Below are 144,179 nucleotides of genomic sequence, written 5' to 3'. Positions count from 1 at the left end.
TGCTCCTGCTAAGGGGGTGTCTAGATCTAAGAGCTTCTCTGTATCTGGCTGAGTAAGTACTGGTACCAATGCAAAGGCAGTCTTTAATTTAGAGAAGGCCTCCTCAACAGCCTGTGGCCAGAGTCGGGGGTTGGCGCCCTTCTTGGTGAGTGCCACGATGGGAGATACCAGGGATGAGAAATGGAAGACTCCGCTGGTGAAATTGGCACTTCTCAAGTTTGGCGTGAAGGCCATTGGCCCTTAAACAGATAAACTGACAACAGAATGAAACAATAACAGAATGTCGTCCATATACACCATGACACAGTCATATAGGGAGTCTCTAAGGATGTCATTAACGAATTCCTGGAAGACAGCTAATACATTACAGTCCAAACGCCAGCACCAGGTACTCAAAGTGTCCATTACGGGTATTAAACACGCACTTACAAGCACCGGGAAGAAGGAGGTGAACTCCGGCGGACCTTGGCGTGGAAGCGACGGATGCAGGAACTCGGCCGGACGATCTAAGTGAATCGCGGCAGACTCAAATCCTCGTCAGACAACGCACCGCGGGATTGTGACGGAACCGGGTAAGTAAATGTGCCCCAGTGTATCACTTCCTGCTAGAAGATTGTGAGCAAGCTGCAAACTACAAGGAGATAAGTGATCAGGAGTAAGGGGAATGCAGGCACAGATCTGTGAGACTGAGAACAGAGATGTAGCAGAGCTGACTCTAATAGGCAGCTAACGGATCTCATATCTCATCTCTATGTTTCAATGTCAGAAGCCAGATGAAAGTATATATACACCTGTACCCTGATGATCTAACCACACTGTCACCCCACAAAACTAGCTGGATTATAATGTGTCTGCTTAGAGAGGGTTAATGTACCCTAGATGGTCTAAGAAATAAAAAATAAATAAAAAAAAAAAAGTTTAAAAAAATCAATAAAATATTAAAAATTCAAAGCCCCCCTTTCCCTAGAACTGATATAAAACATAATAAACGGTAAAAATCACTAACACATTAGGTATCGCCACGTCCCAAAATGCCCGATCGATCAAAATATAAAAACGGTTATTGCTGACGGTGGCCGTCATAACGCAAAATGGCGCCCAAATGTCCGAAACACGACTTTTACACCTTTTTACATCATAGAAAATGGAATAAAAAGTGATCAAAATGTCGCACAGAGCTCAAGATGGTAGTAATGAAAACTTTGACTCATTTCGCAAAAAATGACACCTAACACATCTCCCTGCATCAAAGTATGAAAAAGTTATTAGCATCAGAAAATGGAATTTTTTTTTCCTTTTTTGTACACATTAGTTTAATTTTTGAAAAGGTATTAAAACGCAATAAAACCGGTATAAATTTGGTATCACCGCGATCGCACCGAACCAAATAATAAAGCTGAGGTGTTATTTGGAGCGCAGAGTGAAAGTCGTAAAAACTGAGCCCACAAGAACGTGACGCACATGCGCTTTTTAAAAAAATTTTTCCACATTTGGAATATTTTTCCAGCTTCCCAGTACACGGCATGGAATAATAAATAACATCACGGGAAAATAAAATTTGTTACGCACAAAACAAGCCCTCACACTGCTCCGTACACGGAAAAATGAAAAAAAAAACCTGCGTCCTTAAGGGGTTAAAGGGATTTTCCAGGGAATGTTTTGTCCCTAAAGACAGGGATGAACACCAGGAGAATGCCACAACACTGGATCCCTGGAAAACTCCTTCCAGTTGTGATTTTAGTAAAAAAAGGCTGAACTCCTATTATCAGACAATAACTGCAGGATTAAAAATTTAAATTAAAAAAAAACTCAAAACGACAACATTTAAAGGCAGTAAATCCTTGTACCATATGGGTTTTGGAGGTCTTAAAGTCTCCCATCTCTGTAACCTGGGCAACCTTCTTTATCTAACTGGTCTCCAGTAACATGGCCGCCGCCTAGCGCCCGCTCTATGATTTTCCCCCTAGCGGCAACATTATACAAGGTGATTGGCTGCCGCGCTCTCGCGAGACCTCGCGCCCGGCATTAAACGAACGCGAGGCGCTCGTCAGGCAGCGTTTTCTGTTGATTGAAACCGGATTCCCCTTCAGTCTCCGGCCGGATAAGTGACAGCATGGTGAGAGTCGCCCGTAGGGACCGTTCTGCTTCCGTGGAACTACAAGTCCGAGCATTCCTCCGCCGCTGTGCTCTCTGCTATTCCCTTTCTCTGGAATGCTGGGACATGTAGTTCCACAGCGCCTGTATATACAATGTATAGTTTTGTCTTGCTTGACCTGAGAGCCGTTTATTTTAATCTTGTCACGTGTTCAATATCTCTGCATGCTGTCAGTGAATGAGCGCCCCCTGATGCCAGAGAACTGTGTATAGTTTTGTTTTCTCTTTTACTGCTGCATATCCCAAATCTTGCTCCAGTCTGTGTGTGTAAGATTGTGCGCCACATGATGCAAATGTAACAAACCCTCTGCTCTTGGGTTTTGTAAATAATTTACGCCTTTTTGTTTAACGACCGCAAGCAGATATCACAACTTGTGATCCGTACGCTCCTTTATCGTTATTTCCGTTACTGCAGTTCTCTTGGTTTTTATTTATTTTTCCTTCTTTTCAGCTTTTCTATTCATTTTTCAAGTCCCTGGTGGGGAAGGACGTGGTGGTGGAGCTGAAGAATGACCTGAGGTAAGTGGCTCCTGGGTAGGTTCTGTGTGTGCTGGGTCCCACTGACCCGCGATGGTGTTCAGAACCGCTCCGGCAGTGAGGATATCCCTGGAACCTTCGCTCTTCAGTAGATGTGTATACAGCGGTTAATAGGCTACAGAGCTCCAGTGCCGGGGGTGCATGTACCTGCAGTGTCTCCATGTTCCTTCACTGACCGTCACTGCTTTTCTCTCTTGCAGCATCTGTGGGACTCTGCACTCTGTAGATCAGGTAAGAGACACCACTAAGGGATCACCTATCCTTAAAGTATGGATTCGCTAAGGCACGTGGTTAGGGGAGCGTCGCAGGTCCTGATAGCTCGCTCCCGGTCCCTTTTAAAAGCAATCTGTCAGCAGGTGTGACCGTGACATTAAGTATTGTCCCTGGAGATCTGTGTAATCATACTAACCGTATGATGTTAGTAGCTGCAGGACTGTGAAAAATGCCTTTATATTCCAGTTCAATGGGGCAATGTCCTCACACTGCTGTGCTTTGAAATGTTCTGCAGCCCCTACTCTCACAGCTGTAGCCAGTCCCTGGCTGAGTACTAAATCAGTCTTCTAAGAACGGAAAGGAGGGACTGGGAAGAATTGCTTTGAAATGCCTGGAGACCAGATCCTGACACTGCTGTGCACTTAGCTCTCTGTATTCAGTTGCTTTACTGTCTTCTACAGTACGCTAATGGTTTGTTAAAGCTCATCATAGCAGGATGCAAAGGACTATTTATCAGTTCTAAAAGCACAGCAGTGTTAAGAAACCCCCCCCCCCCCCACGCACACAAATTGCTAAAATATAGCAAAATATATCCATATTTCACAGTCCTGCTTCTACTAATATACGCAAAGGTGCGACCACACATCTAACCAGGGACAATACGCAAAGGGGTTTTACCATGAAGCAAAGTTAGGCCTGATCCCAGGGATATAGCCGAACTTGCTGGTCAGTGGGGGTCTCGGTGCTGAGACCCTTGCAGATCACGAAAACAATGGGTCCGTCGGACTCCACCCCCCCCTCCCCCTCTTCGCTCATGTGCGGCCATCTGCTCCATTAGTGTGAGGAGTGATCAGTCAGTACCGAGACCCCCACTGATCAGCAAGTTAGGCCCTATACCGTGGATAGGGTCTAACTTTGCTACGTGGGAAAACCCCTTTAACACTGCAGAGAGCACAGCCGTGTGAGGATGTGCCCACTATGCACTATATATACATTTCAGTCTTTCTGCTTCTAAAAACATAGCAAAGGTCTGATGATGCGTCTCTTCACCTTACACTTTCGACACTTTTCCGAATTGCACCCTGCTCCCCTGTAGAATCAAAAGCAGGTTTTGATCAGTCTCCTGTAAGATGCTAGTTGCTGGGTTTTTAGCCTCTGTGATGCACGCTTTCCCCCAAAAATGGCACCACTTTTGTCCTCAGGTGATGACTGGTATTGCAGCAAAATTTTTTTTTTTTTTTTTTTTGCAGTATTTAAATATCAAACTAACAGACATCAGCGTGACCGACCCGGAGAAGTATCCACACATGGTAAGTCTTTAAGCAACACTTTTTTTTTTTTTTTGTATTGGCATGCTGGGAGTTGTAGTTACACATCAGCTGGATAGTTGCAGGTTGTAAAACTCTGAGCCTGATTTTGGCCCCGGTCATAAAAAATAAAAATAAAACTTTCTATATTTTTGCAGCTCTCTGTGAAGAACTGCTTCATCCGCGGCTCGGTGGTGCGTTACGTCCAGCTCCCGGCAGATGAGGTGGACACTCAGCTACTGCAGGACGCGGCCAGGAAGGAGGCCGTGCAGCAGAAACAATGATGTGCCAGCGGATCGGGGGAATCCAGCGGTGCCGTCTCTTTCCAGGTGTCTGCAATGGGACTGTCAAATCGTATAGAAAAAGTACACGGCCTTTCTGCTGAGGATTTTTTTTTTTTTTTTTTGTATGTAATACTTTGTATTTCCTGCTGGTGTCGCTGTTCACCACTTTTTTTTTTTTTTTTTTTGCATCAATTTTAGATGTCTAGATAGGGTTAATCTTGTATTCCTTTTTCACTATACAGGAAGTACTGTTCTTGGACATGTGTTGGTAGCAGCAGGACTGTGAAATATGGATTTATATTGTGGGATTGTAGTGTGTCCTCACACTGCTGTGCTCTCTGCATTGATCAGCTCCACATTCCCACTGTTCTGACTACTGTAGTACCTACCTGTGACCCTACTGTGTAACCCCTTTTAATGGCAGCCACTTTTGATCATCAAAGTATTGCAAAACATGGCTACTTTATTCCAATAACAACTCCTCCTCCTCCCCCCCCCCCCCCCAGCTGAGATGCAATTCCCTCATGGTTGCTTATCGTCAATCATAGCAGAACTCAAAGGCTGTTTCTCAGTGCAAGGCTGGTGGCTCAGAGCACAGCAGTGTAAGGAAACAGCTCCAGATTGCTGCAATATAAAGCCAATATTTCACAGTCCTGCTTCTACAAAACATGTGCACATTGATAGTACACGCATCTCTAGGGACAATACAGAACACTGGTTGCAGAGCGCACAGCAGTGTGAGGAAGTTATTCCTAGAATATAAGCACATTTCACAGTCCTGCTTCTAATAATAACTTACTCAATTGTCTACAATACCAGCACAATCCATGGTCATCTGTGCGATGTTTGTGGAAGACGGTGGCCGTAGTTTTTCAACTTTTTGGACAGTCCCTTTACAGACCTCTTATACAGGTCACTGCTTGAAGTGCACAATCCATGGGATTCACACATAACGAATAATGTTGGAAGTATATGAAATTTGGAGCGGTGGTCTATCCCATTGAATCCGCATCTTGCTTGTGGGACGTCTCTGGCATTGTAGACTATGGGTTTGGCTGCATTACCAGACATGGCCTGTGGTCAAGAGGGGCGCTGTATCTGAGGGCAACGCAAATAATCCCATTGGTTTACATAATGTAACTATATAGCTTGTTATTGGACTTGTCCTATTTGTTTCATTTAAGAAATCGGTTTCCAGGAAAAATTTTGGTTTTTGTCGGCAGGACCTGCATTCTGTATATTGGGAGGGAGGGGGGGAGAATGTACAATTTTGTGTTTGACCCTGATGTGACAGGAACATTTGTGCTGCCTCTGACTCCAATGAAAGGGTCATGGAGCAAAGTGATTTGGTTGTATTTTTATTATAAAATAATTTTTGGGTCCAATCTGACCTGATAAAACCAGTGCGTGTATATGCCAATTTTTTTTTTCGGGTGGGGGTGGGTGGGTGTATTACAAACTTCCTTCCCATTATATAGTAAAAGTGTCATACAATGGTGGACAGTGTGAACACTCGCATAACCTGGACACATACAGGACAGTTGCATCTGTGTTTGTACCGTTGTTTATTATGTTGCCTTGTTATATTACGGATTGGACACTCCCCAGAGAGGATCCTGCAGATGAGGCCGCGATGGTCTTCATTGGGACGCAGGTCTGGTTATCTGCGGAGAACAGGAGACGCCATGTGTTACATTCTCAGATGTTAGTCCCGAAATAATGGACCTTCCATGAGGGCGCAGTCACACGTTGCGGTTTGGTTGTGTTTAAACCGCATTACAGCAGCTGAGGAGAGGTGATTTGCCTAATTACATTACTATTTACATTTGTTAACCAAACATACCTGGAGAATGCTGTAACTACACTGATGCTGAAACATATCTTGTTTAATCCCCCTAACAATTATAACATTCGGAATAATGAGTCTGTTGCTCCTTTGCGTGGCTCTGTGCTCTCAGGAGAATGATGGAATCACTGACAGGCAGAAGTAATCAATCGCTGCTGTGTATGAGTGATTTGTCTCCGGTTGATTAGTCATGTCTGGAAAGTACAGAAAGCTCTGTGTAATGTGTTTACGACATGCAATCCAGCTTTCCCAAGGTCCTGAATGTCATAATTTGTTTTTTTTTTCAGCAAAACCACTCAACTCAGAGAATAAACAAGATATGTTTCTGCATCAGTGTAGCTACAGAATTCTCAAGGTTTGTGTGCTTCATAATGCATCAAATCAAATGGGAGCAGTCATTGTAACCTTTGATGAGCAGATCTGTTAAAATTTGGGATTTTGACAAACCTAGACCCCAACAGCTGCAATTCAGGGAAAATCGGCGCAAATCAGAAATATTTGGGTAACACGTTGGGAAAACGCAAATCGGGCCCTTAGTAAATGACCCTCAATCTGACCATGGTGATGTGATGCAGGGGTCGTTATTATCACACACCTCCTATTACTCTCTCTCTGATAATAACAGTAACATGTAATCGTGTAACTACATGTCCACCACATCACATGGACAGATTTGTATTCACGGGTAACATAGAAGCTTTCTATAGCTGCACAGCAAGCAGAGATCTAGAAACCTGTGAGGAATTGATATAGGAAGTATATTGGCAATGTGGATAACTTTTTCTTAAACAAATAATATCAATTATTTGGGCAGCACGGTGGCTCAGTGGTTAGCATTACAGCCTTGCAGCGCCGGGGTCCTGGGCTCAATTCCCAACCAGGTCAACATCTGCGGAGAGTTTGTATGTTCTCTCCATGTTTGTGTGGATTTCCTCCCAAAACACACTGGTAGGTTGATTAGATTGTGAGCCCCATTGGGGACAGGGACTGACTTGGCAAACTCTGTGCAGCGCTGCATAATCTGTGTGCGCTATATAAATGAAGAATTATTATTTGCTAAAAGTGGACGATTCCTTTAAGTATGTAACGGACCCACCTCGTTGTAGGACGTTGTCCACTCCCCGGCTCAGGATCCGGATGTACTTCTTCAGTTTGTGCCGGAGCTAATAATCATAAAAATATGAATGTGGCAACGAACCTCCAGGAGAGATGGAGTAATGGGGGGGGGGGGGCTCACCATCTTGATGATTATGTCTTGGTTCTGTAGCAGGTCCGATCCTGAAGTGGAGACGCTTCTAATCGTTAGTCCCACCTGCCGATCTATTAAAAAATCATGTTTAAGTGGGTTTTTTGGGACTAAAACATCAATGAGGGCGCATTCCCACGATGCGTCACGTTTTTTGATGCGTTTTTGGCGCATTCCAAAGGCTTCAGCCCAGATCACATGCTGAGGATACACTGCGCTTTAGCAGATGCAGTGTAACCTTGGCACGTGATCAAGGCGGAAGCCTCTGGAATCCGTCAAAAAACGCAACGCACCGTGTGAACGCGCCCTGACTCTTTGTTAGAGAACTGCACAGGGGCTTGAGATTCCTGCTGATCGCTGGTGCTACGAGTCACGACTGATTAGTTGGATGATACCTTGTGCAGGACCTGAAGGGAAAGGAGCAGGACTTTAGGTTCTAGGAATACCATGAAATAGGTCGTGCTCCCCCCTTCAGACCCTGCACTTTGCATTATGCAATGTACAGGCAGTCCCCTACTTAAGGACACCCGACTTACAGGCGACCCCTAGTTAAAGACGGACCACTGTGACCTCTGGTGACCTCTCTGGATGTTACTATAGTCCCGGGCTGTAAGGTGTCTGTAATGAAGCTTTATTGATCATCCTTGGTCCCATTGCAGCAAAATATTTTGAAATTAGTCACTTAGTCAGTTTCGACTTACATACAAATTCAACTTAAGAACTAACCTATGGACCCAATCTTGTACATAACTCGGGGACTGCCTGTATTAGCTATGACTGGAGTGTTCCATGGACCTTCTCTGTAGGGTGTATAGCGAAGAGAGCAAGATTTGGGGTGATGAGTTTACCTGGTACGTTTAGGACCCCCACTTGGACCTCACACAAGGTGAGGGTGTCAATGCGGCTTGGAATGACCACAGTCAAGTACCGTCCAAAAATCCCGCCACATGAAAAGGTACCAGTAGATCCAGGGGCCATGGAGCTGATGACGGAGCACCTAAAAAAATAAAAGATGGATTTTAGGACCTTTGCACCCAGGGACCCCCCCTCCTCTTTACTTATCAGGTGTGTTGTAGTAAATATCAGTAAATTGCAGGGTTTGGTACACCCCCAGGTAAGAAGACGCGCGCTCGTGGGGCTCACTTTGGGTTATATACTCCATAGCCTTCCATACTTTCGCCAACGTGGATCTCAGCCCATGGCACCGGACTGGTGGCGCTGGCAGATTGGCTGGTGATGGTGACATTGGTAATGATGTAGCCACGTCGTAGGTCCACAGTCCACCAGGGCTGGTACTCGCTGGTGGTCTGGCTGCAGGACCCCTTCAGAAAGTCAGTATTTGTGTTGCCGTCTATGGCCCGGTGAGCTTCTCCCTGCCCCGGGACCGAGCTGGACTGAAAGGCGAGTCCATTCAGCACCACATTCACTGCTGGAAGAGGAGAGCAGACGTGTCATCAGTATGGACCCCCGATGTTATATACATTATATCTACAGCGACCGTTTCATGTGGTTATAGGACCTGTAACAGGAACGCACCGAATAACAAGAGATAACAAGGACCTCCGGAGATCATATAACACCGCACTCACCATATATGTGAAGGAAGAGGAGCAGCTGCTGGAGGAATCATAAAGGACCCAATGGCAGAGTGATGTCACAGTACAGGGATAATATACACAGTGATGTCACAGTACAGGGGTAATACACACAGTGATGTCACAGTACAGGGATAATACACACAGTGATGTCACAGTACAGGGATAATACACACAGTGATGTCACAGTACAGGGATACTACACACAGTGATGTCACAGTACAGAGATAATACACACAGTGATGTCACAGTACAGGGATAATACACACAGTGATGTCACAGTACAGGGATAATACACACAGTGATGTCACAGTACAGGGATAATACACACAGCGATGTCATAGTACAGAGATAATACACACAGTGATGTCACAGTACAGAGATAATACACACAGTGATGTCACAGTACAGGGGTAATACACACAGTGATGTCACAGTACAGGGATAATACACACAGCGATGTCATAGTAGAGGGATAATACACACAGCGATGTCACAGTACAGAGATAATACACACAGTGATGTCACAGTACAGAGATAATACACACAGTGATGTCACAGTACAGGGATAATACACACAGTGATGTCACAGTACAGGGATAATACACACAGTAATGTCACAGTACAGAGATAATACACACAGTGATGTCACAGTACAGGGATAATACACACAGTGATGTCACAGTACAGGGATAATACACACAGCGATGTCATAGTAGAGGGATAATACACACAGTGATGTCACAGTACAGAGATAATACACACAGTGATGTCACAGTACAGGGATAATACACACAGTGATGTCACAGTACAGGGATAATACACACAGTGATGTCACAGTACAGGGATAATACACACAGTGATGTCACAGCACAGGGATAATACATACAGGGATGTCACAGTACAGGGATAATACACACAGTGATGTCACAGCACAGGGATAATACAGTGATGTCACAGTACAGGGATAATACACACAGTGATGTCACAGTACAGGGATAATACACACAGTGATGTCACAGTACAGGGGTAATACACACAGTGATGTCACAGCACAGGGATAATACATACAGGGATGTCACAGTACAGGGATAATACAGTGATGTCACAGTACAGGGATAATACACACAGTGATGTCACAGTACAGGGATAATACAGTGATGTCACAGTACAGGGATAATACACACAGTGATGTCACAGCACAGGGATAATACACACAGTGATGTCACAGTACAGGGATAATACACACAGCGATGTCACAGTACAGGGATAATACACACAGCGATGTCACAGTACAGGGATAATACACACAGTGATGTCACAGTACAGGGATAATACACACATTGATGTCACAGTACAGGGATAATACACACAGTGATGTCACAGTACAGGATAATACACACAGTGATGTCACCGTACAGAGATAATACACACAGTGATGTCACAGTACAGGGATAATACACACAGGGATGTCACAGCACAGGGATAATACATACAGGGATGTCACAGTACAGGGATAATACACACAGTGATGTCACAGTACAGGGATAATACACACAGTGATGTCACAGCACAGGGATAATACAGTGATGTCACAGTACAGGGATAATACACACAGTGATGTCACAGTACAGGGATAATACACACAGTGATGTCACAGCACAGGGATAATACACACAGTGATGTCACAGTATAGGGATAATACACGCAGTAATGTCACAGTATAGGGATAATACACGCAGTAATGTCACAGTACAGGGATAATACACAGTGATGTCACAGTATAGGGATAATACACGCAGTAATGTCACAGTACAGGGATAATACACACAGTGATGTCACAGCACAGGGATAATACACACAGTGATGTCACAGTATAGGGATAATACACGCAGTGATGTCACAGCACAGGGATAATACATACAGGGATGTCACAGTACAGGGATAATACACACAGTGATGTCACAGTACAGGGATAATACACACAGTGATGTCACAGCACAGGGATAAAACAGTGATGTCACAGTACAGGGATAATACACACAGTGATGTCACAGTACAGGGATAATACAGTGATGTCACAGTACAGGGATAATACACACAGTGATGTCACAGCACAGGGATAACACACAGTGATGTCACAGTACAGGGATAATACACACAGCGATGTCACAGTACAGGGATAATACACACAGCGATGTCACAGTACAGGGATAATACACACAGCGATGTCACAGTACAGAGATAATACACACAGTGATGTCACAGTACAGAGATAATACACACAGTGATGTCACAGTACAGGGATAATACACACAGTGATGTCACAGTACAGGGATAATACACACAGCGATGTCACAGTACAGGGATAATACACACAGTGATGTCACAGTACAGGGATAATACACACAGCGACGTCACAGTACAGAGATAATGCACACAGTGATGTCACAGTACAGGGATAATACACACAGCGATGTCACAGTACAGGGATAATACACACAGCGATGTCACAGTACAGGGATAATACACACAGTGATGTCACAGTACAGAGATAATGCACACAGTGGTGTCACAGTACAGAGATAATACATACAGTGATGTCACAGTACAGGGATAATACACACAGCGATGTCACAGTACAGGGATAATACACACAGTGATGTCACAGTACAGGGATAATACACACAGCGATGTCACAGTACAGGGATAATACACACATTGATGTCACAGTACAGGGATAATACACACATTGATGTCACAGTACAGGGATAATACAGTGATGTCACAGTACAGGGATAATACACACATTGATGTCACAGTACAGGGATAATACACACAGTGATGTCACAGTACAGAGATAATACACACAGTGATGTCACAGTACAGGGATAATACACACAGTGATGTCACCGTACAGAGATAATACACACAGTGATGTCACAGTACAGGGATAATACACACAGTGATGTCACAGCACAGGGATAATACATACAGGGATGTCACAGTACAGGGATAATACACACAGTGATGTCACAGCACAGGGATAATACAGTGATGTCACAGTACAGGGATAATACACACAGTGATGTCACAGTACAGGGATAATACACACAGTGATGTCACAGTACAGGGGTAATACACACAGTGATGTCATAGTACAGGGATAATACACACAGTGATGTCATAGTACAGAGATAATGCACACAGTGATGTCACAGTACAGGGATAATACACACAGCGATGTCACAGTACAGGGATAATACACACAGTGATGTCACAGTACAGGGATAATACACACATTGATGTCACAGTACAGGGATAATACACACAGTGATGTCACAGTACAGGATAATACACACAGCGATGTCACAGTACAGGGGTAATACACACAGTGATGTCACAGTACAGGTGTAATACACACAGTGATGTCATAGTACAGAGATAATGCACACAGTGATGTCACAGTACAGGGATAATACACACAGCGATGTCACAGTACAGGGATAATACACACAGCGATGTCACAGTACAGGGATAATACACACAGTGATGTCACAGTACAGGGATAATACACACATTGATGTCACAGTACAGGGATAATACACACAGTGATGTCACAGTACAGGATAATACACACAGTGATGTCACCGTACAGAGATAATACACACAGTGATGTCACAGTACAGGGATAATACACACAGTGATGTCACAGCACAGGGATAATACATACAGGGATGTCACAGTACAGGGATAATACAGTGATGTCACAGTACAGGGATAATACACACAGTGATGTCACAGTACAGGGATAATACAGTGATGTCACAGTACAGGGATAATACACACAGTGATGTCACAGCACAGGGATAATACACACAGTGATGTCACAGTACAGGGATAATACACACAGCGATGTCACAGTACAGGGATAATACACACAGCGATGTCACAGTACAGGGATAATACACACAGTGATGTCACAGTACAGGGATAATACACACAGTGATGTCACAGTACAGGGATAATACACACAGTGATGTCACAGTACAGGGATAATACACACATTGATGTCACAGTACAGGGATAATACACACAGTGATGTCACAGTACAGGATAATACACACAGTGATGTCACCGTACAGAGATAATACACACAGTGATGTCACAGTACAGGGATAATACACACAGTGATGTCACAGCACAGGGATAATACATACAGGGATGTCACAGTACAGGGATAATACACACAGTGATGTCACAGTACAGGGATAATACATACAGTAATGTCACAGCACTGGGATAATACACGCAGTAATGTCACAGTACAGGGATAATACACACAGTGATGTCACAGTACAGGATAATACACACAGTGATGTCACCGTACAGAGATAATACACACAGTGATGTCACAGTACAGGGATAATACACACAGTGATGTCACAGCACAGGGATAATACATACAGGGATGTCACAGTACAGGGATAATACACACAGTGATGTCACAGTACAGGGATAATACACACAGTGATGTCACAGCACAGGGATAATACACGCAGTAATGTCACAGTACAGGGATAATACACACAGTGATGTCACAGCACAGGGATAATACACACAGTGATGTCACAGTATAGGGATAATACACGCAGTAATGTCACAGTATAGGGATAATACACGCAGTAATGTCACAGTACAGGGATAATACACAGTGATGTCACAGTATAGGGATAATACACGCAGTAATGTCACAGTACAGGATAATACACACAGCGATGTCACAGTACAGGGATAATACACACAGTGATGTCACAGTACAGGGATAATACACACAGTGATGTCACAGTACAGGGATAATACACACATTGATGTCACAGTACAGGGATAATACACACAGTGATGTCACAGTACAGGATAATACACACAGTGATGTCACCGTACAGAGATAATACACACAGTGATGTCACAGTACAGGGATAATACACACAGCGATGTCACAGTACAGGGATAATATACACAGTGATGTCACAGTATAGGGATAATACACACAGTGATGTCACAGTACAGGGATAATACACACAGTGATGTCACAGTACAGGATAATACACACAGTGATGTCACCGTACAGAGATAATACGCACAGTGATGTCACAGTACAGGGATAATACACACAGTGATGTCACAGCACAGGGATAATACATACAGGGATGTCACAGTACAGGGATAATACACACAGTGATGTCACAGTACAGGGATAATACACACAGTGATGTCACAGCACAGGGATAATACAGTGATGTCACAGTACAGGGATAATACACACAGTGATGTCACAGTACAGGGATAATACAGTGATGTCACAGTACAGGGATAATACACACAGTGATGTCACAGCACAGGGATAACACACAGTGATGTCACAGTACAGGGATAATACACACAGCGATGTCACAGTACAGGGATAATACACACAGCGATGTCACAGTACAGGGATAATACACACAGTGATGTCACAGTACAGGGATAATACACACATTGATGTCACAGTAGAGGGATAATACACACAGTGATGTCACAGTACAGGATAATACACACAGTGATGTCACAGCACAGGGATAACACACAGTGATGTCACAGTACAGGGATAATACACACAGCGATGTCACAGTACAGGGATAATACACACAGCGATGTCACAGTACAGGGATAATACACACAGTGATGTCACAGTACAGAGATAATACACACAGTGATGCCACAGTACAGGGATAATACACACAGTGATGTCACAGTACATTAATAATACACACAGTGATGTCACAGTACGGGGATAATACACACAGTGATGTCACAGTACAGGGATAATACACACAGTGATGTCACAGTACAGAGATAATACACACAGTGATGTCACAGTACAGGGATAATACACACAGTGATGTCACAGTACAGGGATAATACACACAGTGATGTCACAGTACAGGGATAATACACACAGTGATGTCACAGTACAGAGATAATACACACAGTGATGTCACAGTACAGAGATAATACACACAGTGATGTCACAGTACAGGGATAATACACAGTGATGTCACAGTACAGGGATAATACACACAGTGATGTCACAGTACAGGGATAATACACACAGTGATGTCACAGTACAGGGGTAATACACACAGTGATGTCACAGTACAGGGATAATACACACAGCGATGTCATAGTACAGAGATAATACACACAATGATGTCACAGTACAGAGATAATACACACAGTGATGTCACAGTACAGGGGTAATACACACAGTGATGTCACAGTACAGGGATAATACACACAGCGATGTCATAGTAGAGGGATAATACACACAGTGATGTCACAGTACAGAGATAATACACACAGTGATGTCACAGTACAGGGATAATACACACAGTGATGTCACAGTACAGGGATAATACATACAGTAATGTCACAGTACAGAGATAATACACACAGTGATGTCACAGTACAGGGATAATACACACAGTGATGTCACAGTACAGGGATAATACAAACAGCGATGTCATAGTAGAGGGATAATACACACAGTGATGTCACAGTACAGAGATAATACACACAGTGATGCCACAGTACAGGGATAATACACACAGTGATGTCACAGTACAGGGATAATACACACATTGATGTCACAGTACAGGGATAATACACACAGTGATGTCACAGTACAGGGATAATACACACAGTGATGTCACAGTACAGGGATAATACACACAGTGATGTCACAGCACAGGGATAATACATACAGGGATGTCACAGTACAGGGATAATACACACAGTGATGTCACAGCACAGGGATAATACAGTGATGTCACAGTACAGGGATAATACACACAGTGATGTCACAGTACAGGGATAATACACACAGTGATGTCACAGTACAGGGGTAATACACACAGTGATGTCACAGCACAGGGATAATACATACAGGGATGTCACAGTACAGGGATAATACAGTGATGTCACAGTACAGGGATAATACACACAGTGATGTCACAGTACAGGGATAATACAGTGATGTCACAGTACAGGGATAATACACACAGTGATGTCACAGCACAGGGATAATACACACAGTGATGTCACAGTACAGGGATAATACACACAGCGATGTCACAGTACAGGGATAATACACACAGCGATGTCACAGTACAGGGATAATACACACAGTGATGTCACAGTACAGGGATAATACACACATTGATGTCACAGTACAGGGATAATACACACAGTGATGTCACAGTATAGGATAATACACACAGTGATGTCACCGTACAGTAATAATACACACAGTGATGTCACAGTACAGGGATAATACACACAGTGATGTCACAGCACAGGGATAATACATACAGGGATGTCACAGTACAGGGATAATACACACAGTGATGTCACAGTACAGGGATAATACACACAGTGATGTCACAGCACAGGGATAATACAGTGATGTCACAGTACAAGGATAATACACACAGTGATGTCACAGTACAGGGATAATACACACAGTGATGTCACAGCACAGGGATAATACACACAGTGATGTCACAGTATAGGGATAATACACGCAGTAATGTCACAGTATAGGGATAATACACGCAGTAATGTCACAGTACAGGGATAATACACAGTGATGTCACAGTATAGGGATAATACACGCAGTAATGTCACAGTACAGGGATAATACACACAGTGATGTCACAGCACAGGGATAATACACACAGTGATGTCACAGTATAGGGATAATACACGCAGTAATGTCACAGTATAGGGATAATACACGCAGTAATGTCACAGTACAGGGATAATACACAGTGATGTCACAGTATAGGGATAATACACGCAGTAATGTCACAGTAAAGGATAATACACACAGCGATGTCACAGTACAGGGATAATACACACAGTGATGTCACAGCACAGGGATAATACAGTGATGTCACAGTACAGGGATAATACACACAGTGATGTCACCGTACAGAGATAATACACACAGTGATGTCACAGTACAGGGATAATACACACAGTGATGTCACAGCACAGGGATAATACATACAGGGATGTCACAGTACAGGGATAATACACACAGTGATGTCACAGTACAGGGATAATACACACAGTGATGTCACAGCACAGGGATAATACAGTGATGTCACAGTACAGGGATAATACACACAGTGATGTCACAGTACAGGGATAATACACACAGTGATGTCACAGCACAGGTATAATACACACAGTGATGTCACAGTATAGGGATAATACACGCAGTAATGTCACAGTATAGGGATAATACACGCAGTAATGTCACAGTACAGGGATAATACACAGTGATGTCACAGTATAGGGATAATACACGCAGTAATGTCACAGTACAGGGATAATACACACAGTGATGTCACAGCACAGGGATAATACACACAGTGATGTCACAGTATAGGGATAATACACGCAGTAATGTCACAGTATAGGGATAATACACGCAGTAATGTCACAGTACAGGGATAATACACAGTGATGTCACAGTATAGGGATAATACACGCAGTAATGTCACAGTACAGGATAATACACACAGCGATGTCACAGTACAGGGATAATACACACAGTGATGTCACAGTACAGGGATAATACACACAGTGATGTCACAGTACAGGGATAATACACACATTGATGTCACAGTACAGGGATAATACACACAGTGATGTCACAGTACAGGATAATACACACAGTGATGTCACCGTACAGAGATAATACGCACAGTGATGTCACAGTACAGGGATAATACACACAGTGATGTCACAGCACAGGGATAATACATACAGGGATGTCACAGTACAGGGATAATACACAGTGATGTCACAGTACAGGGATAATACACACAGTGATGTCACAGCACAGGGATAATACAGTGATGTCACAGTACAGGGATAATACACACAGTGATGTCACAGTACAGGGATAATACAGTGATGTCACAGTACAGGGATAATACACACAGTGATGTCACAGCACAGGGATAACACACAGTGATGTCACAGTACAGGGATAATACACACAGCGATGTCACAGTACAGGGATAATACACACAGCGATGTCACAGTACAGGGATAATACACACAGCGATGTCACAGTACAGAGATAATACACACAGTGATGTCACAGTACAGAGATAATACACACAGTGATGTCACAGTACAGGGATAATACACACAGTGATGTCACAGTACAGGGATAATACACACAGCGATGTCACAGTACAGGGATAATACACACAGTGATGTCACAGTACAGGGATAATACACACAGCGACGTCACAGTACAGAGATAATGCACACAGTGATGTCACAGTACAGGGATAATACACACAGCGATGTCACAGTACAGGGATAATACACACAGTGATGTCACAGTACAGAGATAATGCACACAGTGATGTCACAGTACAGGGATAATACACACAGCGATGTCACAGTACAGGGATAATACACACAGTGATGTCACAGTACAGGGATAATACACACAGCGATGTCACAGTACAGGGATAATACACACATTGATGTCACAGTACAGGGATAATACACACATTGATGTCACAGTACAGGGATAATACAGTGATGTCACAGTACAGGGATAATACACACATTGATGTCACAGTACAGGGATAATACACACAGTGATGTCACAGTACAGAGATAATACACACAGTGATGTCACAGTACAGGGATAATACACACAGTGATGTCACCGTACAGAGATAATACACACAGTGATGTCACAGTACAGGGATAATACACACAGTGATGTCACAGCACAGGGATAATACATACAGGGATGTCACAGTACAGGGATAATACACACAGTGATGTCACAGCACAGGGATAATACAGTGATGTCACAGTACAGGGATAATACACACAGTGATGTCACAGTACAGGGATAATACACACAGTGATGTCACAGTACAGGGGTAATACACACAGTGATGTCATAGTACAGGGATAATACACACAGTGATGTCACAGTACAAGGATAATACACAGTGATGTCACAGTACAGGGATAATACACACAGTGATGTCACAGTACAGGGATAATACACACAGTGATGTCAGAGTACAGGGATAATACACACAGTGATGTCACAGTACAGGGATAATACACACAGTGATGTCACAGTACAGGGATAATACACACAGTGACGTCACAGTACAGAGATAATACACACAGTGATGTCACAGTACAGAGATAATACACACAGTGATGTCACAGTACAGGGATAATACACACAGTGATGTCACAGTACAAGGATAATACACAGCGATGTCACAGTACAGGGATAATACACACAGTGATGTCACAGTACAGGGATAATACACACAGGGATAATGCACACAGTGATGTCACAGTACAGGGATAATACACACAGTGATGTCACAGAACAGGGGTAATACACACATTGATGTCACAGTACAGGGATAATACACACAGTGATGTCACAGCACAGGGATAATACACACAGTGATGTCACAGTACAGGGCATAATGCACACAGTGATGTCACAGTACAGGGATAATACACACAGTGATGTCACAGTACAGGATAATACACACAGTGATGTCAGAGTACAGGGATAATACACACAGTGATGTCACAGTACAGGGCATAATGCACACAGTGATGTCACAGTACAGGGATAATACACACAGTGATGTCACAGTACAGGGATAATACACACAGTGATGTCACAGTACAGGATAATACACACAGTGATGTCAGAGTACAGGGATAATACACACAGTGATGTCACAGTACAGGGATAATACACACAGTGATGTCACAGTACAGGGGTAATACACACAGTGATGTCACAGTACAGGGATAATACACACAGTGATGTCACAGTACAGAGATAATACACAGTGACGTCACAGTACAGGGATAATACACAGCGATGTCACAGTACAGGGATAATACACACAGTGATGTCACAGTACAGGGATAATACACACAGGGATAATGCACACAGTGATGTCACAGTACAGGGATAATACACACAGTGATGTCACAGAACAGGGGTAATACACACATTGATGTCACAGTACAGGGATAATGCACACAGTGATGTCACAGTACAGAGATAATACACACAATGATGTCACAGTACAGGGATAATACACACAGTGATGTCACAGCACAGGGATAATACACACAGTGATGTCACAGTACAGGGATAATGCACACAGTGATGTCACAGAACAGGGGTAATACACACAGTGATGTCACAGTACAGGGGTAATACACAATGATGTCACAGCACAGGGATAATACACACAGTGATGTCACAGTACAGGGATAATACACACAGTGATGTCACAGTACAGGGATAATACACACAGCGATGTCACAGTACAGGGATAATACACACAGCGATGTCACAGTACAGAGATAATACACACAGTGATGTCGAAGTACAGGGATAATACACACAGTGATGTCACAGTACAGAGATAATATACACAATGATGTCACAGTACAGGGATAATACACACAGTAATGTCACAGTACAGGATAATACACACAGTGATGTCACAGTACAGGGATAATACACACAGTGACGTCACAGTACAGAGATAAGACACGCAGTGATGTCACAGTACAGAGATAATACACGCAGTGATGTCACAGTACAGGGATAATACACACAGTGATGTCACAGTACAGGGATAATACTCACAGTAATGTCACAGTACAGGGGTAATGCACACAGTGATGTCACAGTACAGGGATAATACACGCAGTGATGTCACAGTACAGGGATAATACACACAGTGATGTCACAGTACAGAGATAATACACACAGTGATGTCACAGTACAGGGATAATACACACAGTGATGTCACAGTACATTAATAATACACACAGTGATGTCACAGTACGGGGATAATACACACAGTGATGTCACAGTACAGGGATAATACACACAGTGATGTCACAGTACAGAGATAATACACACAGTGATGTCACAGTACAGGGATAATACACACAGTGATGTCACAGTACAGGGATAATACACACAGTGATGTCACAGTACAGAGATAATACACACAGTGATGTCACAGTACAGAGATAATACACACAGTGATGTCACAGTACAGGGATAATACACAGTGATGTCACAGTACAGGGATAATACACACAGTGATGTCACAGTACAGAGATAATACACACAGTGATGTCACAGTACAGGTATAATACACACAGCGATGTCACAGTACAGGGATAATACACACAGCGATGTCACAGTACAGGGATAATACACACAGTGATGTCACAGTACAGGGACAATACACACAGCGATGTCACAGTACAGGGATAATACACACAGTGATGTCACAGTACAGGGATAATACACAGTGATGTCACAGTACAGGGATAATACACACAGTGATGTCACAGTACAGGGATAATACACACAGTGATGTCACAGTGCAGGGATAATACACACAGTGATGTCACAGTACAGGGATAATACACAGTGATGTCACAGTACAGGGATAATACACACAGTGATGTCACAGCACAGGGATAATACACGCAGTGATGTCACAGTACAGGGATAATACACACAGTGATGTCACAGGCATAATACAAAGGTTTTTACCATAAACCCTGTGACAGCAGATAAAAAATATAACCACACATGTTGCAGCAAAGACTATAATGTAAAAAGTTACACACCTTATGAATATACATGGACCCCTTGTTGTTGAGTCCAGTGTTAGCGGCTGACCTGCTAGTTCCCCTCTTGCTTAGTGGGTTGTGTGTATTCAATTTTTTCCCCCAATTACCTTTAATAAGTTTCTAGTTGGGGAGAGGTAGCTAAAAACTCTGGGGCTGATTGAGTATTTTTCCAAAATGATTGATAAACTTATTATAAAATCATCTAGTCCCTTACCTGCCGCGTCCACCTGCACGAGATACTCTACACCTGTAAAGACACAACACGACAGATATCACGTGATCGATCTATTCCCGGGGTACTGCTAAATAAAAGGAAAGACACGGCACCACAATGGGATCTAAGAGGGTTTTAGACTGGACTCTTCAATATATACAAAATTGTTGAAGGTCCTTCTCCTGCCTCTTCCATTGATCGGCTGATTGAAGGCTCTGAGGCTCTCCAGAAGAGACACTGCTCTGCATTGTGCAGTGGTTATACGTGGTATTGCATGTCTTTGTGCTCCATTGAATAGATTAGAGGGAAGGAGTATAATGCATGTGCCAGTTTCAGGAAGAACTTTCACTGCAAGAAATTGTTACTCGGAGGATTAGTTACTACTTAGTGGTTGTCCAATGGCCTGTTGTCCTTTACATTGGGTGGTGTGAGCCATTGCTGGCTGGTACCCAGTAACTTGTAGCTTATGGGCCTCAGTGCCAAGTCTGTTCCAGACCCCCGACTATAATGTATGGGTTATAGTACTAGTCTTTTCAATTGGTAAAGCAACCCCTTATGGCCCCCCTAAGCCTCTTGGGCCCTGTTGTGACTGGACCCTTTGCACCCCCTCAAGTTATGCACCCATTGCGTGAACATACTGTGCTGTGCAGAGACTAGAAGCTCCTAGAACACCCTTGAGATACATTAAAGTCCAAGGACTACTGTACAAGGCGGTTCCTCCAGAGTGAGAGCTCTTTGGAGAAAAAGGTTTCTAACGGAGGACTAATAACACTGAAAACCCCTTTAAATAATGTATATCATATCTATATCCTCATACAGTAGCTCCTCACCTACGTATAGCCCTCCAGGATGATCAGACATATCACTCTTATGGTCACAGAGAAGGTGGAGGAATATCCCACCCTACGATTTCTCCTTCCAATAATATAATAGAGATAATAATGTCTCACCTACAAGTCCAATGACTGTGAGAATGGCCGAGAAAGTCTTCATCTCTTCCCGATCCGGATTATGACCTGGATTCCTTCCTCTCTGTGTCCCCCCACCACTAGGCTCCACTACTTTGCAAAGCAAATCAGGACTATGTCATTAGATGGAGATGACTGTGAGTAAATATGGAAACATGGAGCATCTGCTACTACTCGTACACCGCAGTATGTAGAAGTATCCGAGGTGTGGACGCACGTGAGCAAAAGTGGTGACCATCCCAACTATCTCATGTGTACGGAGGTTTCCTGATGTTGGCTGAATTGATCATGGGAATAAAAACGCGACCAAAGCTCCTCTCTCCATTCAATCCACATGCACACTCAGCCTACTTTATACTATGAACATATTAGAAGTCACCTAGAAGTGACCTGCTCATCCTCATCCTGGAGATATGTATAACATGACTCATTTAGGCTCCACACAGTAAAATGAGTCATGAACAATACTATTCCGAGTATATACTATATTCTCCTTCACCTCACCCTGGACCTAGTGCTCCCTGGTATATAGGAGCCTCCATTCTGCTCTCCTAATCCGTGTGTGATCATCCCGTAACATTGTGCAGTCACCGTCCCACTCATTGGAAGGGCTTGACGATGACGATGGCTGCGTGAGAGTTTATGGCTGACGTCATTCTGTTATGTAAAGTCATAATGTAATGATACGAGAAATAGGGATTTATAGTATTACAGGTAGCAAGGTCAGGAGGGAAACATTCATGACCTCTCAACAGGAAGACAAAAAGTACGTGGAAATATGTCAGGTCAAGGAGGGATAACTGCTAATTAGTTCTAACTATGATCTAGTGAAATACTATGTGATATGGGACAGTAAACTGCCCAAAGATCCTTATGGCTCAGGGGATAAGTATCTCATATAACCTGAAATGGACACAATTGGGCACATTTACTTACCTGGTCCTTGCGTGATCCTCGATCCGGAATGTACGACAAGGATGAAGACTGCCGGCCTCCATTCACTAGCAGCGTGCGCCCGATATCCTCCATGTGTCGCTTCCCTGATCAGGTCCTTCTTCTTCCCAGTGCATGTAAGTGCTTGGGCTTGTGACACAATGTTAAATATTAAATCCTGCACATTGTCCGAATCCTTCGGATCACCAGACGGCTCACCCCACCGATTTGTGTTGCGTAAAAGCCAGCGCCGATGCGCCAAAATCCGATCGCATGTGTCGCAATCCCCGTTGCGATCCCCAAAAACGCCGGAAAATCCGGCGGAAATGCGGCCGCGGAACCTTAGTGAATAAGCCCCAATCTGGTCACGTCCACCAGGGGCCCATGGGCAGTGAACCCAAGGTGTATTTCCTACATTTCTCTGAACTATTGTGCAGGCAGGTAGTACCAGCATTTGGCAAGTCCATACTACTGGCAATTTGCTGCACAGGGTTCTGCAATCTTCCGTGTGTGTTCTCTAATTTCCATCTCCAATGTATGGCTGATTTAGCTTTTCCAAGTCACCCTAACTGATTCCCTTTACATTAGGTTAAGTTGGGTTTTTATCCTAGTCTTGGGAATTTGAAGGCCAAGAGTAACTAAATAATTGAAGCTGATTTTTATTTCAGAAATGGATAAACTTTGTCATATATTTCATTAAAGGGGTATTCCAGGAATCAGCATAATTCATATACAAGTGGGCACTCAAAATATAAGCTAATGTGTAATTAGTTGTTATTTAAAATTTTGCTCTCCTTAGCAGAAAATGCTGGTTACATAGACTGTAATGAAGAATTAAAATGCTACCGGCCCTTTAATCAGTCCGTTAATTTCCTCCGCGCGGTCCGTCGCAGAAAAGAAGATGGCCGCTGGTCACATGTCCACATCACATGTCCTGTACCTGCCTGGGCAGGTCATGTGATCACCACTACATTTGGCTGTTGTTGGTTGGTTGCAGCGCATCCAGTATGGCCAGTGTTGTGGTGATGGCAGTTACACATCATTACTATGGTAACAGAGCAAGAAAACCTGTTATAGATCATCACTGGGAGCAGAGCATAAGAGGGAGGAGGAGTTACTGAGAACTAAAGGATCATGGGACTTGTACTTTCCAGTGGCGGCCATCTTAGTGATAACTCCGCCTACTTTAGAGGCCATAATTTAGTAAATCATAAAATCAAACTATTTAAGCTCTGTTTTCTGACTAATGACATTGAGTATTGTTGTATTCATTTATTTATATCATCATGGGTTTTTGTGTCAGACGTTCATATTCCCGGAATACCCCTTTAAGGAAAGCGGCTTTTCTGCGCCTTGTTTCTGCTCTTTCTCCTGTAGTGAGCACTATATCTAAAAGTCTTCTCAGATCCACCTACTTCAGACAGATAAGGAGGCCAATGCTTACCTGTTTCCATACCTAAAGAGACAGACTTTTCTTTTTGTTCTTCCATCACATCCTACCTGTCGGCCATACACAGCAGCAGCATAGACACAATAGTATTTAGCTGAAGCAATCGTGTATTTCACAGATGGATCTTGGGCCATGGTCAGGTGGTTGGGGACTGGTGGCATAAATAAGATTAAATGACATGACACTTTAGCTTATAATAACATCAAATATTCCAATATTTTTCATAGTATTTTCTTAATTCTGTCGAATTCTTTCTTAATTTTTTCGATTATAAGACAGACAGACATAGTTAGCGTGAGATACATTACATGAGGTATATTGGGTGGATCTATGTAAACCTTGGCAGTTTTATGACATGACAGAAGGGTTAGTGACAGATTTTATAGGGAGGTGGGTGGCGGATTTAAGGAAGGATCTTCACATACATCACTTCTTAGGATAAGTCTACGTCTTGAGATACACATCATGTGAGAAGCATGGTGGACCTGGACATCTGATTCATGATTTATGTTTTGCTTTTTCCTAATCTGAGCAGTCGCCCCAAACAGACGGGAAAATGAAATACTTCAAATCCTGGGAAAGGTACGTAGGATAATTACATGTGGGGACAGGATTAATCGGGATTGTTATTACGGGTGATGAAAAGTCGTGTAGACGGAGAGACGGCGATAGTAATGCACCGCAATTACACAGGAGACTGTTTACCTCTTAGCTCGTTATGTGTAGGATTTTTGGGTATTAACCAATATATCATTAACATTCTTATGTAAAATTCCTGTTACGTACGTGACCTTTGTCGGGTAAAGGCAGATCAATGAATAGTATAGTTGTCCTAGACTTAGCCAAGGAAAAGTGGCTCCTCAGTGCTCTATTTTGTCCCCCAGGGCACATGACCTGCCACCTATACCCCTGGCCGATATAAAGATGTTGATGGTTTTTGACACCCAACATCTCTAGTGCTCTCAAAAAGTAGCTGAGTAGCGCTTGTTTCCTTACATTGTCGGGGAACCATGGCCTTTAGGCTGGTAGTCTTCTTTTACTTGTGGAGAGAAAGAGAACTACTCATAGGGAAGGGGAATGGAGCCACCTTAGTTGGGATCCTCGCCCCAATTAGGGTCATGGTTTTAAAGGTCCCTAAGTTTCTAAGCTGCAATGTAAAATCTGATGCAGTCCACCACCACCACCTTTAATTTGTCTTCCATTTATATCTTCTGGTGTCTTCATAAGCGGCACAGGGACCTTGTGGTTAGGGGTATATTAAGACCACAATGGGCCCTGGGCTGTATGAATATTATAGACCCTACAATACTGGAATCACTTCCTACATATGGTACTAGAATCTGCTTCTTGGGGAATGGAGGATGAGTCCCTTCTGCCTGCTTCCAATCTGTGGTTTCAGGACCTTTGCAGGACCTCCAAAGGTCCTGAAATGGCAAGTGTGTACATGTGTATTGAGAGCATTTCATGGCTAAAGGTACGTCTAAGTATTTAATTTGGAGGGTGCTTTAGGTGGCCATGGGACCTCTAAAAGGCTTGGGCGCCGGATTACTGTCCAATCTGCCTATATTATACTCCACTACTGCTTATGGCCTCCTGTTGGGGAACCAATTCTAAAGGCAGTGTTGGACTGGCCCACCAGAGTACCAGAGGATCCTCCGGTGGGCCCAGGCTCTAAACCAGTACTGGACCCCAGAGGTACAGCAGAATACCACTAATTTGGAGTCTGTTTTCTAGAAGCTGATGGAGGGTGGGCCCCCAGCATAGTTTATCTGGTGGGCCCAAGGAACCCCAGTCCGACACTGTCTAAAGGGATACTTGAGACCCCTATTCTAGACATAGTTTTGGATCCTAGAGGTAGTACCAGCACCTTACGTCAGGAATATGCTGTTGATATGACGGAAATTCCTCTGTGTACAGAATTTGTGTAGTGAACAGGAACAAGGTCACTAATCCTGAGACTCCAAAATCTACTACTACTACTCCAACTTCATTAGTTATTTTTTCGGCTTTGTAAGGCAATGATATCAGTGACAGAAGCGTCAGCCAGATAATGCTCGTAAATGTATGGGAGGATTCATAGGGGGGATCTTTACGATCTGTATACAGTGCATTATCGCGGCCCAGAACAATAATTACCATCTCGTTAAGAGTCATGAAGCAGTAAGCTCCTCTTGTATAATGATGACGGACTCATGACTATGCCTGGCCTGTAATCCTCAATGACAGATCTACTCAAGAATCTTCCAAGATGGCCGCCACGTAGCCCATCCGGCCTATTACTCCTGCTTCCACAATGAGAGATCATATGGATTTGTGGGGATTAGTGTGTGGATATTTTAAGGATTTTCACAGGTGTAGGTGTAAAGTAGCTCCTGGTACAATCATTTAGGGATTAGATGGAGTTTCCGCATGGCAGGCAATGGATCGGTGGCGGCTATAACTGTCTGTGCACAGAAATTACTAGTACAGATGAAAACAGAAGGTGAAATGGAGTTGCTATATTCCAGAAGAACGTAAATCAGTAAGTCTGAAATTTTTTTTTACCTTTTTAGTTATCACCTTTTTGCTTTCAGTATGTTTTACCCCTTTAATAGCCAAAAACACTACCGAAATTTACTACCGCAATATAATACACGGCTTCCCATTGATTGTGCACTATGTAGTACCACATGTTATCATTGGGGAACTTTCTCAGGAGAAGAAGCTTATCTTAGATGGATGACCCCCCCCCTCATTTGTTTCTGCAAAAAAAACATGAAAAACTTCCATTTCTACAAAAAAAACACATCAAAAATGTCATACCTATGTTGTTAATAATCAAGCTTGCCCCGGGTAAAAAAATTTACCTCACTTTACCTCAGGTTTTTTTTTTTTGAGCGCATAAATGTGGGGGGCAAGATATTACGGAAAGTTACCAATACAGGCGGTCCCCTACTTAAGAACAACTGACTTACAGATTAACCCTAGTTAAAAACGGACCTCTGGGTGTTGGAAAGTTACTGTACTTTATCCTTAGGCTACAATAATCAGCTCTAATAGTTACCAAAAGTGTCTGTAATGAAGCTTTATTGTTAATCCTGGTTCTTATGACAACCCAACATTTTTTCAATCCAATTGTCACAGAGACCAAAAAAATTTTGACTGGGGTTACAATTATAAAATATACATTTCCGCCTTACATACAAATTCAACTTAAGAACAAACCTGCGGAATCTTTCTTGTACGTAACTTGGGGACTGCCTGTATACATCTATTTCTAGTTCTGCTCCGCTTTCTTGATATGTAAAGTGAAGCATCGTGTCTTTCCTGTCCATAAAATGGCTGCCGATGGTGGGTCAGGTGATCTCTATCTGTCCATGAGAAATCGCCCTGCCATGAATTTATGAATATATATGATTAAGGTCCCGGGCGATTGTTCATGCACAGTCAGAGATCACATGACCCTCCATCGGCGGCCATTTTATGATCCGGAATCTCTGGCTGATGAAGTAAAAGACAGGAGGCTTCACTTTACATATCAATAAAGCGAAGCAGAACTACTAATAGATGTATATTAGTAAATTACCTCATAATCTTCCCCCCTCCCACACAGTTACACACACATTACAAAAACATGAGGTAAAGTGGCCAATCCCTTTAAGCATAATAATAGTTAGTGACTACTATTATGAATCCCCTTTTTCATGTCAAAGAGTTTTTTTTTTTTTTACTTTACTTAGTTTTTTTACTCAATTGACTTACACTGTATGAAGCAGTATCACATAAAAAGGCGTAGATACATATTACGCATGAAAAGCTTAGATACATAAGGAGCACATTGTAAAGGTTAAGATGTTTCTACGAATGCTTTACGATAATTACTAAGGATAATCTAGAATGTGTCAGGACTTCTTGCCATTAGGTTTACACCACAGTCCGATGCGTCACTTTGGGTGTAGTTTCTACTTCTTGAAGTGGTCACAGTCATTTCATCAATCCTTGGATAAATTGACAAAACATGAGATACAGTTCCATAACTCTCACTCACAGCATGATATATTGACAGAAATAAAGGACTTTGGGCAAGATAGGAAACTTACTATTTGCTGCAGCATCAAGTATTTTCCTTTCTCCGTAGACTTCCATGGGCAGTGGCAATTTGATCCCTATGACCATCCGTCTTCATAGAACAAGATGGGTTTAGTGAATCAGGGATCAAATTATGAGGAAGAAGCCTCTTATATTTGCTTTTATTACTGATTTATGCAAAGTGTACTGCACTTTAGTTTTGGGAATATGTTTATTCTCTATTCCCTCGAAATTGCTGAGCGCTGCGCTCGGCGATCTCCGTCAGCTCCATAGAGATTAATGGAGCAGAATGGTCATGCGCGGCCGTCTGCTCCACTAGTCTGATGGAGCGACGAGGGGTAATGGATACCTATATACTGGGAGGGTTAGGGTGCAGTAACCTATGTAATGGGGGGAGGGGGTGTGCTGGATACCTACCAGTATATACTGGGGGGGAGAGTTCTGGATACTTATATACTTGGGGAGCAGTGTGCTGGATACCTATATACTGTTATTTTGAGATTCGCCCTGTGCAACAAATTAAGTAGAAAATGCTCATTGGGGTGTTACCAGAGCACCCCCATGCTTCATCTGAACAGGCTGTTACACTTTTTTCCCCCCTGCTCCCTCAGCTCTTCCCCCCTTCCTCTGCCTGATGTAATTTCACTGCAACAGAGGAAGTTTCATCACACCGTGGGAGGGGAAAGTGCTCCTGCAGAATGTAACAGCCTATGAATCTACGTGGAAGGGCTCTAGTAACACCTCCAGGAACCCTTCTAGCTCATTAGCATAATTTTAAAAGTTAATATTAAAAGGCATAAGGCCATGGGTAACAAATATGAGGAGATTGCCACAGTCGCAGTGCCTGGATCTATGTCCCTGGTTTATCATGATGGATTTTGAAGGTAGATTTCCTTTAAGGTGTCATTACACACCGGTATAATATGGGACTCTATGAGTAACTTCCACGCGCTAGTACAGCCGCTTCTCTCTGAGCCTTTGATGTTCATTTCTCACAACCCGGGAAGCAGAATCTCTCGCTGACACCCGGACTCCTGCACCAGGCCAGTGGAAGGGCGACAGGTAGGCATGTTACTTATTTTTGTGGTGTCCTATAGTAATTGTGTCCTCTTGTTAGTTGGGCCTGACCACACGGGACCTGTAGTCATGCTCCATGTGGTGTATCTTTGACGTATCCAGCGATCCACTCACCATAGTGTAACCACAGGATATTGGATATTTAAAGCACCCCATAATTACTACCAGGATGAAGATCTGATCTTCTTTAACCTTTCTATACTCTTGTTTAAGAAGCCCCTGAGGCTCATTTGTATAATTTTAAAAGCCTTTTTTAGATAAAAACCAGAGAATAAAAGAAGAGCAGATCCTACCAGAGGGGGCACACACCAGTATGTCAGTGTGCTGGGTTTATAATCCTTCATCCTGGTGGTAGATGTCCTTTAATTATTGGGGATAATGGAAATTCTGATCTGTAGGGGATTCAGAATGAATGAGTCTTCAGGGCATAAGCTCTGCCTGCCCCTCCCCCCACCATTCTCAGAGAGGACCAGTATTGTGAATGCAGCTCCGGAGTATAATAATTTATAATAATATAAATCAGAAGTAGAAATTATTGAATCATCTCATTTTTCAAAATATTCCAAATGTTTTCAGTTGGTATCGATGTTACTCCAACGTTCCTGAAATTTGGTATATAACTAGGGATGAGTGGACCGGAACACCAAAGTTTGGGTTCGAACCAAACTTTACAGTTTTGGGTCCCAAAATGAAAGCCCAGACTACATTGGGGTCAGGGTTCGCTCATTTATAACCTTTCCATAACCCACATTGATTTTTCATCAAAACCTTGTTTCCTAAGTTTGTTTTTTTTACACATTCTTCATATTCCCTTGTCCCTCCCCCCAATCTGAATTCTGATTATATTTTGTTTTCCAAATATTTCTGTTTTCTAATAATTGATAGCAATTTGACCAAATCCATCGCTGCCATGGGTGATGCAAATTTCTCTAGAGAAATGCAAACAGCAGCTCTTTGTAAAAGTCATACTACATGCAAATACATTTGTGCCTGTGACTATCCTGACACCTCCATTATAAACAGCTTTGATGTGTAATAAATCTGATTATTACTAGTCAGGCAGGAACAACCTGTCCCCTGACAGCTGCCTGACTCTGAGGATGTCACTGTTATTGCATCAGGCTGCAGTATCCATCTCCACCACCAGGTGTCGCCTCTTTATCCAACCTATCGGGCTGTTCTCCGTATTGCCCGATTATAACTAATAGAATCACTCCCTGGAGTCCAAATACAGAGAAATCCTAGTGTTACTATTTAGTTATCAATATATGGATGGTGAGGGTTCGTTCAGCCATAGGTGAATAGCAGCAGGTATTAAAAAAATATATTTAGAAGCAGGCGTTACACACAGGCAGATGATGGGGACAGCTCAGTAAGGGCAAAACGGGGGCCTTCAGGGCTGTGCGCTAAGGGCGGAAGTAGGAAGTTGAAGGGGAAAGAAAATACACGTGGGGGGAATGGACGTGACGTCACCGGCGAGGACCTGAGGAGAAGTGAGTGTGGAAAGTGAGGGGTCCAGGGGTATTGGGGGGATGTGAGGGAACCTTATGGGGGTTAAGGGTGATGGGGCCGGGTTTAGTCTAAAGGTCAGTAGGGGGTCACATTTGTCACTTCTAGTGGTCGCCCAGGGGGACTACAAGTCCCAGGAGGCCATGTTATTATCAGAACCTGCCCATTGTCCTGCCCCCATGTATTATCCAGCAGGGGGCAGCACCTGCTATACCGTCTACCCCCTGTGTGTATGAGCCCATCTCTATTCCCAGGGGCTCTGCTTGCTGTAAGTGAATGGAAACATTCTTTCTTTTAAAGACCTCACACAGCTGAGGGGTTGTTACAGTTGTTTCCAGTTGACACAATCGCCTAAGATTTGAAGACATCATTGGCACAAAACTGTCCTAAGAGTTTGTTACAGTGTGTCAGCGCAGGTGAAATGTATCAACCATTAATTGTAACAGATGCTCAGATCTGCAAGGATGTTACAGGATTCCTGGGGTTGGGTGGAAATCAGAGTTTTTGCATGAGAAGGTGGTAATTGAAAGGTTATTAGACCAGGAATGATATCTAAGGTGGTCACTAAAACAAGGGGTCCTGATTCCCCCAGTTAGAATGGAGCAGTTGTCATGTTATCCTTGGCTTCTCTTCAGCTGTCCAGGGACTGCAGAACATCTTACTCATGATCAGAGTGCTGGACCCTCACTTATTCACTGCCTAAGTAGTTACTATAGGGGGTAGTGTCATCCTGGACAGGGATCTACAATGGCGCTACATCTTATGTGACTTAAGTTTACCTTCATCACTCCATTCACATGGGGGACATGAGACCCCCATTCTAATGATTGATGGAAACCCAGTGATCAGATACTGAAGACTGATCCTATTAGAGGGGGTTTCCAGATTTGGCAGGTTGATGACCTGTACATGGCTTAGATTGTGAATATCACATTTGGGGGTCTGGCATCAGTTGCCCACGTCAGATTGAACACAGAGACCAGGACTGTAGGCTCGGTGCCATTCTTGGTGTTTTGGCTGTTATGGGATAGGTTATTACAGTGTAATACCCAGCTGGACCATGTCTTAAATGGATTTTAACAACGTTTCATGTGAGTCCCTATCTACTGGCATGCATCCTACTGCACCATTTAATTAGTAAGGGAATGTTAGAAATTGCTGAGAACAGCGCTCCAGTATCTCCTGTGCTAATCACTGTCCATGTGATTGTTGGAGATAGTAGAACGCTGTGCTCAGCAATTTTTCAACGCTTAAATAACTATTGAATGGAGCGGCAGGACACATGGTTGTTCTACCGCTCCAACCACTAATGATAAAGGGATCACAGCAGTCTGACCTTAATTGATCAGCTTGTCAGATGCATTTAAAATTTGGTGCAACCCCTTTAAGAGATGCTCCTATGTGTAATAATTTAGTAATGTGTTTCCTCATACTGTACCATTGTTATTAGGTTCTAATAATAATACATGGCGCCTCTTCTCCCCTTCCTCGGCAGGTATTGGCTTCCTCCTTCCACCATGTCGACTCTCTACCTTCCTCTGTCTTCTACCTCAGACCCACGATGCATCTGGGTGCGCATCTGCGGACAGTACTCCCCTCACCCCAGACCGGCCGTACAGGAGGTAGAGACCGGCCCCCGTGGACTCCCCCTTCCGTGCCTGCTGTCTCCATCCACTGGCTCAGTATGGGGAGCCTGGGCGGTGTCCTACATGTTGGCTCCTGAGGCTCTTTCGGGGGGAGGGGACCCCAGAGCGTTCTCCCTTATTAAGCAGTGGGTGAACTATGCAGAATCTGACTTGCTGCCGGCTGCCTATGGCGTGGATCATAAACAGGTGAGACATGGAAGAGCTTTACAATGGACAATCTTTCTCTTTGGATTATGATCATCTTTACGGGTTTTTTTTGTATTGTTGTGTGTCACAGACTAAAGAGCGATCTTATACGGAGCTTCAGAAGATCCTGGATGTTTTAGAGGGTCACCTTAAAGTGCGCACATACTTAGTAGGGGAACGTCTGAGCCTCGCTGACATCGCCGTGTCCTGCTGTCTCATCCATCCATTCAGCACGGTGAGAAAACTTTACTACTGTAGTTTAACCCCCCAGAGGGGGTCACCTGTAGCTGCTAAAATCACTGAGCAACCATGATTCTGGTAATGAAAACTGTATAATAATGGAGATAAATTATAGATATGCTCGAGTCCCCAGTACTAGAAGTGATGATGTCACATACATTGTGCACATAACCAATTAAACATCGTGCCTCACCTCTGAGCCATGTTTAAACATTGACATGTAGTAAGTTTCTTTATTGAACCTCCTCTCATTTTTTCCGACCCATGCAGGTCATCTCGCCTTCCCTCAAGCAGTCTCTTCCCAATGTCACCCGCTGGTTCCTGACATGTGTAAACCAGCCGCAATTCAAAGAGATTTTGGGAGAGGTGAAACCATCAAGTGGAGGTAATGACTTTGCACTAGATGTTTTCTTTTGTGTTTTTAATTATCTTATAATTTATCACCTAGTGGTATTGTAGTATATGATGGTAGCAATCAGACCCTCGAGGGTTAAAGTACCCTAGGGGGTCTAAAATTACAGTTAAAAAAAGGAAAAAAAAAAAAAAACAACTTAAAGGTTTAACCCTTTATTTCTGCTGAGTCCACACCATTCTACAGCACAGCATTGGAAGAAGACTGTAGGTCCTTGTGACAGCTGCTTCTGGCGCTGGGTTGAGTTGTGGTAGCCCAGTCTCGGCACTGACACCTGGGATTGGGAAAGCTCTCAACCTGGTTTTTTAAATACTAGGATAACCACTCTCAAACATGGACAATGCATTGCATTAGAGATCAAGTCTTGTAAGTGTCTCCTTGTGGGTCATAGAAATAAACCTTTTTTTTTTACAAAAAAAAAAAGCCTAAACAAAAAACTAAACGCATAAATGGCCCCCTTAAGAAAATAACCCACAAAGTTTGCTCTTACTCCAAACCAAGGTAAAAAAAAGTAAGTTATTATGTTGTACAAAAAATCTTTGACATAAAATGTAAAACTTTATGGCACTCGAAAGGTGACGATGAAAAAGGTTTCCCAAAAGGATTTTATTGCTTGGCCTTTAAAAAAAACTAAATAAACCTATACACTTGGCATGTTGTATGTGTATTGACCCAGAGAAATGTTTTGGTTATTTAGGAACCGTGATATATGCAGTAAATGTATATAATGCACAGAAAAGTTCTTCAGTAGGGGATATGAAACCCAAAATTGTGCTATTAAAAATTACATTTCCTCCCAAACAAAACAAGACCTCGCACAGCTACAGTGCCAAAAAAATGGCTTGTATGTTAATGTGGAAAACAAGTCCGGAGATGAGGGGTAAAATCGTCCTCCTGGTCCTAAAGCGAATAGAAAAATAAACAAAATCATAAACGTGCCTGGTGTGACCACGTACCAAAAGTCCTGATCCTGAAGTATAAAAAATATTATTCCCAGTGGAATGCACATCCTAGATCGGCCTTTTTTCACTATTTTGCAACTCATAAAAGTTTGAATGAAGAATGATCAAAAGGTTGCACAGTCCCCAAAATGGTAACGATGAAATCGTCATCTCTCCCCGCACATAACGACACCTCACACAGGTAACCACATCCATTTTTATCTTCCCGCTCAGGACCCAAGAATGAAGAGAAGGCTCCGGCTGTCACGTCACACACTCCCGCAGTGAATGGTCCCCCTAAGACGGCTGCGCAGCTCAAGAAGGAGTCTAAGAAGAAAGAGAAGCTGGAGAAGTTCCAGCAGAAGCAGGAGAAGCTGAAGGGACAGCAGACGGATGTGAGGAGGCCAAACTTCTGCTCCTTTTGACTTTTACCGTTTTCTCCATCCTTGTGTTTTACTTCTTGTCTTTTCTCACATTGTTCAACCGCAGAAGAAACCGAAAGTGGAAAAGAAAGAAAAGAAGGAGCTTGGTGTCATCGTATATGACGTCCCCACCCCTGCTGGAGAGAAGAAGGACATCTCCGGTCCTATGCCGGATTCCTATAGTCCTCAGTACGTGGAGGCCGCCTGGTATCCTTGGTGGGAGAAAGAAGGATTTTTTAAACCTGAATACGGGGTAAGTACAAGGGTATCTCTGCCTCAGACAATCCCTCAATGACCGGCATCCCCAGTGATAAATTATAGTCTGGTCGGGTACCAAGGAAGCAAGTATCCAATTTCCCTGCAGTGCCCCCGCAGTCCAAATGAAGCATTACATTAAAATGAATGGACTGTTGTTGTAATGCATGAACGTGTCCTCCAAAACTAGAACTTTTTAGTAGGGTGCTCTACTTTACGCTAGTGGCATATTGTGACTGATCCACCCCTTGAAGGATATATTTACATTTTTTTTTTTTCAAGATACATGCGTAATATTGTTGTACATTTTCGGTATGTTATAGATGGACATGTTGAAAATAATTGTAATTCTAGAGAAACTTTTCCATTCTTGTAGAGAAAAAGTATCTCGGAACCCAACCCAAAGGGCATGTTCATGATGTGTATCCCTCCCCCAAATGTGACCGGTTCCCTGCATCTTGGACATGCCCTCACCAACGCCATCCAGGACAGTTTGACCCGCTGGTGAGTTACCCTTTGATGCGACAGAGCAGCAGCTATTGGGAGTCGTTCCTCTGATGCTTACTGTCTACTCTATCTCAAGGCATCGTATGCGCGGTGAGCTGACCTTGTGGAATCCGGGTTGTGACCACGCAGGGATCGCTACCCAGGTGGTGGTGGAGAAGAAGCTCTGGAGAGAACAGCAGAAGACCCGACATGACTTCGGAAGGGAGAAGTTCATAGAGGAGGTCTGGAAGTGGAAGGGAGAGTAAGTCCGAGTCTGGTTACTCTACATTGTCTACATTTTCTATAAGTTATGAGCGTCACACAATCTGCTTCTTGTTCTCTTCCTAGAAAAGGTGACCGGATCTATCACCAGTTGAGGATTCTTGGTAGTTCACTAGATTGGGATCGGGCATGCTTCACCATGGAACCAGTAAGAAGTGAACATATGTCTATATGATAATATTTACCTCTCCCACCCACTTACCTTTATCATTTACCTGGAATATGGCGTCCAGTTCTGGTCTCCGGTCCATAAAAAGGAGGCCCTGCAGCTCGAGAGGGTTCAACGTAGAGCCACAAAAATGATAAGGGGTATGGAGGGTCTCAGTTATGAGGAAAGATTCAAACAACTAGATTTATTTAGTCGAAAAGAGACAAATACGAGGGGACATGATTAATTTATATAATATATGTATGGTCCATACAAAAAATATGGTGGGAAGTTATTCCAGATTAAATCAAATCAAAAGACGAGGGGGCACTGTCTCCATCTGGAGAAACCAAGGTTTAATCACCAGAGGCGACAGGGTTTTTTTTACTATGAGAACTGTCAATCTGTGGAATAGCCTGCCTCAGGCGCTGGTCACAGCAGGGACAGCAGAGAGCTCAGGCGCTGGTCACAGCAGGGACAGCAGAGAGCTCAGGCGCTGGTCACAGCAGGGACAGTAGAGAGCTTCAAGAAGGGTCTAGATGCCTTTTTACACCTAAATAACATTGATGGTTATGTTATATAGAATTGTTTCCCCTAAATCCCTTCCTCGTCCAATCCCTTCCCTTCCTTGGTTGAACTTGATGGACATGTTTCTTATTTCATCCGTATAAACTTTGATACTATCATTTCCTTCCTTTAGAAACTATCACAAGCCGTGCAGGAAGCCTTCATCCGCCTCCATGAAGCCGGGATTATCTATCGCAGCAAACGTCTCGTCAACTGGTCGTGCACCCTCAACTCTGCTATATCCGACATAGAGGTGAGGAGTGGATGGGGAGGGGGGGGATGATGGGGAATCTGAAGCGGGTCATTCAGTTACAGAAATGTAAGATAACTTATTCACACCACAGAGTTTTTTGGCCTACTGGTGTTTGTGATCCACGAAAATTTGTCAATCTCTATTTAGTCTCAGATGTACAAAGTCTATTTTTTCAATGGTCTATGCATCCGAAATAAGAGAAAAACCAATTTGTGTCAGCAGTTTCTATTGACCTTTGTGTCTCCATGGTAATAGACTGCATACAAACTCTTTGTAGTCTCATCTTATAATCTTGTTCTCTCTTCTGCTTCTGCTTTTTTTTTGGGGGGGGGGGTAAAAGAAAGATATACGTAAGCTCAGCTGCAGGATAAGACTACACACGGTTTGCTTGTAGTCTGTTACCATGACAACTCCTTTTGTTTGCATAAGAGCTGTAGACACAGCTCCCCCCATCTTGGCCAGGACTAGTTTCTCAATGATATTGAAATCCCGTTGACCTTGTAGGTTTTTGTATTGTAGGTAGACAAGAAGGAGCTGACGGGTCGCACGCTGCTGCCAGTACCTGGATATAAGGAGGGCGTGGAATTTGGGGTGTTGGTCTCCTTTGCTTATAAAGTGCAGGATTCAGGTGAGATCAGGTGAACCTTCAGGCCCCTTTTCTTGTGGCTCTTGCCTGTCTTGTGGGTTCATACTTTTCTTCTATGGATGTTGTTCTAGGTGAGGAGGTTGTGGTGGCCACAACTCGTGTTGAGACCATGCTGGGTGATACGGCCGTGGCTGTACATCCTCAGGATCAGCGGTATCAGGTAAGTGATCCGGCCTCTACTAAGTGTACGTTACTTTCGGGTCATGCAGCGGTAGAAATTGACTTCATCTTATAAATTTCAGCACTTGAGAGGAAAGTCGGTGGTGCACCCCTTCTCCTCCCGCCTTCTTCCCATCGTCTTTGATGAGTTTGTGGACACAAGCTTTGGGACAGGTAACAGTGGGTCCATATTGGTTCTGGTGATACCAACGCGTCCCTGGTCTCTTCATCCTCTTCTGTCTCTTCCTCCGTGTCAGGTGCTGTGAAGATCACCCCCGCCCACGACCAGACGGATTACGAAGTTGGGATGAGACACTCCCTGGACTTTATTAACATCATGGACGATAATGGGCTGCTGGTTAATGTTCCGGAACCGTTCCTGGTGGGTACCGGCACCTTGGGAAATTTTTTGGTTTTCTTTTATAGAAAATTTTCAAATGATTTATTTATTTTTTTGTTGTTCTTTGTTTTATATTGTAGGGAATGAAGCGTTTTGAGGCCAGGAAAGCCGTCCTGCAAGCTTTGAAAGATAAGGGATTATTCAAGGACATAAAGGACAATCCTATGGTGGTCCCAGTCTGCAGGTAAAGTCACTGTTCAGTTGTATCATTGTATCAGGATTGCAATGCTAGATATTTCCAGGGAATAGCGATCCTTTTTCTCTGGGGTGTGACGTGTGTCAGGTAATATTTCACCCACAGATACTGGGGACTAAGCTGTTGTCACGGGGTGAACCTAAACTCTCAGCTATAGAACAGCGCTCCATCTACTAGTAATATATCAGGTTAAGTGGGTTCTCCTCACCATGTCTAACACCCACGATGATATTGGGTGTTAGTGACTGCGCCCCTAAGGCTGCCCCCCATCTTGCTGCAGGTGGTGCTGCCTGAGGCAAGAGGCTCAACTCGTCTCATGGCTGGTGCACCCCACCAACACAACTATAGAGGGTGCTGTATCTGGGGGGGAAAAAAAGATTGACTTGTACGACGTTATGAAAGTTTGGGTAATGTTGTAGTTTGTAGATCTTCTAAATCTCTCCATCGTAAAGCTTTCTCTTCTCTTAGTCGCTCTAAGGACATTGTGGAGCCACTTCTGAAGCCGCAGTGGTACGTGCGCTGCGACGAGATGGGCAAGAGGGCAGCCGATGCCGTCAGAAACGGACAGCTGTCCATCAAACCCGACTTCCACAACAAAACTTGGTTTAATTGGATGGATAATATCAGGTGGGTATTACTGTGTATGGGGAATGGTTATGCTTGAAGCAATAGGCCACCTAGACCCTATGGGGGAGATTTATCATCAAGTTTCTGAGGTAAAACTGTTCTAGTTGCCCATGGAAACCAATCAGAGCTCAGCTTTCATTTTATAAACAGCTGTAGGACAATGTAAGCTGAGCTCTGATTGGTTGCCATGGGCAATTAGAGCAGTTCTGCTCTAAGAGACTTATGATAAATCTCCCCTTATGAGTGTAAGCGCCATCCCTAAATCAGTCTGAAGGAGGCGCTATACACTCAATTACATTCCCTTATGTTATGACCTCATAATCTTTGTCACTCCTGACGTTACATTTCATTTTGCAGGGATTGGTGTATATCCCGGCAGCTCTGGTGGGGACACCGCATCCCGGCTTACTTTGTCACCATTAATGATCCATCTGTGCCCCCTGGAGAGGTAAGAGATGGGTCGGTGGTCCTGTGACTACATTACATCCTAAAGACAGAATGAAGTATTGATAGTATTGAATAGAACAAATTGATCGTGGGCTTGTGTCTTCAGGATACAGACGGCAAGTACTGGATCAGCGGCCGATCCGAGGAGGAGGTGAGGGCCAAGGCTGCTAAACAGTTCAATGTTGCCCCCGAGAAGGTGTCGCTTAAGCAGGGTAAGTCCAACATCGTAGGAACTAGATCCTTAAAGGGGTTGTATCAATTGAGAAAGTTGTGCCTTATCCTACTTCAAGGACCCCCACTGATCATGGGAGAATGGGACCCCCCCTAGTGATCCGTTCTTTCTAATGGGTGCAGTGGCAGGACCAGCATGCACAACTGAAACTCCACCCATTGGTGAGATCAGGACCCCCTTCCCTCAGATCGCCTGGGGGTCCTATTCTCCTCATCGATGGATGTCCCCTTATTGATCATTTTGTTAACCTCTATGCTGTGGGCAGGGAATAACTTCTTATTATAAGACAGCTCAGTTCTGCTATACTGACCGTATACTGTGATATATACAGCCCTTTGTGATTGGACACCCCTGAAACTGTCTTTCATTCCCACCTTACTCTGTCTTTGTGCTGCAGATGAAGACGTACTGGACACCTGGTTTTCCTCTGGTATTTTCCCATTCTCCATCTTTGGCTGGCCCAATGAGGTAATAATGGCGGCTTAGTATCTAAAGGTATTAAGTATTAACCCACACCCTTCTTCTAACTAAAAATGGTTTATCTCACATCCCCCTAAAATCAACTTTGTTAACTTACCTGGCATCCAGCCAGGAGAGGGGATGAGGCCTGTGGCCCCCCTTCACCATTCAGCACTTCATGTCATGTGACCAGGGTGATGTCCTTTACCCATTAACATGAGCTGACAGTTTCATTGCTACAATTTTGAGATCTGTACGGCCTTTTGATCTCTTTTTATCGCATTTTTTATGGAAAAGTGTCATTTTGAACTTTTTGGCAATATTTTCAGTTGTGAATTTAAGTGCCGAGAATAACCGTTTTATTATATTTTGATAGATCGGACATTTTGGGAAAAGAGGGAGATTAGAATTTTTAAAAATGTATTTATTCTTCTTTTACTATTATTCAGACCTTCTCGGGTACTTTTAACCCTAGGTTGTCTGATTGATCTTACGACGTTCTGTCAAACTACATTATTGCAGTATATGTGGCACATTGTAACGAATGATTAGACACTATACAGCCTCGGGTCGTACAAAGACCCAAGGCTGTCATAGCAACAGATCATTGCTCCCTGATGACATCATGGGGAATGAAGTTCGAAGCCAAGATGGGCGCTGCCAGCAGCTTTCGCAGGCTTAACACCCGCGATCGGGGCTAGCACCAATTGCAGGTGTTACTGGTGGGTGTTGGCTGCAGTGTGCAGCAAACACCCAACTTGTATGGAGAGCCCCGTCCATACATGACATGTGACGTACTTATACATCATACGTTGGTAAGGGCTTGTGGTGGCCATCGGGTCATATATACTGGTCTATAGGTGGCAGCACATACAACGTATTATTCAATTCTTACTATAATTATGATATTTATATCCCTTAGACTGAGGACTTGAAGGTCTTCTACCCCGGCACCCTCCTGGAGACGGGTCATGACATCTTGTTCTTCTGGGTGGCCCGAATGGTGATGCTGGGTCTTACCCTAACTGGGAAGCTGCCCTTTAAAGAGGTGGGGTACCCTTTTAATTTTTGTTGTATCTGTTAATACTGTCATCCTAGGTCTGTCTATGTATAATATTGTGTCCTCCCGCAGGTGTATCTGCATGCCATAGTGCGTGATGCTCATGGACGGAAGATGAGTAAATCCTTGGGCAATGTCATTGACCCCCTGGATGTGATTAAAGGGATAACCCTACAGGTACGGAAATCACATTAATAATAATAATTGCACCAGGGAATGTTTCTCTTTTAACCCCTTCATCCGCTCCCCCAGGGTCTTCACGCTCAGCTGCTAGACAGTAACCTGGATCCTGCTGAGATGGAAAGAGCCAAGGAAGGACAGGTGAGAGCAGATCCCTTCCCGCTTCCAATGGAGCTAAAATATGAAATGAAATTTTTATGAATTGACTAAGAAAAATGTCTTCACTTTAACCCTTAGAAAGCTGACTACCCCAGCGGGATCCCCGAGTGTGGAACAGATGCTCTGAGATTTGCTCTGTGCGCTTATACTAGTCAGGGTAAGTTGCTGGATCTTACAGGGATTTTTCACCGTTTACCATCTGGTTGTTTTCTGTCCAGAATTTGGTGCTCCGTATTCCCTGGGGGGTTGAGGCTGGTTTGATGGACTGGATACATCTGAACTAGGGTGTCCTCACATACGACAGTCGGTCACCCCTTTAAGTGATGTGATGGACACTAACAGCTCCACTTCTCCAGGTGCATGGGTGTCATGTCCTCGCACTCCTGTGCTCTTAGTTTTCAGCACTGAGCTACTAAGAGAGCCCATCCCTTAAGATAAAACTGTAGCAAGCTTCTGGTTTAATACTACAGCAGTTACTCAACAGCCACGAGAAGCACTGTGCAGGAAGCTAAGAGCGCAGCAGTGTGAGCACTTTGGATAAGCTACAATATTGGACTATAAATCCAATATTTCACAGTCTTGCTGCTACTAACCTCATACACAAAAAGTGCGATTTCTCATCTCTCCATGGACAATACCTAACCCTATGTCGGTGGTTTCTGATTTGACATGATGTATTTTTACTTTTTCCTATCTCGAAGGCCGTGACATTAACTTAGATGTGAACAGGATCCTCGGTTACCGTCATTTCTGCAACAAGCTTTGGAATGCCACCAAGTTCGCCATGAGGGGCCTGGGCGATACCTACACCCCTCCTCCATCTTCATTGGTGAGTGTTGAGGGAGATTTCTGAGGTCCATTATTTGAGACTCCCCCATTTGGGGGTTAATGTACTAACCAGTGTCGGGCCTTGTGTTTCAGCCCTGCGGTCAGGAGAGTCTTGTGGACCTTTGGATTCTGAGTCGTCTCAGCTTAGCGGTGGATCTTTGTGGCACTGGTTTCCAGAACTACGACTTCCCCGGGATCACTACCGCCGTGTACAACTTCTGGTTGTACGACCTCTGTGACGTCTACCTTGTAAGTACATTCAGTTCTCCGCAAGCGAACTCTTCCACCATTGTTGTCTCCCCGTCATCTCCTCCTTGTGTTGTTCTTCAGGAGTGTTTGAAGCCAGTGTTCTCCGGCACAGATGAAATCGCCATTGCAGTAGCGAGGAATACGCTGTACACTTGTCTGGACACCGGCCTCCGCCTCCTCTCGCCCTTCATGCCCTTCCTCACAGAAGAACTTTACCAGAGACTCCCCCGACGGTTCTCGGAAACGTTCCCCAGTATAGCGGTCACTCCTTATCCTGAAGCTTCTCAGGTGACCACCACATAGTCACATCCTAATCCTAGTAAGATTGTCTCCGGCCTGCTGTGGGGGCCGGCAGGGTTGGCTTCAGCTTTCATTAGGCCCCGGCTGAAATGGCCTCAGTGAACCCCATTGCAGTGAACTCACATGGTGGCATTGGCCCCCCAGAAGCTCAGGTGTGCCCACTGCTGACGCCGGCCCTGGGTGCGGGAAACTGGAAACTTCTATGTTCTTTGTGACCTCCCTGGTCGTGTGAGGTCACACAGGTGCACGGCTCCTTATAACACACAGCTCTGATTTTCTTTATCTATAACTAGCCTTGCACCTATGTGACATCACATGACCAGGGATATAACAAGCCCTGGACCCTTGAGACATCACATGACCAGGGATATAATGAGCTGTGGACCCTTGTAACATCACATGACCAGGGATATAATGAGCCGTGCACCTGTGTGACATCACATGACCAGGGCTATAACAAGCCCTGGACCCTTGTGACATCACATGACCAGGGATATAATGAGCTGTGGACCCTTGTGACATCACTTGACCAGGGATATAATGAGCCGTGCACCTGTGTGACATCACACGACCAGGGATATAATGAGCCGTGCACCTGTGTGACATCACACGACCAGGGATATAATGAGCCGTGCACCTGTGTGACATCACACGACCAGGGATATAATGAGCCGTGCACCTGTGTGACATCACACGAGCAGGGATATAATGAGCCGTGCACCTGTGTGACATCACACGACCAGGGATATAATGAGCCGTGCACCTGTGTGACATCACACGACCAGGGATATAATGAGCCGTGCACCTGTGTGACATCACACGACCAGGGATATAATGAGCCGTGCACCTGTGTGACATCACACGAGCAGGGATATAATGAGCCGTGCGCCTGTGTGAAATCACACGAGCAGGGATATAATGAGACCTGCGCCTGTGTGACATCAAATGACCAGGGACTGGGGTTTAACCACAAGAAGTAGAAGCTTCCTATATAATGAGAGCAAGCAGAGATCTAGAAAATTGTGAGGGATTGATACAGAAAGTGTATTGGAAATTTGTAGAACCATTACACAAACAATATCAATTATTTGCTGAAAATTGACAATTGAAGATGTATTGTTTTCTTTCAATGGGTCTGGACCACCATATGTGCAGTAAAATCTGATGAGTCTTTCTAGATGATGCCGACCGTTATTATATTTCTTCTGTCTCTGTAGTTCCATTGGCGAGATGAAGAAATCGAGAAAAAGATGGAGCTGGTGTTACTTATTGTAAAATCTATACGGTCTTTACGGGCTGATTACAATCTCACTAAGACCAAGGCCGACTGTGAGTACATCCTACTGACCCACCCTATCCAGAACACAGCAGGGACGTCCTTTAAGAAAATCTCCCATCAAAATCCATCCTGATAAACCAGGGACATTACTCATAGATCCAGGCACCGGGACTGTGGTATCTTCTTATATTTGTTATTCATGGACTCCTTCTTTCTAAAATCAACTTTTCTAATTAGGCTAATGAGCCTGCAGGGCTCCAGGGGGGTGGTTCTAGAGCCCCCCGCTGTGCTGTAGCCCCACAGGCTATTTCAGCACTTCCCCTTCCCACTGCGTAAGATTACATCAGGCAGAGGGAGGGGGGTGGATGCTGAGGTGGGTGGTGAAGATAGTGTAACAGCCAATGAAGCTGCAGAGGGCCTCTGCAGACTCATTAGCATAATTGTGAAAGTTGCTTTTAGAAGGAAGGAGGCCATGGATAACACATATAAGAAGACTTCCAGTCACGGTGCCTGGATCTATGAGTACGGTAAGTGTCCCTGGTTTATCATGACGGCACGGAGGATAGAGGACGCCTCTCTATTAATTTCTATTGAGGGTCCAAAAATAAAAAAAAACTGAGAATGAAATAAATTTCCAACTCGGGCAAAACCCCTTTATACACTTTTTGCTGGATATTTCCATCACACTGTTGGTGTCAGTGTTGGGCATTGTTCCCGGAGAGCCATAGCTTTGTCTAGTAGTAGTAGTAGCAGCAGTGCGAAGAATACATATCTTTTCCAGAGCACAGCAGTGTGAGGACACAGGCCCTGAAGCTACAATTTTGAAATATAAATCAAATTTTTACAGTTCTGCTGCTACTAACAACTACACATAGGTATGATTATTTATCTTTGCAGTGTCAGTACTCAAAGGACACCAGGATGAAGGACTGTATGCAAATGAGCCTTAGGGGCTTCTATGAAGCCTGGAGCCCCTGTGGCTCATTTGCATACAGTCTTTCATCCTGGTGGTAGATGTCCTTTAAAGGGGTTCTCCAGTCATAGCAAGTTTTTTTTCATGATCCCCACAGATCAAGAGAGAACAGGGGTGCGTTATAGCTTTGTTGCACCCGAGATGACCAGAGCAGCTAGCTGCGCACGGACCGGCTATTTCAGTCAGCTCCATAGAGATGAATAGAGGAGCCGGCTCAACAAGCTTCTCCGGTTATCTTGGGTGCAATGGGATTACAACGATTCTCATGATCCCCTGAGACCCCAACGATTAGCAAGTTGGGGCGTAACTTGCTATGCCTGGAGAACCCCTTTAACACTGGTCAGCACATTCCCTTTACAATTGGTTGTGTAGATGACAATGGTCTGTATAGAAAGTTGTGTAGTATTAGGCGCGGTCTATGTACATAGTGCGACCTTTGCTCCAGCCTGTGCACTGCTCCTCTCTATAGTGTTGTTATCGGTTATATATTTACGTTGGATATCTTTGGCCATAAAGGCATAAAGTTCTTCCTGCCGTCTCTGACCTTGATTGGGTAGAGGTTGTAAGACTTGTAGTAGTCCCCAGCTACATGCAGCTCTATGATCCCCCCCCCCCCACCTAATGTCCACCATGACGTTTTGCATCCTCTTGTGCTTTGCCAGGTTACGTGAGATGTCAGGACGCAGAGACCAAAGCTGTGATTGTCGCTTACACCTCTTATATCACCGTCCTCTCTTCCACGCGCTCCCTGATGATCCTTGAGCCTGCGGATCCAACCCCGGAGGGGAGCGCTGTCAACACCGCCTCTGATAAGGCTACTGTTTTTATGGTTCTTAAGGTAAGAAGGTTCAACAGATTGTAGGTTTTCCCAAAGGCATCCTCACACTGCTGTGCTCAAAGTCCTCTGCTTCATAGCTCTACTCTGAGTAAAAGCTTTATTAGCAGGTTGTGCTGTGCAGCAGTCATTCAGAGCAGAGGGGCTGTGGAATAACTCGATGTACAAAGCTTAGGAGCACAGCAGTGTGCGGATGCGCCCAATGTGCCCTTGGCGAGTTAAAGGTAATCTACCATCTGGAATGAAATAACTTTTATTCTTTCCTTATGCAAATTAATTGCAGAGGGGCGTGGAGTAGCCTCAAACAGCTCCAGGGGGCCAAGGTTTATCCACGCCCTCAGTCACCCCTGCACACCCACTTTCCGCATCCTCTTTATGGGGCATCTCAGGCAGTGGACAGTAGCGATTCATCTGTCGGCAACACACAACGGCAGCAGAAGCGTCTCTGGCAGCAAAACGGGTGCTAGTAATTTGCATAAGGATAAGAATAAAAGTTATTTCGGTTATGGCTCCACATCGGGAATAGTTCAGCAAGTATGGTGGGCACTTTGGGCGCATCCTCACACTGCTGTGCTCCTAAGCTTTGTGCATTGAGTTATTGCACAGCCCGTCTGCTCTGAATGACTGCTGCACAGCACAACCTGCTAATAAAGCTTTTACTCAGAGTAGGTCTATGAAGCAGAGGACTTGGAGCACAGCAGTGTGAGGATGCCTTTAAGGTATGTAAAAATGTATCTAGGTTCTCCCGAAGGCATCCTCACACTGCTGTGCTCCAAGTCCTCTGCTTCATAGCTCTACTCTGAGTAAACACATTTTTATATACGTTAGCAAAACCAATGACTGATCCCCTTTAATTAAATTAGCAGCTGGTTTCTTGTAAGATCCCGTTTTCTCGTCTTCCTCTGCAGGGACTTATTGATCTGGAGAAGGAACTGTCCAAGCTGCAGGTGAAGAAGGCCGAGCTGAGCCGCCAGGTGGAGAAGTTACGGGAGCGGGTGGGAGGAGCAGATTACCGCAGCAAGGTGCCCCCCGCAGTGCAACAACAAGACTCGGAGAAGGTGAGTGAAGGGGGGGGGGGGGGGGTCATTCACTGAGACTTCACATCTCTGCCTACAGGGGGCGTATTATCTCTGTAGTGTTACACAGCTGTGTGCATTATATTCTCCACTTTCTATGTTCCCTTAGATGAAGCAGTTTGAAACCGAATACCAGAAGGTGGAGGAAGCCATCAGCAGTTTCCAGAAGATGGTTTAGTAGTCATTTATTTGGGAATATTCTCGCTGGTCCTGAATTTTACCTTTTTTAGAGAAGAAGTAAAAAATCTCTTGTAGGATCGTCGCTGCGCAGGGAGTATTGTATGTAATAAATCCTGTAGTACTGACGACTCGCTGTGTGGTTTCCTGACGGCCAGGGGTGGATGTAAAATGTGGACGGCACAGAATTATTAGTCATCCATTTACAGGCGGTCCCCTACTTAAGGACACCTGACTTACAGACGACTCCTCTGCCCCCTGTGACCTCTGGTGACCTCTCTGGATGTTACTATAGTCCCAGGCTGCAATAATCAGCTGTAAGGTGTCTGTAATGAGGATTTATTGATAATTTGATAATCCTTGATCCCATTACAGCAAAAAGTTTTGAAACTCCAATTGTCACTGGGGTAAAAAAAAAAAATAAAATATACAGTTTCGACTTGCATACAAATTCAACTTAAGAACAAACCTATAGAACCTATCTTTGTTCACTGACATCAAGCAGAAATCTTGAAAGGGAAAACTGTCTGCAGTTTTGCCCATTTTTGAAATTGCAGGAAGTGTAAAGTATTGGACGCGGAGAGGGGTTTATTTATACTTTGCAGTCCTGTAATAATGTACAGATTCTCCAAGAGCATTAGGGATGTGTCCTCACACTGCTGTGCCTTTAGCTCTGTGCATTGAACCAAATGACATCTCTTCCCCTCTGACAATTTTCTGTAGTATCCAGCCACCAGCCTGCTGTAGTTTACACTCAAAGGTAGGGACTGTGGAGTAGTGATGTCGTTCATGAATGACGAGTGCCGGCTCCCCTCAGTTAGCTAATGGCTCACTTAACCCCGCCCCGAACTGCCTCACCACGCCCCCTTTAACCCGATACAATCGGGTTAAAAGTGGTGTGGAGTGGGGGTACAGGCTGGATTGCGGCTCCTTATTAAACATATAATAGGGAGCCGTTCAGGAGCCAGAAGAGCCGGAGCGTAATGAGCCAACTCGCTAAGAAGAGCCGGAATTCCCATCACTACTGTGGAGCAGCTCAAGATCAAACTTGGATCTTATTTTTTATGACCTGACTTAGTTGTGAACCAATACAGAGTACAGAGTAGTGTCGTGCTAACCAAGACTCCTCCGACTAAAACAGGAACTTTCACCACCACAACCTTGTGGAGATGTACATGCCAATGTGTAGCGGTTGCTGCACAGATTGAGGGGCACTTTGAATTTTCTTTCTAGCCCCCACGATTGCCGAGATATCCGCCCCAGTATCTGACCATTATAATCCTGTCCACTGTCAGAGAGGAGGTGCTGGAGCAGAATAGATTATCATAACACACGCCCTCTCTGCTGCTCCAGCACCTCATCTCTGACAGTGGAGAGGATTACAATGGTCAGATACTGGGACGGATATCTCGGCAATCGTGGGGGCTAGAAAGAAAATTCAAAGTGCCCCTTAATCTTTGTAGTGGACCCTATAGAATGGCATGACATGTGTTAGGTGGTGAAAGGTCCTCTTTAAGGGAGTTGTTAAAGGGGTGTATTAAGCAGCCAATCGGATTCCACCATACGGGGCCTGGCGCCATCTACCATTTGCCAGGAATGTGGCGGTTATGTGCTGTGGCTTTGTCGTGTCTGTACAAACAAACACAATGCGCCATGGACTGACTATTAATATCTTATCTGACCACTTCCTCATCTGTGCAAGGAACTGGTGAGTAATGTCCGTGTAGCGGCATGAGATCCGGAGACTACTGCTCTCTACAGCGCCACCGCAGGAGAGATGATGTATTACACAGATTCCATACCAGTCATGAATTTAGGCTTTGATGAATATGTATATGTTGCTCTTAGTTAGTGACCACAACAAAGCTCTCATCTCCATTAGTACCGCTGAAAAAAAAAAAACTAAAGGGAATCTAACAGCAGGTCTGACCATAGAAAACTACAGATAGCATTCAGTATTGTCCCTGGAGATCTTTGTAAGCATACTTTCATTTGTGAGTAATAAGTAGAAACTGGACTGTGAAATATGCATTTATATTCCAGGATTGTAGCTTCTCCAAGTCTCCCTCACACTGCTGTGCTCTGAGCTCTCTGCACTGAACTGCTCCCTAACCCCTCCTTTCTTCTTTTGAGTAAATATTATTGGATGATTGTGGACAAATACCAAGGAAGTCCCCCCCCAGAAATGAGTAGTTATGGTGCAGTTCATTGCCAAGAGCAAAGCAGTGTGAGGGAAAAGCCCCATGTGCTTTTGCGAAATTCAAATCCATAATTAACAGTCCAGCTGCTACTAAAAACATACACAGATATGATTATATAGATCTCCTGGCCCTGCAGAGAGCTAAGGGCAAAGCAGTGTTAGGACATGCCCCCAGGTTGTTTGAAGTAGCTAAGTTGCTAAAATGTAAAACCATATCTCACAGTCCTACTGCAATTAACATACACAAGAGTATGATTACACAGCTCTCCAGGGAAAATACCCAACACCGCCTGCAGAGAGCACAGCAGTGTGAGGACATGCCCCCAGTGCACTTGATGAGGCTACAATCCTTGAATATAAATCCATATTTTTACAGTCCTGCTGCTACTATTAACATACACAAATGTCTGATTATACATCTCTCGAGGAACAATACATAGCACATGCTGCACAGAGCACAGCAGTGTAAGGACACAACCACAGTGCTAATGGATTTGTATTCAAGTATTGTAGCCTCTACATATTTCACAGTCCTGCTGCTACTACCAACATAAGCACACGTCTGATTACACATCTCTCGAGGGACAATACATAACACTTGCTGTACAGAGCACAGCAGTGTGAGGACATAACCACAGTGCTAATGTAGAGGCTACAATCCTTGAATACAATTCCATATTTCACAGTCCTGCTGCTACAACTAACATAGACAAATGTCTCATCTCTCGAGGGACAATACATAACACTTGCTGCACAGAGCACAGCAGTGTAAGGACACAACCGCAGTGCTAATGTAGAGGCTACAATCCTTGAATGCAATTCCATATTTCACAGTCCTGCTGCTACTACTAACATACACAAATGTCTGATTACACATCTCTCGAGGGACAATACATAACACTTGCTGCACAGAGCACAGCAGTGTAAGGACACAACCGCAGTGCTAATGTAGAGGCTACAATCCTTGAATACAAATCCATATTTCACAGTTCTGCTGCATGTCTACCTAGGGACAATACAGAACACTGGATGCACAGAGAACAGCAGTGTGAGGACGCACACTCAATGTAACCCTTGAATTTAAATGCATTTTTCCACAATCCTGCTGCTACTAACAACACACACAATTGTTCTGATTCCACATCTCTCCAGGTACAATACCCCAATACTTCTATAGTCTGCATAGTCATACCTACTGATAGGTTCCCTTTTACTTCTGTTTTGTTATAGGTTTCCTCTTCATAAACTGTCCCTTTGTCTTTCTAAGACAATCCCTTTAACCTGCACAGCAGGGGGAGGGAGTGATAAGTGTGCCGTCCCTTTAAGCTGAATATAGTGGAGTATATAATAATCCCGACACCGGGCTGCATATAATAGGGGGATAGAGGATCAATATGGAGCCTGGTGATGTTTCCCTTTAACTGGAAGGTTCTTTAAGGAAACTGTCAGGAGTTAATTGGTTGGTGCAGCTGCGAGCAGGCGTCCTCTCTGCGGGGCTCAGTCCCATGACACCAAAACCTAATCCTATTCACAGTCCCTGCAGATCACAAGAGCAGAGCTGTACAATAATACCAGCGACGTATAACAGTGTCATGGCAGGTAGAGTGTCAGCTCTTGAGGCCGCTGTAGTGTGGAGCAGTCCTGGGGGGGGGGGGGTCGGCTGGGTGGTGGTTAAGCTCTTGCGTTCTCACGCTCCCCCCCGCCTCGGGTTTTTGTGGGAGCACAAAGGATTTGTGACCTGTTACTTGGACACACACACAAAAGAGAGGCACACAAAGAAGAGCGGGATTAAAAAGGGGGCACCGCTGCGAACTTCAGACATTTTTTTGGTTTTCCAAAAAAAAAAAAAAAAAGCACAAATAAAAAAAAAAATTCCAAATATTTGTGTGTGACTTGCTGCGTATTCCTTTCAGATGATTGCTTCCTTTTTCTTTTTTTCTCCTCTTGGTGACCCCCGCACACACACACACAAAAAGTGACTCTTCCTTTCCAACTGTCTCGAAATGTTGCTGCTGTCCCTTTAAGAGCAGGGGGAGGGGCCTCCTGTCATTGGGCTGATAAACACCCAGAAGTGGCAAGTGCAAAGTAAGATTAGAGATCGAGGACGCTGGAGGGAGAACGGGAACTGCAGGTGCGGAGGGGATGATGGGGGTGATCACTCATGACACAGTATATACAGTATATATATATATATATATATATATATATATATATATATATATAGCACATGACATGATGGGGTGGGTGCACTGGCACTGAAAGGGTTATTACGAGTGCGGAACGTGTTACACAATGTGTTATATATATATGTGTGTGTGTATTGTATGGGTCTATACATATGTATAGGTAGTACACCTGACTACATGGTAAGATACTTAGTGTATATTACGGAACAATGGAAATGTATATATAACGTGTACCTGAGAATTTTTTATATATATATATATATATATATATATATATATATACATACATACATACATACATAGGATGCCTATACAAAGCAGTGCACACCTGACTACATGAAATCATGGTACATTGATCCATATATATATACACACAGGCAGTCCCCAGGTTACGTGCAAGATAGGTTCTGCAGGGTTTGTTCTTAAGTTGAACTTGTATGTAAGTCGGAACTGTATACTTTATAATTGTAAGCCGGTATCTGTTATAGCTGTTTATTGTATCCAAATTCTGAAGTAGAGTAAATTACCAAAATCCAGAGGTCTGTTTGTAACTAGGGGTTGTCTGTAAGTTGGGTGTTCTTTAGTAGGGGACCGTCTGTGTGTGTATATATATATATATAAAATATATGTGTAACTAAGAGGGGACTGGATGATGTATCTGCACTTTTTGTGGTTGTATGTTCTGTGACCTATACATTCTATACTATATATATATACTATCCAGTATACATTGTCTATATGTGTACTATATTCACCTATACACAACTCATAGATATTCAGGATATATAGATACGACACTGTATGTTCTGGATCTCTGAAGTGTTTGTGCTCCATGTATATTGTGCAGTCACCTTTGTACAATGCCGCTGTATACCCAGGTGTAGTATATAGATAGGAGACATTCAGGTGACTTTTTCTGACAATCCAGGACGGAGATTTTCAATTTTTTTTTGGACCAGATCGATAGATCCTTTGACGATCTGGATTGAATGAAAATTTGTGACGACCTGTGCAGATTTTGGAAGATATGCATTGTGTGTGGAGTTTACAATATACACAATTATACAATATACAATACAATATACAGGCAATCCCCGGGTTACATACAAGATAGGTTCTATAGGTTTGTTCTTAAGTTGAATTTGTATGTAAGTCAAAACTGTATATTTTATAATTGCAGTTCTAGACAAATGTTTTTCTTTTGCCCCAGTGACAATTGGAGTTTCAAAATTTTGGCTGTAAATGGACCAAGGATTATCAATAAAGCTTCATTACAGACACCTTACAGCTGATCATTGCAGCCTGGGACTATAGTAACATCCAGAGAGGTCACCAGAGGTCATAGGGGGCAGAGGGGTCCGTCTGTAACTATGGGTCGTCTGTAAGTCGGGTGTCCTTAAGTAGGGGACCGCCTACACTATAGAGCTGAAGTGACTTTGGTGATTTAGAATGGAGTTTCATGGTAACTGCACAGTAGTTTACATAGGAGAAGATTTTGACTCATGTCTGTAGGAGAAACCAGGGTCAAAATAAGTCAATTTTTACCTTCTTAATAATAAGATTACGCAGCGCTGCACAGAGTTTGCCAAATCAGTCCCTGTCCCCAATGGGGCTCACAATCTAATCAACCTACCAGTATGTTTTGGAGTGTGGGAGGAAACTGGAGGACCCAGAGGAAACCCACTGAGAGAACATACAAACTCTTTGCAGGTTTTGACCTGGGACTTAAACCCAGGTCCCCAGCGCTGCAAGGCTGTAATGCTAACCACTGAGCTGACAAGATAGACATTGGCAAAGGTTGTGGTAGACGCTTATGTTTCATTGACTTCCATACTAGTACGGAATATTATTTGGGGTATGGAAATACAAAGCCCGACCTGAATTTATGATATCCATGGCCACCTTAAGACTAAGTAATGAGTTTCTTGAAATAATTCTTTCAAGATGGAGGACATGTCTGTAGGTCTGAGAAAAAGGTTCTAAGCTTAAAGAGGCTGCGATAAAGGAAAAAAATGGAAAAACTCTGCTTTCTATAGTTCAGTATTCTTATATGATGTACAGGGTTGGAATGGCCCACCGGGGAATCAGAGGATCCTCGGGTGGGCCAAGACTCTAACTTAATCATAGGGGCAAGAAGAAGACACTGGAGGAGATTTATCAATTTGTCTATGCCAAAAAACTGGAGTAAATTTCACCTGAAATTTACTGAAGGTTTTAGACCAATTTCCTGACTCCTACGAAAAGGGGCGTGTCCATAGTAAAAGGGGGTGTGTCTGCGCCAGTAGTAACCCATGTGCCACAAAATTCAATATCGTGGAGCAGCAAAATAGACCAACACAATAATAAATCTCCCCCATTGTTTATATCTAGGGGGCATTTTTTTATCTGATGGGTCCAAGGAGCCCCATTCCAACACTTACAGTATAGAACACGCATAAGATTGTCAGCTCTTGGGATTACAGCATAGGCCAGAGTCAGATATTCCATATAAGGCCCCATGTTAACATCTGTCTGCCTTACACTAAGCCCGAAATCACTGTTAAAGCGATAAATTGATATCTTTGCTATGTTATATTCTAGGAAAGCTGGGTGATAATCAATATGACCTCTAAAACAGAAGCCGTCACCCAGCTTTTCCAGAATCCTGAATGAAAATACGGGCAGCGATACGTAGCTTTGCATAGGTAATAAATCAAAATCAAATAAATCAAAATATGTAATTTTTCTAAATTTTATATTATAATTTCAGGGGGCGGGGGGTTCTTGTAGGGCTAAATATTGTAATTTCATCCCCTCTCTCTCACCCCCCCCCATCACATTAATAATAGAGCGTGAGCACGGCGTGTGTAATAATGGGGTCGCAGGCAGTAATTATGTGACAGGAGGCTTTGTGTGACTGAGGAATAGCTTATTCAGTGGCGGGGAAGGGTGTAGGGTTTATATTAGCAGATGGAGTTTGGGGCGGGGGGAGTAGTCAGATAGGTGACAAAACTGCTTGGCATTCCTAATGAGATGTGAAAATGCCATGTTAACTCCAAATTCTACAAAACGCTGCTACTATGGAGGCACCGAGGAAAATGGAGACTCATATGGTGGCCACGTGTCAGCTGAAAGGACACATAAGGCATAAATACCAGAGATACCCTAAATAGAAGGGTTAATACTATACTAGACCATCATCTATAAGAATGTCAGCAAGCAGAGATCTTGAAGTAATTTGGTCTCCATGTAAGCGCTGTATATACTAACGTATAAACCGTCTCACGCAGGTTCTCTCAATGAAGGATCCATAACCACCTCGATCCCCATGCTCCTCCCCTTCCTGCTCCTCGGGGGCCTGGCCATACCAGGTGGCCACGCCTTCTTCCCCAACTTCTGGTCCAAGGTCCTTTCCTTTACCTGGGGATCTTTTACTCATCAAGATCTGACGGAAGAAGCCGTGCTCAACGTCACCCTACAAATCCTGCTGGACAACAAACACCCCACCAGACCGCCGCTTCACTGGGAGGACTTTGAGGTGAGGGAGGAGGGGCTTCTATTGGCCGAGAAGATCTGTGTCATCATAACTTTTCGTGTATTGTCAGTAGCAGCAGGGCTGTGAAATGTGCATTTCTATTCCAAGATGGTGCTAGACTTGGATGGGGGTTGTCCTTACACTGCTGAGCTCTTAGTTCTTTGGCAATGAGATGCTCCATGGTCTCTCCATTTCTTGAATTAGGGAAAAGGGAAGAGGAAAAAGGCTCTCAAAAAAAGATAATTCTGCCCCTATTGGCAATTTATTGGCAATGTTTTCAGTCTAATCAGGGCCCTACACTTACCACATTGTGCTACATAAGTACATCGCCCCCTGGGGGTCGCTATATGGTGAAGTGTAGTGCATTATAGTTTGGCAGCTGCACAGAATATAATGGATTTCCCTTGAAGACTCGGCCAAATAAAGGTTCAGGCGTCACTCCAAGGTTCATGACTAAGCAAAGCAATTTAGGAGATGATGTAGAGAAATTGGAAATGGATCTTCATGTGGTGCTGTCTCTTTCCCTTTGTCCTATGTGGTGATATCTTCAGTGTCTGAGCATGCTGAGAGTTGTAGTTTTGTGGCATTGGAAGAGACACAGCTCTGAACTTGACCATGGATATGGATCACTGATCAATAGAAGAGGGGTTCATGCCTCTCCTTACTGCTTGAAGATGGTGGTCATGTATGTGCAGACAGGGTCGGCTCCAGTTTCAGTAGGCCCCTGGGCGACACAGCCTCAGTGGGCTCCTTTGCAATAAACTCACATGGTGGCATTAAAAATTCTGAAACAAAAACAGTCTCCTGTTCCCCAAAATATTCCCTAGTTTATCATGCAAAACAGCCCCTCATGGTTATTTTATATAAAGCCCCCCTGGACCCCTATATATTCATTAGATACAGCCCCTCTCTTCCCTATGGATTCCTTATGTACAGCCTTATGTGGCCCCCCCCAGCAGCTCTGGGCCCCGGCACTTGCCCGGGTATGCCCAGTGCTGGTGCCGGCCATGTGTGCAGATAAGTCACACATTGACCTGGATGGGGGTCCTGTTACCTATATTCCACTGGTGCCTGGGAGCTACGAGCTGTATACCATAACCGGACATGTTACACGTGATGTCTGGTTCACACTGTGTATACTTTTGATGAAAGTATCCGTAGATCAGACTATATCTCTTTCTGGCCATCCTCAGGCATCATGGTGTCTACTTTGGGTCACATACTCAGTTCTTCCATTGTCACGTGATACAGATAAGTCTCACAATTGACCTTGATGGTCAATTAGGTCTGGGGCCCTGTTAGGCCGTGGTCACACGTTCCACTTGCGTTGCGTTCACTGACACCAGCGCCTGGTTACCAATCAGTTATGTTTCTCTTGAAACGCATATTCGATCGGGCCAAGGCCCGCCCCATGCGTCGCGTTATGAACGCAACATGACCAGAACGTGTGACCGCGGCCTTTAAGATTTTACACCTGGGCCCTGGAGCTACAAGCTCTATACCAGTGGTGGCGAACCTACGGCACTGGTGCCAGAGGCGGCACTCGGAGCCCTCTCTGTGGGCACCCGGGCCATCACCCCAGAATGAAGTTCACCAGACAGAACTCAAAGAATCTTCCCGCAGAACCTTCCTACAATGATAGATGAATATGCCCTCCTCCTTTCAACTGGGTTGGTGTCCTTGGGAGGCTGAACGATTGAAAGTTCTCAAAGAACAAGGAGAATACATAGTACAGACTGCACTGTTCTTAGCGATTGTGCTCCAATGGCTCTTTCCGTTCTCAAGCCTCGTGATGTCCGCTTTGGGTCACGTACTCAGTTCTTCTCCTGTCACGTAATGCAGGTGTGGTCCATGAGGTTTTGTATGTTGGGGTCATGTGTGACCACAGGCTGAGCGTCTTCCCGGCATCCTGTCACGAGCGTCCTACATGTAGTCTGAGGTTGTCATCATTACATGTTATTGCATAATGCTGAGCTCTGCGGCTCTGTGTGTACTTCACTTTACCTCAGGGAATCGCTGAAATAGCAATGCCCTGCCATACTGTTATTTCCAGAGTCTCTACTTATAGCTTTAAGAGCAAACTTGATCTGGATCGGCTGGAGGAATGTCAGATACCACATAACGGCCATTTACCTCATGTATAGGATAATCTGTCCCCCTCATACATCCCGAAAGGGTTTTCCCGCCAAATCTTATGTAACTGGATAACATAGAAATTGAGGCAGTAATCAACATAGAAAGTTTCAACAACAACTGGGAAGGTTCCCATTGATGCACATCTATATGACATGTTGTTTCTGGTGCTGAAGGCCCGAGATCCAAAGGTTATGAGAATCTATGGAGAATACCACAAGAGGTATTACAATTGTGATCACAGCATCCACCTTCAGAGACATATCTGGTCTTCTCTCACATACTACATGACCACCTTCATGCTGTGGATCCAATATGGCGGCTTTTAAAGATATTCTGGACATAAAAGATAAAACCCCTCATCCATTTTTATTCAGATATATTCTATACCCCTTCATTTCCTAATAAAGGTTGCCCCTGTATATTATTTCTATATAATAAACTTACTATATAACCATAAAAAGTGTAGTAAATAATCCTTCTTTATCATTTTTTGAATCATTTTTAAATAACCCCTTCATTACTGAATGTGACATCTAATATACGAATATGCAAAACTACCGCAGCTAATGATCGCACTTTTTCAGTGAATTTCTGCGACTGTTAATGAGATCACATCGTCTCCTTCTCCCTCGCCCGCGCTGTTTGCTTTGGATTTTCCAGCCCTATTATTCATCCCATTAATAATAGGAAAAGAGTCATCAGGGATTGAAAGGAGATGGACAGATGATTTAGGGAGCAGGTGCCTAGAGAAATAATGAGGGGATGACCTAGTCACATCCGCGCCTCTATGTGTGCCCCCTGCTGAGGCGGCCATTGATGTCATGTTCTGCTTCAGGACACTGATTCTTCATTGTGAGCGGGGGGGCCCGCTGACTCACATCACACACAGCCCCCCTGACATGTGTATGGTACACGGGCGCTATCCATGGTTCTGTACTGTGCACATGCCAGGCATAGTGCTATACATACAGCAGGGCTACATTGTGGTGGCTACATGCTCATTCCCCCAGGCAAAATCCAACTAAATAATACTGCCCTACAGCCAGGGTCCCCACCAACAGTTCCACACGCTGTCCCGGAATCCCATAAGACCATATAAGTCCTCAAATCATGCTACCGATTATTTATAAAAATGCTTTTTTACAGTAAGTGCTTTCTGTGTGACAGGGCAAGACTCTGACAGCGGATGCCATCTTGGGGGCTTATTATGGAGATGAAGTGTCGTTACGCCCGTTTCGAGCCGCCATGAGGCAGATAGTCAGCGCCAATGCTAACATGGACTTTCTGAACGGTACCCGCAATGATCCCATCAGACACTTTGACTCGGAGAGGGTGAGACAAGGAAACAGCCTCCTGCTACGCGCCCGCGAGGACCTGCTGAGGAACGTGAGGGCCAAGGAGTATGAAGGAGCCCGAGAGATACTAGGCCAGATATTACATTCACTGCAGGTAACATTACAGCCTGAATTTCTTCTCAAAAACATGAAAATTCCCTCTCCTCTAGAAAGAATACAATCTCATAGCCACTCACGCGTCCGTCTAGTTGAGGTGGTCGGTGAGGGACCTCTCCTAGTTTTTCCTGTGGTGTCAGAGACATCCAGAAAGTCGAGTGCAGCGGGATCGGGATAGTTGTCATCGAGGGAAAAATGAAGAAGATAAATATTTTTATCTATTTTTTACTGGATAACCCTTTAATGACTGATCCTACATGGCTGAAGTGACGTAAGATGGTATCTGTCACTGTCCTAAACTATAACAACTTGTATCCTCAGGATTTTTACAGCCATACAAACTGGGTAGAGCTGGGCCACACAGGCATCCATCCTGATCTCGCCACACCTGGGAAAGACATCGACTCCATAGCTGAAGGTATGTTATCCCACATACTAAGCATGTCCTTACTATGATACTGTCTATGCAACATCCCCACCAGGGACTGACATTTGGGGGAAGCTGGAGGTTAGGATCGGAATGGTTAGTTTGATGGGGGATAGGCCGCAGGTGTCATGGAAGCCTTGTCCTAGGGTTTTCCTCATCCACACTCATCTGGACTCGCAAATTGATGCATGAATAGGGGGAGGGGGCGTGATAGTGAAGGTTCTCCCTGGGGCACTCCCAGTGTAGGTCATAAATCCCCGGCAGATGGTAATGAGGGACCTACACAGCAGGAAGATCTCGAAAACAACTCACGGTTCTTTTAGTCCAGGGTCAACATCTGCAAAAGAGTTTGTATGTTCTCCCCGTGTTTGTGTGGGTTTCCTCCGGGTCCTCCGCTTTTCTCCCACACTCCACAACATTCTGGTAGGTTGATTAGATTGTGATCCCCATTGGCCACAGGGACTTATCTGGCAACTTCTGTGCAGCGCTGCATTATCTGTGTGCGCTATATAAATAAAGGAACTAGTATTTCTTCTTCTTATTATTGGACTGTACCACAGATGACAGGCTGGCAACAAACTCCTTTCCTACTGGTGGAAGTAGGAAAAGTCTTTGGCAAGTATCTCCAGTGAGCCAACCCGGCTCTGCTGCAGAAGCAACTCTGAAGAACTAAATCCAAATGACAAAATACTATATTTATGACAAAAAGACTATATTTATAGGTTTCCTCTGTCTAACACTCTGGGATACAAGCCAATAAGCAGCCTGCTAAGCCTCAGGAAATTTACAATATATTACAAATATAATGTAAACAGAAGTAGTATTAACCCTTGGGTAACCAACAGGCAAACATAGAGATAATGTACTGTGTAATAGCCTTTTCTTGACAATTGGTGGTAGTGTTGCACTAGCCATCCTAACTAGGGGTTTTTATTTTAGCAATTAAAGATATCTTGAGTGATGATGAGGCCCTAAATACCTCTATTAGCTGGGTCGGGGAAGTTAATGGGGTGATCTGTCCAACTAGATCCCTTGTGCGAGAATTCCAGAGTTGAATTTAGTAATGGTCCAACTCCTGGACATTACACCTACAGCTCATTTTTATCTTGAACTTTTCTGTGAACTTTTTTTTAAGAACTTTCCCATCACTAGACACAACTGTCTATATAGTTTTGTAGTAATTATGGGTCAATGAGCAGATACTTCTCTAGAGGAGACCCGGCATGGCCTAAGAAAACCAATACCTCACCGCCACATAGCGGAGCATAGACAACAGACAACATTGCATAGTTTTATAACTGAGACCCAAATATGTCTCCTGGTCCTCACTTCCACTATCCTGGAGACCTACCTCATAACTGTTTCCTCTCTGTCTCAGTCTCTGAACAGACCTGCACAGACTGCAGTGATGTCTCTTGTCAGAATAACATTGCAGCAGCCATTCAGAAGAGACATCTCCTGACCTCCGGATACTATGGAGAGTCACCTGTGAAGCCTCAAGGTACAAGTCTCCAAATATATTCACTCATTATATTCAATATATATATTGACCCATATAGTAGCCGCTCGTAATGGAATAATGAGTGACTCACATAGTAGATGATCTTATATGGAGTGGATATTGAGATGAATTTTTGGGTTTTCAGACTTATTGTGGTCTTTATCTTCTTTAGGAAAGTGCAGTCATGGAGGTCCGTTTGATGATAGCAAAGAACGCAGCGCCCGAGGAGGGATCAACAAGGACACGGCCACCGCTCTATTTTCCCCCCACCATTTTCTCCATGAAAGAGCAGCTCAACTGGCTCTGAAGGCGTCTATTAAGTTTCTAAGTGAGCTGCGGGGAGACGTAAGCGATAGAGATATGATGAGGTGAGAAGAAGCCAAACCAATACAGTATATGACATATACCTGTACCTGGTGTATAGCCATGTGGTAGGTCCACCCTAGGACAAGAAAAACTCTAATTTGGTTTTGGCGCTGCACCATTTTAAATCTGCGTTCAGCTTTTGTGTTGGGTTTAGCCTAGATTTCTGTTGATGGAAAGAATAGCTCAGCACAAAGCAGCTCAATCATGCCATCAAAATGTTGAAGACCTAAATGGCTTCCATTTGTGATGCTGGTCCTACATTGACCTTTACGTTGCATTTTATGTTGCAACCACATCCATCCACCATTAGTTGTGCACTATTTAGAGGGTTATAATAGAAGCCGTAATCCACATGAGATTGTAGTCTTACATTGTTGATCCATGATCCTTGAGTAGACACGTGCACATTTCTATCATGGTTGCTGTAGACTCCTGGGAGTTTCTGCCTTCCCGGCCTTGAGCTTTGTCCTGGACACCACCGGCAGTATGGGAGAAGAGATCACATCAGCTCGTCTACAGTCACGAAACATCATCCAACATCAGCGTATGACTTTACTGGACCCAGACTACTACATCTTGGTGCCCTTCAATGACCCAAGTATGTTTATTGGTCAATTATAACTCGTCAATCCTCTTGTCCATGTTCCGACTTATCTTGTAGATTTGACCAGTTAACCATTTTATATCTCTAGGCTTTGGTCCTGTGTATAAGACAAGCGACCCTGAGGAATTTTTAAAAGCCCTCGACAGTCTTCATGCTCTTGGTGGTGGAGATGAACCAGAAATGTGTTTATCAGCCCTTCAGGTAAGAACACGTAACCGTGACCTCATATTGCTATGTGGCCATTTTTCATCACCCTCTTTCCCATCTCCTCAGCTAGCCTTGATCAACACTCCTCCACATTCAGAAATCTTTGTTTTCACTGACGCGTCCTCCAAGGATGCACATCTCCGAAGCACTGTTGAGGCTTTAATCCAAGAGAGGAAGATGAAGGTAGGTGATTGATACTTGGGACTTGCATGATGATAGAAGTCAAGGGCTCTGTATTGCTGCTCCTTACCCAAAGCTCCTATGTTCTTCTGGTGTTGTACGGCCAAGCCAAAAATCTGAAGTGAGCTCCTTGGCCATGTGTTGCATCCACCTAGGCCAGTGGTGGCGAACCTATGGCACGGGTGCCAGAGGTGGCACTCAGAGCCCTCTCTATGGGCACCCACGCCATCACCCCAGCGCAGAGTTCGCCAGACAGGACCCAAGGCCTCTTGCAGTCCCAGGCAGCCCAGGACCCTAGAAGGAAGCTACAATGATAATCCAAACTTCTACTCCTTCCTTCTACTGTATGTGTGTCCTCAGGTGCCTATACAATTTAAACATGTGACAGAGCAGGGAGTAATAAGTTACTGCTTGAATTATTGCATCGGCACTTTGTGAAAAATACGTGGGTGTTGGTTGTAGTTTGGGCACTCGATGTCTAAAAGGTTTGCCATCACTGACCTAGGCCAAGGTAATAAGGCCACCGCAAAGCCCTTGTGTCTTTATTCTTGGGGCGGTTGTATTACTGCAGCCATGATGGTTTCTGTTGTCTTTAGGTGTCTTTCCTAATAACAGAAGATCCTTCAAGAAGTAGTGCAAGGAGTCGTCGGGAAGTATTACATCCAAACAGATTTGACCTTTACTCTGATTTAGCCTCTGTTTCCGGAGGTCAGATTGTCTTCACCAACAACCAATACATCTCTGAAGTTGCAAAAATTATAACAGATTCTGCCTATTTTGATGTGGTGAGTGAAAATTTATGTTAGCCATAATATTAACCTGCTTCATTTTATATAGGTCCCTCAAATGTGACCATAAAGAGCTTTGACCTTTGCGGCCTCAATGGATCAGACTTGTTTTTTAAGCTCATCTAACAGATGTTGGGTTGGATGAGGAACCGGACAATTTGGAGGCCATTTTATTGCCCAGAACTCTTTGCCATGTTCCTCAAACCATTTCTGAACAATTTCAATTGGTAATTTGGTAGTGGCATTGTCCTTTTGAAAGAGGTGTCATTAGGGGATTCTACTACTATGAAGGGGGTACTTTCTTTGTACATTGTTTAGGAAGGTGACACATGTCATGGTAGCAAGGTTCAGGGCAAATTAATTCTATAACCCAAAGTTTTTAAGAAGAACTTTCCCCCGAACGTATCCATGAGTCTTTTCCATGACTTTGTAGCCAGTTTGGACCAGATCTGGCAGCCAGAGTTACTCTGAAATGGTGGTCTAGCAATTACTGACCTGGAGACAAGATCCAGGTGGTCATCTATCCACATCGAGAGTTTATCATGGTTGGCCGGTCTCATTCATGACCGTGGTATTAAAGTACAGAAATATATTGTCACTTTACCACTGCAGGTCACTCTCTTCCACGTGCAGACCTTGGAGGGGGGGATTGCTCATCATGTCTTTCTGGTGGATGAGTTTATACACAATGTCACGCTCTACATAAACGGAGACGTCAGGGAATTACGCATTCACGATCCGACAGGTAATAGAACGTATTGGAGCTTTCCAGTCTTCTATAATATGAGACACAACTTCCAAAGGTTGACATTTCTAATTTTTTTTTAAACTAGGCCGAAAACAAAATGGCCGCCGCCAGTCTTTTGGCAAATTTACCAGAGTGTTATTGTCGGATCCTCTGCAGGTGGGAAACTGGACCATTTATATGAAAACTGTGGAACCCTATAGTATTCACGTACAGGGTAAGAATCCATTTATATCATTTCAATGACAACCAGCCCCCCCAGAGTCTCTTGTGATGGATGTCCATGGCACCTGATGTGTCAGACAGCTGCTCTCTCTCTATAGGAATGGTCATGTCTTCTATCCTATCACAATTAAGTTATTCTTGTGTTCTTCCTCAGGTCGGAGCTCCGTTGATTTCCTCTATTATTTTGGGACTCCTGTAAATGGGTCTCATCCTGGACTTTACCAACTCAACAACCAACCAGTGGCTGGTAAGTAATGGTGGTGGATCTAAAACAAATGTTTCCATTAAGAAGCTCTAGACCTGGTTGGGTTTCCTTAAAATTGGTGAAGGTCTAAAACTGAGAAAAAATGATGCTTACCATCAAGTAGATTTAGCCTAATGGTACTGTATGTTATTTCTTTCTGCCCTCCTCAGGTGTCCCCACAATCCTGGTAGTCGATGCCATCGGTCTTCCAGACTCTGCCAACCTAAGCGATGTCAGCTTGACCTCACGCAATGGGAAGACCCAGACCGCTGAACTGCAGATTATCAATCAGGGAGGACTTTTTGCAGCAAAAATCAGTGAGATCCCCACGGGGGAGTTTAGCGTTGGTGTGAGAGGTCAGTATGGGCGAGGACGTGGGCTGAAACGGGAAGCACCGCAGCAACTTAGTGCAAGTGAATGCATTTTGGAGGTAAGTTTTTTGATTTCAAGATATTGACTGTTCACTTTATCAATGCAAGACAAAGAACACAGATGGTTTTTACATATTAAAGGACCTTTGATGTCATAATTGGGAGGGGTGAGTGTCCTGCTCTTGTTTTATTGAAAGCAGGAGGACAAATTTTTAAATCAGAGGGGGACATGTATCATAATTTCTGCTAGTCAAATTGTCTCATTTTTGCGACTTTTGTTGTATATGCGACTTTTTTGTGACTTTTGTTGTATTTGCGACTTTTCACTTGTCGTTTTTCAAGTACGCCTTGGTCTGCACCTTGTGCCTAATGTATCGTTGTTTCCCAGATGTTCCGTGCGATTTTTCACTTATGTATCACTTTTTTTGCTTATTTTTGCGCAAATCTGCACCTGGTCCAGGGCAGGTGCAAAGGAAGGATTTTTTTCCATGGACCCTATTTTAACATGTAAATTGGAATTATTCCACATGCTTTAAATGTTTAAAATTTTGCACAGTAACCTGTTTTTTGAAAATTCTGAATTTTTTTAAAAAAATGCATTGGTTCTTTCCAAGGGTGCGGTCACACGTTGCGTTTTGATTGCGTTTTGAAACCTACTGCAACAGCTGAGGAGAGGTGATTTGCCTAATTACATTATTGTTAACATTTGCATTTACAAAACGCAATATAAACGCGAAGTTAATGCATGTGTTAACATTGTGTTTACTATGCGTTTTTGTAAATGCTAATGTTAACAGTAATGTAATTAGGCAGATCACCTCTCCTCAGCTTTTGCAATCAAAACGCAACGCGTGACCGCACCCTTAACATCATGTGTGACCGCAACCTCATATGTCGTGATCTCCTTGGGACTAGGGGCTTAAAAATGCAGGACACAACCTCATCCCCCTCACATAGCTTGTGTCCACTCCTGCATATAACCCCCTTGTGTCTGTGACTTGTGTCCATGTGGATTTGAGACATTTGCAACAAAAAGGGGCAGATTTACTTACCCGGCCCATTCGCGATCCAGCGGCGCGTTCTCTGCGCTGGATTCGGGTCCGGCCGGGATTTATGATGGTAGTTCCTCCGCCGTCCACCAGGTGGCGCTGCTGCGCTGAAGTCCGCTGGAATGCCTCGAAATACACCAGCCTATCCTGGATGAAGGTGAGTGAAATTTTCGCGACACAATTTTTTTTTTAAATGCGGCGGTTTTTCCGAATCCGTCGGGTTTTCGTTCGGCCACGCCCCCCGATTTCCGTCGCGCGCATGCCGGCGCCGATGCGTCACAATCCGATCGCGTGCGCCAAAATCCCGGGGCAATTCAGGTACAATCGGCGCAAATCGGAAATATTCGGGTAACACGTTGGGAAGACGCGAATCGGGCCCTTAGTAAATGACCCCCAATGTCTCAAAAAGAAGCCAAAATTTGCACCTGCCAGGATAGGAAAAACTGAACATCTATCACAAGTAAAAAGACCTGATCTTACATAAGGCGCAAAAAAAGAGCCGCCAAATGTCTCAATTATACACCACAGAGAGACAAAACTATGATACATGTCCCCCAGAGTGTACATGGTACTTACAGTGATTTGAAAAGCAATAGAAACTGCCCTAAAGATAAGTAAATTAATAACAATAACAGTTAATATAAATAAAAATATAACAATAATTAATATAAAAAATATGTTTTTTTTATGACACATTGCATGTTACAAAATTGTGTTACGTTATATTGTTTTCCAGATGTCGAGTAACTTACTAGTGACGCCAGGAACCTCACATCCAGTTTCAGTGAAGATCACAAATTATAAAGAATCTCACTGTTACTCAGTCACCATAAGTAATGATGTCAGCAAGGACTCAAATACATTCAGGTACCTGGGGGAGGAGTCCTCTATAGGAAGTATCAGCTCTACTTAAAGGCATTGTTCTTTTTTGAAAATCTGCGATACCCTATTAGTGAATAATAAACAAAAAGATAAGGAATCCTCCAAGAATTTAGCACATTTTATAATCCTGCATGGCGATTGGCCCCCCTCCCTCCTGGGTGGCCACCAAGGGGTTGGCCCAGCTAAGTGAGGGGGGCCATCCCCAGTTATAAAATTTTGAGGACACGTTGGGGGGGGGGGGGGGGGCTTCTTTCCTTCTAGCCTCAGGACCGTGATTCTTGGATCAAGAGCCATATTATTTAGCTGGATTACAAATCCCCCCCAGTCTGTATTATAACTGTAAAAAAAATACTTTAAATCAAAAAACAAAAAAGTTATAAAAAATAATACATTGTAAAAAAAAAGTTGTCTTGCCACGCATGCTACAACCTGGTCTGTATGTGACTCTTTAAAGTTTCCGTAACCCACCAAACGTCTTGACTTCTCCTGGCAGGATACACATGGAAGCCGGAAAAAGAGAAGTAAAGACCACGGAGATCCGAGTCCCTAATAACTTGGAGCAGAATACAATAGTCACAGTGATGGTGAAGGCCGATGTGTGCAACAGCAAGTCCCAGACGCCCTGCTTCACCCACCTCTCATTAATAGTTATTGGGGAAAATGAGGTAGGTAGGACATAAAAAGTAATTGTATTCTGCAAGATCTTGGGGCCCACCACAGCTATAAGTTTGTTACATAATTTATTAATAAAATCATGTAAATTCATAGGATAGTTGAGATGCTCTATGCTAAATATATGTATAAGTTACAGAGAGGGTACCTTGTCCGGCAGTACTAATGCAGGGTCTGGGGGCCCACCGGTGGATCCACCTGTTCACCTGTGGGCCAGTCCGAGCCTGTATCTGGTATCACAATGTAATGCTGTACTACACCTTTAAATGGGTTTAACGGTGCAGCATCTAGACACCTTGTTAACACTTTAGAAGTGTTGGCAACCAATCAGTGGTCTCAGTGGTCACAGAAGCAGTAACAGGGACATCACTTCTGAACATGATGCACCTACCCAAGTTGACCGGAGTCCTCGAGAATCGGGATCTAGAGAAGGGCAATTTCTCATCAATTTACTCTATAGGATGAATCTAACTAATCTAACCAATTGCCCCATTCCCGCCAAAGTCAATCAAATTTATACAATGCCCAGGTTCTGTATAGAGATACAGTTACAGAACCAGAATCTTTGTAAACATACAGCATAAGAACTTGCCTCAGTAATACAGTGTAAGGCTACATTCACACACATGTATGGGGGGCGTATATATGGCCGACGTATATACGGCCGATATACGTCCCCCATACACTTCTATGGGTCCACGGCCCTGTACGGGAGCGGTACGGTGCAGCACACGTGCGGCACCATACCGCTCCGTAGCCCGGGAAAAGATAGGACATGTCCTATCTTTTCCCGTGATACGGTGCCGTGCGCTGTATCTCCCTATGGAGAGGGGCGGGGGTGAGCAGCGCTCATCCCCTGCTCCTCTTCGCAGCGCCGATGTATGCCGGCCGTACTACGGTACGGCGGGCATACATCGTGTGAATGTAGCCTAACCTTGGATTACATGTCACTGGGCTCTGAACAGAAATACAGCCCCAGAACTGGGCTTTGTAAATAATACAGCACCAGAACCGCCGTGTGCTGGAGGTGAGGAGGAGGTGACCCCTCCTCCCTCCGTAGGAAATAGCGGCACACGGCCGCACATCCGCCGAAAGATAGAGCTTGCTCTATCATTTTGCGGTGTGCGGCCCGGATCGGTGCCACACGTGTGGGACCTGATCCCCGCCGTGCCGCTATTGCCGTCTATGGGGACGTACATGTACGGACCCGCAGACGGCAGTGTGAATGAGCCCTTTGGCTGCGTACAAAGATTCAGCACAGGAACTGGGCTCTGTCCAGAAATAAAGCACCAGAACTGGACCATGTACAGAAATACAACTCCAGAACTGGGCTCTGCACAGAAATACAGCCCCAGACAAAAGCGACCAGTCCTCAAGAATAGGGAACGAGTGATGAGAATAAAATATGTACAATATCCTCTCCCATTACATTAAAAAGAAGCACCAAAACCAAGCTAAAAAACATAAATACAGGATCAAAACCAGAATCTCTATAGAGATACAGCTCCAAAAACAGACTCTGTCTTACAATACAGCACCAGAACCAGCTTCTGTATAGAACCCCAGCTCCAGAAATGGGCTTTGCACAGAAATACTTCATATACAAATTTACCCAAAGGGTAAAGTGAGACCCATTAGTCATGAATAGAATATATATATTTTTTTTTCAAATATGATTTTAGTTAATATTACAAAAAGGATAACAAAGAGTATATATATATATATAGACACAGCAGGAGTGTCTATCTAAAAAATCACAGCAGGAGTAAATGTATTAGGTGTAAGGCGCCCTCTCCTGGTAATAAAGAGATAGAGACAAATAGTAGTTTATTGAAGGTAAGAGCAGATACTCTTAGTACTGCAGGATTACGTCTTCCTGCATAATTGTTTTACTTATGATATTATAAGTACCGAGCTTCTAAGGAGATACAGCACCAGAACTGGGCTGTGTACAGAAATACAGCACCAGATTTGTGCAGTGTACAGATATACAGCACCAAAACTGGTCTCTTTATAGAAAAACAGCACCAGAACTGGCCTCTGTGTCGGAATAAAGAACTAGAACTGGGCTCTGTAAAGAAATACCGCTCCAGAACTGGATTGTGTTCAGAAATAAAGGACCAGAATTGGGCTCTGTACAGAAATACAGCACCAGAACTGGGCTCTGTACAGAAAAACAGCACCAGAACTGGCTCCTGTGCCAGAATACAGCACCAGAACTGGCCTCTGTGTCAGAATACTGGACTAGAACTGGGCTCTGTAAAGAAATACCGCACCAGAACTGGGTTGTATTCAGAAATAAAGGACCAGAACTGGGCTCTGTACAGAAATACAGCACCAGAACTGGGCTCTGTGCCGGAATACAGGACCAGAACTGGGCTTTGTAAAGAAATATCCCACCAGAACTGGGTTATGTTCAGAAATACAACACTAGAACTAGGCTCTGTACAGAAATATAGCACCAGAACTAGCCTTTGTAAAGAAATACCGCACCAGAACTGGCCTCTGTGCCAGAATACAGCACCAGAACTGGCCTCTGTGCTGGAATACAGGACCAGAACTGGGCTCTGTTAAGAAATACCGCACCAGAACTGGGTTGTGTTCAGTAATAAAGAACCAGAACTGGGCTCTGTACAGAAATACAGCACCAGAACTGGGCTCTGTACAGAAATACAGCACCAGAACTGGGCTCTGTGCAGAAATACAGCCTCGCAACCAGCCTTTGTACAGAAAGTGTCCTTTTCTTCTCCCTGCTTGGCCATCCCGATCACCATGCAGTCCTATGATGCTACGGTTTTTCAATGACCAAGAGTCTAGAAGTGACCCTCTGCCCATATAATATCGAGTATATTTAACTGTTATATCCAATATTTGGTAGGCGTGTAGATCTGACAAATCTACTTTAAAGAGAGGCAAAAATCACAACGTGCAGTTTCTCCTTTTGACCAATAGGCGGTGCTATGGAAACCTGGCGCCTTTGTGATGGCTACTCCTGCCCTCATAGTCATGATAAAAATCTATCATTTTTTAGGTTACCACTGAAAGTTTGGGCCCTGTACTAGGGACCTCACCTAATCCTATATTCTCTTTCCTATTTGCAGACCTCTACGGCGCCTCCTCCAGTTTGCCCTCAGCCGTCGTATCTCCAGTTTTGCCCCACATCCCTGGTTCCCAGTCGCTGCAAGGACTTCCAGTGGCGCTCCATGCTCTTGGTCACAGACATCGATGGAATTAAATCTGTCCGCGTTGTGAATGGCTCCGGTACGTCGTCTCAGTATTCTGATGCAGGAAATGACGCCATTGAGTACACGTCCCACTGCTGCGACCTCCAAGCTGAACTACTGCTTACTAACCACAAGGAGGCGGCCTGGAACTGCTCCCTCTATGCCCCCACCGCTGCCCTACAGGCGGAGCACAAGGCCCACTATCTGCTGATGATACCCCTGCTCCTGATCCTTGGGGTCAGCTTAGGGATATGTTACTTCCAGAGGAAAAGGAGAAGATCCACCGGTAGCGGTTACAGCAGCCCGGAGGACGGCGAGAAAGATTAACGATAGTGGAGGAAAAAAATTTGGTGCCAAATATCCAAAAGGCACAAATTAGATAATTAAAGGGGTTGTCCCTAGACTAACACACATCCCACTGATGGAGCGTTGGTAGTCAGCTATTGGCACGGTCCAAGTGGTGGTATCCATAGCCGTACTTTTAAGTTGGTGATATATGGAGGTTTTAGTAAGGCTTCACTCCGAAACAATCAAGACCGGTCCCGAAAGCAGCCTGACAAACCCATTTTGGGGTGGGGTTTCTTAACCTACACCTCCTGAGTTTCCCACATTGAGGTGGGACTTCTTTAGCCACATGTCTTGATCCACCCACTTTAAGGTGGGGCTTCTTTAACCACATGTCTTGATCCACCCACTTTAAGGTGGGGCTTCTTTAACCACATGTCTTGATCCACCCACTTTAAGGTGGGGCTTCTTTAACCACATGTCTTGGTCCACCGACTTTGAGGTGGGACTTCTTTAGCCACATGTCTTGATCCACCCACTTTAAGGTGGGGCTTCTTTAACCACATGTCTTGATCCACCCACTTTAAGGTGGGGCTTCTTTAACCACATGTCTTGATCCACCCACTTTAAGGTGGGGCTTCTTTAACCACATGTCTTGATCCACCCACTTTAAGGTGGGGCTTCTTTAACCACATGTCTTGGTCCACCCACTTTAAGGTGGGGCTTCTTTAACCACATGTCTTGATCCACCCACTTTAAGGTGGGGCTTCTTTAACCACATGTCTTGATCCACCCACTTTAAGGTGGGGCTTCTTTAACCACATGTCTTGGTCCACTCACTATGAGGTGGGGCTTCTTTAACCACATGTCTTGATCCACCCACTTTGAGGTGGGGCTTCTTTAACCACATGTCTTGATCCACCCACTTTGAGGTGGGGCTTTTTAACCACATGTCTTGATCCACCCATACACTAGCTTTGAGGTGGGGCTTCTTGACCACACCTCCTGAACCACCCACTTTGAGATGGGACTTCCTTAACCACACCTTCTGAACCACCCACTTTGAGGTGGGACTTCCTTAACCACACTTCCTGGACCACCCACTTTGAGGTGGGACTTCCTTAACCACACCTCCTGAACTACCCACTTTGTGGTCGGGCTTCTTGAACCCCACTTCCTTTTTGGTTAGGAACATACCAAAATTAGGGACCTATGTGAATATGTGTGGAGGATACCCCAAAAACACTACAAGCAAAACTGACATACTTGGTAATGTGGGACTTAAGAAGCTGGAGCATGACAGAAGGTTCATGCCACACCCAAGAGCCGTTTCTTATGCCATGCCCCACCCCTGAGGGCTTTAGACTTGGTGTAACACAGTTCTGCAGTGTTGCCTGAGGTGTCCCTTTAAGGAGTCACAATAATTTGATATGAACTAACGACAGCACTTCCTGTTTTGCACAATTAGCTGTCCTGGCCATAAGGCAATGGTCTCATCTGATCAGTAGATACTAGAGAACGCGAACCCTGGACAGAGTAGTTAGTAGATAGAAGACAATTAGGATCTACATGGTCAGTAGTTATAGGCACAGTTTGTGATTTTGTGAAACTTTTCCGATGTTCTGTAGCTTGGTTTGTACAAGGAACTTTAGTTTGATTCACCAATTTTAAGATCTCTGCTTGCTGACAGAATATATGAACACTGGGTGTTATTAATCAGATTTCTCTCATTTGAACTAGCTTTGTTTCACATAGCAACCAATCACAGAGCTGCTCTCATGTATCCAGAGCTGTAAAGTAATTGAAAGCTGAACTCTGATTGGCTGGATTTTTCATCCCGATAACTCTGTCCCATTGTCATTGCTGATAATGTTTGGAATGATATTAACCCCTCGTCTGTACGAAGCACAAAGCTGACAGCAAACATAAACCTTGTAAATAGTGCGGATTGATACAAAGTGAATTTCGAAATTTTCAGAACATTTGGTAACATGATTATGTTTCATTATGTGCAAAAAAAACGTAGAACCCCTTTATAGATTTGATGACCCCGCTTTTAGGATCACTTCTACTGAATGATCCAAGTTATATGGAGAAGTTTAGGCTTTTTTGATGATTTCACCCTGTATGTGGCCTATGGATACCCCCCTCCAACTTTCCTTCAGCTCATGTCGGGAGAGATAAGGATTGGGCAGGTTAGAATTGATCTGCCCTATCCTTTTGTTCTTTGGACACAAAGCCAGATAATGTAATGACATATAGCAGGAAATAAAGGGGCCACTAGCCCATCAGGGTTTGCATCTGCCACTAGGCCCCCAGGACATAGACACTGAGGCAGATTTACTTACCCGGCCCATTCGCGATCCAGTGGCGCGTTCTCTGCGGTGGATTCGGGTCCGGCCGGGATTCACTAAGGCAGTTCCTCCGACGTCCACCAGATGTCGCTGCTGCACTGAAGTCCGCCGAGGTCCGCTGGAATGCCCTGAAATTCACCGGCATATACTTGGTGAAGTTAAGTGTAATTTTAGCGACACATTTTTTTTAAAAAATGCGGTGTTTTTTCCCGAATCCGTCGGGTTTTCGTTCGGCCACGCCCCCGATTTCCGTCGCGTGCATGCCGGCGCCGATGCGCCAAAATCCGATCGTGTGCGCCAAAATCCCGGGGCAATACAGGGAAAGTCGGCGCAAATCGGAAATATTCGGGTAACACGTCGGGAAAACGTGAATCGGGCCCTTAGTAAATGACCCCCTCTGTCTCCACTGGGACTTTCCTAGCCCTGAATGGATAATATAAGCAATAAGGAGCCTGTGTCAGCCACAATGTGTATATCTAGAATTACTGGTATCACTTTTGTAAATTTTTGAATGTTTTTGTAGATTACTCTTGTTCCTTGTACTGCCGTAGCCAGTGGGTTGATCTTGTGGTGAACATATTATATTTATTGAGACACAACCCACGGCTATAATAGATGATTGTCACATGGTTTTACACAGCACAAGACATTTGTAATAAAAATTATGAAACTTTCAGCTTGCATTTATTTTTTACTATCAATGACTCCACCAGTAGAAAAGTGAGTGCAGCTCTGGAGGTATAATACATGATGTAACTCAGGATCAGTACAGGATAAGTAATGTCATGTATGTACACAGTGACTGCACCAGCAGCAGAATAGTGAGTGCAGCTCTGGAGTATAATACAGGATGTAACTCAGGATCAGTACAGGATAAGTAATGTCATGCATGTACACAGTGACTGCACCAGCAGCAGAATCGTGAGTGCAGCTCTGGAGTATAATACATGATGTAACTCAGGATCAGTACAGGATAAGTAATGTCATGTATGTACACAGTGACTGCACCAGCAGCAGAATAGTGAGTGCAGCTCTGGGGTATAATATAGGATGTAACTCAGGATCAGTACAGGATAAGTAATGTCATGTATGTACACAGTGACTGCACCAGCAGCAGAATAGTGAGTGCAGCTCTGGAGTATAATACAGGATGTAACTCAGGATCAGTACAGGATAAGTAATGTCATGTATGTACACAGTGACTGCACCAGCAGCAGTATAGTCAGTGCAGCTCTGGAGTATAATACAGGATGTAACTCAGGATCAGTACAGGATAAGTAATGTCATGTATGTACACAGTGACTGCACCAGTAGCAGAATAGTGAGTGCAGCTCTGGGGTATTATACTGGATGTAACTCAGGATCAGTACAGGATAAGTAATGTCATATATGTGCAGTGACTGCACCAGCAGCAGAATAGTGAGTGCAGCTCTGGAGTATAATACAGGATGTAACTCAGGATCAGTACAGGATAAGTAATGTCATGTATGTACACAGTGACTGCACCAGTAGCAGAATAGTCAGTGCAGCTCTGGAGTATAATACATGATGTAACTCAGGATCAGTACAGGATAAGTAATGTCATGTATGTACACAGTGACTGCACCAGCAGCAGAATAGTGAGTGCAGCTCTGGGGTATAATACAGGATGTAACTCAGGATCAGTACAGGATAAGTAATGTCATGTATGTACACAGTGACTCACCACCAGCAGCAGAATAGTGAGTGCAGCTCTGGGGTATAATACATGATGTAACTCAGGATCAGTACAGGATAAGTAATGTCATGTATGTACACAGTGACTGCACCAGCAGCAGTATAGTGAGTGCAGCTCTGGAGTATAATACATGATGTAACTCAGGATCAGTACAGGATAAGTAATGTATAGAGTATATTTATCTTAGAAGACCTGGTCAATATTGGGTTAAAGGAGCACCCACCATAATAAATTAAGTCAAAATAAACATACGAATAACTCAAAATAGTAATAAAAAATCTTTATAGGTCTCAGCGAGGGCCTTAAAATATTCACAATAAAAAAAAATGCTTGTAAAAGAAGCGGAAGAATAATTGTAAACATAATAACATCACATAATAAAAACCACAAGTGCAAACTTCCAGAGAGGTGCAGGGGCTCTGGTGCAATCCGGTCCAGAATATATGAGACTCACTCATCAGTCACTGGAGGAGAAAGACTGGAAGCAGAGCCAGAAGGAGAGAGCTCACTGGACCTGGAAGAGATGATACAAGGCGTCTTACAATCTAATGTAAACTCTACTGAGTAAAATCTGTCATGTTCCTAGCAATACCATTGGTTGGCACCAGGGGTGGTGGACCTACTGTACCACCGTGGACGATGACGTAAGCCGACACCTTGGGGCGGAGTCTAAGTAGCACCCGGTTTTCACTAGAGTAGACATGAGTCAACTTCTGTAGAGAAAAGTCATGCTTTCTCCTCGGCTGCCAGTGAACCCCGCCTCCTTCTTTTGATTGACAGCTCAGTTTCCCTTCAAATCTTTGCCTGAGCAGACAGGAAGTCCTCTTTGTGTCCTTACCAGAATGCTGTCCCTATCATGGCTTGGTGTATTCAGCAGATCAACAGATCTTGTCACCATTTCACACACCCCACGATGGGTGGGACCAAGCGTTGGTGGGCGGATCCACACACCAGTGGGCAGAACCAACATTGACAAAGGCAGAAAAAGTTTGGAAGGAGGCAGATTCAACCCCTTAATGACGCGCACCGTAATAGTACGGAAAGCGTCGAGTGGATGGAGAAGGCTCACGGGCTGAGGCCTCTCCATAGCTGGTAAGTCTTTGCTGCATATTGCTTTTCAATCCTAGTACACCAGCAACAGTGACCAAGCAATCGCTACTTTTTGACAACAATACTGACACCTAGGGGTTTATTTATCATTACACCAGCTCCTTCTATGTCTATTTTTGGAGCTCCGCTGCCAGTTAGATTCATTAAAGTGGCTTTGGCCCTTTTATAAATGTTTTTATTGTCTATTTTCTGTCTGGGATTTTTAAAAAAAAAGTCTCAAAAAAGTCTCAAATTGCATAAAAAGTCTCAGCACATAGACCAGCAAGAGACTAGAGTGACTATGAGACTTTTTATGACACTTTTTGCAAATGTCTCAAGTCATAAATCTGGCCAGCAGTAGTTTTATGTTTAGGCCAGATTTATGAAGAGGTGTATATAGTCCCGTGAGACTTTTTAGCCTCAAAACCCTAAATGTGACTACTTTGAGACTTTTTTACACTAAAAAAGCCCAGGAAAACCGGTGATAAATAACCCCTCTAGTGTCTAAATATAGGGCCAGATGTATCACTTTTCTGCGCGTAAGTGTAGTTGCTGCGCCCAAAATTCTGGCGCACTATTGCACCAGAATTATCACAAGCTACAACCACCTATGATACGTTGAATTCCTGAATCTTATTAATCACTTTACTTTAACACAGTTTAGGCGCAATGTTAGGCCAGTGCTGATCTTCTGCTGCACCCCTGTAATTCTAGGCCAGTATCCCCCTCCCACACCTGTGTGGTCATCCTGCTACACGGGGGACACTTGTCTGTACTATCTGCAAAATCCTGCAAACTTCTCTTCTCTCCTGCTCTGAGATGAGGATTCTGCAGATTGTTTAATAAATAGAAGATCATGAACTGTAAACAGAGGCTGCAGTGTCTGTATCATCTGTACTAGTGTCTGCTGAGCTCTGCTGCTGTACTATACAGAGGCTGCAGGTAGTGTCTGCAGTGTCTGTATTATCTGTACTAGTGTCTGCTGAGCTCTGCTGCTGTACTATACAGAGGCTGCAGGTAGTGTCTGCAGTGTCTGTATTATCTGTACTAGTGTCTGCTGAGCTCTGCTGCTGTACTATACAGAGTCTGCAGGTAGTGTCTGCAGTGTCTGTATTATCTGTACTAGTGTCTGCTGAGCTCTGCTGCTGTACTATACAGAGGCTGCAGGTAGTGTCTGCAGTGCCTGTATTATCTGTACTAGTGTCTGCTGAGCTCTGCTGCTGGGGATGAGCTGTTCTGCACAGGGGCTCAGTGTTACTTCTCAGTTAACGCCACCTTCGGGCTGGAGTGTTTTTGCGCCTCAATGAAAAGTTGCAAGTGATGAATATTATTAGCTGCGTGGTTAGTTTGGTGTTTAGTCGCAAAAAATGACGCAAAAACGGTGCGCCAGTATGAAAAGGCGCAAAAACAACAGAAAAAACGATTGATACATCTGGCCCATTGTATATTGTAGAACTGTGGAAGCTAATTTGCATAATGATAAAAACAGATTTCTGGGAAACAGTAAAGTCTTGTCTAGAAATCTTATAACGTGCTCTGGTATTTTTATTCAGAGACCCCCAGCCGCTCCATGCTACTTACCATGATAACTAGGTACAGTGTAATGGTGACTTGTTGGTCCACGGGCAGTGTGATGGTCTTCCTCTATGTGCATCCTCGCTGCCTCCTTCCGTCCCCTCAGTGTTTGCATCAATGGAGGATATGGGGAAATAATGTTCTGGTAACATTCCCTAATGTCACAAGTCAGACATAGACATAAGAACACAAGTCGTATGATCAGGGTGAGGCTGGACTTTGAGACCCTCAAAAAGAATTATTCAGTGGGTTCTACAACTCTCAAGATACTCTAGTCCAGTGGTGGCGAACCTATGGCACGGGTGCCAGAGGTGGCACTCAGAGCAATCTCTATGGGCACCCTTGCCTTCACCCCAGGGCAGTGTTCATCAGACAGTCCTGCAGTCCAGGACCCTAGACGGAAGCTACAATGATAATCCAAACTTCTTCTCTTTCTTTCTACTGTATTGGTGTCCTCAGGTGCCTATACAATTTATACCTATGACAGAGCAGGGAGTAATAAGTTACTGCTTAAATTGTCGCATTGGCACTTTGCGAAAAATACGTGGGTTTTGGTTGTAGTTTGGGCACTCGGTGTGTAAAAGGTTTGCCATCACTGCTCTAGTCTCTCCTATCCTTTGGGATCCTGTATTGAGTTAGAACCCAGGCCCACCAGAGGATTCTCTGATCCTCCGGTGGGCCAGTCAGACACTGGCTATGACTTACCACAGAAATTCTCCTGCATATATGTGTGAGGGTTGGGGTCCACACGGTTTGGCCTACCTTAGGTAATCTGTGGCTAGCTTAAGTTAAAGAAGAGATATTTAAACCTTGGATTATTCAGTGTGTAGATTAAGGCTATGGTGGAAAAAAATTCCAAGTAAAACCTTAAAAGTTAATGTTGCAGTCTCCAGAGATGACACAGATTATTTGCTTTAAGAGACTGTAACTGTCCCAAACAGGAGTGGAGTAAGACTTCCATGAGCCCTGGGCTGTATGAATATTATATCCCCTACAACTCTGGAATCACTTCCTACATCTGGTACTAGAATCAGCTTCTTGGGAAATGGAGGAGGTGTCCCTTCTGCCTGCTTTCAATCTGTGGTTTCGGGACCTTTGGAGGACCTTCCATGTGTATTGAGAGCAGGAACAGATCTACAAAGATTTCATGGATGAAGGTTTTTCTTAGTATATATTTTGGTGGGGGGCCCCCTTGAAGTCTTGGGCCCTGGGCTACCGCCCAAACCTCCTATATTATAATCTGTTGCTGATCCCATATATTTCCCTCAGTAGAAACACTTGATGTCCTCAGGGAAGGTTCAGATTTCATCTTTAATTTCAGTTTCATCCCTCTCCCTCCTCTTGGATGATGACAATAAGGTAGAAGTGAAGTGAATCTGGATATTGTTTTCAGTTCTTGTGAGCGATAGATTTGCGGAACTGATTTTGAAATTACCTGAGGTATCAAGAAATTGCCACAGATATGACAGATTTCAAGTAACGACTATAGTTACACAACTCACAGGAAATCACATCGGGGTAACGTCTCGGTTTGGGTTTTGGTGAAAATAATTTTTGTTGTTGTTGTTGTGCCTCCAATGGTGCCCCAGATCAATGCCATGTGCAACAAGGGACTGACTGTATGTGGGGGGCAGCCGGAGGCTAGGAGGCTTGATGATGGCTGGGCCGCAGGTGTCACAGGAGGCTTTGTCCTAGTGTAGGCCTCATCCCTACCCTCCAGGCCGGCAAGGAGAAGAAAGAAGAGGGGGAGGCCGCGTGACAATGAAGGTTTCCCCCTTGAGCATTGACAGTGTAGGTGACAGATGGTCAGTGGGAGGCCAGGAACACACACACACAGCAAGCGGAGATCTTGAAAACAGCTAATGGTTCCTTTATTGAAAGAGGGGTACCGCAGCAGATTCCTTCCTTCGGAGGGCTATTAGGGATGGGTAGTGGCTGGTGGTGGCAGGTGGGAAAGTCTTTGGCTAGCAGGAACCTCAGCCTGGATCAGTGGTCGACTAGGCGGGAAAGTATTTCTGGTTGGGCAGCGTCGGCTCTGGTGCGTCAGCAGCAACAATCAGCAGACAGTGGGGCTCATTTACTAAGGGCCTGAATCGCTCATCGGCATCGGCACTGGGTTTCATGTGACGGAAATCGGGGGGCGTGGCCGTCGGAAAACCTGACGGATTCCGAAAAAAACGGGGTATTTTTTTTAAAAAAATGTGTCGCTTGACACGCACTTACATGCACCAGGAAGAGGATGGTCAACTCCGGTGGACCTTGGCGGACCTCGGTGCAGCAGTGACACCTAGTGGATATCGGGTGCACGACCTTAGTGAATCCCGGCAAGCTCCGAATCAACGTCTGACAACGTGCCGCGGGATCGCGAATGGACCGGGTAAGTAAATGAGCTCCAGTATTTTTAGACAGAAATCTGAGGAGAGAACTAACTTAGAAGAGCGAAACGAGTCACACCAATCTCAGGTGTGAGGCACTGATCCATGAGGACCCAGAGCCCTAGACAGATCCGATATGTATAGACTTGCTGATGGTTATTTATCATTACACCAGCTCCTTGGGACAGTTCTGTGTCTAATTTTGGAGCTCCGCTGCCCATAAGATTCATTAACCATCTCTAGGGTTTACATAGAATGGCCCAAAAAAGAAAAAACATCCAGTGAGCGGCAGTTCTGTGGGCGGAAATGCCTTGTTGATGCCAGAGGTCAGAGGAGAATGGGCAGACTGGTTCGAGCTGATAGAAAGGCAACAGTGACTCAAATCGCCACCCGTTACAACCAAGGTAGGCAGAAGAGCATCTCTGAACGCACAGTACGTCCAACTTTGAGGCAGATGGGCTACAGCAGCAGAAGACCACACCGGGTGCCACTCCTTTCAGCTAAGAACAGGAAACTTAGGGTACAATTTGCACAATTGGACAGTAGAAGATTGGAAAAACGTTGCCTGGTCTGATGAGTCTCGATTTCTGCTGCGACATTCGGATGGTAGGGTCAGAATTTGGCGTCAACAACATGAAAGCATGGATCCATCCTGCCTTGTATCAGCGGGTCAGGCTGGTGGTGGTGGTGTCATGGTGTGGGGAATATTTTCTTGGCACTCTTTGGGCCCCTTGGTACAACGCCACAGCCTACCTGAGTATTGTAGCTGACCATGTCCACCCCTTTATGAGCACAATGTACCCTGTAACATCTGATGGCTACTTTCAGCAGGATAATGCGCCATGTCATAAAGCTGGAATCATCTCAGACTGGTTTCTTGAACATGACAATGAGGTCACTGGACACAAATGGCCTCCACAGTCACCAGATTTCAATCCAATAGAGCATCTTTGGGATGTGGTGGAACGGGAGATTCGCATCATGGATGTGCAGCCGACAAATCTGCGGTAACTGTGTGATGCCATCATGTCAATATGGACCAAAATCTCTGAGGAGCTTCCAGCACCTTGTTGTATCTATGCCACGAAGAATTGAGGCAGTTCTGAAGGCTAAAGGGGGTCCAACCCGTTACTAGCATGGTGTACCTAATAAAGTGGCCGGGGAGTGTATGTTCTCTCTGTTTTTGCGTGGGTTTCCTCCGGGCCCTCCAGTTTCCTCCTACAGTCCAAAAACATACTGGTAGGTTGATTAGATTGTCAGCCCCATGATTTGACAAGCTCTGTGCAGCGCTGCGTATTCTGTATGCGCTATATAAATAAAGGAATTATTATTATTATGGAGGTGTTATTAAGGTCCAGGGCATTCTGGGACTTGTAGTTCTTTTCTCTCAGGACTCTTCCAACACAGAGACAAGACAACACCAATATGTGTCCCCCACAGTTTTCTGGTGGAGCAGGTGACATATACAGTAGATTTTTTCCTCTTGTGTCATTTGCGTTTAGTTTTGCCTCTTTTGTACTGATATGTGTATGTATATATTCTGTATGTGAATATATGGGAGTTTCAGCACCAAAGTATTAGAGCTGCTCTAGAAATAACCTAAAAACTATTATTATAATTTACTTGCAATTTAAATTGATAACATCCAGATTATTTCTCATTGAGATGACACGTTATCGAAGGTATATATTTTTTATTATTTACATAAATGAAGATTATAGAACACATTTTAAAGATTCTCTCAATTCAATTCAATCTTTGCCGCCTTTTACACAATTTACAGCATCGGAATTTGGTAGTTTGTTTGGACACAACAAAGCAAAAGAAAATCCAACCTGTGGTTATGGAGAACATCAGAAAGTTTCATTTTAATTCTATACAATTTAAAGAATAACAGTAAAGAAACAACTTCATCTTTCCACGTTAATATATTCTTTCTCCAAATCCTGTTACTGTCATAGGTTGTAGTTTCTTGAGATTGTGATGTAATTTGTGCCTTGTGGATATCTGTGCAGAAAGTTCTTTGTTATCACAGAGAATCTGGGAAAAAAATAAATTAAAAGTCTAAAATATTTAACACCAATAACTACAAGGTCATCTATTTATCTGTATCCTGTCTATATATATTTATCTTATACAGTTATCGATATCTATCTATCTATCTATCTATCTCATATCTATCTATCTATCTATCTATCTATCTATCTATCTATCTATCTCATATGTATCTATCTCTGGGGGATCCCCTCCAGGAGAAGCCCCTGCTGAGGAGGTCACTAGGTGCAGGGTGTCATACACCTGGGTGCTGCTGTGGGGGTCATTCTCATGCTGGGGTGCGGGAGAGAAGCAGAGAGGAGCTTGTAGGAGGATCACATGTAAGAGCCCAAATCTAACTATGGGCCACATTTATCACTTTTGTGCGCCTAAGTGTAGTATTTGCGCCTAAATTCGGGCGCACTGTTTTGCTAGAATTATCACAAGCTACAACCATCTGTGATAAGTATATTTTCTGCCTCTTATTAATCACTTTACTTTAACACAGTTTAGGCGCAGTTTAGGCGCAATGTTAGATTCGGGCACTTACATGTCATCCTGGTACAAGCTCCTCTCTGCTTCTCCCACAGCCCAGAATGAAGATAACACTCACAGCAGCACCCAGGTGTGTGACACCCAGCACCTAGTGACCTCCTCAGCAGGGGCTTCTCCTGGAGGGGATCCCCAGTGCTGGTCTCCTGCTGCACCCCTGTAATTCTGCACAATATCCCCCTCAGACAGAATTACATGGGGGACACTTGTTTGTAGTATCTGCTAAATTCTGCAAACTTGTGCAAACTTCTCTTGCTCTTGCTGTGAGCTCAGCGTTTTGCAGAATGTTTTGTAAATAGAAGGTGATGAACTGTAAATAGTCTGCAGCTCCTGTCTGCAATGTATCTAATGTATCTATTATATGTTCCAGTGTCTGTAATGTATCTAATGTATCTATTATATGTTCCAGTGTCTGGCTGAGCTCTGCTGCTAGAAATGAGCTCTTCTGCAAAGGGGCTCAGTGTCACTTCTCAGATAACGCCACCTTCGGGCTGGAGTGTTTTTGCGCCCGGTTTTGCGCCTAAATGCAAAAGTCGCACGTGATGAATATCATTAGGCGCAGCAAAACATCTGGAATTGAACGATAGATGAGGGAAAGCTGGTTATTTTAGCTGCGCGGCTAATTTGACGTTTAATCGCAAAAATGGCGCAAAAACGGTGCGCCTAAACGAAAAGGCGCAAAAACAACAGAAAAAACAAGTGATAAATGTGGCCCATTGTGCCTAAACTGTGCCTAAAGTAAAGTGATTAATAAGAGGCAGGAACTCAACTTATCACAGATGGTTGTAGCTTGTAATAATTCTGGCGCAACAGTGCACCAGAATACAGGTGCAAGAACTACACTTAGGCGCAGAACAGTGATACATCCTACCCTATCTATCTATCTATCTATCTATCTATCTATCTATCTATCTATCTCCTATCTATCTATCTATCTATCTATCTATCTATCTATCTATCTATCTACTTCGAGAAAATGAAAACAGCACACCAAGAAGTAAGCAGGTAGTGGTGGGTGCAGGCACACTGGGATCGGGCCACGGATCCTTTGTCAAGATATGATGAGAAAATAGGCAGCACTCCAAAGATATCGTGCAAAAAAATAGTGTCCTTTATTCCATGTTTTTGAAAAAGTACAGCAAGAGCGACGTTTCGACTCACACAGAGTCTTTATCAAGCTGAATAACAAGAGTGAACATCACACATTTATACCAAACACAAGTGATCACGTGACGTGGAAGTTCACACCCACATAATTAGCGTATTGCGTCATAAAATTTATAAAAACAATTGTATAACAGAGTAAAATAGAGCATATCATAAAGAATGCAACAGTGGATAAAGTGCTAGTGCATGTACAGTATATAGAGGAATCTTTTTTTGTGATTGTCTGGTGCCTAGTGCATATTAAAGTGTCCAGTGTGTTAAAAGTGTCGTGATTTTTTTAAAAGAGACAATACAAATATACATATAAGAATGACATGAGGTTCTCACCGCCAAGTCCACACGCTGGAGACAAGTTTGTGTGTGTCCCGTGCCTGAGAAGGTAGATCACGCGCCAGGGTATGTTACCCTGGAACGCAGCGATGGAGCACAAACAATATGTCGCTCGTAGTGCGCATGTCAGAGGAACTCATGTTGTCAGGGAGACTGTGTAAACAGTCTAGTGTTCCCTGATGAGTCCTGGGCAGCAAAGTAATACGCAGGAGACAATAATGCAACATAGTTGCTGGCACAGCGTGAGGTAATTAAATAAGCATTTGGACTATGCACGGAGGGCAACGGGGGAACTATTAACCCCAAACATTGGGAAACAATTGAAAAATTATTCCCTAAAGTCTGATACAGACTTTATCAGGGATGTTGAGTGTGCCAACCGTTATATGCAAAACAATGTCCGTAATGTTCACGCTGGCCAGGACTCATCAGGGAACACTAGACTGTTTACACAGTCTCCCTGACAACATGAGTTCCTCTGACATGCGCATTACGAGCGACATATTGTTTGCGCTCCATCGCTGCGTTCCAGGGTAACATACCCTGGCGCGTGATCTACCTTCTCAGGCACGGGACACACACAAACTTGTCTCCAGCGTGTGGACTTGGCGGTGAGAACCTCATGTCATTCTTATATGTATATTTGTATTGTCTCTTTTAAAAAAATCACGACACTTTTAACACACTGGACACTTTAATATGCACTAGGCACCAGACAATCACAAAAAAGATTCCTCTATATACTGTACATGCACTAGCACTTTATCCACTGTTGCATTCTTTATGATATGCTCTATTTTACTCTGTTATACAATTGTTTTTATAAATTTTATGACGCAATACGCTAATTATGTGGGTGTGAACTTCCACGTCACGTGATCACTTGTGTTTGGTATAAATGTGTGATGTTCACTCTTGTTATTCAGCTTGATAAAGACTCTGTGTGAGTCGAAACGTCGCTCTTGCTGTACTTTTTCAAAAACATGGAATAAAGGACACTATTTTTTTGCACGATATCTTTGGAGTGCTGCCTATTTTCTCATCATATCTATCTATCTATCTATCTATCTCCTATCTATTTATCTATCTATCTCATATCTATCTATCTAATATCTATCTATCTATCTATCTATCTATCTATCTATCTATCTCCTATCTATCTATCGCCTATCTATCTATCTATCTATCTCCTATCTATCTATCTCATATCTATCTATCTATCGCCTATCTATCTATCTATCTATCTATCTATCTATCTATCTATCTATCTATCTATCGTTCTATCTATCAATCATTCAGGACCCTCATATCTCAGAAATAATGGCCATTCATTAATCCTATTTACTTGTGAAGAGATGGAGACACAAGACTTTGAGAATTTTTGAATTCTTTAACTTACCAAGTTATCAGTCACTTAAGAAAAACTGGAAGCAGAACCAGGAGAGCGCTCAATGGACCACAGCCTGGAAGATAAGCAAATAGAACTCATTACCCTGTAACTCACACTTCATCCTGTCATCTTATTTTCAGTACTGTCAGCAGTTTGTATTTGAAGGCCAAATTTTCCTTCTTAAAATGCTATTTTCAGAAGTGGGCAAAATAGTGTCACCCCGCTGCGTCTCCCGGTTCTAGCACTGCAGGGCTCCCTGGAGGTGTTGGGGGTCTTAGACTCACTTTTGGGCAATTTGTGACCCCACTGACATCAATATAAAATGGGACTTTGCCATGTCACTTGTCAGTAGGGCGTGTCTTTTATAAAATGTCAAATGTACATGGATGCATCCTACTGACAAGGGGGATAGTAACACCCAGTTGTCAATCTGATGAGGGTTCAGCTGCAGCCTGCATGTGCCTGTGTCAGTCTCCTCCCCTCCCACTCATGCAGCTCCCTCCCCACTTCCTGTCATTGAACAGACAGGGGAGGGAGGGGATGTTGTGGAGGATAGGAAGAATTCATAAGGAGACACAGGCTGCAGCTGCCTCTCCCCCTGTACTCACCACACACTGCTGGCAGGGAGACAGATAATGTGAAATAAACTTATATAAAGCCCTGAAATGAATCAGATTGCTGACAAAGGAATTTTTAAAATCAGTATAACATAGGCTATTGGAACCTGTCACCAGCAAAAATAGTGATAGGTTTGCTTTAAGGATAATGTTGCCTTGGTAAACCCTGGTAAACATTACATTTTGAACTTCCCATATGCCATCCATTGCTACTTCTTCATTATGTACATACACAGTTGAGTAGGTTATACTCACGCAGGGCAGCCTGTCCATTCCCTTCACCATTCCCTTTGTTACTTCCATTCTCTTTTCCATCTTTATCGTCTACGTCGGTAGTTGTGAAAAATTCCACAGCGAGGGTAAATGTTTCCGGTCTTCTTCTGGAGCTGAGGGAGCCTCTAGAAGTCTTGGCCTCATCATACATCACATCCAGAATGACTGAGATTTTGCCACTTTCCCCAATCTCCGGCTGAGACCTGACACTGACTTCAGAGCCAACAAATATCACGAGCCGCTGTGACACATTGAAGGAAGCCGAGTAAGAAGAAGTTTTTCCATTACTCGCCCTGGAGGACACGGATACATTGACGCTTGGCTCTTGGATGACGGAGGTGCAGAAGGGATCGGTGGAGTTGGTGCATTGGGTTTCGTTCTTCTGGGCTGTGACTGTGTACATGAGAGGATGACCGGGTGAGATGGAGAAGATCGCCTGGTCAATCTCTGTGTCTCCCATGTGGGTCGAAGGAACAGAAATCAAAACTTCTAGATTGTTCTTGATTCGCTCACCTTGGGCTCCGACTGTGGAGGAAATGGCAAGTGATTTTTATCCAAATTCAGCTACAAAAAATGCTGCAATCCAGAACTGTATTGTTATTCTAATTTGTCAACCAAAATGTAATATAGAGTAATCAAAATAAATTTTAAAGAGTAAGTTTTTAGTGACATGTATCTGCTTCTAGTGGATATATAGGGGCAGATTTATCAAGCAGTCTGAAAGTCAGAATATTTCCAGTTGCCCATGGCAACCAATCACAGCTCAGCTTTCATTTCACCAGTGCTCATGAATATTTTAAAGGGGAGCTGTGATTGGTTGCCATGGGCAATTGGAAATATTCTGACTTTCAGACTGCTTGATAAATCTGCCACATAGGGGGTCATTTACTAAGGGCCCGATTCGCGTTTTCCCGACGTGTTACCCGAATTTTTCCGATTTGCGCCGCTTGTACATGAATTGCCCCGGGTTTTTGGCGCACGCGATCGGATTGTGGCGCATCGGGGCCGGCATGCGCGCGACAGAAATCGGGGGGGGGGGCGTGGCCGAACGAAAACCCGACGTATTCGGAAAAACCGCCGCATTTAAAAACCGAAACTGTGTCGCTTGGGGAGCGCTCACCTTCACCTTCTATGGGATGGTGCATTCCGGGGCGTTAAGATTATTTTCGGCGCTGCAGCGCCACCTGGTGGACGGCGGAGGAACTACCATCTTAAATCCCAGCCGGACCCGAATCCTGTGCAGAGAACGCGCCGCTGGATCGCGAATGGGCCGGGTAAGTAAATGTGCCCCATAGTGTCCTATCTGCAGGCAGCATGTTATAGAGCAGGAGGAGATGAGCAGATTGTACATAGTGTCCTATCTGCAGGCAGCATGTTATAGAGCAGGAGGAGCTGAGCAGATTGTATATAGTGTCCTATCTGCAGGCAGCATGTTATAGAGCAGGAGGAGATGAGCAGATTGTACATAGTGTCCTATCTGCAGGCAGCATGTTATAGAGCAGGAGGAGATGAGCAGATTGTACATAGTGTCCTATCTGCAGGCAGCATGTTATAGAGCAGGAGGAGCTGAGCAGATTGTATATAGTGTCCTATCTGCAGGCAGCATGTTATAGAGCAGGAGGAGATGAGCAGATTGTACATAGTGTCCTATCTGCAGGCAGCATGTTATAGAGCAGGAGGAGCTGAGCAGATTGTACATAGTGTCCTATCTGCAGGCAGCATGTTATAGAGCAGCATGTACTGAGCAGATTTTACATAGAGTCCTATCTGCAGGCAGCATGTTATAGAGCATGAGGAGCTGAGCAGATTGTACATAGAGTCCTATCTGCAGGCAGCATGCTATAGAGCAGGAGGAGCTGAACAGATAGTACATAGTGTCATATCCGATCCACAGGCAGCATGTTATAGAGCAGGAGGAGCTGAGAAGATTGTACATAGTGGGGCAGATTTACTTACCCGGTCCTGTCGCGATCCAGGTAGTGCGCCTGATGTCCACCAGGTGTCGCTGCTGCTCTGAAGTCCGTCGGAGTTCACCAAGCTAGGCTGGGTGCAGGTAAGTGCGTGTCGAGCGACACATTTTTCTTTTTAAATACGGCGGTTTTACTGAATCCGTCAGGTTTTCTGACGGCCACGCCCCCCAATTTCCGCCGTGTGCATGCCGGCGCCGATGCGCCACAATCCGATCGCATGCACCAAAAACCCGGGGCAATTCGGCGCAAAACGGTAATATTCGGGAAACCCGACGAAAAAAAATGTGATTCGGGCCCTTAGTAAATGTCCCCCAGTGTCCTATCTGCAGGCGGCATGTTATATAGCAGGAAGAGCTGAGCAGGATGTATTTACTTATCTACAGGTATAATTCTATGTCAGTGAAATACTATGTCTCATCATTATCATAAAAATAATCATTATTTCCACTTACCAAGTGCGCAGAGACTAAGGAAAATCAGGGTTTTCTTTCCATTGTCCATCTTTTACCTTAGATAGAGAGGATTTGGGGATCTGGTTATGAACTTCTCGGTATTACAGAGCAGGATCTACGGAACGAAAAAATCCCATCAATTTACATGAGCAGCACAGTGCACGGGTTTTACAGTAGAAGTCAGTGTCGGGCTGGGGTTCCTTAGGACCACCAGAGAATAACAGCCTTTTGGCTCCCACAGATCTCACCAGCCTAAAAATGAGGCGTCTCCTACTGTATTTATGGGGTCCTGTTTTAGGCTACAGCCAAGAGGTAGTAATGGAAGATGACATTTTCCATCTACAATTTAGACTTTACAGTCAAATACTTATGTAATATCCGATTATAAGAAGTTTGGGGTATAAGAGATGGAGATAAGAGGACGTATTCCTATAATTCATAAGGGTTTTGTCTTTTTCTGGATCAACGCTTTAAGAAATAAGTAGAACTTTATTGACCCGCGTCTTTTAAAGCTTATTAACTTAGTCACTTTTGACATTTTATACAAATGTGTCAACAAAAGTTAATAAGAAGAGAAGTGAATGACATCTTTTTTTTTTTTTAAATCAAGTCATTTTTATAGATTTTTTGGCATTTTACAAAGATATAATTTATTCTGCTTCCAGATGATTAAACATTATTTTGTGCGTCACAAATAATTAAGCAAAAACACTCTAGTCCGGACCATGTGCAGGAAAGACAGTGGTGGGAATTGTCCAAACATTTGCGTCTAGAAAGTATAAAGATTCCTGCATTTGACAAAACCAATGTCAGGATCAGGGGTAGTGGACCCTCTGTACCACCGCGGACGATGATCTGGTACCCGGTTTTCACCAGAGCCCACTGCAACAAGTCCAACCTGCTGTGCGGTAGGCTCTGATGAAAACTGGGTACCACTTAGACTCCGGTCCCAGGTCTCGGCCTACGTGGTACTACCAGATCGCTCCACAAGTGCAACTTTGTCCATAGTGACGGCCAAGGCGGAGTACAGAGTTGTAGAGCAGAATCGTAGTCAGAGACAGGTAGGACAGGATCAGAGGCGCGGAACAGGGGTCACAACGCGAATTCAACAGACAATCACAAGGCATAGGGTCAAAGCTTTCCCTCAGGCATGGGGCACAAAGATCCGAGGGAAGAGGTTGGCTATCTATAAACCACCAGGTGGTCAGCTCCAATTAGCGACGCGCTGGCCCTTTAATTCTCAGACAGCCTCACCTCCTAGGGCAGTGGTGGCAAACCTATGGCACGGGTGCCAGAAGTGGCACTCTGAGCCATTTCTGTGGGCACCCAGACCATTGCCCCAGTTCAACAAATCTACCAAATCTTCCTGCAGTCCCAGGCAAGTTTAGAGATGCTGCTCTTAGCGCTATTTTAAAGAAACACTTCATTGGCTGGAACTGCGGGAAAAGTGAGAAGGTGTGGATAGAACTGCAATATCTTTGGAGGTCCTCCTACTGGACCCACCATTCTTCCTCTACAGAGAGACCCTGGAGAGAAGCTATAATGATAGTCTGAATTTGCCTCCTTCTTTCAATTGTATTGGTGGCCTCAGGGGGCTGATACGATTGAAAGATGTGGCAGAACAACAGGTAGCAATAAGTTACTGCTTAAAAAGTCATGTAGGCACTTCATGGTAAATAAGTGGATTTAGCTTGTAGTTTGGGCACTCGGTCTCTAAAAGGTTCACCATCACTGTCCTAGGGTGTGTACGCTTGAATGAGGAGACCATCGCTGGACCGTCGCGAGGTAAGTAGACCTCCTGCTGGTATGAGGGGGCACAGGGAGGCACACGGGTGCGCCTGCGACCCGAGTCATGGGTCTCAAGAATACCCGTGACAGCCAAGACAGCAAAGTCAAATTAGGCTGAAATAAAAGACTCACTAGAGACCCAAAAAGAGCCAAGGGAAGGGGGAGGAAGATGAATGCCTCACCTCGATGTCCAGGTACAGTGTGATGATGACTTCTTGGTCCTCAGTCCTTAGTTGATTCCTCGGGGTCCCTCCACCACACAACCCTGTGTCTCATTGTCTTCTCCTCCCTGTGGTCTGCACCTTAGTATCACATATTGAGAAACTTATTGACCAAAGGAAATTAGCAACTTACAGGAAAAGATCACTCAAACTAATTCCCTAATTTTGTGTCGAAATTTGACAAAACCTATTGACGTTAAGAATGTGAAATCTATATCGTAATCTGAAGACATAATGTACTTTAGATAAAATCGGCATTATGGATGCCCCAAGGAAAGTTAAGTCTCTTTGTTTTGGATGAGATGAAGTTTCCCAGTTGGGATAAAGACCCTAATCCTCCCTTGTCACCCTTTGGTGTCACCCATGCTCCTCTTGGTCTAAACTGGAGAGGGAGAAACTAGCCCAAGAGTAGCAGGACAGTGGCCAGGACAATCTCCAGGGAACCCATGCATTTACATAGGATGGACAATAGGGATCTCCTCCCATTGTCGCATCATTCCTTTCACCATTTTCCAGAAATTATTAGGATTTCGAAGCTGAATAAGAGATGACTAGATTGCATCTGGAAATGGGTTTACTAAAGAGTCTAAACATTCTGGTTCTGGATATTCTCCTTACTTCTTAAGTTAAATGTGTTTCCCAAGCTATTGATGGCATCTCCTAAGTATAGGCACTAGAGCTCAGATTGGTGGAGGTCCAATACCCCTCACAGATCTGCTGTTCTCAGTAGCTGATAAACAGAGAATGACACAGGACAAATAACAGCGCCATTCTCTGTCCAGTGGCTGAACTGAGTTACTGCAGTTTTGCTCCTATTCAGATAAATGGGAACTGAACTACAGTACCCTGGACTGACCACTTTACTGAGAATAGTGTTTCCATTCTTTTAATCAGCTCCTGGGGGGGGAAGGGGGCCTTGGGGTTGGTTGTTGGACCTAATCTGACATGGAGGACCTATGCTGTGGACATTTTATCAATATTTTTATTCATGGAAATCCCATTAATTTTTTCTACTGTCCTACTACAGATACACGTAGTCCTACTGGGTGTAAGAAGTCAGACCTTCAACGAGATGAAGCAGAAGACTTGCAAAACACGTTTTGAAATCGCTTGGTAAAAAGAAATGAGTCGAAGACGTTGTGGATTTCTCATAATAATTGTATGTTGTTACCAAACTGAAAGGAAATAACAAGGTTTGCTGCTGGACATGAGATGGATGTGTCCCCCTCACCAGTGTTTAGGGGGAAGTGGTGGCAGAACAATGGGATGACATCATGCTGCCTTGTCCCCTAGCCTTGTGTGATCATTCATTGGTGGCCACTGATGGTCCCACGACTGTGCTCCTAAAATTACAGGTTTTTCCTTTTTACTCAAATTCTCCTGTGGTCTTTCTACAAGATACAATAGAAGTGCACCCCGTCCCCTTCATCATAACTTTACCCACCCCTACAACCGGTGAGAAGTTCTCCAATAGGACTTACATCAATCAACCTCCATCATATTTTGGTATAGGCAGTCCCCGGGTTATGTATAAAATAAGTTCTTTAGATTTGTTCTTAAGTTGAATTTGTATGTAAGTTGGAACTGTATATTTAATAATTGTAGCTACAGACAAAAATTTTTTTTGCCCCAGTGGATTTTCTAATTTTTTTGCTGTACTGGGACCAAGGATTATCAATAAAGCTTCATTACAGACACCTTACAGCTGATTATTGCATCCTGGGACTATAGTAACATCCAGAGGGGTCACCAGAGGTCACAGTGGGCAGAGGGGTCCGTCTGTAACTAGGGGTCGGGTGTCCTTAAGTAGGGGACCACCTGTATAAGATACACTAAGACCCGTTTCTGTTTTTCGTTCAATGTTACTCTTTTGGACAACTTTATGAACTGGTGCCTCTCTATCCAATGATAGAATAATATAGTATTGTATACTATAGTGACAGTCAGCGAGGGGTTACTAAGGATAGAAGTTGTCAGACTAACCTGATCTGCAGCTGTGGATATTGTGTCCCTCATAGACGCCTGATGGGTAAAATTAGGGCTATTGGTTTGGCAGGAATCATTTGCAATTGGATTGAGAACTGGCTGAAGGATCGTATCCAGAGAGTTGTGGTCAATGATTCCTACTCGGAATGGTCACCAGTTATGAGTGGTGGACCCCAGAGGTTCTGTTCTTGACCCACTACTATTAGAATTATTTGCCCTAAATCCCTTCCCTTCCTTGGTTGAACTTGATGGACATGTGTCTTTTTTCAACCATATCAACTATGATACTATGAATTATAGAAGTCATAAGGATAAGAGAAGAATACGGTCCACAGCAGTGTCGGCTCCAGGTTTCAATGGGTCCCTGGGCGACAGAGCCTCAGTGCCTCCCTTTGCTGGGAACGCCATTAAAAATTCAGAAACTAAAACAGTCTCCTGGGGGCTGGGCATGGTTATTTTATATAAGCCCCCTCAACCCGATGGATGGATGTACAGCCTTTTTTGGTCCACCCAGGAGCTCTTGGCCCCCGGCACAGCAACTGGTTTACGTATAAGGGCACCCAGCACTGTGTTAAAAGTTTTCAATTCCATACAAAAAGGATTAAATCTGATTGGTTTCAAGCAAGGCTACGACTAAGAGATTTAATGCGCTTTTTTGAATGATAATTAATTTTAACGTTTGAAGAATAAAGTTGAAAACTTTTAACAAGGTGCTGGATGACCTCCACCATGAATTATCCACTGTCTGTAGTATGGTGAAGTATGAGCAGACTTATTAGTATTCTGGAGGGTCTATTGATCCGAACCCAAATCCAAACCCCCGAGATCTGGGTTACCAGTGAGTGAGAGGGCAAAGCTGTCCCGTCATGTGCTGCCATTTTGACAGCATTCTTGTTGCACCCCATGACATCACAGGGAGCGACAATCCCTGGGAAAATGGCATAGCAAACCCAATTGGAGCACCCATCAGCCCTGATCGTGGGTGTCTCTAGTGTTGGCGGGTGAATTGAACCCGGACTTCTTTCTGGAGAATTGGTACAAAACTGAACATTGAGGTTTGGTCTAATCATCACTGATGGAGGGTTAAAGGGAACCTGCTATCTGGTGCCCCTTCTCTGGCTCCCCAAATGTCACCATAGACAATAGTGTACACATTGCCAAAAAGTTTTTATAGTAAAACTTGCTTTTTCCAAGAAGTGGATCAAAGTTGACCTTCCTGTATGTAGAGCTCTGTCCTTAGTCCCATGGGGGTGGCCAGTGAGGAGTGGGGCGGACATGTATGATGACCTGGGGGGGGGGGGGAGCAATGGGGAAGAGATATGGGTGAGGTTTTTTTTACTTGAAATCGATGCATGATGGAGTAGATTCTCAAGGGTAGGAAAAAGCCATTTTTTGGGGGGAAAAGCCAGTTGTACTATAATAACTCTTTGGCAATGTGTAGACTATTTTATATGGGCCAAGCCAGAAAAAGGGCTCCTGATGACAGGTTCCCTTTAATGGAAGGGTTGCCATTTTGTAAAGCAGGGGATCCCCCTGGAATGTATTTATTTCTTGGTGGGTCTCACTATATTGTCAGTAGTCCCTTGTGTGTGTGTGTGTTACCCCAAGATAAATTCATTAAAAAGCTTCATTTTTATTGACATGATAAATAGCACTTCAGTGCACAGTGGGCGCGGCAATGAGGTCGGTCATGGTGCGAGGTCCAGCTTTGTCAACCAGCTATTCCTCTTATGAATTTGGTCAAGAGAGGCAGTGGTGTAACTAGAAGCTGATGGGCCCCAGTGCAAGGTCTGTGCCAGGCCCCCGACTATAATGTATGGTTTATAGTAATAGTCTTCTCATATGGGAAAGTGACACCATAAGGGCCCTCTAACCCTCTTGGGCCCGGGTGCAACCTCTGCACCCCCTCAAGTTACACCCCTGCATAGAGGATTCACCTGATGTTACAGCTACGTCCATGAGGCACCTAAATGCTCATTTGCAGGCAAATATAAACGTCTCTGTCGGACCTACTTATCTTATATTTAGTTTCCATTTTACCTGCGAGCCCATAAACAGGGCCTGATACTTATCTTATGATAAATGGCTTTGGATGAGAAAACATTGAACTGGATAAACCTGTGTGTAAGACTATGAGAGAAGAAAGCGACAACATTCTATTGTCTAGTGACTTTCATGTAAAGATTAATGGTGGAAGAAAAAACTCCATTAGACTCCATGATAAAATGAATGGTGTGAGCGGCGCTCAAGGTGAAGGGGATTTCCACGGCTACTCATAATTATAAGAAAATGTCATAAACTTGTATCAGTCTTTCATCTCTTGCCAGTTTCTGTTCACTTCTTGGAAGGTAATTGGTTGCCCCTCCCACACATGTGACCAATCGCTGACCTCGGAGGTGGACAGACATGGGGGCTCGTTTACTAAGGGTCGCAGATCGCACTTTTGTTGGACTGTTCGCCATTTGCACAGGTATTTAACATGTGTCTCCATTGGGATTGTGTCGCATGCGATCATTTTTTGGCGCAGCGGCACCAATTTTCATGCGACACAAATCGGGGGCGATCCGACTGATTCGGACAGAGCGCGGGATTTAACTTTCAAATTGTGTCGCGAGATCAAGCACTTATATGCACCAGGAGGAAGAAGGTGAACTCCGGTGGACCTGAGCGGGGAAGCGACACATACAGGATATTGGGTGCACGATCTTAGTGAATCGCGCCGGAGTCCATGATCGTCGGACAACGCACCGCGGGGATCACGACAGGACTGGGTACGCAAATGTGCCCCATTGAGTCTGGTCTCTATTTTGGGCTGAGCACCACCACCAGTCTTTTAAAGGGAAACTGTCAGCAGATATTGACCTAATATAACATTACTAGCATGTTGTCATGCAGCTAAACACCTTCCAGATAATGTTTCTTTCATGGTCCCATATGGTGGCATCGTCTAGAAAATCAGCTTTGAAGTGAGATGTAAATTTGTATAAAGTCAAGGAGGCGGATAATTCAGCACTGAAGTCAAGCTCTCCCTGCCTAGAAATTTACTGTAATTGATAGTCCTGCATCCAGAAACATCACTAGGCAGATCTCCGGTCTGGTACATTATGTCAATCACATGGGAGGATGTGGGGAGAGCTTGACTTCAGTGTTAAACTCTCCACCTCCTATATACCAGTTTACATCTCACATCAAAGTTGATTTTCTGGATGATAGGACCACGCTGAGCCATGGAAGAAACATGATCTGGAAGCTGTTAAGCTGCTTGACAACATACTAGTAGTGGTTTATTAGGCCCATTTCTGATGACAGGTTCCCTTTAAATATTATTGAGTTGAGCTGCTCGAGCCCAACACTAACTGAGAGCCTGTCCCCAGACACAACGGACATGGTCAGTGTTGACACCGCAGGATAAGACCATTGGAAATTACTGTTCATCCTGCTAAAAAAACAACCCCACAGATTAGATGATGGTCATACACAACCATAAAAAATGTGAAATAGTTTTCTTAACTTTGATGTAACCAGAGTTAATGATTGACCCAAGAAAAACTTTCACTTTCCGTGGTGTCTCCTCTTTATATTCAACTCCCTTTCCTCATCGGATTCATTCGAGTCTTCTCCGAGCCATGGAAGTCAGTTTGCCCCATCTTTGCTCCGGTACGTCCTGCATTCTAAAAGGGGTTTTCCAAGATTTTGATATTGATGACCTTAGGATAGATGATGAGATATGTGAGTGTTTGGGGGGCTGAGATATAGAGTGAGAATAGAAGGCTCCATACATTGCCTAGGGGTGTATGGGGGTATCGTAGATCAGATCTTGTTCCTCAGGAGAACATTTCATTGGATGATTATATTCACTATTTTTGTGTTTATAGATGTGTCCTCTATGGGGGGATCTCTTGTGAGCTACGATCCCAATCTTGGGATGATTGGATTGATCACCCAATCGGTATTCTCAGTAGCGAGAACGGTAAGTGTTTAGACATCTGGTAGAGTATATATGTATTTGTGCCACTTCTATGTCTTATTGGGCTAAAAAACGCCCAAGTCTCCTCATCGTAGAAACATCAATGACCAGCGACGTGTGTGCAATATACTGGAACCTTTACTACATCTACTCCTTGAGGCACAACAAGCTACACCAATTCTATGACTAAAGCTTAAAAATAAATAGCGGTACATGTGACCGCATCCATAATACACTGGGCCCCCCTCTCAATTAATTATTTAATATACTGCACCCCTTGTGAACTATTTTATATATTGGCCCAATTAATTAATTAATTGGGTCAATTAATTATTAAATATACTGGGACCCCTCTTCATTAATTATTGAATAATGCTTTCCTACCCCCCCCCATTAATTACTAGACTGCCCCTAATAATTAATCATTTCTGATGCTGCCCCCCACCATTAATTATTTCCTATGCTGCCCCCCACCTTTAAATATTTCCTATGCTGCCCTCCACCATTAATTATCTCCTGTGCTGCCCCCACCATTCATTATTTCCTATGCTGCCCTCCACCATTAATTATCTCCTATGCTGCCCCCACCATTAATTATTTCCTATGCTGCCCCCCACCATTAATTATTTCCTATGCTGCCCTCCACCATTAATTATCTCCTATGCTGCCCCCACCATTAATTATTTCCTATGCTGCCCCCACCATTAATTATCTCCTATGCTGCCCCCACCATTAATTATCTCCTATGCTGCCCCCACCATTATTTACTATGCTGCCCCTCATAATTAATTATTTCCTTAGCTGCCCCCCACCATTATTTACTATGCTGCCCCTCATAATTAATTATTTCCTTAGCTGCCCCCCAGCATTATTTCCTTTGCTGCCCCTCATAATTAGTTATTTCCTATGCTGCCCCTCATAATCAATTAAATCCTAAGCTACCCCCCACCATTATTTCCTAAGCTGTCCCTCATAATTAATTATTTCATATGCTGCCCCCACCATTATTTCCTAAGCTGCCCCTCATAATTAATTATTTCATATGATGCCACTCATAATTAATTATTTCCTATGCTGCCCCTCATAATCAATTATATCCTAAGCTGCCCCCCACCATTATTTCCTATACTGCCCCTCATAATTAATTATTTCCTATAATGCCCCTCATAATTATTTCCTTAGCTGCCCCCCGCCATTATTTACTATGCTGCCCCTCATAATTAATTATTTCCTTAGCTGACCCACACAATTATTTCTTAAGCTGCCCCTCATAATTAATTATTTCCTATGCTGCCCCTCATAATTAATTATTTCCTAAGCTGCCCCTCATAATTATTTCCTATACTGCCCCTCATAATTAATTATTTCCTATGCTGCCCCTCATAATTATTTCCTTAGCTGCCCCCCACCATTATTTACTATGCTGCCCCTCATAATTAATTATTTCCTTAGCTGCCCCCCAGCATTATTTCCTTTTCTGCCCCTCATAATTAATTATTTCATATGCCGCCCCTCATAATTAATTATTTCCTTAGCTGCCCCCCACCATTATTTCCTATACTGCCCCTCATAATTAATTATTTCCTATGCTGCTCCTCATAATTATTTCCTTAGCTGCCCCCCACCATTATTTACTATGCTGCCCCTCATAATTAATTATTTCCTTAGCTGCCCCCCACCATTATTTACTATGCTGCCCCTCATAATTAATTATTTCCTTAGCTGCCCCCCAGCATTATTTCCTTTGCTGCCCCTCATAATTAGTTATTTCCTATGCTGCCCCTCATAATCAATTAAATCCTAAGCTACCCCCCACCATTATTTCCTAAGCTGTCCCTCATAATTAATTATTTCATATGCTGCCCCCACCATTATTTCCTATGCTGCCCCTCATCATTAATTATTTCCTATGCTGCCCCTCATAATTAATTATGTAATATATTGGGCCCCCGGTTGCCACAATCTTTCTACTGCCATTTAAAAAAAAAACAAAAAAACCCCCAAAACCTTGTATTCACCTCAGTCTCCCGCCTCGTCACGCAGCCTAGTTCACGGAGCGATGTGCGCCGGGATTGTCTTTTGGCCACATCGCTCCAGTAAGAGTGCACTAGCAGCCATTTCCGGGCGCATCGAGCACTATACAGTGACGGGCAGGAGCTTCCTGTCCAGACGGATGGAAGCCCCTGCCCGACTGTCGAAGGCCACGGGGACACGGCGCTGGCGAGATAATCATTATGTGTTACTGTAGATTATACCCCATTACTAAGTGCCCAACCTACAACCAAAACCTACTTTAATGTCCCAGTGCCAACATGACAATTTAAGCAGTAACTTATTGATCCCAGCTGTATCACAAGTTTCAATTGTATTGACATCCTGAGGACACCTATACAATACAATATACAATAGAAAGAAGATGGAGAAATTTGGTTGGGATGCATTTCAAAAAACAACATGTAACTTGTTTGTGCTGCAGACTCCTCAGCTCTCAGCCCCCACCTTTGTGCTCATGTACAGCTCCTCCCTCCTCACAGCCTGGTGAGCTGACATCAGTAGGGGAGGGAGGAGCTGTACTAGACATCTTACATTAGTCTTTAACCCCCTCTCCCCAGCACAAGCCGAGCGCCATAACCTTGTCCATAGTTGCCTCTGCACCGCTAAAGCTCTGTCTTCTCCAGTGCAATGGGATATAACAAGACATTTTTTGAGTCTTTTTTTGTTTAATCTTGTTCTGTTCCCAGGTCTGGAGGTTCATTTCTAGAAAGCGTAAAAAGTCCAAGTCCAAGAATCAGATTGAGATAATCAAAGTGATCTTGCATCCTGACGGGACCCAAGAAGTATTCTGCTACCGCAATATACAATAATGATTATACCTACAAGACCCAATGAGAAGACCGGGCCAAACTCTGGTCAACGCCCAACCCAGTGTGATGTCATAATGGCTGATGTTTTATCTCCATTTCTTAAAATACATTAAACCAGTAAAACTCTTCATGGTCCTTCGTAGTTTTCATTTTCTGCTTAGTTGTTTGTACACAGCAGTAACATAATGTATAGACACAAAGGAGGTTATTTATCATTACACCAGCTCCTTGGGGCAGTTCTATTTTTGGAGCTCCGCTGCCCATTAGATTTATTAAAGTGGCTTTGGCCCTTGAATAAATTTTCTCATGGGATTTTTTTTTTCAAAAAGTCCCAAAAAAGTCTCAAAATGCATAAAAAGTCTCAGCACATAGACCCAGCAGGGACTGGAGTAAGTCTGAGACTTTTTATGAGACTTTTTGCAAAAGCCTCAAGTCATGAATGTGGCTTTGCACGGTGTTGCACCAGCAGTAGTGTATATAGCAAGAGGTGTATATAGACCTGTGAGACTTTTTAGCAGTGAAACGTCTCAAAGACCCTCAATAAGACTACTTTGAGACTTTTTTACGCCAAAAAATCCCAGGAAAACCGATGATAAATAACCCCAAATAATGGCTTAGGCCAAAATTCAGAAATTTTTAGAAGATTTTATGGTCAAAAATACTTACAACATATCCATTGTATAGGTCTTTAAAATAAGACTGTTGAGGGGCCAACACCTGTCACCCCTTTTATTTAGGCCTCTTAAAGTGACTTGAAACCTGAGCAGGTCCCTCAATAGCAGGATTTTGTGTTTTTTTTTAATGAAAAATCGCACCTGAAGTTCAAAGCCCCATAACATCTTACAAAAATAAGAGTATGCATAAAAAACCATGTCCACATAAACCAGACATTCGGTGAATGTTAGTTATCAAGTTTTTTTGCTGTTATGACTACGTATGGAAAAATTTGAACATTTCGAATTTCGAAAAAATTGTGAATTTTTCCAAATTTTCACCAAATAACCGTTTTTCCATTAATAAACGCAAAACATTCCACCAAAATTTTTCAACAAACACGAAGTACAAAGTGTCACGAGCAAACAATTCCAAAATCACTTGGATATGTTAAAGCGTTCCGAAGTTATAACCAATTATAGTGACACAGGGCAGATTGGAAAAAATGGGGCTCGCCAGGAAGGTGAAAAGTGGCTTCGGCGTTAAGGGGTTAAGAGGGTGTTTATGTATTTTTTGTAGCTTTTAAAACTTTTTTTTTTTATACATTTGGTGAATGTATAACCAAAGAATGCATATAACAGGTTTATAATGTTATAGAAATGGAAAGATGACTAGTCACGTGTATTTCCTTATAAGTCGTGGGAGGGGTGTTGAGTAGGAGCCGCCCAACACGTCCGTACAGGCCACGCCCAGTTCTACTCGTTGGATTCTCTTCCTGGATACCAAGTAAGGAATCAAAGTACATTTTATTTATTTGGGAGCTTTTTTTTTAGGTGAAACAAGGTTGTTCTTGTGGTATAAAGGCTCGATGGGAACCTGTCAAGGACAACATTTCTGCAAAAGTTGGTGACAGGTTCCCTGATTTTTAGGAGGATCGGACAGATTAAGGCCTTAGGGTGTATAGAGATTATCAATGTCTACAGTATTCATATAGGAAGAAGTAGCATTAATCATCTGTTCTCCATCCAGATCTCCATGATGACTTCTCCCGGCTGTGACTTATCACTTCTGAAGTCCTCCGCTCCTCGCACATCTCCACACTTGTTCATCTAGCGGGTATCTGACCGACTACTATAGGAAAGTAGAGATTTGTATCCCATTCATCTGTATCTGATCCTCTTCTATGTACAGGCAGTCCCCGGGTTACGTACATGATAGGTTCTATAGGTTTGTTCTTAAGTTGAATTTGTATGTAAGTTGAAACTGTATATTTTATAATTGTAGCTCCAGACAAAAAAATTTTTGGGCCCAGTGACAATTGGAGTTTCAAAATTTTTGAAGTTATTGGACCAAGGATTATCAATAAACCTTCATTACAGACACCTTACAGCTGATCATTGCAGCCTGGGACTATAGTAACATCCAGAGAGCTTCACCAGTGGGCAGAGGGGTCTGTCTGTAACTAGGAGTCATCTGTAAGTCAGGTGTTCTTAAGTAGGGGACCGTCTGTATTTACTATATGGACAAAGGTGTTGGGACACTTGCACATCAGTTAGGCTTAGAGGTTGTGGATCCTCTGAACCACCGCGGACGATGACACAAGCCATTACCTGGGACCGGAGTCTAAGTGGTACCCGGTTTTCACCAGAGCCTGCCGCAAAGCGGGTTGGGCTTGCTGCGGCGTGGTACCACCAGGTCGTCCACAGGCGTGACTTGTCTGCAGTGGCAGCCAAGGTCAAGGTACAGAAACAGCAGGCAATCTCTTAGTCGGGGACAGGAAGGAGGTCAGGACGGGCAGCACAGGATCAGAGTCAGAGACGTAGCAACAGGTCAGGGCAGGCGGCAAAGGAGTGCAGTCAGGAACGGAACCAGGGTCACAGGAAGAGGCAGGGTTATATAGATTACCTTAGAATGGCCAGCTCCCTAGGAGTCGGGAACGCACGGCTGAGGAGAGCGGAGCAGCAGCAGCCAGGACCAAAGAGGACAGAGCAGGAGCCGGGACCCGTAAGTTGCGTGCGCGACATGCTGGCGGAAGGAGAGAGGCACGGGTGAGCCCGCAACCCACGATATGGGTCGCAGGACCACCCGTGACAACATCTACATCCTGTGCCTAATCTATAAACATTTACATGACTTGGACAATTAACATAGCGTTGAAAGGGCTATTTACATGATTTTGGGTGGTGTCTGGCAGGGTGATTGTTCATGGACAGTAAGTATCACATGACCTCCATCTGCGGCCATTTTATGGTCAGGAATCTCTGGCTGATTAGGTAAAAGACAGGAGGCTTCACTTTACCTATCATGATAGTGGAGCAGAACTATTACTAGATGTATATTGGTAAAATACCTAATATCCTGTCCCCCCCCCACACACACTTACCCACACATTACAAAAACATGAGGTTAACCTCAACCCCTTTAACCCAGTATCTGCTACAGTACCACTATTTTCTCAGGCCCCCTAGGGTGTTTGAACCCGAAGGGGTCTGATTACATACAATATGAGCGCTAAGACCCCTTACACTTGCTCTTGGGGTAGCATTAGGTTATCATTAATACTAAAGATGAGAATACACCGTTAAGGAAGATAACTACATTATAAGAAGGGACGGACGCCTTTCATAACCGTAGGGAGGTAAATATGGGTTTGTTTGGCTTGAAAACAAGATGTCTGAGAGATTACGTGATTTCCTTGTAAAATGTAAGTGTGATCAGTACAAAGATCTGACACGTAGACCATGTAGACATCCAACCAGGAAGAGATCGCACAGAATACCCCGTATAGTGATGTACAGACACCCTCCTTCCTTGTCCCGTCCTTACATCTTGAGTAACATAAAGATTTTATGTAAATTCTGCTTTTACCTCTGCGCCTCCAAGTGGGTAAATGATTGACCGAGACAAAATTTCCCTTGTCGCACCCTGTATATAAGACGACTCCATTTTATTGTCCTGCATTCTGTTCCAAGCCATGGAAGTCACTCTGCCCGATTTTGGAGGTAGGTCTTCCATAATTGGAGGGGTTTTTCCCGAGATTTTGATATTGAGGATCCTGGGATATGTAACACCAACAGAAGGCGCCATTTGCCTAGTGGCCGTGTGTGGTTACTACAGATTAGGGGGACATTAATCATAGTCTGTTAGACTGTTTTGAGCGTCTTTTAGCGCAAAATCTGGCGCATCTTGTTAATTTGGCGCATTTATGCGCCATTTTCTAGTACACGGCAAAGTACGGCACTTAGTGGTTGTGAGTCCCTGCGCCTTATCTGACATAGTGAGTGCGTCCTATACAGATGTTTGCACGGGATCTATCACAAATTTGCACCTAAAAAGTCACAAAATAGGCGCAAAATGCAGGTGCACTTCCAAAAAACTTCCCTTTTCATTACTAAAAACATACATTTTAGGTTCCCAAATGAAGAATAACCTCTATGCAACATGGAAAATACTTCGGAGCAGTTTTAAAATGTAAAATTTCTCCAGTAACGACTTCATCATTGTCTATGGGATCATCTCTGGGAGTGATTATTGTCTTATTGTACAGATCTGAGAATATTATCAGTCTCCATTTACTGTACATCATAATAAAAAAGGAAAAGACTCATCGGAGCAAGAATTTTTTTTTTTTTACGTTTAGTCCCTGCAGTTACATCACAATGATAGTTTTTTGAGCAGAGATGACGCCCTGAACGTTCTGTCACATTTTCTCAGTCTCCTTTCATTATTGCTCACACATCTAACAATTTGAGACAAATTTGGCGCAAATTTAGGCACAAATGAATCGGACCTGAGACAAATCCAAAGTGCATTTACTAAGGCAGAACTAGATCCATCATAGATCAGGAGCCAAAAAGAAGAGCAAACCAGGCACAAAAACAGGCGAACCTGAGACCCCCTATGATTAATGTCCCCCTAGATGTTATTTCTAATATGTTTTCTAAGGCACTTACCACTTGTTTTTGTGGCTTATAGACATGTGCTCCATGAATGGATGTGATATGGATATGGAAGCCGTGTGTTCCCTGATTCCGGCTGTTATGAACTTGGCGATTCAAGGGATGAGCTCGGTGAGTAGAGAATATTTGTAACTGCGTCTTATCACCCACTTCTCATACTCTTCTCTAGACACATCATATAAGACCTAATACCAACCACTTGGGTGTTATATAGGGGATCCTTTATACTCCATCCACTCCATGAGGCTCATTCTGCCCCATTATCTCTGACCCATTACTGTACCCTATATAATGCTGATTCAATATCCCCCAGTATTGTGCACAGTTGTTGCCACTGTAGAGAGAAGGCTGTCAATCAGCGGGCATGGGCGGGGCAAAGTCTACTTCTCGAAAATACGGAGAATTATTGCTGGAACCAAATGGACCAAAGGACTGGGTCTCATACACATTACACCTATACGAGGAGTTTTTGTGATCCTTTGGCATTAATATGGAATTTGACCCACTTCAAGCTAACAAAAACTTAAAGGGAACCTGTCACCCCATTTTTACATATACAGCTAGTGACAGGTTCCCATAGAGCCCTATTAACTGACACACTTCTTTTAGATAAAAAATGTTTTCCTCACATCACCATGAAAAACATTACATTACCTGGCATCAGAGGGGTGTGTCCTGCCCGGATGGCCCCTCATGTCTACTCCTCCCCATGCCTCTTCTCAGCATTCAGCATTTAATACCATGTGACTAGGGTGATGTCAGCTAAGGTCCTTTACCCAATAGTAAGTTTTGCAACATCTTCCCCATGTATGTATCTGATCACATGAAACCACAGCATGCATCCATGAACTTATACTCACCCCCCCCCCCTATCATTCATGGAAGAATGCTGTGATTTCATGTGATCAGATACATACATGGGGTAGACGTTGCAAATCTTGCTACTGGGTAAAGAACCCTAGATTACATCACCCAGGTCACATGCCAATGATGTAACAGAGCACCTGATTGTTCTCTCAATGTCCCACACAGCAGCATGGTTTTAGCAGTGAGACCTGTCAATTAGAGTAATTGGACACACATCAAGTGATTTGCATAAAAGATTAAAAACTTATTTTTTTAACACTAATTCCTTTTAGGGATAAGGGCAATGCTTTTTAATGATAGATTTTACTGAAGTATTTATTTTGGGTGGTTTATTTAAATTACAGGTTCTCTTTATAGGAAGCAGTATTTTACACCAAGCACACTTACACCTGCAACAGGATCTGTTTTTCCTTTATCTTCTCATGGACCTGTTTTGGAGAAAATTGTATTTTAAAGTTATGCAAAATAGCCTCAGGGGCTCCTGTCTACATCACAGAAGCCCTTTCTGGATCAGTCTTCTGCAAATGATAAGGAAGAGAAGGGAGGAGGGGGAATTACTTTCAGACAATGGGGCACATTTACTAAGGGTTGGAATCACGTTTTTCTGCCGGGTTTTCCAAATTTTACCATTTTGCGCCAAACTGCCCCAGGTTTTTGGCACACCCGATCGGATTGTGTCGCATCGGCGCCGGAAATGCGCCGGCTTGCATGCGTCGGAAATCGGGGGGGCGTGGCCATCGGAAAACCCGACGGATTTGGAAAAATCACGCTATTTAAAAATAAAAATGTTGGTGGACACGCACTTACATGCACCAGGAATAGGATAATGAACTCCGACGGACCTCAGCAGACCTCGGCGCAGCAGCGACACCTGGTGGACATCAAGCGCACTACCTTAGTGAATCGACGGAAGACCCGAATCCCCGTCGGAGAACGCATCGCCGGATCGCGACAGGATCCCTAATGCCGGCAGAAGGGGCTATTATAATGTAGACAGCAGGGGGAAATGCTCATCCAAAATTTAAACTAAAGGTAAGGCCCCCAAGAGACCTGCTGGCTCATTAGAATAATTTTTAAAGTTGATTTTAGAAGGAAGGAGGCCATGAATTACAAATATAAGAAGATACCACAGTCCCGGTGCCCGGATCTATGAGTAATGTCCCTGGTTTATCAGGATGGGTTTTGATGGTAGATTTATTTTAACCTCTGCTTCCCCATCCAAAACTCCATAGACTTGTCTATCTCTGTCTCAGCTACTCTATGCCCCTGCCTTCTCCAGTACAATGACTGATACCAATAAGCTTCACCCAGTTCTAGAATGTTTCTTTCATAGTCTAAAACTTTAGTTTTTTTTCTTCTTTCATCTCCAGGCAAATAACAGCAGGTCCAAAAAAAGACAAAATATAAAGCGGAGATGTATAGGATGGTGGTTCACCCAAACGGAGCGAAAGAAGTCGTCTATATTAGGTACAAGTAGATGGCGACGCACTGAGAACGCGTGAAGATAGACATCGGGCAATCTCCTACAACACAGCGCGACGTCCGGAGATGATTGGGCAACAGTGATCACCACGGAGAGTAGCGCACAACTCATATATCACAGTCTATACGTTATACATTATACATTATTGGGATACAACATTGTCATCTAACTATAATCATCGTCTTTAACTTCCATTAAACAAGTCAAATTCTTTATGGTTGTTCCTTGTTCAATGGTTTTATTTCAGAAATGAAAGCGAAATGACATACAGGCGGACCCCAACTTAAGAACACCCGACTTACAGACGACCCCTAGTTACAAACAGCCCTCTGGATGTTGGTAATTTACTCTACTTTAGCCCTAGGCTACAATAATCAGCTGTAACAGTTATCAATGTGTCTGCAATTATGATTTATGGTTAATCCTGGTTCTTATGACAACCCAAAATCCAATTTTAAAATCCAATTGTCACAAAGACTGGGTTTACAATAATACAATATACAGTTCCGACTTACATACAAATTCAACGTAAGAACAAAACTAAAGAACCAATCTTGTACGTAACCCGAGGACTGTCTGTATCTGATCCCCCTGCACGTCTTAAGGCCTATTCTTTAAGTTAGGTCCTGAACATGGCCGCCATCTTGAAAGCCACCATAGTGGATCAAGGCCAAGTGATGACGTAGCAAATCAAAGAAGATTGTCTCAGATATCAATTGTTGCAATCAGATCTGTTATATCTCATGTTCTCCAAAAGTTATCACAGACCTTCTCCATAGATTCTCATGTGGGTTCTCAACAAATGGATCGTGCACCTTCAGCTCTGTGTTCAACACCAGAAGCATAACGTTACATAGCTGTGTATCACAGGGATCGTTCCTGGTTGTTGTTGTTGCAACTTTCTGGGGGTCATTTACTAAGAGCCCGATTCGCGTTTTCCCGTCGTGTTACCCGAATATTTCCGATTTGCGTCGTTTTCCCCTGAATTGCCCCGGGATTTTGGCGCACGTGATCGGATTGTGGCGCATCGGCGCTGGCATGCACGCGGCGGAAATCGGGGGGCGTGGCCGAACGAAAACCCGACGGATTCGGAAAAACCACCGCATTTAAAAAAAAAAATCTGTTGCGGAGCTTGCACTCACCTTCACTCAGCCCGGCTCGATGAACGCATTCCGATGCTTTTCAGCGCAGCAGCGCCACCTGGTGGACGGTGGAGGAACTACCTTAATAAATCCCGGACGGCCCCGAATCCAGCGCAGAGAACGTGCCGCTGGATCGCAAATGGACCGGGTAAGTAAATCTGGCCCTCTGTGTTTGAAACCTTTGAACTGGAAGAAATATTACAGATCTAATTGTGGAAATTGATTTCTGAGATGCTTCTGGTAATCTTTGATGCTCTATGACCCCCTTCCCATTGGATAATCATGCCCTTCATCCATCATCTAGACTTACAAGATGGCGGCCATGTTCCAGGCATATCCTGAAAGATAGCCCCATGCCCATTACTTGCTGGGGTATCAGATATGTGTTAAAGGGTGTCCTGGGGACTTCTGACTCAGGGACTGGGGCAATAGCATGTCTAATATGGAGGCAGGACACATGCTGTCTGTGCTGGGGGACTTGCATTAAACTACTTGCTCAGCAGCTGCCACTAGGGGGAGCTCTCTGCATACAGGTCAATTCAGACAGATGTAATGACACCAGCAAATACAGATCATGTGTCAGACATATTTCCCAGCCTGTCCCTGGCCTGTTTGAACTCTCAACATCATAAATTACCCTCCGCAAATGTACATATACAGCTAAATATGGGTGAAAAATATATATTGCTTTACTGAATTCACACAACACACGGGATTCTTACGGGAATTCTCACCTCCACTTAACATTTCATTCATTTCATCTGACATATACACAGTATAAATGTATTTAAAGGGGGTTTTCCCACAAACCAAGTTAGTCCCTAACATGCTGATCAGTGGGGGTCTCAGTGATCACGAGAATGAGGGGTCCGATGGGGTCCCAGGATTTATGTATGCATTTCCCATGATTGGGAAATTATCTCCAGACAGGAACATTTTTTTAATAAAATCAAATTGAAGGAATGTATCTTTATGACAGATGAATCAAATTAAATGTTAATGCCCAAATGAAAATCTACCATGATAAACCAGGGACACTTACTCATAGATCCAGGCACCGGGACTGTGGTCTCCTTCCGTGTAAAATCAACTTGAACAATTATTCTAATGAGTTAGAAGGGTGTTACCAGAGCCCCCCCCCCCCCCCCCCCCCCCGTGCTGTAGCTTCACAGGCACTTCCCCCTCCCATTGTGTGCCGAAACTCCCTCTGCGGCAGAGAGATTACATGAAGCAAGGGGTGGGGGGAAGTGCTGAGGGAGCAGGGTGTTCTGAGGCGAATTAAGGTGTAACTGACTGGTAGACTGACTTGTATCCAGAATGTGGAGCAGACAGGACCAGAGCTCAGCTTCAGTAGATTAGATACAGTGATGTGAATCAGGACTTGGTTTATTCACCTTGGATACAACCACTGATACAGTATTGAGCTCATCTCTGTAACTGCCTCTTCTGTAGTAGCTACTGCAATTGCAGACACTTGTTGCTGCTGAATAGTTGATTAACTATATATATATATATATATATATATGCGGAGAACAGCACACACAGTGGGAGAGCTAGACAGTGTAACAGCCTCTGAAGTTGCAGCACAGAGAGGCTCTGTTAATGCCCACCCAAAGCCCTTCTGGTTCAAGCATTAGCATAATTATAAGGAAGGATTTTACAAGGAAGGAGACCACAGTCCCGGTGCCTGGATCTATGAGTAATGTCCCTGGTTTATCAGAATGGGCTCTAATGGGAGATTTCCTTTAAGTAACAGTAGATTATTGGATTTTATGAATGATATTTCTTTGCTGACTCTTATTGTGTTTGGACTTGTGGTTAATTCTGTGCGGTTCGGGTTACACTTTGACCATTTAGACAATAGATTTTTGTACATTAAGCAAAACCAATCAGTCTTTATTGAGGTTATTATAATGGTAATATATATATATTATATGGTAGGTGCAGGAGGGATTGCAATGTGATGCCATCTTTCAATGTTCACAATTCTGTATGAGAATTATTTGCTGTAGATCTAAGCAGCAGGTGACTTCTCCGAGCTCCTGGTGGGTAATTTCCGGGTTTTGGGTGATTATAAGCAGGTTAAAGCATTAGATTTGCTTGAAATGATGACGTCATCTGAAAAAGAGGGAAATACATTATTACCTCTTAGAAAGCTACTTAGGGGTAATTACCATTAATATGGGGGCACAACTACTGATAGGGATCTGTGGAGGAGGGATAACAGGCTGGAAGTATTATGGGCGTTGTGTCTTTGTTACAAACTCTGTTATGAGATATTACAATTCTGGATCTACTCAGAGGGAGGGATGACCGAGCCTTGATGTTATGTTGGTTACCGTAAACCACCACAAAGTACCACAATGCTCCACTAAGCACCTGTGGATCTGGTATCTGACCACAAACCGGTCATTGTTTGCAGACGTGTTAGCTATACTATTCTAGGATGGACTTATCCCTACCCGAAAACAGGTAGACATTTTGATTGGTGTTCTTATGACAAACTTTGATTCTGCGTCTTGTGTTGATTCCTGTCAAAGAAACTTGCCTTTTCAGTGCATGTTATGAGCTAGGAGGTCGTATAACTGAGGTAATGGATTTATGTACTTCATTTGGTAGAGGTGGAGAACATGGTTATAGGGCTGTTTGCATATACTGAGCTTGGTTCTGGTGCTGTGTTTATTACATCTTCTATTGTCAGTAGTGATGTAATGATGGGTCACTGTTATCTATATAGAGGTCATTGTACAGGGAGGGGGAGGGGATAAGCTGTGACATCATCTATTGTCAGTAGTGATGTAATGATGGGTCAGTGTTATCTATATAGAGGTCATTGTACAGGGAGGGGGGAGGAGATAAGCTGTGACATCATCTATTGTCAGTAGTGATGTAATGATGGGTCACTGTTATCTATATAGAGGTCATTGTACAGGGAGGGGGAGGGGATAAGCTGTGACATCATCTATTGTCAGTAGTGATGTAATGATGGGTCAGTGTTATCTATATAGAGGTCATTGTACAGGGAGGGGGGAGGAGATAATCTATGACATCATCTATAGTCAGTAGTGATGTAATGATGGGTCAGTGTTATCTATATAGAAGTCATTGTACAGGAAGGGGTGGAGATAAGCTGTGACATCATCTATTGTCAGTAGTGATGTAATGATGGGTCAGTATTATCTATATAGAGGTCATTGTACAGGAAGGGGAGGAGATAAGCTGTGACATCATCTATTGTCATTAGTGATGTAATGATGGGTCAGTGTTATCTATATAGAGGTCATTGTACAGGGAGGGGGAGGAGATAAGCTGTGACATCATTTATTGTCAGTAGTGATGTAATGATGGGTCAGTGTTATCTATATAGAGGTCATTGCACAGGGAGGAGGAGATAAGCTGTGACATCATCTATTGTCAGTAGTGATGTAATGATGGGTCAGTATTATCTATATAGAGGTCATTGTACAGGAAGGGGTGGAGATAAGCTGTGACATCATCTATTGTCAGTAGTGATGTAATGATGGGTCAGTGTTATCTATATAGAGGTCATTGTACAGGGAGGGGGAGGAGATAAGCTGTGACATCATCTATTGTCAGTAGTGATGTAATGATGGGTCAGTGTTATCTATATAGAGGACATTGTACAGGGAGGGGGAGGAGATAAGCTGTGACATCATCTATTGTCAGTAGTGATGTAATGATGGATCAGTGTTATCTATATAGAGGACATTGTACAGGGAGGGGGAGGAGATAAGCTGTGACATCATCTATTGTCAGTAGTGATGTAATGATGGGTCAGTGTTATCTATATAGAGGACATTGTACAGGGAGGGGGAGGAGATAAGCTGTGACATCATCTATTGTCAGTAGTGATGTAATGATGGGTCAGTGTTATCCCTTTAAGTAGCATACTCACGCAGTCTAGAACCACTTGGTAGTTGTGAAAAATTCAACATCAAGGGTAAATGTTTCAGGTCTTCTTCTGGAGCTGAGGGAGCCTCTAGAAGTCTTGGCCTCATCGTACATCACATCCAGAATGACTGAGATTTTTCCACGTTCTCCAATCTCCGGCTGAGGCCTGACACTGACTTCAGAGCCAACAAATATCACGAGACGCTGTGACGCACTAATGGAAGCCGAGTAAGAAGAAGTTTTTCCATTACTCGCCCTGGAGGACACCGAAATATCAACTCTTGGCTCTTTCATCAAGGACGTGCAGAGGGATTTGGCGGAGTTGATGCATTTGGTTTCGTTCTTCTGGGCTGTGACTGTGTACATTAGAGGATGACCGGCTTTTATAGTCAACACCGCCGGCCCAATCTCAGTGTCTCCCATGTGGGTGGACGGAACAGAAATCAAAACTTTTAGATCGTTTTTAAGTAGCCAAAGATGGGATTGAACTGTAAATAGATTTGGGAAAAATTTTTAAAAAAGTTATAGCAAGAAAAACAAAGGATGCAAACACATGTACGGCTGATGGACATTCCCATGTCAGGAGGCTTCCCCGTGGGCTCTCGAATTATGAAGCTTAAATTCTAAATTATTAAGGTAATAATCTATCCATAAACAAAATATATGTATACAGCAGGTGAAACTTGTTGCCAAATATAATTATAGTACTAAAGGTGTAATTTACATTAAATTGTAGCCAGACATGGACAACAACCCACCCGATCCACAATGGCAAAGAATTGAAACCATAGATATCCATAAATTACATTATGGGTAACAATGAGATGACACAGCAAAAAAAGTGAGTTGCAAAAAGTCATAGAAAGTCATGACACCAGCTGAAATCTATCAGTAATTAGAAAGCAATCCCAAATATAATATCAGCCGGCTCAACTGGATGGTCTGTGAAAAGGTGTGCATTACCAAGGTGTAACACAGCAAATATATCATGATGGGTAAAACCAGTGAGTTGTCTCAAGACCTTCATCACCTTATTGTTGCAAAATATATTGAGGAACAGAAAATATACTGATGAACTTAGTAACAGAAGAATTTCTAAATTACTGAAGGTTCTAGTGGGCCCTGCTGGTGCCATGATAGAGAAGTGGAGAACACCTATTGAAATTAGTATCAATCACATGACCGTATGCGTTTTACAGTCCCATTCTGCAGCAACAAAACCAGCTATATGCCAGCTATATGTCACCCATATACTATATACTATAGTACCCATATACAACTCCATATACAAGTGAGTTTAGACTCCATTGCTATGTCTGACTGTGGAATAATCTCTCTGCATCCATCTTCTCTGTATTTGTTCAAAAACTGCAGCAAACCCGTGAAGGTCAGGCCCTCCCACATGACCTGGTCTCCTCAGCAATCTACCGCTAAAATGTGCCGGATGCGGTGGACATCAGAATGAAACTGTATGTGGCCTTTTTTATGGTCCAGTAGACCTCTATGGAGAGACCATTCCACAAAATTGTCAAAGTTCTATTTTTTTGCATTGAGGTTTCGCAACTCGTTCACGGTGCGGTGAGAAATACAGCTATCATGTAGATTGCAGTATTTCCCACTAAAATCAATAGGGCCGTGTTTAATATGGCAAAAAAGTTGCGTTGGGTGTTTTTGCATCTAAAAAAACAGTTGTGCACATGAGGACTTAGAGCGCCTCAAAATCCATACAACCAACAGTAGGGTCAGGAGAGATCATAAACCTATCCAAACTCCGCCAATTACTCCTTTGAAGATATCAAGAGTCTCAACTACTAATTTTTCCCCCATATAGAATTGTAGATTGGATGGGATACTACCAAAATGTAATCAGCTGCTACCGTCTTCGGCACGGATATAAGAACAGAGCATAGAGGCAGAGGTCTAACTCTGATCTTTGGACGGTGGCTTGAACCAGGAACCACAGCTGAGCTCCTCTTACTACTCATTATAACTAGATCTCTGATACCTGTTGTCCAAACACAGTGGGACTCATTTACTAAAGGTCCGAATCGCGCATTTTCGTCGGGATTGCCCCAGGATTTTGGCGCAAGAAATCGGATTGTGGCGCATCAACGCCGGCTTTCACCTGACAGAAATTGGAAAACTGCGGAAGTTAAAAAAAAAAATTGTGTTGCAAGAATAGCACTCACATGCACCAAGAAGGTGAACTCCGGCAGACACCTAGTGGATATCGGACGCACGACCTTATTGAATCCCGGCAAGCTCCGAATCAACGTCGGACAACGCGCCGCAGGATCGCAAATGGACCGGGTAAATAAATGAGCCCCAGTATGTTCTACATCCAATGCCATCCATTTCCCAGCAGAACCATATGAAGAAAAATGGTGGTCACCCCTAGGTGCACCTAGAAGCTAATCTTCTAGGGAGCTGGTATACCGGCTTGGTGCTCCTCACCAAAACCCTAATGATGGACTTTATAGGTTTTCACTGGACCTAGTGATGCTCACACCACAATCGCTGTTCCTCAAATTTATCATCAAGTTTTCACAAAGTTGCCTTCTACTAGGACCAATTTTTGACAAATTTTTGGACCTCTATGTCATCATCGCATCGTCCTTATCAATGACATTTCTTACCAACTACACAGAAGCTGAGGAAAATCAGGGTCTTCACTCCACAGTCCATTGTTGAGTCTTCGATCTGGTCCAGAACTTGAGGGTAGCCTACAGCAGGATCCAGAAGAAGAAGAAAGGGGTCAAACTCTTATATTTCCTTTACATCACATGGTGAGGGGTGTTTATCAAAATTTGTTCCTATAAAATATATTTAAAGGGGCCCTTTAGCCAAATTTGAAGCCCACCTTACAGTGATATGTCCTTATGCTGCTGGGGTTAAGGACCAAAAACCTGGTCATTTTAATCCCATTTGGTGCTTCAGTGTTGGAGCAAATAACACTTTGGGGCTTATTTATCAGGGCTTCTGCCCCAGGACACTGGCCTAGAAACCATGAAATAATCCCAAATGTTAAAGTATCACTAGCACTTGCGATTATTTCCCCCTTTCCTCCACCTCCACGCCAGCGGCACCTGTACTCATTACTTATCACTGTAAGGTCCTTGAACCCTATCATGCTACGGATTAGGATGGAGCCGGGGGATGGGAGGAAAATGTTCTTAATACTGACACTGGGAGTGAGTGAATGAATAGGTGGATGTAGCAGAACTCTGTGTGTGTGAAAGGATGTATCTAGCAGAGCTCTGTGTGTAAATGGATGGATGTAGCAGAGCTCTGTGTGTGAATGGATGGATCTAGCATAGCTCTGTGTGTGAATGGATGGATCTAGCAGAGCTCTGTGTGTAAATGGATTGATGTAGCAGAGCTTTGTGTGTGAATGGATGGATGTAGCAGAGCTCTGTATGTAAATGGATGGATGTAGCAGAGCTCTGTGTGTGAATGGATGGATGTAGCAGAGCTCTTTGTGTAAATGGATGGATGTAGCAGAGCCATGTGTGTAAATGGATGTAGCAGAGATCTGTGTATAAATGGATGGATATAGAAGAACTATGAGTGTGAGAGGATCGATGTAGCAGCGTTCTGTGTTTGAGTGGATGAATGAAGCAGAGCTATTTGAGTGTATGGATGTAGCAGAGCTCTGGACTGCACAGTGAAAAAAATAGCACAGAATAGTTTTTATCTATCGTGGTAGCAATGTCTGAAGAACAGTCTAACGTTACCAATGACGAGCAGTGAGCGACACCTATGATCTCTTACCTTGATGTCCTTCTTGGTCCAGAGTCCTATGATATCTGTTACTCATAGTCTTTCCTACACATAATATATACACCTCTAGTGCCCCTGACTCCACCCACCTCATTTGCAGAAGAAGAAGGCGATGAGAAACAAGAGAACCAACTGCCAAAATAATTATAAGGGGAGCAGATCCTCAGGTATAACAAACATTTGGCGTTCACGCTCCCCACACCTTTCCCTGCAACAACAACAAAACCACAAGATTATATTACACCCGTGTTTGCTGCACATTACATGGACCCCTGCATTCCCAGGTCCTTCTGTCCTGGCCGGCGGGAAGTTGGTCCCGGGGTAAGTAACTGTTTTATATTAAGCTGCTGGGAAATGAGAAGGTGTTGGGCTACAATATTAGGGGGAGCTGCTGGGGGGGGGAGGGAGTTACATTCCTTGGCCGTCCTTCCTATTATCATTTATTGTGCGCTGGATTATCGCAATGATGTATCACCATGTACTAATTGTCTAAGTGTAGCATCATATGTTGTGTCCTTCTCTCTGCTCCAGTCTCATGATATTCACCCGGGGCTGACACCTATCAGCCGTCCTTGATCTAGCGGGACAGACCCTTATTTTGAGGTATATACTAGGACATCAACTGAGGATGCAGATAAAGTTTGATTGCAATTGATTGCATCAGCTCTCTGCATCACTGCCACGTCTCTACGATGTCTGTGTACGGCAGAGCCCAGCAGGCAAAATGGCATCACCACATGGGTTGTGGTGGGGACCATGATAAGAAGGGGAGGTCACACAAGGAGGGAAAGCAGAAAAGGGGGTCACAAAAATAGGGGCAACAGGGGAGGTGGAGCACAGACGGAGCACCATAATACAAGGGGTAGCAGAGAAGGGGGGGGCACAATAATAGGGGGAACAGAGAAGGGGGACACAATAAGAGAAAAAGCAGAGAAGGTGGGAACAATAAGTGGGGTTGAAGAGAAAGGGGGGCCACAATAAGAGGGGGAGCAGAGAAGGACAATAGGAGAAGGAGCAGAGAAAGGGGGTCCAGAATAAGATGGGGTGCAGAGAAAAGGGGACACAAAGGTGGGGGCACTAATTTGGGTATTATACTGTGTAGGAATACTAGGGGGTGGCTAATTGTGCAAAAAAAAGTTGTGTTGTGCTATGCGGCCCACTCTTTTTCTCACTCTTTTTACAACCCAAAAGTTGGGAGGTAAGCCAAACAACTCTACAGCAGGTCCTAATAATAGGGTCGGTCGTACGCATTTTCTTCGAGTTTCACGTTTTTTTTTTCAGATTTGCCCTGAATTGCCCCACAATTTTTGCCGCACACGATCAGATTGTGGCACATCGGCGCCGGCTTGCATGCAAAACAAATCGGAGGGCGTGGACGTTGGACAACCTGACTGATTCGGACAAATCGCGGAATTTAAAAACCAAATTGTGTCGTAAGATCAGCACTCACATGTACTGGCAAGAAGAAGGTGAACTCCGGCGGACCTGAGCGGGGAAGCGACACATGAAATTGGACACATGATCTTAGTGAATCGCGGCAGACCCGAATCCTCGTCAGATATTCCGGATCGGTGGCGTCAACGGAACGGGTAAGTAAATGTGCCCCAATGTACGAGGTCTCTCCTTGCAGTTTGTTATCTTATCTCTGTTACTGTGCTTTCTATACTTAGGATAAATTCGTTCTGCCATCCGGACCTCACAGTGAAAGCTGTTAAAAATAAAATCTCCAAGAAAATGGCGCAACTGTTTTTTTTAACTCCACCATCTTCCAGTAAACTGCACAGGGTGTTAGATGGGGCCACTACCGGTATAACATACAATTTTTACTGCAGGAATAAAACAAAACCTTTTTTGGTGCTGGAGTGATAAAAAAAAAAATGAAAAGCTTTTGCAATGCGAGAGTAAAAAAAAGAAAAATGTGGACGTGAAAAAATAAGGAACTAAAGGACAAGAACCAACGGCTTGGAAATGAAAATAAAAATTGGCTGAGAATTTTGGCAGAGATTGTTTTCGGTTATTAAACTGAAAGCAGTTTATGGATTATAGCGGATTAATGGTTCTTGACAATAGCTGAAAGGAGGTGGCAGCAGCTGATTGGGAAAGCCCCGCGCAGCCACCGAACGTCCCAGACTCGGGAGCTATTTCCTCATCTTCTTTCCAGCAAGTATGAGGGGTCGGTGGTGCGCCACCAGGGTGTATCCTAAAACTCCTATATCATGTGTGTTTTGCTCCAGTTCTTTTATACTGCTTTGTGTTACTCCATGGTGTAGGATAAGACTATGGACCTTGGGTGACACTGACCTTGCACATACAACACCCCTGCCACGCAAGGATTAATTCGAATCCTCCTCCATACAAAGGGTTAATCTGTGAGATTGATTAACTCACTGATGGCCTCCATGTGGAATCATGGTAATGCCGGTGTAAGTCTCTGGCTGTGAAGTATTGTTGACCAATAGAATGTTCTGTACCATTGCAATGTCAGGAGCAAGCTAGTTGGATAAAGGAGCTGCCAGATCACAAGGGGAGGTTATAAAACCCCTGCGGCATGCTGCCTCGACACCTTGTCCTTCCATGAGACCAGGCCCAAAGCAGAGGTCCACCATCAGGACTCTGCTCTAACTCTGCTACTAAAGCTGCCAACTCTCCTACCCCAGCCTCAAGCTGTTTATCCAGTCTCTTCCTGAGGACCTAAGATCCAATTAGCCCGCTCTACCCAGCTGAAGTTTGCTGCTGTTGTGGCTGTTGCCAAGTTTCCAGTAAAAGACTGTAAGTTATTTTTAATAAACGTGCCTCTGAGTGATCCCTGGTTCAGACTGTATACTACCAAGGGCGTCCCATCCTCCATCACTATGGATCCCTATCCACACATCGGGGTTGCTCCAGGGTGAAACCTACACGTTCAGCCTCTCCCTCCATTTTCTTGCACACACCACCTGCTGGAGACCTCCCAAGCCATGGACAAGGCCTCCGCTCCTGATACCAAGCATATGACCATCGCCGTGCGCTAGGCCACACTGGCTAGCCACTCCGGTATTCAGGGCCCCGGCTTCCTCCAGCCCTTGAAAAAGGCTAGGCCCCGGTGGGGGATGTTGCACACATTAGATAGAAGTAGGGTGACTGATCTTAGGCCATATGGCCCTTACAGGCTCCCTTACACATGAGTTTGCACCCTCATACATTTATGGCCGCAGTGTGTATGTAAGCAATTGCAATCGAGTTGTTGCCCATTTTCCTCTAATGTGTATGGGGCCATAAAGAGAACCTTTTACTATTCCACGGATTCCAACAGAGTTGGAATTTTCTTTCTAGACCCTACTGTTCCCAAGTGATCAGTGCTGTTAGTTTTCTGACCAAATATACCAATGAGGACCTCTACTGTCAAGTGGGTGGTGCCAGGCTGTTTATTCCAATCCAAGATGTTTTTGATAAACTTAATGCACATTACTGCATCAACAGAAGATGTTTGGTAATACACATTACTACAGCAATAAAAGAGCAGATGTAGGTATCTGGCAAAAATTGTGTAACAAGTGTTACAAGTCCTGATTAAGGATTTATTCACACAACCATAATGGCGGCCGTGATCTGGCCACACAATTTGTGGATAGATCATGGGTCCCATTGAGGTCTATGGCACCCGGGCATGTCTCACTGTATAACGACCGAAATGGGAGGCCATGCTTCAAAATATAGGACATGTCTAATATTTGGGCAGATTTGCTCATCTTTCTATAGAGTAGCGTTCTCCTCTCTCCTCCTCCCCGTCCTATGCTATGCCAGGGTCCCACCCCGGGGAGCACATAGCCATCTTAATGTGGCCTAAGCTGAAGTCTAAATGTTCTATTAATGGTACACTAAGGGCAAAAGGAACTAGTAAGATCAGTAAATCTCAAGTTCCATTGAAGTTAATTGCCATTAATGTGCAACACCCCTGCCAATGCATAGGCTAGGTGGTGGTTGTTGTTGTTCTTTTAGGCTTTTCCTTTTTTCTCTTATATTTGCAACTTTATTAGCATATTTGCACCAAAATTTCTTTTGACTTTGATATAACTTTAAAATCCAGATGTGTAAACTAGCTTGCAAAAAACCTCAGTATTATAGTGCAATTATCATGCAAATAAACTTTTTAAGGGGGTTAAATACATTTTATTATGAACTTTGACATCTTTATCCTTTATACAAACAGACATTTTGCAGACAGTATTCACAGTCTATAGCTCCGTGTTCTTGAGTTGCCAAGGACCTGGACTTCCATGAGCTGAAGACATCTGACAATGGCGCTTGTTCCGCGGATTGGACGATTACACCGAAAACGCATACAACAGATTCTAAATTATAAAAAAAATATATATATATTTGCTTGGCCAAATCTGCTTGTCCCCACCACACACATAGCGGCAGATTTACTTATCCGGCCCATTCGCGATCCAGCAGCGCGTTCTCTGCGCTGGATTCGGGTCCGGCCGGGATTTATTAAGGTAGTTCCTCCGCCGTCCACCAGGTGGCGCTGCTGCGCTGAAAAGCATCTGAACGCACGGGAATTCACCGAGGCCAGCTGAGTGAAGGTAAGCGCAAGGTTCGCAACACATTTTCCATTTTTAAATGCGACGGTTTTTCCGAATACGTCAGGTTTTCGTTTGGCCAGGCCCCCCCATTTCTGTCGCGCGCATGCCGGCGCCGATGCGCCACAATCCGATCGCGTTCGCCAAAATCCCGGGGCAATACAGGGCAAATCGGCGCAAATCGGAAATATTCGGGTAACACGTCGGGAAAACGCGAATCGGGCCCTTAGTAAATGACCCCCATAGTTTTCCTAAATATTAGAGAAAAATCATCCCGATCCACCGATTTCAACAGGTTCAACAAATCAAGTGCTGTGTAGGGGCTTCCCGACGATCTATAACCAACAACATTTGCATATAGTTAAGATTTTGCGTACAATCATTATAACTTACCGAGAGAACTGTCATTTATGGATTAGATGAAAAGCAGAACTGCAAAAAGCGTCACTAGGGCGGAGCCATCCAGAGGACCTGGGGAGAAGGATAACGTTACAATCGGAAGTTTACACCAACCACTCGCATCATTTTAGGTTGTCACATTTCTACATTCTCTTTTCCAGACTCATGTACGGGTATCTTGGAGTCAGGGGTGTAGCTAGGACATAGCAGACATCTGAATGGGACCCCCCCTTTAAAAATATACATATTACACTCATATATACATACCCATTTATAAACCTATATACATAAACATACAGTTCTTCACTCATACACACACATTTATACACCCTTACAGAAATTTATAAACACGCACACACATATAGGGGGGGGGGGGGGGGTATTTACTAATTGTGGCGCAAGCACGACTGTCGGCATCGGAGATCAGTCCCCAGAAAGCACAGCCCGATGTATTCAAGTAACGCACAGCTGTAAGTAAATAATTGGTAGACGGAACTCATCAGTCAGGCGCCATAAAAATGAGATGTGCTCCAAAATCTTACATGGACAGCGCCTTAATTTTCCTGGTCTATTGTGCGCCAAAATTTGCGCCAAAAAATGCCGTCAAAATACACACAAATGTGACGGATAATGTGGAAAAGTTAGGCCACGCCCACTTGCGCAAAAAAAAACACAGAGGTGTCGGGATAGTCAGAAACATCTGTTCTTTCTGGCGCCAACTCATTATAAATGATCCACAACAATTCTGCGCCAAAAAAGCCCTGAAATCCTGGCATTTTTTTGGCGCAGATACGATAATACATGTCCCCCATAGAGCATATACACACACATACAGTGCCATATACATACAGCACATACACATACAGTACAGTACAGTGCCATATACATACATCACACACATCACAGATACACAAACACATACAACATATATACATCACATATATGTTATATACATATTATGCTATACAATGTGCAGCATAACATGTATATAATGGTGCACATCCTCCATTCTTTTGTGTCAGGTCGGACGACGGGGCCCCCTGACACTGTGGGCCCCATGTTGGCTGCTATGGCTGCGACTCCTGTAGTTACGCCCCTGCTTGGAGTACAGTCATACAGGGACAAACTGCATCCAAGAAATTTACACTGCCACTTTAGAGCCAACCTACTCCGCACTGATGAGGAGCAATAAAGATGAGTGGGAATTGGCTCAATCCTAATTTAAGCCACAACAGGGTCTGCATTGATGTCTATGGAGACGTTTTTGATTTTAGGGTTTCGTTTCTCTGCAGCGCCACCACTGGTACAAAGAGGTATTACATGATGCTTACTAAAAAAATTATGGGTGGGGGGGGGGGGGGTATACCAGGTCCTTGTTGGTGTCAATTTCAGTAATCTTACTCTAGTTTATTAGGTAGGTTGGTGGTCCCAACCAGTGTCTTTGCCACCAGTGTCTCCCTGAAAGTGGAGAGGGCAGAGGAAATAACATGGGTGGGCCATGGAAAACATGAACTGGTTGGATCCTTCGGACAGAGAGATACTTTTTTGTGGGGCTCCAGATTCCTAGTGGATGATCTTCTCAATCTGCAGGATTGGGTTTGATATGACTAAACATTCTCACTTACATAGACCAGACTGTCCGCTCGGTAGGGCGGTCGTCGTGGGTGATGGAGCGTTGTACAAAGTTTGCACATGAACGACCACATCTGATGAGTTGGCGTTCTTATCGATTTGTTGAAAGTTTTCAAACATGAAGTTGAGATAGACGGTCGTGTTTGTGGGGTTCGGGTTATATTTGGGCACAATGACCAGTTTGTTTTCCATATAGATGGTCAGCATTAGTTCCCCACCAGTGACCGTGACGTTATAGATGTAGGGTTCTCCATAGTTCACCGCACCATACAATGTCACCACCACTTCTGCCCACTCGCTCGGTGGTTTGCAGGGGCCACTGGTGTTGGCAGATTTATTACACTGCTCCATCTCATCAGCGATAATGGTGAAGAGACATGGATTCTCTCCAGACATGGTCAACTCTGAGAGGACAATCTGTGCACTCCCGTTCTCAGATGAAGGTATGTAGACCAGAACATTCACATCAATAAGGACAGGCCCATTGGCGACGGACAGCTCGCTCGTTAGGTCTTCATCAGGAGAGTTTGGATCGGGCAGGTCTACTCTGACGGTCTTTGATGGAACTGTGAGGAGAAATGGAACATCTATGAGATTTGTAGAAGATCAATATCACATCATCCAAGTTATCGTTATTTAGTACAGACCATGAAGGCAGCCAATGTGGTAGAGGAACTATGCTCAGGGTAGACCTTCATTCAAGATTCTTCAAGACTTATGGACATGGCCTTCAAGTACAAATAGACACCACAACAATGACAACAAATACACCTTCTCTTCTACATTTCTACAACTCGGTAAAATTAGCCTTAGCCATTAGAAACATGGTTGACGCCCTTGGATACGACCACTGTTGCTGGAGTGATTGCAAAAAAGATACAAATAGTTTTTACATATGATATGACTAGGAGTTACTGCATGGCCCACAGCCGCTCTGTGGTTATGAGCACTGAAACCATGTGGTTGTACAAATATAGCACACGGCTGGCCATCGCTGCCAGAGTGCATAGGTGGTCGTATCCAAGGACAACTATCTTGTTTCTGAAACAACATGACATGTACAGATATAGCACGCGCCTGGCCATCGCTGCCAGAGTGCGGAGGTGGTCGTATCCAAGGACAACTATCTTGTTTCTGAAACAACATGACAACATGATCACATTTATGAAAGGTTACTTTCACTCGGGTAATTTTTTTAAATAACATCCAATTGAAGAAATGTTTATATATGGCAGATGTATTAAATTAAATGTAAATGCAGAGATGGGAATACCCCTAAACCTTGTTAGTAAACGCTTGGCCTATCGCCAGTAATAATCATATCATAGATTTCCCAATGAACTAACCAATCGCATAGGACAAAATACCAATGTAATAGGGAGATTATGTATTTTGGCTGAAGGTGCCTTATAAATGTCTTTAGAAAGTTGCTAAGGTAAACAAGCTCCAGCTCCGAGGCATTTGGTTACTAAGGGATTAAGTAGCACTGACTTGTATAGACAGGACTGTCCATACTGAATATGCTACTGTACTTCATAAAAATGTGGATAAGTCTTCAAGTGCCAAGGGGGCGGACCTGATTTGCCTGGACAGCCACAAGTGCTTTGGCTCTCCTACAGAATTACTGCCCAAGGCCACCTCTAGCTCTGATCTTCAGCCCATACTTTCAGCCATTTGTCCAGTAACTTCCACAACAGTTTTCCACTTTTCCAAGTAGCAGCCATTGTGACTTATACGCAGGTCTGTCTCCTCAAGTTCCATAAACTGCTATGGAAAGAGCAATTAACATAATTTTTTCAGTTGACTTCCTCCAAGTAAAAATTTGGGGTCATTGCAACTACATTCTTCAAGGTGGGACTCTAATCTATCAGACTATCCCCGAAAGAAGGAAATATCAGAGCACACACATCCAAGATCAACCAACTAACCAGTCAAAGTCCTTGGTGGAGCATCTTAACTCATCATCAACGATGTGTCCATCAAACCATAGTTTATGAGGAGCTATCAGGTACACAAATCATGATGCTTCTTGCTTCTTGACTTGGTTTGCTCCACACTTTATCTACAAACACATCAACGTCTAAAACCCTTCTCCAGTCGTTCCTTACCAAGTGCGCAGAGGACCAGAACCATGAAGACCTTCCAGTTCCTACTCATTGTTCTCCCTTCTTCTGAGATATCTTCTGAAGAACAAGGCTGGAGTGAATGAGACCAGTCCTGGTACTGTTCATGACTTTATATCAAGGACTTTGTCATGGGACTACCTTGTCATTATATTTTACTGATACTGATCTCTGTTTGCCAACATTATTATTTCTCCCGGGAACTGGGACACAAATTACTGTTTAATCAGTTTGGGAAATTATTTTTGGAGACTTCAGATAACCTGAGCCCTCGTGAGTATGAAGCCATTACAGTATGAATGAGATAGAATCCCCTTAAAGAGAACCGGTTATTCAAGGAGGTAAAAACTGCTGCCACCTTCTACAACACCACAGTTTCTTCAGCCCTGGACTCTGTAGCCCCCTCTACATCTACACTACATCTAGACAACCCGACCGGCAACCCTGGCACACCGACCTCACAAAACATCTGAAGCAAAGTGCCAAGAGTGCTGAACGGAGTTGGAAGAAATCCCTCTCGAAAGAGAAGACCTTCTGTCATACAAGCAGGTGGTCTTCACCTACAAATCTGCACTTGCATCTGCTAAACAGGACTCCTTCATTAATACTACTTATATCTCCTTTATCTCACAACCCAGACAACTATTTTCTACATTTAAGTCCCTTCTACATCCTCCTGCACCCTCCCCAAACCCTCTAATTTCTGCTACTTTGAAAACAAAATAGACGACATCAGAGAAAGTTTCAACCTTCATCCCCTACAACCCACCCACATTATCCAATCCCCTGCTCTTTTAACCAGCAGTGTCCAATCTCCATCCCTGTTAACCAGTAGTGTCCAATCTCCGTCCCTGTTGACCAACATTATCCAATCCCCGTCTCTGTTGACCAACATTATCCAATCCCCGTCTCTGTTAACTAACTTCTCTTCCCTTACTGACGAGTAAGTGTCCTCCATGCTGTCCAGCTCACATCTCACCACTTGTGCGCTTGACCCAATTCCATTACATCTTATCCCCAACCTCACCACTGCGCTCATTCCCGCCCTAACTCATCTCTTTAACCTTTCGGTATCCACTGTTCTTGTTCCATCTTCCTTTAAAAATGCAACTTTACCCATCGTAAAGAAGCCTTCAAAACTCCTGGAACAACATGTCCACCTAGAACTATCTTCCAACCTCTCGTCCAATTTTCTCCTCGATAAACTACAATCTGGTTTTCGACCCAATCACTCCACTGAGGCTTCTCTGACCTCATCTGATGACCTACTGTCAGCCAAGGCAAAACATCACTATCTTCCTCCTGTTGATCTGTCCTCTGCCCTTGACACTGTTGACCATTCTCTCCTGCTGCAGATGCTTTGTACTCTTAGTATCACTGACCGTGCCCTCTCCTGGATCTCCTCATACCTTTCCAACTGGACGTCTATCACTCTCACACCACCTCTTCACCTTGCCCCCTCTCTGTTGGCGTCCTCAGGGCTCTGTCCTGGGACACCTGCTCTTCACCTTCTACACTCTGGCCGAGGACACCTAATTAAGTCCCATGGCTTCCAATACCTTTCCTATGCAGATGACACACAGATCTATATTTCTGGTCCAGATATCTCCTATCTTCTAGCCAGAATTCAGCCAGAGTGTCAGCCATATCCTCCTTTTTCTCTTCCCGTTTTCTAAAACTGAACATGGACAAAACATAACTTCATCCACCTAACACATCCGTACCACCTGACCAAACGGTCACAATTCATGGCTCCACACTCGCCCCGGTCCCGAAAGTCTGTTGCCTTGGAGCCACCCCTAACTCTTCCTTATCCTTTAAGCCTCACATCCAGGCCCTTTTTGCAACCTGCCACCTCCAACTCAAGGAACATCTCTCGCATTCGACCCTTCCTCAATCCAGAGTCTACAAAATTACTAGTCCATGCCCTCATCATCTCGCTTGGACTACTGCAACACTCTTCTCTGCGGTCTCCCAGCTAACCAACTCCTCTCCAATCTATCCTAAACTCTGCTGCCCGGCTAGCCATCTGTCTCCTCGCTTCTCCTTTTCTTCTCCTCTCCGCCAGTCTCTCTGGTTACACATTGCCCAGCGAATTCAATTTAAAATACTAACCGTGACCTACAAAGCCGTCCGCAACCTGTTCCCTTTCATATATCTCTGACCTCAACAGCCAATACTGTCCCACACATAGGGGCTCATTTACTATGGGTCGCACGCTGCACTTTCGTGGGACTTTGCACCTATTTTGTGGATTATACGGCTCACACAGGTATTTAACAGGTGTCTGCACTGAGATTGTGTGGCACGCAATCGGATTTTGGCGCAGCTTTACCCCTTTAAAGTCAGCCCAGCACTCCTCGATATAAGTATACAGGAACATACCTGACAGAACATGTCCAAGCAGCTCCAAAGGAGCGAAAAGTCCCTACTTTCACTTTTTCATTGTGAACAAGGTCAATGTGTTTGTGCCGGGGCATGAAGCCAACAGGAAATGTCTTCTAATCTGACATTGAGCTTTGGGACTTCTTATTCCATAAAGTTTAACCTACGAAAAGTCTGTTGAAATTAGAATTAAAAAAGTCACACAAACTTCTTTGTTGTAAAAAGTGCAGCGTTTGTCTTATGTGTTCTATGCAGCAGAGCATTTAAAAACTGTCTGCCTACAGCTGCCACTAGTGGGAGCTCAGGAGCTGAAACTGAAGGTTGTAAAAAATCTTTTTAATCTGAGCTCCCCCTAGTGGTACTTACAAGAAAATGCTTTGGGTATGTGTCGTGAAGCACAAAAATGGTGTCAGGTCCCCTCTCACACTAGCCATTGGTACAAATTGGTTGAGATAGTTCATAAGTATCATAGAGAGTGCTGAATAAAAGAACTCTACATTAACATGGGGGGACAAGCAAATGTAGTAGAGGGGTCGGAGAATCCATGGTTTGGGAATTTTTTGGCTTAAAAGGGTTGGCCACTTTTCAATAAATCTCTTCCATTAGACATGTCTCTGCATGTACATGCACCTGTGTCTTTGCCTCCTTCGAGAGCTTCAGCCTTTCCCTGTTCTCACCATGGTCGGTGACCTATGAGACGGGAAATGGCGCCCAAATGTCCGAAACGCAACTTTTACACCTTTTTACATGACATATAAAATGTAATAAAAATTATCAAAATGTCGCACAGTCCTCAAAATGGTAGAAATTCGCAAAAAAATTACGCATCACACAGCTCTGTACATCAAAGTATGAAAACTTTATTAGCGTCAGAAGATGGCAAAAAATGATTTTTTTTTTGTACACATTCGTTTCATTTTTGAAAATGTATTAAAACGCCATAAAACCTGTATAAATTTGGTATCACCGCGATCGTACCAAACCAAAGAATAAAGTAGATGTGTTATTTGGAGCACAGAGTGAAAGTCGTAAAAACTGAGCCCACAAGAACTTGACGCACCCACATTTTTTTGAATTTTTCCACATGTGGAATTTTTTTCCGGCTTCCCAGTACACGGCATGGAATAATAAATAACATCACAGGAAAGTAAAATTTGTTACGCACAAAATAAGCCCTCACACAGCTCCGTACACGGAAAAATGAAAAAGTTATGGATTTTTGAAGATGGAGAGCGAGAAATGAGCGAAAATATAAGGGGTTAAGGATGCTGCCTTTTCTATTTTTATTTTTTCATGGTTTTTATTCTTCCATATACAGAGCTGTGTGAGGGCTTGTTTTCTGTGTACCGAGTTGTAGTTCCTAGTGTCAGTATTTCATTTTCCGATATCCTTCCTTTGCGTTAGAGATAGAATATTTATAAAGGTTTTATGTTATATATGTTAATAATGTGCTAGTTAATGTGATATTTATATTATGTTGATACAATTGTAGTGGTAGGAAGCTCAGCGCTTTGGACCGAGCTCTGTAAGAATCTATAAATAGGAGCTAAGGCTACATTCACACTGCCATATGGGGGACGTATATACGGCCGATATACGTCCCCCATAGACGGCAATGGGCGCACGGCGCCCTACGGGAGCGGTACAGTGCTGCACACGTGCGGCACCGTACCGCTCCGTACCCCGGAAAAAGATAGGACATGTCCTATCTTTGTCCGTAGTACGGCGCCGTGCGCCATTACTTCCTATGGAGAGGGGCGGGGGTGAGCTGCGCTCACCTCCTCCTCCTCTCCCCGTACACTGCTGTTGCCCGCTGCGGTACGGTACGGGCAGGCAACGGCAGTGTGAATATAGCCTTATTCCGAGGTTCTGCTTCTTGGTAGTGATGGGAAGTTTGGCTCTTCTTAGCGAGCTGGATCATTAGGCTCCGCTTACTAAGAAGAGCCGGCTCTTCTGGCTCCTGAAAGGCTCTCTATTAAATGATAGGGAACTTCAGTCCAGCGAGGCTCCACACCACTTTTAACCCAATTTTATTGGGTTAAAGTGAATGTGGTGAGCCGATTAGGGGTGGGGTTGAGTGAGCTATCGGCTCACTGAAGAGCTCACTCGAGAGGTTCACTCAATAGAGCCGGCTCTTCGTCCAAGCTCTTTGACGAACGACCCATCTGTAGTTCTTTGTCTTTGTCATGGTTATTGTCTTATGACCTGTGGACTAAGTCTGATACTGCTACAGAGATTGCTGTTGCGCTGCTACTGCAGCAGAGCAAACCTGGCTCCTCCTGGATATAACTGCCAGCCTTCTGATCACTGGTCAAAAGCTGAGGCACTCCCAAATAAATGCTACGCAACAGAATCATGGCATCAGCCAACCAATCCACCTCCTTGTGTGCCTACGGGAAGGACTGTTACCAGCCTGTTACTTGCTTCTGTGTTCACTGTGTCTGCCATGAAAGGAACTGCGGGTTTCAGTTCAGTGTGATCCCTGTCTGCTGCTTACATCACGAGCCTCCCCTCCACCATCTACATCTACATCATGGCCTCCTGCAAAAGGGGTAGGGACAGATATCCCCACGTACCACCTGTAGGACAGGCATCCTCACGGATGGTTTCTTTAGTAGTCACCGTAAGTTTTTAGTGTAGCCTGTTCCTATAATCCATGTATACATAGTAGTGAAACTGTAGCAGCACCCAGTATCAGTGTTTACACTATATGTTACGGTAATGGATGATGTCAGACGTCCTTCACCTGACATTGTCTCCAGCAGTTGTGGAGCTGCTCTTATCTGAAGCCGAAGCACAAGACAACACAACGTGTATAGGTGCGGCTCTTATATAAGGCTCATGGAACATCCGGTCCTGTGATTTGTGCATGCTCTCTACATGCTCGGGTGATGTCCATTACAGGCATTCCAGTCCAGTCTTGGCTTATCTGCTAGACCTTAGTAGAGTTAGTACCAGTATATTGTAGGATATCTATGCGTTTTGCCATATTGTTTGTGAATCTATGGTTTCCTACACCGTTGTGGGCCCATAGAACATTAGATAGTCCTCCTGATGGTTTATATAGGCTAAAGGGGGAGGACCTAATAAAGTACACATGGTTAATTGTATATTCTTGAGAATACTGTGGTGCATCTAGTTTCCAAAGACCACAGCTATAAACAAACCCCCAGGTGGGTCACAAAATATTTTCCAAAACCCTTACAAAGTCTCACAACTGATCTACACAGGATCATCACTTTCAAGCTAATAGGTGGATCTCATACAGGGTCAGCTCCAGGTTTCAGTAGGTCCCTGGGCGACAGAGCCTCAGTGGGCCCCTTTGCAGTGAACTCACATGGTGGCATTAAAAGTTCAGAAAGTAAAACAGTCTCCTGTACCCTAAAATATTCATCCCAAACAGCCCCCTCATGGTTATTTTGTATACAGACCCTGGTAAATATACTGCTCTGGATCTTTCTAGAACAATGCATGGTCCACTTGCTGGTTTATATATGGCGGTGAGCCTTTTCTTGGGATTGCTTGGTTTACTTTGAGGTTTGTGAGTCTTTGACAACCATTGCAGGGTATACTTGATGGATGTTTGTCCTATGAAGAAAGTTGTGAACCACTTGGTTGTATGTAAAGAGTTGTAGGTTGTTGAAAATCATTGTTTGATCTACTTGATGAATTGTGCAGTGCCCGGGTTAGGGTGGCCAGGCACTGTCGTGGTGTTACCACGTGTTGCTGCTCCTTGGAAGGGATGGTAAGGCGTGATGCATCCCGTTGGGAAATATGTCTAGAGCGTCAGGGTCTACAGTGAACAGTTTCCTTCTGATCAAATATAAGTGCAAAGCAATACAAGCAAATCAAAGGACCAAATCCAATCTCCTCCCCGGAAGAAGAAGTGTTCTATGCTGAGGAAAGCCTGGGCCCACTGTGTCTCTCCTTCTCAGAAGGCAGGTACCCGGGTCAAAGGCTAGGATCCCAGGGTATATTGCAGAGTATCCCAGTCTCAGCTTCTTCTTATGATTGCTCTATTTGTTCAGGTAGACTGGCAGTCTTCTCCTCTGTTCCCTACCTTAAGGACTGGTACTATCTTCCTTATATACCTTCTATCAGGGGAGAAGTGGTTATATTTCAGCACAAAAAAAAAACGACAAAGCATTCTCCCACAGACTTACATTGATTTTTCCTAATATTCTATGGTAGAAAGTTTCTAAAGTGTAAACAACTTTCCAGACAGCATCTGTCAGGCTAAACGTCAAGCTGTCTGCTTTTATGGTAAATAAGTCTCTACTTTAGCTGGAAAATTATGGCTCTAGTTAGAGATACACAGTCAGAATTGTCTCTCAATGTTCATTTACCCTTTCTCAACTAGTACTAATAAATAGAATGTATATAACACTATAGATTAATGCAAATTAATCCTTGATGTTAAATAAAATAAGATGCTGACTTTGTATAGGGGAAATGTCCAAAGTTCAATGCTCCTCTGCTCCAGGGTACTACATTTGCATGTGCCTGGAGAACAATAAACCAGCGTTCGGGAGAATGTTATGGTCCATACATGATTTTAAATCCACATATGCCAATGTGTGGTCCACTTGGTGGTTTACATGGGATTGTGAGTGTTGTGGAGAACATTTACTGGTTCAGACTATAAATGTGTGTGTCTTTAGTGAGGACGTTCTGTAGTCTAGGAGGGGGATGGTCTATGGTTGTTGTGTTTTTAGAATCTTATGGTCCATTCAGTGTCTTTCCATATGGTCACAGATCTTTTGGATTACGTTACATATGGCCTCTGTAGGCCTCATATTTTCATCCACACAACAGCCATATCAGCATAATACTATAGACTATACCTATTGTAGTCACATATGTCTATGTTATATCTCTATGGTATAGTGTAACACTATTACCAACCTGACAAATAAACCTTATCAGTGAGATATAGGTTCTACCAATAACAGTCTCTCCTTGGGAAGGTCCTCGGTATAACATTACAGATGGTGGAGTTTCTTTAATGCTCAGCTTATCTCATACCATATAAGTTACTGCCTCGGAGACCTTGTGGAGTAGACCGTCCAGAGCTCCGGCCAAGACATGGACATCCCGCTGAGGACCCTCACCCTGCTGGCACTGTGTGTGATTGGTAAGTTACACTAGACTTTATTTTGTCCCAATGTTTAAAATGTACATTAACAATCTTAAAGAACAATATAAAAGTATGTAGTCAAGTTCAAAAGATCTACCTGAGGCTTGTATAGAAATACGACCACACATGGACTAGATCTATGGGCAGCATTATAGAGATGTGGAGGATGATACTAGTATAAACCATAGTATAATCATGGTATAACATATCTATAAATTAATATAATAATCTTCCATTGTATCGAATCTTCAGTAGTTATTCTTATAAAAAGCTCAATTAAAGGGGATGTTCACCTAAACATAAAGCGTATCAAGAAAATCTGACCTGCTGCTTGATGTGGAGCCGACAGACAGAAATCCAAGGCTGATACTTCTGGGGGTTGTCACATGGATTGTAGTAATATTTGGTGGCCCTTAGGCGTCAGTCTCTCATAGAAAGGGGTCCAACGTGATGACCCCATGACCTAATAGAGCAGTGATGGCGAACCTTTTAGCAGCCGAGTGCCCAAACTGCAACCCAAAACCCCCCTTATTTATCGGGAGGTGCCAACCAAAAATTAAAGCAGTAACTTATTGCTCCCTGTTCAACAAGTTTCAATCATATTGGACTCCTGAGGACAGCAACACAGTAGAAAGATGGAAAATTTTCATAATTTTAGCTTCTTTCCAGTTTCCCTCTGTACACAGGATCGTGGGGCCAGCAGGAGGTCCTAAAATATTTCGAGCCTGTCCAATTCTCCCTCTTCCTAGAGTCCCAAGTAGCGAATTAAGTATCAAAATATGACTGAAAGCCGCATCTTTTAAGTTGCTTGGAACTGCAGGAAGATTCTTTGAGTCTTGTCTGGTGTGCTGGGGCAATGGCCCGGGTGTCCACAGAAAGGGCTCTGAGTGCCGCCTCTGGCACCCGTGCCATAGGTTCGCCATCACTGTAATAGAGTATATGGAGAGAGGTTATCCCCAATGCTACATAGCCAAAATGTAAGGTTTATGGTCCATCCCAGCATCTAAATGTAATATTACTATATAACGTTATATATGTCTTTGTGCCTTAGTTGGTGGGAATTCCAGTAGGAAGCCCCCTGCTCCTGAGTTGCTTTACGTTTGGTTACATCACATTCTCATGGATTATGTCCCATTTTCCTCAGCAGTAAATTCTGCATACTTGGACCCATCACCCAAACCTGCTACAGAAAAAGTTGATAAGATCAGTGACACCCCCATCACCCTGAATATCACCATCTATATCCCACCATCTGCAACCAATAGCACAAAGATTGTATCCACCAGCTTAAGCTACATTAACTCCAACCTGGTGTACACAATTAAAGCCCAGAGAAGCGGCTCAGATGCCTCCTGCCAAGATAAATCCTGCATAACATCACCTGAAGAACCAGAGCTGAAGGTAATGGTGTACAAAATAGTGGAATCTAAAGACACCTTCGTCTGCGCCGGCAATGTCACGGATGAAAATTTGAGCGCGGTTATCGATACAGAAGGCCCAGAGATTACTGTGCACGCGAATAAGAGCAAAGGGGAGCAAAACACAGCGACAGCGACTATTAAAGTTGTGAGCAAAACCATACATTATGCAGGATTCTCCAAGGTTTCCTCAGGAATATCTTTGGTGGTTAGCACAACTCAGACCTTGGAACCCACTGCAACTATTCCCACCATGGCAAAGGCAACCAGGGAAAAAACGACCCAGAGGCACATCCAAGAGACAGCCAAGTTGACAACCACCACCACCACAACGATCCCTACATCCATGGGGGAATCCAGTTTGTGTAAGTAATGAGCGTTTACCAAAAATGAATCCAAAACTTCCATGATTGTGATGTGCCAGGTATGTCCTCTTATGATAATGTTATAAAGAGGGTCATACATAGTCTAGACATAGACCATATGGATGTAATTCTTCTTTTGAAGAAAGGGGACCCAACCTTGGTTACATTACTTTGCAACTGTATGGCAAGAACCTGTGAGATGTCTCCTCTCTATTAAGATGTTAGGTCATTGTCCAAGGTGATCGAAGGGGTTTAGAAGGGGAACAAAGATTAGGGCAGCTTTGATCATGTCTATGTGACATCTTCTCCTTCCCCTTGTAGAAGTTCTCATGTCCATCTCACCATTTTTTTTCCTCCAGGTCGTGGGCCATTGAGTGGACTCATTTTTCTGGTTTCGCTTCTTACGTTCCTCTACAATTGATTCGGCTTCTGTAAGTATCACCTGTCCACGTATGAAGAATCGGGAGCCAACATTAACCTGTACTGGAATCTCAATAGGTTTGTTCTTCTCTTCTGTACTTTCACAGATTATGATCAGTGTATGTAGATCCATTGCCATATGAAGGGTCCAAGTAGCTGACAAGACTCAAGAAAAGAGAATTTGTGTAGAGAAATCTGCAAAAAACTGTGCGCTCAATGATTTTATTAAAATATATGAGTATATGGATCTATTTAACGTGTCCGTTCATTTTGTCCATTCATATTCATTTTTCCATTCCATTGGATTTCCATTTTTGGGTGCACAATAGCAGCTGCCAAAATCCATCACAAGTTGGAGAACAAAGCATCAATAACATGTCCACAATAAAGGTACAGCCATAGTATAACGCATTTCCCTGCAGGACCTGAAATGACATCAATTTGGGTCCCGCCGTTGGGACGGCATAGCAAATGTATTTCTATACAGAGATACATTTTGTATTATTCCAGGTTTAAGGAACTCTGATGATCACAAGATCTGCTTTGCTATGTGCAAATATGAAGGGGGGGAGGGGATATAAAGGAGAAAGCTGACTGTGAGGACAGGGGGAAAATATGAAGGAGGAGGCATGAAGGAGGAGGCTGACTGTGAGGAAAGGGAAAAAATATGAAGGGGGGTATGAAGGAGGAGGCTGACTGTGAGGAAAGGGGGAAAATATAAACAGGGGGGGGGGTTTGAAGGAGGAGGCCGACTGTGAGGACAGGGGGAAAATATGAAGGGGGTAGGAAGGAGGAGGCTGACTGTGAGGACAGGGGGAACATATGAAGGGGGGTATGAAGGAGGAGGCTGACTGTGAGGACAGAGGGGAAAATATGAAGGGGGGGTATGAAGGAGGAGGCTGACTGTGAGGACAGGGGGAACATATGAAGGGGGTATGAATGAGGAGGCTGACTATGAAGACAGGGGGAAAATATGAAGGGGGGCATGAAGGAGGAGGCTGACTGTGAGAACAGGGGGAAAACATGAAGGGGGGGTATGAAGGAGGAGGTTGACTTTGAGGACAGGGGGAAAATATGATGGAGGGGTATGAAGAACGAGGCTGACTGTGAGGACAGGGGGAAATATGAAGGGGGGTATGAAGGAGGAGGCTGACTATGAGGACAGGGGAAAAATATGAAGGGGGGGTATGAAGGAGGAGGCTGACTGTGAGGACAGGGGGAAATATGTAGGGGGTATGAAGGAGGAGGCTAAATGTGAGGACAGGGGGAAAATATGAAGGGGGTATAAAGGAGGAGGCTGACTGTGAGGACAGGTAGAAAATATTAAGGGGTTATGAAGGAGGAGGCTGAATGTCAGAACAGGGGGAACATATGAAGGGGGGTATGAAGGAGAAGGCTGACTGTGAGGACAGGGGGAAAATATGAAGGGGGAGGCTGACTGTGAGGACAGGGGGAAAATATGAAGGGGGGTATGAAGGAGTAGGCTGACTGTGAGGTTATGGGGAAATATGAAGGGAGGGGGTATATTGTAATGAGAGGGGGCAAATATAATGGAGGCACAAGCGAAGGGGAGGCTGACTGTGAGGATAGGGGGCAAATATAAAAGGTGTGGTTGACAAAGAGGAGTGGGCAGCTCACATGTAGGGGGAGGCTCACTATGAGTAGAGGGAAGCATATATGAAGGGAACATGGCTGACAAACATGAAGGGGGCTGACCATGAGGAAAGGGGAGCTTCTTTCTCAGCTGGAAGCAATGGAGATTACTCTGTTTTGCAGATAGTGGGGGGCCCCGGCATCCAGGATCCGGTGGATGAAGGATAACTGTAAAATCTCCTATTTGTTTTTTCACACTTTATTAATATTGTATTTTTTGTGCTTTTCTTACACCATATGATGATGTCAGACATCCTTCACCTGACATTGTCTCCGGCAGTTGTGGAGCTGCCGTTATCTGGAGCCGGAGCACAAGATAACACAATGTAAAGGTGCAGCTCTTATGGAAGAGAATAGACATGTCCAGTCCCGTGCTCTGTCCTGGATTATATGCTAGTGCACTGTTTAATAATTGTGTGCAACACAGTATCTGTCACTGAAAAGTACTGAGAATATAAAAAATATGAATGAGATTTGCACAGGTTACTTACCCACTCTCTCTGAACATTAGTGGGGGTTGCTTTGAAGGGGTTGGACACTTTTTCACATAAATTGCCCACGTGCCTTTACTTCCTTGTAGATAATCCCTGAATGTGCATAAAATGATTCAGCAGCCCTGCTACTTACATTTGTAATGTGCCCAGACTCTCCATGCTTCTTTGTTTACAAGTCTGAGCTCTGCTGAATAGGAGGAGTTGCAGCAGGAGAGTTATGACTCATTTTGCTCCCTCCCCCTCCCCTCTTCCTGTCTCTGTCATTGAGGATGAGCTTTGACAAGGAAGATACAGTGGGGCGCCATAAGGACACCACAACAATGGCTTAGAGCAGTGAGAGATGCATGTGTGTATGCAGAGAAGAGGGAAAGGCTGCAGCTATCAAAGGATTCACAGGTACATATACATGCAGAGACATGGGTGATGGAAGAGAAACATTATAAAACATTATTAAAACATAATACCTATACAAATTTGGTATATGTGTGATCGTAGCGACCCAAAGATCAAAAAAACGGAAGGAACAGCATCGGTAACAAGGAGCTAGAAACCTATTGGGCCAGTAATTTTGTTTGTACCTTTGCCATATTATGTGCAGGTCAAATCACAAAAATGGGCACAATAATAATAATAATAATGTGCAAACACAACCCTGGAACATGAGTTAGGTCCTATTCACATTAGAGTATCGTGGCCGATGATACGACCACACAGTTTGCGGTCGTATCATGGCACCTGTAGTCTATGGTCTATGGTACCCATTCACAGTCTGGTGCCCATTCACAGTCTGGTGAGTACACAGTGTCTCAACGCACCATGCCAAGCCGGGGCTTCCTATGGAGAAAGGAGGGGTGAGGAGCGCTCACCCATCCTCCCTCCCGCACCCGGTCATATGCTATTGCAACACCTCTGCCAACGGCAAGTTGGTAGATGCGAACAGTGCCCTCTCCCTGTTAGGATCCTTCTGGTGAGCCTGTGCAACTCAGAGGATAATGCCAGGATAACTTAGGTAAACTTGCAGCTGTAGCCTCTGCCTGGAAAGGCAATAGTTAAATGGGTGTAAGTTGTTATCCAATTATTTGTCTGTTTTGTAATCTGGAGTGTGATTGGAGAGGAGCTACCACCTGACCAGGGGGAGTATAAAACCCCTGTGCAGGGGGTGCACATGGTGTTCAGGATCTTCAGTGAAGTGATGGGAATTACGGCTCTTCTTAGTGAGCTTGCTCATTAGGCTCCGCTCACTAAGAGGAGCCAGCTCTTTTGGCTCCTGAACAGCTCCCTATTAAACAAGAGCCAGCTCTTTGTGCCGGCTCATTCGCAAACGACTCATCGCTACTTCAGAGTCAGAGTGAACAGAGAGAGTAGGGCTCATTTACTAAGGGTCCGCAGTGCGCATTTTCGTCAGGTTTCCCGGCGATTTCTGTTTTGCACCACATTTAACAGGGGATTTTGGCACGCGATCACATCGGCACTGGCAACAGAAATGGGGGGGCAGGCCGTCGGACAAACCGACGGATTCGGATAACGCGCAAGATTTAACATTTAGAATTGTGTCGCAAGACACCTACTTACAAGCACCGGGAAGAAGAAGGTGAACTCCGGCAGACCTCGGCGGGGAAGGGCGGATGTAGGAACTCAGGCGCATGATCTTCATGAATCGCGCCAGACTTCATCCTCGTTGGACCGTCCGGACCGGGGATCGTGACAGGACCAGGTAAGTAAATTTGCCCCAGTGTGTAGCACACCTTCAGTGCTGTCACAGATACCAATCCCAGGAACTGAGTCAGGGGACTCTAACCAAGAGCTGCAACTTTTACAGTTTGGACACAGCTCCATCTCAATTATCCCAGCCTGCATTTACCATCAGGCTGGTGCACTATTCCTGTGGACCCCTCTCCATGAGCACTCCAGTGCCAGAATCCGAATTTGCTGTTTGACCGTTTCGGCCCGTGGCCTGCTTCCTGTTCTTCAATAAAGAACCGTGAGTTATTTTGCACAACGTTGCCTCCGTCTGATCCCTGGATTTGGCTGTTACCACCACTGGCTCGCCCATCCATCCCTCCGGTCCCCATACAAGCACCGTGACATCAGCACGCCCTAGGCCGCAATAGCCAGCCACTCTGGTATTCTGGGCCCCGCCTGCCTCCAGGCCCCAAAGAAAAGGCCAGGCCCCATGCAACCATGTGCAACATCCCCAACCGGGGCCTTGCCTTTTCTTGGGGCCTGGAGGCAGCCGGGTCCTAGAATACCAGAGTAGTTGCGGTTGCGGCCTAGGGCGCGCTGTGGTCAGGGTGCTTGGTATGGGGACCGGAGGGCCGTCCTACAGCCTGGCAGGTCTCCAGCAGGTGGTGTGTGCAAGAAATATGGAGGGAGAGGCTGTTGCAGTGGTTTATCCCTGGGGCAACCCCTGAGTGTCTGTAGGATATGTCCCTGGGTAATGGATTGGGAAGCCTGTGGTGGTAAGCATATTTTGGTTGCTGGAGTGGTCATGGAGAGTGGTCTGCAGGAATAGTGCACACGACCTGATAGTAGATGCAAGCTGGGTCCAAGTTGTGGAAGCTTCAGCTCTGGGCTAGAGTCTCCAGACTTGCCCTAAGTGTCAGGCAGTAGGCCTGAGGCACTATAAGTTCATGAGATTAGTATCTGTGGCAGCACTCTCTCTTTACTCTCTCTGAACCCTGAGATAGACCTGAGACCTTGTGCTTCCACCCAGCACGGGCTTTTATATTCCCCCTGGTCAGGTGGTAACACCTCTCCAATCACACTCTAGCTAACATAGCAGACAGCTTATTGGCTAATTACACACACCAGTTAACTGTTGCCTTTCCAAGCAGAATCTACAGCTGCAATTACACAATGTCTAGGTTCCAGAACTTTCCTATAGAGGTGGTCAATCTCCCTAACAGCTCCTGACCTGGACAGGGCGCTATTTGCAACTTTCCATCTGACTATGCATTGGCAGGGGTGTTACACAAAGAAGCTTCATACTTCCATATTCTAATGACATACGTATATGTAATATCTACATGGTACAGTCGTGTAACACTTTTAACAACCTGACAAATAAACCTTATCAGTGAGATATAGGTTCTACCAATAACAGTCTCTCCTTGAAAAGGCCCTCGGTATAAAATTACAGATGGCGGAGTCCCTTTAATGGTAAACACCTTGCTCAGCCTATCTCACCCCATATACGCTATTGCCTTGGAGATCTTGTAGAGCAGACCTCCCAGAGCTCCGGCCAAGACATGGACATCCCGCTGAGGACCCTCACCCTGCTGACACTGTGTATACTTGGTAAGCTTCATTAGACTATTAGTCACTTCAATGACCAAAATGTATGAGTTGTAAAGTAACTAACTTAAAGTACTGTATGAAGTCAAGATCTTTCTGAGGCTTATAAAGAAAGTTCAGTAAACATGGACTAGATCTATGGGTAGCATCATATATAGAGCATTGTATACACATGAAGAAATCTAGACAGTCGTATGGACATATGTCAATGGGTTTGACCAAATCTGGTGGGAAGTTCAATGCTTGGAGTTGCCTTCAACTGTGCTACATCATGTCCTCATGGATTATACCCAATTTCCTTTAGCAGTATTTTCTGAATCCTTGGACCCATCTCTCAAATATGTTCCCTTGGGCAATGAAGAAGCTCATAAGATCATCGACCCATCTGTTATACACAGGAACATCAACCTGAACCTTACCATGTATATCCCACCATCTGTAATCAATCACACAAGGATCACATCCAGCTCAGTGGAAATCCTTTCCATCTCCAGCCTTGTGGTAAGAGTACGAGCCCAGAGAAATGCATCAGATGCCTCCTGTCTTGATAAGTCTACAGATAAACCCTGCAAAACATCACCCGGAGATCCAGAATTGATAGTAACGTTAATCGGAAAAGTGGGATCTGAAGATGTCTTAGTCTACTCCACCAATGTCACGGATCAAAATATGACCATGATAATAGATTCAAGAGGGAGGGAGATTGTTGTGTGCTCTAATAAGACAGAAGAGACGTCAAACACCATGACGGTGACTGTCCATCTGGGCTTTACTAAGGTGCATTTTTCCCAATATTACACTACCTATCGAGGAGTACATTGTTTGTTTAAAGTAGTCCAGACTTGGGTACCCACCACAACCATCGCAACTAAGACGACAATCTCAGACACCACGCCCATGGGAGGATCCAATGTGTGTAAGTAATGAGTCTTTACCAACCATGAATCAAAAGATGTCTCCCCTGCTGATTATAATATCCTACACTAGAGTATATCTACTATAGAGGCAGAATGTGAGGTTGTTGTGTGGCCCGGACTTGGTTGGTTTTATTCCCTTTGCAACTGGATAACATAAACTTGGGTGATATCTTCACCTTTAAGAGGATCTAGTTTATTGTCCAAGGTCATGGAAGGGGAAATCAAGACTAAGCTCGATCACTGCCAGGCAGCATCTTCTCTCCTACTGCTAGAAGTTCTCACTATTATTCTCCTCCAGGTCGTGGTCCATTGAGTGGACTCATTCTTGTGGTGCTCCTTCCAATGTTCCTCTATATTTGAATCAGTTTCTATAAGTATCACCTGTCCAAATAGGAAGCATCAAGAGCTAATAATCGCCTCTACCTTTATCCTAATTATTTTATTCTTCCACTTTTTACTTTCACAGATTATATACTGTATGGATCAAGGTTCACAGTTGAACCCTTTCCATATGAAGAAGCCAAGCAGCTAAGGCCAATGGAAAGATTGAAGATTTACCCAGAGTAATAATCCATTGTCTTCAATGAACTAGGGGCATCCAAATACTATAATGTACAAGAATATAAATTTAATACTTCCCCCTATGTACAAGAATATAACTACTATAATACTGCTCCCTATGTACAAGAATATAACTACTATAATACTGCCCCCTATGTACAAGAATATAACTACTATAATACTGCCCCCTATGTACAGGAATATAACTACTATAATACTGCCCTCTATGTACAAGAATATAACTACTATAATACTGCCCTCTATGTACAAGAATATAACTACTATAATACTGCCCCCTATGTACAGGAATATAACTACTATAATACTGCCCCCTATGTACAAGAATATAACTGCTATAATACTGCCCCTTATGTACAAGGATATAACTACTATAATACTGCCCCCTATGTACAAGAATATAACTACTATAATACTGCTCCCTATGTACAAGAATATAACTACTATAATACTGCCCCGTATGTACAAGAATATAACTACTATAATACTGCCCCCTATGTACAAGAATATAACTACTATAATACTGCCCCCTATGTACAGGAATATAACTACTATAATACTGCCCCTATGTACAGGAATATAACTACTATAATACTGCCCCCTATGTACAAGAATATAACTACTATAATACTGCCCCCTATGTACAAGAATATAACTACTATAATACTGCCCCCTATGTACAAGAATATAACTACTATAATACTGTCCCGTATGTACAGGAATATAACTACTATAATACTGCCCCCTATGTGCAAGAATATAACTACTATAATACTGCGCCCTATGTACAAGAATATAACTACTATAATACTGCCCCTATGTACAAGAATATAACTACGATAATACTGCCCCCTATGTACAAGAATATAACTACAATAATATCCCCCTCCCCTATGTACAAGAATATAACTACTATAATACTGCCCCTATGTACAAGAATATAACTACGATAATACTGCCCCCTATGTACAAGAATATAACTACAATAATATCCCCCTCCCCTATGTACAAGAATATAACTACTATAATACTGCCCCTATGTACAAGAATATAACTACTATAATACTGCCCCCTATGTACAGGAATATAACTACTATAATACTGTCCCCTATGTACAAGAATATAACTACTATAATACTGCCCCCTATGTACAAGAATATAACTACTATAATACTTCACCTATGTACAAGAATATAACTACTATAATACTGCCCCCTATGTACAAGAATATATCTACTATAATACTGCCCTCTATGTACAAGAATATAACTACTATAATACTGCCTCCTATGTACAAGAATATAACTACTATAATACTGCCCCCTATGTACAAGAATATAACTACTATAATACTGCCCCCTATGTACAAGAATATAACTACTATAATACTGCCCCCTATGTACAAGAATATAACTACTATAATACTGTCCCGTATGTACAGGAATATAACTACTATAATACTGCCCCCTATGTGCAAGAATATAACTACTATAATACTGCGCCCTATGTACAAGAATATAACTACTATAATACTGCCCCCTATGTACAAGAATATAACTACTATAATACTGCCCCCTATGTACAAGAATATAACTACTATAATACTGCCCCTATGTACAAGAATATAACTACGATAATACTGCCCCCTATGTACAAGAATATAACTACAATAATATCCCCCTCCCCTATGTACAAGAATATAACTACTATAATACTGCCCCTATGTACAAGAATATAACTACTATAATACTGCCCCCTATGTACAGGAATATAACTACTATAATACTGTCCCCTATGTACAAGAATATAACTACTATAATACTGCCCCCTATGTACAAGAATATAACTACTATAATACTTCACCTATGTACAAAAATATAACTACTATAATACTGCCCCCTATGTACAGGAATATAACTACTATAATACTGTCCCCTATGTACAAGAATATAACTACTATAATCCTGCCTCCTAGAGGTGAGGTTGTGTGCTAGTTGAGCTCCTGATCTCTCTGGATGTCTGGAGCTAGCCCAGGGCGGGGCCACCCTGGGTGGGGAAGCTCCCCATGCAAGGCCCAGGCTTCTAGGCCTAATCTGGTGAATACTACTCAGCCAGTGCAAGCAACCAATGTGATTTCAAAAGACTCCGTGAAAGGAACAAATGTGAACAGTCCCAGTTTTACAAAGAAATTTGATGTGGAAAAACCAGCAGTTTCAGGTCAGAACTTGGTGAAACAACCTGCAAGTATGATTGTAGTACCTGTGAGTAAAGCTAAAGTGCCTGAAAGTCCAAAAGCAAGGAACATGCAGAGTGTGCAGCAGCCTCCATCCCAGGCCTCAGGTGGACAATCCACCTCCACCCCGGGCAGGCAGAGGAGGACATCGCTGGAGAGACAGACCATCCAGGAGAACCTGAAGCAGCGAGTGATGTTACCAGCGGAGCGCACCAGGTCTGGGGGAATGCAGGCTGGGAAGGAGATGCAAGGCGGCCATGAGGAAAGACCCAAAGGTGCTACTGATGTTGTGTCTGCAAGACCTCTGGGACCCAGTCACCCAGCAAGAGATTGTGACCCACGAGCAGTAACAGCAGCTTCCAAACACCAGAAGTCACAGGACTTTGCACCAAAGTCACAGGGTCTGATACCAGGAAAGAGTGGTGGTAGTGCGGCTACAGGATCCAGGCCTGCAACCAAGTCAGAACAACTCCA

At 43.9% G+C, this 144,179-nt stretch overlaps 8 protein-coding genes across 12 annotated transcripts; 4 read left to right on the top strand and 4 right to left on the bottom strand.

Annotated features, from left to right (window-relative positions):
• The first annotated feature begins 1,982 nt into the window (after positions 1-1,982).
• LSM2 (LSM2 homolog, U6 small nuclear RNA and mRNA degradation associated) lies at positions 1,983-4,596 on the top strand. Its single transcript, XM_072123335.1, has 5 exons — positions 1,983-2,116; positions 2,606-2,673; positions 2,892-2,922; positions 4,155-4,214; positions 4,370-4,596. Exons 1-5 carry the CDS (start codon positions 2,114-2,116, stop codon positions 4,493-4,495), a joined length of 288 nt encoding a protein of 95 aa, XP_071979436.1. The 5' UTR covers positions 1,983-2,113; the 3' UTR covers positions 4,496-4,596.
• A 1,480-nt stretch (positions 4,597-6,076) lies between these two features.
• Positions 6,077-23,336, bottom strand: LOC140076405 (fucolectin-like). Its single transcript, XM_072122934.1, has 7 exons — positions 23,142-23,336; positions 22,192-22,224; positions 8,731-9,016; positions 8,436-8,584; positions 7,579-7,661; positions 7,438-7,504; positions 6,077-6,159 (listed from the first exon to the last, which is right to left on the bottom strand). Exons 1-7 carry the CDS (start codon positions 23,182-23,184, stop codon positions 6,077-6,079), a joined length of 744 nt encoding a protein of 247 aa, XP_071979035.1. The 5' UTR covers positions 23,185-23,336.
• A 2,747-nt stretch (positions 23,337-26,083) lies between these two features.
• On the top strand, positions 26,084-48,444 carry VARS1 (valyl-tRNA synthetase 1). The gene is made up of 30 exons (XM_072123027.1): positions 26,084-26,124; positions 33,692-34,028; positions 34,120-34,263; positions 34,539-34,653; positions 35,856-36,016; positions 36,111-36,296; positions 36,675-36,802; positions 36,882-37,046; positions 37,133-37,214; positions 37,915-38,034; positions 38,554-38,662; positions 38,752-38,840; positions 38,923-39,013; positions 39,097-39,221; positions 39,320-39,423; positions 39,904-40,062; positions 40,420-40,510; positions 40,616-40,721; positions 41,139-41,209; positions 42,123-42,248; positions 42,333-42,437; positions 42,513-42,581; positions 42,678-42,756; positions 43,301-43,428; positions 43,521-43,676; positions 43,758-43,964; positions 45,194-45,305; positions 46,891-47,066; positions 47,972-48,121; positions 48,249-48,444. Exons 1-30 carry the CDS (start codon positions 26,099-26,101, stop codon positions 48,315-48,317), a joined length of 3,786 nt encoding a protein of 1,261 aa, XP_071979128.1. The 5' UTR covers positions 26,084-26,098; the 3' UTR covers positions 48,318-48,444.
• Positions 48,445-52,509: 4,065 nt separating this feature from the next.
• Positions 52,510-74,603, top strand: VWA7 (von Willebrand factor A domain containing 7). 3 transcript variants are annotated; one of them, XR_011849602.1, is made up of 18 exons: positions 52,510-52,647; positions 55,972-56,219; positions 59,520-59,801; positions 60,125-60,221; positions 61,609-61,731; positions 61,904-62,099; positions 62,526-62,695; positions 62,790-62,902; positions 62,975-63,091; positions 63,685-63,873; positions 64,489-64,621; positions 64,710-64,838; positions 65,001-65,093; positions 65,261-65,520; positions 67,247-67,377; positions 67,886-68,057; positions 71,166-71,903; positions 71,947-74,603. XR_011849602.1 is itself a non-coding variant. In XM_072123032.1 (17 exons), the coding sequence occupies exons 2-17, from the start codon at positions 56,010-56,012 to the stop codon at positions 71,613-71,615; spliced, it is 2,865 nt and encodes a 954-aa protein (XP_071979133.1). In that variant the 5' UTR covers positions 52,510-52,647; positions 55,972-56,009; the 3' UTR covers positions 71,616-74,603. The 3 variants fall into 3 exon arrangements, 1 of the variants encoding a protein (XP_071979133.1); XR_011849601.1 differs by having other exon boundaries at positions 71,166-72,075; positions 72,119-74,603; XM_072123032.1 differs by having other exon boundaries at positions 71,166-74,603.
• A 7,759-nt stretch (positions 74,604-82,362) lies between these two features.
• Positions 82,363-91,568, bottom strand: LOC140076893 (uncharacterized). 2 transcript variants are annotated; one of them, XM_072123676.1, is made up of 5 exons: positions 91,439-91,568; positions 89,469-89,583; positions 87,029-87,571; positions 86,166-86,229; positions 82,363-82,723 (listed from the first exon to the last, which is right to left on the bottom strand). In XM_072123676.1, the coding sequence occupies exons 2-4, from the start codon at positions 89,515-89,517 to the stop codon at positions 86,177-86,179; spliced, it is 645 nt and encodes a 214-aa protein (XP_071979777.1). In that variant the 5' UTR covers positions 89,518-89,583; positions 91,439-91,568; the 3' UTR covers positions 82,363-82,723; positions 86,166-86,176. The 2 variants fall into 2 exon arrangements, with proteins under 2 accessions (XP_071979777.1, XP_071979778.1); XM_072123677.1 differs by having other exon boundaries at positions 82,363-82,518.
• An 18,734-nt stretch (positions 91,569-110,302) lies between these two features.
• On the bottom strand, positions 110,303-116,187 carry LOC140076582 (uncharacterized). Its single transcript, XM_072123164.1, has 4 exons — positions 116,083-116,187; positions 114,948-115,034; positions 112,316-112,799; positions 110,303-110,517 (listed from the first exon to the last, which is right to left on the bottom strand). Exons 1-3 carry the CDS (start codon positions 116,183-116,185, stop codon positions 112,321-112,323), a joined length of 669 nt encoding a protein of 222 aa, XP_071979265.1. The 5' UTR covers positions 116,186-116,187; the 3' UTR covers positions 110,303-110,517; positions 112,316-112,320.
• Positions 116,188-120,214: 4,027 nt separating this feature from the next.
• On the bottom strand, positions 120,215-124,921 carry LOC140076747 (uncharacterized). The gene is made up of 4 exons (XM_072123416.1): positions 124,796-124,921; positions 122,681-123,253; positions 121,050-121,127; positions 120,215-120,422 (listed from the first exon to the last, which is right to left on the bottom strand). The coding sequence occupies exons 1-3, from the start codon at positions 124,842-124,844 to the stop codon at positions 121,072-121,074; spliced, it is 678 nt and encodes a 225-aa protein (XP_071979517.1). The 5' UTR covers positions 124,845-124,921; the 3' UTR covers positions 120,215-120,422; positions 121,050-121,071.
• A 7,265-nt stretch (positions 124,922-132,186) lies between these two features.
• LOC140077111 (uncharacterized) lies at positions 132,187-134,771 on the top strand. Of its 2 annotated transcripts, none has more exons than XM_072124002.1 (4): positions 132,187-132,329; positions 133,477-134,115; positions 134,475-134,546; positions 134,643-134,771. In XM_072124002.1, the coding sequence occupies exons 1-3, from the start codon at positions 132,281-132,283 to the stop codon at positions 134,534-134,536; spliced, it is 750 nt and encodes a 249-aa protein (XP_071980103.1). In that variant the 5' UTR covers positions 132,187-132,280; the 3' UTR covers positions 134,537-134,546; positions 134,643-134,771. The 2 variants fall into 2 exon arrangements, with proteins under 2 accessions (XP_071980103.1, XP_071980104.1); XM_072124003.1 differs by having other exon boundaries at positions 132,195-132,329; positions 133,480-134,115.
• Positions 134,772-144,179: the final 9,408 nt, after the last annotated feature.

This window comes from Engystomops pustulosus, chromosome 9, assembly GCF_040894005.1.
Source record: "Engystomops pustulosus chromosome 9, aEngPut4.maternal, whole genome shotgun sequence".
NCBI classification, from domain to species: Eukaryota; Metazoa; Chordata; class Amphibia; order Anura; family Leptodactylidae; genus Engystomops; species Engystomops pustulosus.
The sequence above is the reverse complement of the archived record's forward strand: the minus strand, read 5'-3'. Positions and strand labels throughout refer to the sequence as shown.

What these genes read in the sequence shown, in the direction of transcription:
- VWA7 (XM_072123032.1), top strand. Translation starts at nt 56,010, where the DNA reads ATGCTCCTCCCCTTCCTGCTCCTCGGGGGCCTGGCCATACCAGGTGGC. An exon ending in TTCACTGGGAGGACTTTGAG is followed by an intron (nt 56,220 to 59,519) that starts GTGAGGGAGGAG and finishes TCTGTGTGACAG; the next exon opens with GGCAAGACTCTGACAGCGGA. An exon ending in TAGTTATTGGGGAAAATGAG is followed by an intron (nt 68,058 to 71,165) that starts GTAGGTAGGACA and finishes TCCTATTTGCAG; the next exon opens with ACCTCTACGGCGCCTCCTCC.
- LOC140076893 (XM_072123676.1), bottom strand. Translation starts at nt 89,517, where the DNA reads ATGGACAATGGAAAGAAAACCCTGATTTTCCTTAGTCTCTGCGCACTT. An exon ending in CCTTAGTCTCTGCGCACTTG is followed by an intron (nt 87,572 to 89,468) that starts GTAAGTGGAAAT and finishes TTTCCTCCACAG; the next exon opens with TCGGAGCCCAAGGTGAGCGA. An exon ending in GAATGGACAGGCTGCCCTGC is followed by an intron (nt 86,230 to 87,028) that starts GTGAGTATAACC and finishes CTTATCTTCCAG; the next exon opens with GCTGTGGTCCATTGAGCGCT.
- LOC140076582 (XM_072123164.1), bottom strand. Translation starts at nt 116,185, where the DNA reads ATGAGGTGGGTGGAGTCAGGGGCACTAGAGGTGTATATATTATGTGTA. An exon ending in GGACCAAGAAGGACATCAAG is followed by an intron (nt 115,035 to 116,082) that starts GTAAGAGATCAT and finishes ATCCTGCTGTAG; the next exon opens with GCTACCCTCAAGTTCTGGAC. An exon ending in CCTCAGCTTCTGTGTAGTTG is followed by an intron (nt 112,800 to 114,947) that starts GTAAGAAATGTC and finishes ATCTATTTACAG; the next exon opens with TTCAATCCCATCTTTGGCTA.
- LOC140076405 (XM_072122934.1), bottom strand. Translation starts at nt 23,184, where the DNA reads ATGAAGACTTTCTCGGCCATTCTCACAGTCATTGGACTTGTAG. An exon ending in TATGGAGTATATAACCCAAA is followed by an intron (nt 8,585 to 8,730) that starts GTGAGCCCCACG and finishes TTATTTTTTTAG; the next exon opens with GTGCTCCGTCATCAGCTCCA. An exon ending in GGGGGTCCTAAACGTACCAG is followed by an intron (nt 7,662 to 8,435) that starts GTAAACTCATCA and finishes ATTTTTTAATAG; the next exon opens with ATCGGCAGGTGGGACTAACG.
- LSM2 (XM_072123335.1), top strand. An exon ending in GAGCTGAAGAATGACCTGAG is followed by an intron (nt 2,674 to 2,891) that starts GTAAGTGGCTCC and finishes TCTCTCTTGCAG; the next exon opens with CATCTGTGGGACTCTGCACT. An exon ending in CGGAGAAGTATCCACACATG is followed by an intron (nt 4,215 to 4,369) that starts GTAAGTCTTTAA and finishes ATATTTTTGCAG; the next exon opens with CTCTCTGTGAAGAACTGCTT.
- LOC140077111 (XM_072124002.1), top strand. Translation starts at nt 132,281, where the DNA reads ATGGACATCCCGCTGAGGACCCTCACCCTGCTGGCACTGTGTGTGATT. An exon ending in GCTGGCACTGTGTGTGATTG is followed by an intron (nt 132,330 to 133,476) that starts GTAAGTTACACT and finishes CATTTTCCTCAG; the next exon opens with CAGTAAATTCTGCATACTTG. An exon ending in CATGGGGGAATCCAGTTTGT is followed by an intron (nt 134,116 to 134,474) that starts GTAAGTAATGAG and finishes TTTTTCCTCCAG; the next exon opens with GTCGTGGGCCATTGAGTGGA.
- LOC140076747 (XM_072123416.1), bottom strand. Translation starts at nt 124,844, where the DNA reads ATGAGTAGGAACTGGAAGGTCTTCATGGTTCTGGTCCTCTGCGCACTT. An exon ending in TCTGGTCCTCTGCGCACTTG is followed by an intron (nt 123,254 to 124,795) that starts GTAAGGAACGAC and finishes TTCTCCTCACAG; the next exon opens with TTCCATCAAAGACCGTCAGA. An exon ending in GAGCGGACAGTCTGGTCTAT is followed by an intron (nt 121,128 to 122,680) that starts GTAAGTGAGAAT and finishes CCTTCTCCCCAG; the next exon opens with GTCCTCTGGATGGCTCCGCC.
- VARS1 (XM_072123027.1), top strand. Translation starts at nt 26,099, where the DNA reads ATGAAATACTTCAAATCCTGGGAAAG. An exon ending in TTATAAAGTGCAGGATTCAG is followed by an intron (nt 38,663 to 38,751) that starts GTGAGATCAGGT and finishes ATGTTGTTCTAG; the next exon opens with GTGAGGAGGTTGTGGTGGCC. An exon ending in CTGTTTTTATGGTTCTTAAG is followed by an intron (nt 47,067 to 47,971) that starts GTAAGAAGGTTC and finishes CTTCCTCTGCAG; the next exon opens with GGACTTATTGATCTGGAGAA.